At 35.6% G+C, this 144,179-nt stretch overlaps 2 protein-coding genes across 11 annotated transcripts; one reads left to right on the top strand and one right to left on the bottom strand.

Moving 5' to 3' along the window:
- Window positions 1-31,760: 31,760 nt before the first annotated feature.
- Window positions 31,761-81,622, bottom strand: LOC134842816 (uncharacterized). Of its 10 annotated transcripts, XM_063859304.1 has the most exons (19): window positions 63,527-63,984; window positions 62,851-63,124; window positions 61,564-61,742; window positions 54,171-55,014; window positions 51,754-52,060; window positions 50,029-50,619; window positions 49,558-49,736; window positions 48,938-49,154; window positions 47,864-47,994; window positions 47,432-47,547; window positions 46,809-46,886; window positions 44,852-45,057; window positions 41,331-41,411; window positions 38,135-38,505; window positions 37,532-37,699; window positions 36,973-37,153; window positions 36,149-36,650; window positions 35,062-35,656; window positions 34,077-34,655 (listed from the first exon to the last, which is right to left on the bottom strand). In XM_063859304.1, exons 4-19 carry the CDS (start codon window positions 54,624-54,626, stop codon window positions 34,122-34,124), a joined length of 4,713 nt encoding a protein of 1,570 aa, XP_063715374.1. In that variant the 5' UTR covers window positions 54,627-55,014; window positions 61,564-61,742; window positions 62,851-63,124; window positions 63,527-63,984; the 3' UTR covers window positions 34,077-34,121. The 10 variants fall into 10 exon arrangements, with proteins under 10 accessions (XP_063715380.1, XP_063715374.1, XP_063715376.1 ...); XM_063859310.1 differs by lacking the exons at window positions 34,077-34,655; window positions 63,527-63,984 and adding an exon at window positions 31,761-32,564 and having other exon boundaries at window positions 62,851-63,399; XM_063859306.1 differs by lacking the exons at window positions 61,564-61,742; window positions 62,851-63,124; window positions 63,527-63,984 and adding exons at window positions 80,386-80,458; window positions 81,582-81,622.
- Window positions 81,623-92,265: 10,643 nt separating this feature from the next.
- On the top strand, window positions 92,266-103,703 carry LOC134842471 (uncharacterized). The gene is made up of 5 exons (XM_063858824.1): window positions 92,266-92,693; window positions 93,303-93,445; window positions 101,613-101,769; window positions 102,861-102,979; window positions 103,216-103,703. Exons 1-5 carry the CDS (start codon window positions 92,582-92,584, stop codon window positions 103,648-103,650), a joined length of 966 nt encoding a protein of 321 aa, XP_063714894.1. The 5' UTR covers window positions 92,266-92,581; the 3' UTR covers window positions 103,651-103,703.
- The last annotated feature ends 40,476 nt before the right edge of the window (window positions 103,704-144,179 follow it).

Below are 144,179 nucleotides of genomic sequence, written 5' to 3'. Positions count from 1 at the left end.
ATCAAACACGATTTGAAGAAATAAAGAAACTTTTAACTGAACAAATTTCAAACACAATTCCAGATTCAAATCAACCATTTTATGCAATGTGCGATGCTTCGAACTTTGGCATCGGTGCAGCACTATTACAATCACATAATGGTACAAATAAAATGAACCTCATATCAGCAAATTCTCGATTATTCACTCAAGCAGAGCTACGACTCTCAACTCTAATGAGAGAATGTACAGCCATAATATATACACTGACAGAATATGAATTTCTGATACTTGGATCAAAACATCCAACAGTTCTATTCACAGACCATAAACCAATCATCTTTCTCTTTACACAAAAATCTAACCCAAACCACCGAGTTTACAGATTTCAACTAATTCTAATGAAATTTCCAAACTTACATATAGTTTGGACTGCAGGAAAAAATCTTGCATTACCAGACACTTTAAGTCGAAATACACCACCTGAATTACTTACACGAAAAACAACAGTTGAAATACCCAAAAACATAAAATTCTACCTTGCAGAAAACGAAACATCACCCCGATTGGAATGCAAATATGCAGTAAAAACTGATATTGAACAATCACAAATAAATAATTTACAACATTTCCCACTTTATTTAGATTGTCAAAATAATCATTATGAAGTTGATTTACTTGGAACATCAACTTTCAAACCAATCCCATATTCTCAATGGATAAAAAATAACACCCAACAAAAACGAACAAAACAACACCCGCCTAAGAAAGACCATTTTCCACTAATTGAAAAAGAAGATTTAACTGATAAAATAAATTTATCAGGACCACAAACAAATGATTCAAAATACACAATAAATCAAGTTTTTGACCTTCACGACCCACTTGATACAATACCCTTATCTAAATTCGAAATTGAAAACATTTTTCTCCCTCCAACAGAAATAATTACAATTTCAACACTGAAACAATATCAAAATCTTGACCCGATAATTAGACAACTGAAATCATGGCACAAATATAAAACTAAACCTGTCAAGGCAGATTCAACCATTCTAGGAAACAAAACACTCCTCCGATACTTTCGCAAATTTAACAACACAAAGAAAAAATAGAAAAATGACCGAACAAATAATACCCCAAGAAATCGACAAATCAGAAAATAGAAAAACAACAAGACTCCGAAATCAACCACGTAAAAACTATAAAATATTCATCCCCCAATCTAAAATTTTAAAGAAAGTGGAATTTCAAAAGTAATTTTAACATTATACTTCACAATCTTGAAACCTCCGAAACATTTTTCATTTACATTTTTCAAAATAACATGCTGACAAGTAAGCAATAATTCTAGTTCAAAATAGACCAATAGGATTCATCCAATCCGTCACTTTCTCTAACTCAAACTAAGACCAATTAGACGAATCATATAGAACTCCAGGCACATCTATAACTATAACTTTACGACCTCCAGGTCAAAAATAAGCAAACCACTCCAACTTGACAACTAAAATAAATATCACCATAATACCATACCCCTCCCTTATCTAATAACCCAAAGATCAACAATATTTCCCCAACTCAGACCACGAATACCCCCAAAACAAATTTGTTAACTTAGCCTAAAGTAACAAAATGAACATTTTAATTAGCCTAAAGTATAAAAATCTCACCATACCCCGGATCATTTGACAAACAAAAATAAAGAAAAAGACGACCTCCCAGTCACCATGAAAATTGCCCCCAACAATTTTTTACAAAACTCAACCCACTTGTCAAAAAACTAATAAATAATCCGACCACACTAGAAAATCGCCTCAAACAGCAAAAAATATTCGACCAATAGATCATTTCTTAAATGCTCTTCTCTCAATCAGTTACTCAAATACTCATAAATCTTAAACATTTTTTTACAATACTTGAAACCTTTATAATATTTCTTTTTGATATACTTGAATCTTTTCTAATAATCCTAATCATTTTTTGTAACATTTTTTTAATTTTCTACACTATACTCGAACTATTCCTCCAACTTTCCAAAACCCTTGATTATATCCACAGGTACGATTTATACAATTTGTCTAAATGATACGAACAATTTTCAGTAGAACCGATATTTTTTTATTGTTTGTAATTTTCATAGCATTCTTATCATCCCTCATTTTGACAATATGTAAATGTATAAAGAAAGCAATCCTCACATTTGCCCTAGCAACAATCCTTCTAATTCTTTTTTTGGAAGAATACTATAATAAACATAAACCTTCCCACTAAAGTAATAATTCAAAAAACTATCAAAAATTGCTACCCAACAGTCACAAAGTCAGTCTTCACCGACATCATCCCAAGATAACCAAACACCACCTTCAATTACTCAAAATCCTCAAACATTTACACGAATTTCTTTTCAAGACAATCCATACACTTTTGAAGAACGACATGCTCGTTTATCAGAACCACTAGAACCAGTTCAACGACAAGCACCTTTAAGCGAACCAACATATAACCTATACCCAACACTACCACAAGAACTAAGTAGAATAAAAAATTCTAGTCAAAACCAAAATACAGTCGAAATAAATAGATAAATTATACATCCTCGACGAAACAGAAATTTTCAAACTCCCCGAGTTCATTTTGATATACCTCAATCCCCATCACAAAACACTCCAGAAAACCCCATTGGTATATTACCAGAAACCCCTACGCTTCTTTCACAACGTAGCACCTCAAGCCTACCATCAGATTACCTAGGTTCAACACCAACATCTGAGCAAATACGTGAAAATCCTTTCAACCCCACAAACCAAACATCACGATTTCCATATTGGACTACACATTCATTTACACAAGGTGAACCAAATTTAGTCAATGACCCCATAGATATTTCTACGGATACAACAACATCCTCATCACTACCAGAAACATTATCACTACCATCAACACCATCAATAAGCCAGTTTTCACCACCACCCTTTAACTTAAATTTTCCAAATAATCTCGACGCCAGATATCGAGAACAATCATCAATAAATATTCCTTTAAGACTAGATTGGAATACATTTACAGCACCTCCACCATTATTTGGACAACATCACGAAAGTAACCGCCTACATAACTGGGCACTTAATAGATTACAATATCGCCAAGATATTCACAACGATATCCGTGATCACAATATTCAAATACTCCAACAAAACAGTTTACAATTAAAGTTTGAAATCACAGTTAAGTTAAATAATATTACCCAACATCCCTACCCATTAAATCCACCTAACATAACAGCTCAATCACTACCACCACCGTTTATAACTACTGAAGTAATATACAAATACGACAGATATACCAAAAACACAATTGGCTACATTACATTTTATAATCCATACTCAGGATTATCATACACATGTATATTCTAAAATTATTAATTTTTCTCCAACTCTTTTTTCTAGTAATCTCAAATCAAAACATAAACCCTTCCCCTCGTACAGGACCACAAGATTTACTTGTAACACATTACGATTGTGAAGAAAATGAACAAAAAACACTACATAAATATGCAATAAATCAAGTATCACAATGTGAAACAGAACCACAAGCTATAGAAACCACAGATGTAATAGCAACACTCTATTCAAAAGCCCCAGCAACAACAGTTACAGGTTATAAATTCACAGCAACATTTTCCGAAAAGAAAGTACATTGTTCACAAGTCTCGAACGGAAACAAAAACCGACTTGACCATGAATCATTCTATCAAAGTAATATAGAACGTCTTTTACATCTCAATCCCGACGATTGTAAAAATGAATTGCTTAGACTAAACATCACACGAAATAAAAACTCCCAAAGAAAGTTAGTTAATTTTCAAGTTTTTCCAGACTCTGTACATCAATCACAACTTGAAAGACACCAAGGACATATAAAACTAGACGAAAAATACCCGTATAACGGCGCACACGGACGATTAACCTATGACCTACACGATAAACATTGGATACCACACATTGGTATAAATAACCCATCAAACTGCAAAGCAGACACAAAAAATAAAGGATACCAAGAAATAATGTTTTTCGATTGGAAAATACAACTCGAAAAAATACAACTAACACGAGATTTATCAGATAATACAATGATCTATCAAGGAATCCGATTACCTTGTAAAAATGATCAAGGTTATTGCGACCCTACAACGAGAACACAAGCAACAATTGTTTGGTTCCCCGAAGATACATGTACAACATTTCAAGTAGCAAAAATACACGCTCGTATGATAAAATTTCACGAAAAATATTTTATACAATCAATTCCATATGAACAAGTCCATCCATCACGAAAACTAAGTTCTAATTTTAGAAACATAGACAATATAGAAAATAAATTGACACGTTTTCAAATATACCAAGAAACAGAACTTGCATGTAAATACAGGAATCCACTCCATAGAACACAATACTCTGAAATATTAGTCGAATACGAAAAAGGATTCGACATGACCACTGGAAAAGTAAAAATTGACCCATATGCCACAGGTCATCCTCTAAACGAAGGAACATCCTATATACCAGTTAATTTTGAAAAAAGCAACGGACAACCTGGTGGACATCTAAAACCCCATGACACCAGAAGCACACGCTTACAAGAATTATCACTAATGAATACTACATATTTCGGTAATATCCACTATGATATTCATTTAGATATGAAACTAGATTATACAATTAGCCGAATTTTTCAAGAAATGTCACTCTCCGAATTAGAAACACTACACCACCTATGCGAATTAGAACGAACACAAATATTACAATCACTTGCACTAGCAGTATTAAAAATACCCTATGCAGGATACTTATTATCTGGAAATAGATCAAATTTTTTAGACTATGAAGGAAACATCTTATGGTTTTATACTTGTACTAAAAAAGTATCACCACTATACGTTTTTGAAGATAAACGATGTTATAAAAGAATCCCTATCTTTTATAAGAATAAAGTACATTTCGTGGATACACTTTCACGAAGAACCTATTTCTGGGATACCGCAGTCCCATGTGGATCAGAAAACAGCCACAATGTAGTACAACTAAACCCTGATGAAAATAAATATTATCTTCTCACTCCATATCCCACATTAATGCAATCACTCAAAAAATTTTCACCAGAAAGCATTCGCGCTATTGCTCGAAACCCAAATATAGACTTACAATCAATAGGAATCTATTCAAAATCAGATATTCAACATCACATTAGAACACAACAATTCCAAGAATTATTAACACAAATGGACACTATACAAAGACAATCAATAGACCAAAATTTACGCAAACTTGCAGAAACCGCAGGATTTGCCGATATCTACACGCAAGACTATAGCGGATATTTTAAAGACATTAAAGATTATATATATCTAAACGGTGAAAAATACCGTCCCCAAGATATATCACCAATTAACATTTTTAGCTTTGTTACACTCAAAAATGAGATCCTCGATTTTCTAGGATGGCCCTACTACATCTTAGAAAAATTGACTATTTTATACGCAATGTTTAACTTTATTGGATTTCTTTTCTCACTTTTAAAAGGAATCTACAACACATGTGCTATACACACACAAGTAAACAGACAAGCAAGCGTAGCACGCATACTCTTTGCAGGATTTTTTGGAATCTTTTCTACATCTATAAACAAAATTCTTTTAGACGCACAAATAAAAGAATATAACACAAAAATAACAACACGACAAAATACATACGACGAAGAACATAACAATGTAGACATAACGCCAACGGCACCACAATTACCAGCCCTACCAAATAACCATCCACTATCCCTAGTCCCACGAAATTTTCGAAATTTAGCCATCACACATAATCCAAATTTTCGACTCACCACATCACAAAGTCCCATCCAACATATAATGACACACCAGTCACAAGATGATAATACTTATGAACAAATTATTGAACAACCCCATACCACCGCTTTTCAGTCTCAAATTAATCATTTTTTTAGCCCACGATGAGCCGCCAACTTGGATCACTACACCGATCAAATTCCCACCCAACCAATCTTACCTCTCCAATCCCAATAATACCACTTTTTGCTTTTCCGCCACCCGATTTTTCACCTAGTAATGTAACATCAGGCATGAATTCCGACACTAATTCACACATCTCAGTTTTATATTCCATCTCACAACTCAATAACCCGAATATTGAAACCCCCGATGAATTCGCCGACTCAGAACCATCCCCATCCAATAATTTCCATAACTCTTCTAATTTTTCTCAACCCCCTTTTCAACCCATATTATCCAATAACCCTGACCCCATCACTCCCACACCCTCTTATGCTTCCCAAGTTACCCCAACCTACTCCTCATACCATTCTGACCAATCATCTCATTCTCCAGACACCCCCCGAATCTCCCCAGAGCTAGATAATTTTATTACCCTTCAACAACAACCCTACCACCTTAATACCCCAACCATAAACCAAATCTCCTCCACAATAAATTCATCCAACCCCCCTACCCCTACACCCTCTTCAAATTATACTGAATCATTAGCACCATCATCCACATCAACTGAATCTTCACTCAACACTAATAGAGCTTACCGCACTTTTAAAAGAAAGTTCCCCAACCATCCTTTCCCAGCAAAACCAGGAACAGCCCGTGAATACATCAACCACCCCAAGCATACTAACACAAAAGAATTTTTAGCCATCACCTTACCCTCATTCCCACAATACACCTTAAACACCCCCCACGACACTAACGAAACACGCAACTTTGTAGATGAATACGTTTTAATGCCCACTCTCTCTTGGACCTCATATTATCATTTTACTAACCCTCTTTGCTTACCTTTATCTAACACTCACATCGATATAGAGCGAAATACGGACATGCTATATCGACTCACTACACCACTAACCGCTAGACAATTTACTTACGTTGGATATAAAAAATCACTAAAAACACACACTGCACCTAGAGCTAACGAATATACACTCGAATACTATGATCACAACATCATCAGAGCTAACCAAGATCAATTCTTAGACGACGATCGCTTCGCTAATCCACAAATTACCGAGAAATTTTTCATCAAGACACCATATATATTTACACTAAACATCTTCGACCGAAAGTTTGATCACATTATTTCAGAAGCACTAACAGACACACAAGCATACGAAAGTTTTAAAGAACGCTTCCAAATATTTTCACTAACCTTTCATTTCCTTGCACCACACGAAAGAGATTTACACTGCTCACACGATATTATGTTGCGCACTAAACAAACCCACACATATAGTTATTATCGCTTCATCCAAAATCACTTTGACCTACACACACCCTCTAGACAACCACACCATCGTTTTCAATTCCTTAATTCCAAATACACTTCACCATTTTTCCTAAATTTCACATATTGTATTAAAGACACTAACCTCCATGGTATTCTTCGTAATTATGACCCCATAACCCAAATGTACATCTTCTGTCCCATCACCAAGACCTTCAACGCCGAAGAATCCCGACCCTTCCTTATCCCGCACGAGTTTGTACAACCTATAGAAATCCCAATTTTAGAATTCATCCACAACACTAAATTCAATCACAAATTATATAATCTAATCCAAAACACACCTTATGAGTTTGCAGTTGGCACTGAAGAACTAACCACTATCAAGGCACTCCAATTGCTTTGGCCACTGCTTCAGACTAAAAATATCATCCGCATCTTAGCTAAACTACTAACAACTTCAGAACTAATTCACGACATCTTCCCCCACGGTTTTTTCCCCGACGACTAACAGGTAAGTATGAATTAAATGAATATAACTAACTAATTGAAATATTAAAAAACTCACCATACTTTATCCATGTTTTCTTTAGATTTTTAGCCTTCATCCGACGATCACCTACAAAAACCACAAAAGACAAATAAAAATCGCAAATTTCATCAAACAGATTTCAAAAATTCTATTAATCTCTTACACTTATAAATTTATAAATTTAATACCAATGCAGTAAATTCATTTCTAAAATTTCCCCCACAAGCAGTAAATCTAATTATAATGAAAATTTGTAACTTAAAATTCCCCCATAACTAGCAGTAAATTTCCAAATTCTATGCAGTAAATTAATAAAATGCAATTGCAGTACTAACCTTTTGATATTTTCATTCATTCGCACAGAAATTCTATCCACACTCGCACAGCTCGCCCACGAAGAATTGTTTAAAATAATGAATTTCAGTTTCAAGTTTGCACACTCAACAACTCTAACATATAATAACATGTTTCAAACTTTCCTTTAACCCGGTTGGAAAGGAATCATATACTAAACAAAACTAACCAACGCAGCTTACTAAATACCACAAATCATAGAATAACAGCATGACTAAGAAAAGGAAACCAACGGTACCCAAACCGGATTAACCCAGTTTAAAACTGGATAATTTATTCTTTTGAAGACTATTATAAAGTCTAAGAAAGAAATAATAAAACACAAAAAAGTCGAAAGACAAACCCATACCACGAACAATTTGCTTTTTGGAAAAAGGACATAACCAACAAGACATAAGAAAAACCACAACAAACCCAACATAAAACGTTGTCACATAACAGGACCCCTCACAAAAACCGCATGAAATCATACTCCCACTCCTGGCCTAACCCACCAGGAAGGACGTCCTGAGCATGCTCTATAGCCGGCCTAACCCACCGTGCTACATCCACGCTTTGTGACCACACCTCTATTTTTAATAAGAGCTACTCAAGTGTGAGTAACTCTTCAAAATAACCGAACTAAAACAAAAAGCTTTTGTGAAAACAACTAACTAAAATCATAATTAAAAAATATTAAACTAATAAATGTTTTATAAAATGTAAATTACATTTATGCAATACATAGATCAGAATACAACACCAAGGACGAACATCTAAAGACAAAACGACCCCACTACGCTCGAGAGAGAATGACCAACCACAATCGATATGCCACTCACAATCACAACTCAAAGGATTTAGAGTACGACTTGACTTCGCAGAAAAGGACTTCATTGAACTAGACCAATGACCACCTCGATGTTCAAGTATACGTACAGATCCGAGTAACCAGGCATCCCCTCCACGCACAATCTCCACGCCATTCCCAAACTAGATCAGACACAAAAGAAGTTCTCCACGCAGAACAGAAAAACCTGACATAGCCAACCATTCTGAAATCAGATTTGAGTTTGTTGCGAAGACTTAGTCGTTGTCACTAGAAGACACAACGTCTTATGTCTCTAACTCCAGCTTCCTGGAACTTCTTTAACAAAAAGGAAACAGAAGAAGTAAGATGTTCGCCAAACACCAACGTCCATCATCCATCCTTCGAATTACAGAAGAACTATTCTAAAAAACTCTGTAAAACCCGGATGGGTGGAACCTGATCTAAACTACATTTTATGATTGGATAATTTAGATATTTTACCAATGTAAAGTATTTAATATTAACCAATCATGATCCATCTAACTAACAACCCACTTATTTGTAAGTGCTGAAGTTACTTGTAATTTCAGCACCAGAGAGATTTGAATTTAACTTAGAAATTAGTTGGACTCTCCCGAGCACTTCAGCAGCCGCAATAAACCAGTATACCCTAGATCTATTGAGCCTAGCAGAGACTAGTTAAACAACCTGAGACTAGATAGTATAAGAGTAAGATTAGGATCGGTATTAGACTAAGAAGTTGCACGAATCTATCCGGCCGAAAATAAGATAGCGTGACGAGCAGACGGTGTACCCTATCCGAAATTACTCTATGAGTTAACCACATCGGTCCTAACTCAGCATGATCATATCGGCTTGCTTCTATTTTTAACTCTTTTGCAGTTCTTTCGAATGATTTTTTAGCTTCACATTTAGCTTCACATTTTTTGGCACAGATGCCCTAATCACAAAAATATAAAAATATAAACTGCAGCATTTTAATGCAGAAAGCTTACTAAAACTAGCTTGCAGTTTATCATCATTATTTGAATTTCTCTTAAAACACACGAATTCGATAAAAGCATTTGTATAAAACGTTTGAATTCTGTAAAAGCATTTGTATAAAAAGCATTTGTATGTAAAAGTATTCGTATGGCATTTTTTTATGATTGAGTGGCCAAATAGTCACATATGCAATTATACTTTTTTTGAAAAACGGTAGTTATCTTTTTTTTATGGTTCTGAACACGCACATTAAGTGCAAATCTTTTTTTTCCCAATTTCGCTTATTTATAGATCACTATCTAACTAAAATTATGGTCATTTAATCAAAAAAATACAACTGAGCATAAGTTGTTTCTATGATTTCATGTTCCTAATTTTGATCAATCATTGAAAATTCTGAGACACAAATTTGTTAAAACTGCGATAAATTCAAAAATGAGACGTACACGAAACTAACATGATCAACTAGTTTCATTGTGGTGATTTCAAGTTAAGCCGGAAAAAGCTTGAGACCTCCCTCATGTATGTTTTTTGTATACATGCTATGATGACCTGAGCAACCTGGCACTTTTGGGACATTTTTTTGGTTTCAGTTCTACTAGTTTTGCTTCACTGGCTCAGTTGTTGGATAGTATATGAACCTTGTTATCAATAATTTTCGTATTATGGTCAATTGAGTGTTGTGATCACATCCCACAATTATATCGTATGGCAAAAATGTTGGCTCTACGCAGCGCTGCGTCCTCATAAGGTTTGGATTGACTACTGTGTGTAACTGACTGATTTGGATTGACAAGTGCGTGTGTTACCAATTTTTATTGATTGGTTAATTCAAAAGGATGACCCATGGACCCTGCTAGAATTTTTAGAGTTTTTTTACTAAACATAAATTGGAATCTTCTTTGATTTAATTCCAGCGTGAAAACATGGAGCATTTTCATTGTCGGCTTACTTTTCTGCTTCTTTTTGCGCTTTGCCGGCTCTTCGTTACAGTTGCATGGAGCGGAGTGGATCTTAGCTTTCTAAAGTAATTAATTCGTATTTCCTAAAATCAGGAATCATGATTAATAAGTGTCTGCTCTTGATTGTAATTATTGTCAGGAATCTTGCTCTTTTTTCTCTGTAACGATGTTTGACAGGTATTTGATAAATAGTTAAAATATAGGTAAATATAAAACTTTTAGCAGGTTTTTTTTCTACTTAATAATTTTCAACTTAACGCTTTCTGTGAGTTTGTTTTCTTTTTACATAAGCAGAGTCTAACTGTTTTTCGAATTTTTTTTGATAGTTTTTTTTTAGTTTTCAAATGATTTTGACATCATTATTTCGGTAGAATAAATGTCTAAAAAAAGCCTTGAACAACTTTTTTTTGACTTTCTTAACTTCATATTTGTACGATATCCATAATCTTCAGTTCGCATATTTTTTTAGCAATTCAATTGTCTGATTTGATGATGATTGTAATGAGTGGCTATTTGTAGGAAGATCTCGACAAGAGTCGGTGATGAAAATTCTGTTTTCGGAGTCAGCCTAAGATTAATGAAAGTGGATTTTGTGTTTTTACCCTAAAACGCTTTCATATAGTGTTAATCCAAAGCTGCACTATGGTTGGTTAAATGAGTGGATGCAACTTTAGATGCTAGTTCACTCCAGTTTCGTTTTGTCTGGCCAAGCACTTTTTCAAAAACTGTAACTAGAAGATGGTTTTGACTTTCTGCTTTTCCCCTATGAATATGCTGTTTTCTGAGTAATGCTTAGTTGGAGTGTGCTTGCTGTTCTTAGTTTGTGAAGCCATTGGGTGAAATCTTCAAACATGAAATTTTCAATTTTCAAACAGTTTTTTTCACTGCATAGTTTTCAATGGTATGCCAAATGAGAGAATATAATTTTCGCCTCATTTAATCGTTCCAATTGCTGGTTTAGCCATATACCATACTTGAAGTGTTTCTTAACAGATTTTCTTAACGTTTGATGGTAAGGGTAAGCTGGTCGGCCTGTTAAGGTCTACATCTACAGTGTGAAAAGACAAACGTTACCATTGATCTTTTTTCTAATAATCCTTCAATCAAATTGTGACGTACTTGTTTGTTCTTCTGACAGTCAAGACATCCTTCTTTTGAATTTAATGTGATCGTTTTTTTTCATATTTTGGGCCAAAAAAAGTCCTATTTTTGTCAGAAATGTATATATTTTTTATCTAAAGACCCGAAAAAAAAGATATGTGGGAGCTTGTAAAATTGTTGATCAATTTTACAAGCTGTTCTGAAAAGTTTGATAAATCTATACAAAACTGGATTAGAAATAAAGGAGATAAATTCCTCGTAGAACTCAGCTGAATCAAACATTTTTGGACAAAATCAGATTTTTGGAGGCTTTTACTTTGCAGTTCTGAACTTTTTTCACAATGCTGCTTGTTGCGAGCAGCATTGCAGCCACTTTGCAGGAACCAATTGCTTTCAACAATGAATGAGAACTTCCATGATTTAATGCAAAGTCGATTGCACCAGCCCTTTGCGGTTCTGATTTCCCAAGGTAGACTTCCTTAACCCTAGCTTGTGAAAACTGTAGAGGGGTCGGTTTTCTTCCATCAAAAGAACAACATCCCCAGTTCAAAATAATGTGTTTGAAACCCTTTTCTTCCGAGGCTGCAGAGAAAACAAACTCTCTGCTCCATCTTTCAAAAAACTCAAATGAATTTTGGCATGTCCGCCCCTTGTTTAGCTTGATGTGTTTCAAACGGCTCCGGAGTACTTGTTGTCAGTTGAGAGACTTGTATAGGCAAAAACTGCATCTTCTTTCTTGTCTTTTTGATAGCTAGTATTAGGGACCACAGGTCTGCAATATCGGTCGGAATTCGACGGAGTGGTCGTGAGTAAGACTTCAAGGTCGCAGAGTCGAGAAAGAACTTCCTCGTACGTCAATACCTTAATACCCATGATTCTTCTGAGATGCAATTTTCATGTTTTTTTTCTGTTTCTCAAATTCCAACAAAGTGCGGAGACTTTGGGGGAGTCATTGTCCTGCTCTAGTTCGCTTCTAGTTTTCATTAAAATCAATCCTTTGTCTGACTACATCCTTTTTGGAACCCGAAGCCTAGCGCAAATTCGTCTCAAAGCAGCAATATAAGACTGCGCGGACAAACTCGATGTTAACTTCAATTGTATGGCCTATGGTTGAGAAACAAACAAACAAAGCAAAGTATAATTTCGCCAGCTGTTTGCCAAAGTGTGACATGAAGGACCATCAAATTTCAAACCAGTGTGAGTGAAGGTAGTTGAAAGCCGCTAGCGTCGCATTTGCGATAACCTGCAAATACTTTAGATACTTTAGATGAATGTCATGTAAGATAAGTTTTCGCGGATCCTGTGCGGGGTTTTTATTCTGCGTCACTTTCTCACCATCCTTGATAATTCCATCATAAAGAAAAAGGTAGAGTAGCAAAAGAGGGCTCTTCTTCGCAACTGTTTCGCCGACTCTCAATGTCCTTAGTTCTCTTTGGAGATTTTCGTTTTTTTTTGTATCAGCATCAGAATGGCTATGCGTCTTCTAGTCAATGCAGTTGGATGATCGTAACTGCCCTCTTCTTACTACTTTTGCTTTTGAATTGCAATAGAACCAACACAGCAAAGCACACAGATGTACTTCAGGAGAATTGACTAAACGACAGCTGTTGACAAAATCATTCCTTTTTTCGTTACCAGTTTTTGTTAGCTTTGGTTGGTCTGAAAACCGAAGTTCAGAGAGTCAGCTCGGTCCATGTCATCAGGGCAAGGAGGTTTTCTGCGTTTTTGCATCAATTTCCCCGAGTTCAAGCATCCGCTGGTTATCCTCACTTCTTACATGACCACAGTTGACTGGTTTTAAAGACTCTTGTATTTCATGCATTCGGTTGCAAACAACGGTGTTCCAGGCGCTTAGGGTCTCGATGATCTAGCAAAAAAAAATCGTGGCATCTGTCAATCTGAAAATTTCTTTTCTTTCTTCGGACTGCTTCCTTTCTTTCGAAGTGCTATTCTCCTAGGGTACAGCATCTTGAATCCTAGCGCAGATGCGCACAACTCAAGTCATCAGAGGTTTTGAGGCTGAGTTTTTTAAAAGACAAGAAGTTTTGTTGTTTTTGTCATTTTGTTTCTGATGCAGATGCAACTGGCGTATGCTGTTCCGGATGCAAAACAAAACAAATGATGTTCAAAACATTTCTCCTCAACATGTCTCGGTATGTCAAACTTCTCAACATTGTGAATTTTAGTCCTGCAGCTCAGAAACGACTCCATCACTTCATCGTTTGTCGTCCGATTGATTTCCTGCGACCATGACGATTGCATGATGAGTTTCAATTTTCAATGGGCACCATCGGAGCCAGCCAGCCAAAACATCTTAGAGATGTTTGAGAGAGAGAGTTTGCGTGTCATCTTGTAGGTTGGTATTGGTTGGTTGAGCTCATCTCTCCAAAAGATTTGGTGGTAGTCGTTACCTCCTTTGATAAACCCACCCGACGATACCTTTTTGGCTATCTTTCCGATGATTCCAATGTAGTAGCATCGGAACCATAAAAGATGATCAAACATATATCGTCATAAAGTTTAGGTCAACGTTCAGTTCATCATTCGGCAAGTTTCAAATACTCGTTAAGACGTCAAAGACAACTAGAAGTTTCGTTGTTGTTTTCTCCTTTACAACGCAGTTGTGGAATAAATAGTGGCTTCTTTTCTCTGATATTGCGAGCGCATCTGGTGGTACAATTTCTAGGATACCCATCTATCAGAACCATTTGATGAAGTCTTGTTACTGAGTGTCCAATAAATTTGCGTTCCAGACTGAAGAATCGATTGAGTGAAGTGGCGTTGCACTCGTTGAGGGTTCCAACGTTTGTCTTAAAATGAAACTAAGAAAAAAGTGACCTTTAATTGAGTTGAGGTCATTTCGTCGAGGTGAATCTCAGCAAATTCTTCTCGTCCAAAAGCGACTAATTCCAGATTAGACTCATAACTGACCAAGTTTGTTTGCAAATTTTATTCTGCCTTATGCTTGATAAGTGATTGACCTGATCCAAACTCACACCAGCCAAAAATAATCAAACCAGTGTGAAAAACAACATATCCACTGTGAGAGATCCTGCAAGTATCCCTTTCCAGTGGTGAGCTCATTTGCCAGTTCAAGCTTACGCAAAAGATCAATTGAGACGGATTTGTATGTTCTTGTGTGTCCACATCGTTGCCTGGCAGATCAGATGTGACTTGTGGCTCAATGAAGAAGTCCGCTCGTAGTGTTTTTTTCTCCATACAATATAAAATTTTCCCCTGCAAGACCCCTCGTCTCAAATGAGGGTCAACTCCATCTGGCTTAAATGTTTGACTGACTGATTTACGAGACAACGCAAGTTGTCGTACGAAACTTTCACTGTTGAAAATCGACAGCGATCCAATGTTTATTGAGACATTGCAAATGATTTTCCCTCTGTGATAGTTGAACAACGGTATCCTACAAGTTCTGAGTAGGGCCGTTCTGTCAAGTTCGGAAGCACTAATTACAGTACACAATCTCTTGCTACTTGTCACTGAAATGTTCACAGATATACGCTCATTTGTGTTCAATCGTTCCCTGCGCTGATTTTCGCAATGGAGAAGGGAAGTAAATTGTGACATTTTCCACACTGATCTTAATTGTGTGTGCTTGAGCATTTTTTAACGTTTGCCCTGGGCGCAGAAAATTGAAGTACAGTAGTTTGGAATCCACTTCGTCCTTTTGTGCATGTGCTTTCAGTTTTTTGAACTCGTTACATTATAGTGTGAAGTGTGCCACAAAACACACATTACTCATCCAAACTTGTTGCTACAGACAATTATCTTCTATCGATTTTAGCTAGGGCATCAGCTTGTTCTTGAATCCGAATCGTTGGTCTTTGGAAAGTGATTGACGACTTCACTGCTTCTAGAGTGCTCGCTGTGCACCAATGAAGTATTCAAGCTAATACAGCTTCTGGAGATCTACGCCTGAGTTGAGAAGCAGTCGCTGCATTTTGGCTTTTCGTATCCATTTTATGCTCTGCAACAAAAATCAGTACTGGATCACTGTCTTGAGTTAGTTTTATAGACTTGCACTTCTAGTGGAGCCAGGTTTTTTGCGAAAACACTTCAAACCCTCACAGACCTAAATTTTAGTTAAAGGTTTTCTTTGAACAATGTTGCTCTTGTTTTAGATGAAAACTATACTCTAAGGCTTAGTTCGCTGCTGCTGTCGCACCATCTTCGCTAAGGGAAACAAAAGCTTTCGTATTGCTTTTCCTGTCTCTATTAAATTTTCCTAAATGTACAATTCTTGCTGTTATGGTTGCGTCTGAGATCTTTTTGGATCTGAAAGCTAATTTAAAATGCGGAGTTGTACACAAATGGGTGAAAAACAATTTTCAAATAGATTGTTCAGTTCACCTTCATTGTCTGCTGAATTTGATTGGTTGCAGTTGTCTTCTCCATTCATTGTTTTGTCGGGGTTGTAGCTTTACTATATAGCCATGATTCGCTTTCAGTTAAATAGTCACAGTGGTTTTTATTGGTTTTATGTTTCAAAATAATAAGAAAAAAACTTAAAAGTACTGATCCTTAGCTTCCACCTGATTTACGTTTTTTTTGTATTTCTTGAGATTGCAAAAGACCGTTGCTTAACGTTATTTTTTTTTCATTTTCAAGTTAGATCAGGTAACTGACTCAACCGATACGATATATTTCAAAAACGATGAAACGACCAAACGATTTGAACCAAAAAAAAACTTCATTGTTTTACTGACCACAAAGTAACTGGCCAGGAAAAAGAAGCGAAATCAATTAAATTTTTTCTATCGTGAAAAACTTTTTTTAGGCTACGAATCAAAACAATTTACCAGACTTCGGTCGGAAAATAGGTGAGCGTTTTCATCCAATACCTTTTCAGTTAATGAAAACTTCGAGAACTACTCTTTTTGTTCACTTCTAGTCTTAAGTAAACAACAAATTTGAGAGCTTTAAAAAAAACTGTAGTAATTATAATAGTACAACACGCCTCCGTTTCTAGAAATTCGGTCGTCTTTAGAAATTTAAACACTTTAAGTAGGCATGTTACGAACACTAGGTCACAAAATGTAAAAATGAACAAAATTTAAAAAGTAAAATTTGATGAGTTTTGCTTTCTTTAGTTTCCGATGGTCTCTAATTTCCAATTTTGCTGGGTACTATATATTTTCTCTATCTGAGTTTTGTTTTTGGCAGTCAGTGTTTTCTCTAAGACTTTTTTACGAGGCTCTTGTTTTGATGTTTTTCAGTTTCATCTTCTGTTTTTTTCTTCTCTGAGCCACCTACTTTCTCTATATCTCAAACTTTTTTTTCGCAGTCAGTTTTTTCTCGAGGTTTTTTACGAGGCTCTTCTTTTGTTGTTTTTCAGTTCATTTTTCTGTAGTTTCTTCACCCGGTCACCTGTTTTATTTACGGCTAGTGCGATACTTGCACATTGTTGAGTGGCGCCTGGATATGCAGGGGTGTTTTCCAAAAAAACTGTAAGCCCTTCTAATGACTATTCGTGCAATTTTATGCAGATAAATTAAACTTCTCCTGACCAAAATTTTGACAGTGTAACGATTACATTTGCTTTCCATGTTTAAAGCCTGGTTTAATGCACTATTTCAGGTTTGTTACGCACTATGAGTTTTCTTCATTGTCCGGGCTGAGGATCTCCACTCATGATTCGACCGAAACTGCCGAACGATGTCCGTTTTTGACTTTTTTCAATCGAACTAGTTTCGATTTCGACTTTGTTAGACTTTACTGGACATTGTTCGACTTTCCTCGACTTTGTTCGACTATACCGGACACTGTTCGACTTTATTCGACTTTACGGGACATTGTTCGACTTTGTTCGACTTTAACAAAAGTGTTTCGTTTTCACCGGGAATTAGACGAAGCGTCCTGAACTACGACGAAACTCTGGCAGCATTTGACTGTTTCTGTCAAATCATCTGTCGAAAACCTCAGTTTGGGCAGCCGCAAAATATAATAGAAAATGCCACAAATTTGAGCATCGTAAATTTATAAAGCCGGTGTTGAGTTGTTGGACTTACGTTTCAATCAAACAGACCAAAAATGGCTATGTTTTGACCAATTTGATTAAAGAAAAATTGGCTTCGACCATGTTCGACTCATGATTCGACCCTGTTCGACTCATGATTCGACACTGTTTGACCCACGATTTGACTTTGTTCGACTGTACTGCTCGTTCCACCGTCCTAAATTGCCACGAAAATTGGACTCCGTTCGACCATTTTGGTCGAATCATGAGTCGAACACCACAGCCCGAGTGAAACAAATTTCTAGCTGGTTTTCAACATCTGGGCTTTGCATGATTGCGGGGATCTTGTTTTTTCTTTTGGTCTTCTTTTACCCATGCATAAAATGTCTTCAGCTTGTTGTTTTTTCCGCTTTTTGCCTTTTTCGGCCAACCAGGCTGAGGTTTTTGACAGATGAATTGACAGAAACAATCAAGTTAGTTCCGTTGTAGTTCAGGGCACTTCGATTAATTCCCGGTAAAAGCGAAAAATTTCGAATCAAAAAGCCGAAATCTGACATCGTTCGCTGAAAAAGTTGAAAACGGACACCGTTCGACAGTTTCGTTTGAATCTTGATTCGAGCAACTCAACCCGCTGTAGTTCAGGACGCTTCGGCTTATTCCCCGTAAAAGCAAAACTTTCCGATAAAGTCAAACAAAGTCGAAAAAGTGGAGCAAAGTCGAACAATGTTCAGTAAGGTCAAACAAAGTCGAAAATGGTTTTCGTTTGACTCAAAAAGGTATTAAGCCTGAAATAGTGCGTTAAACCAGGCTATAAAAATGGAAAGCACATGTAATTGTTACACTGTCAAAATTGTCTTTTGGCAACACGCCTACATATCCAGACGCCACTCACCAATGTGCAAAAATTGCACCGTTCATGAATAAAACAGGTAACCGGGAGAAGGAACTACAGAAAATTAAACTGAAGAACAACAAAAGAAAAGCCTCGTAAAAAACCTCGAGTAAAAACTGACTGCGAAAAAAAAATTTGAGGTATAGAGAAAAAATCGAATTAAATTAGCAAATAATACAAGTTTGAACTATAGATGCAGTAAAACAGAGAGCCAATGACCGTCTGGCTTAAGGTACCGACCGGAAGTTTTATTCGATGCCTCGGAGCCCGGTTCGTTCCCCCCCCCCCCCCAAAAAAAAAAACTTGTTGTTTATTTAGTAAAATTTAACAATTTAGTTCATAAAACGGCATTGGCTGACCTTGATTGACAGGTTGTTGTCTGTGAAAAACCGTGTTTTGCTAAAGCGCGAACGCACTCATTCACGGTTAAATTTGATGTTGTTCAAAGTCGTCTGGCTTACAAAATTGTTTATGTGTTTTGAGCCGATTAAAGGCCAACAATTCTTCGAAATTTTCGCATAACTTATCTTCGAAATTCGAAATTAGGTTTTGGACGACAACTTTTTATCCAGCATACTTTTGGCGCCGCGACTCCGGATAGACGACTTAATAGGCTTCTGTTGGCTGTGCTGCCACGCCAGTCTCGAAGCAGTATTCGACGCTTTATTCGACGCCAGTCTCGAAGCAGTATTCGAAGCCAATCTCGAAGCAGTATTCGACGCCACTCTCGAGGAAGTATTCGACGCCAGTCCCGAAGCAGTATTCGACGCAATATTCGGGACCTTCTTCAAGTCACACCTCAATCGCCAGTCTCGAAGCAGTATTCGACGCATTATTTGGGACCTTCTTCAAGTCACACCTCAATCGCCAGTCTCGAAGCAGTATTCGACGCAATATTCGGGATCTTCTTCTCGTCAGACCTCAATTGCCAGTCTCGAAGCAGTAGTTGACGCAATATTCGGGACCTTCAAGTCACACGTCAATCGCTAGCCTCGAAGCAGCATTCGACGCAATATTCGGGGCCTTCTTCAAGTCACACCTCAATCGGCGTTTGGTGGGCGGGCTGCTAGTCTCAAAAGCAGTTAGGCGCAATATCCAAAGCGGACTCGAAGCGTACAACCAGTAGGTGCATGCTGTTCCAGAGTGTGCAGATAGTGGATGCAGCCTGTTCCAGAGTGTACAGGCAGTGGGTGCAGGCTTTTCCAGAGTGTGCAGACGGTGAGTGCAGGCTATTCCAGAGTGCGCAGTGAGTGAGTACAGGCTGTTCCAGAGTAGGCAGGCAGTGGGTGCAGGCTGTTCCAGAGTGTGCAGACAGTGGGTGCAGGCTGTTCCACAGTGTGCAGACAGTGAGTGCAGGCTGTTCCAAAGTGTGCAGACAGTGGGTGCAGGCTGTTCCAGTGTGTGCAGACGGTGAGTGCAGGCTATTCCAGAGTGCGCAGTGAGTGAGTACAGGCTGTTCCAGAGTAGGCAGGCAGTGGGTGCAGGCTGTTCCAGAGTGTGCAGACAGTGGGTGCAGGCTGTTCCACAGTGTGCAGACAGTGAGTGCAGGCTGTTCCAGAGTGTGCAGACAGTGGGTGCAGGCTGTTCCAGTGTGTGCAGGCAGTGGGTGCAGGTTGTTCCAGAGTGTGCAGGCTTTTCCAGAGTACAGAAAATGCAAGAGCTGGTGTTGTCGTTGTGAAAAAGTGTAAGATGGACCCAACCCCATAGTTTTTTGATGCTCAATTTTTTTTGTAATTTTCAGATCGCATAAATTATAAATCCATGTGCTAATCTTCAACTGTGCTATTTCTGAACACCCTTTCTAGAGTCTAACAGCGAAATGGCAAAATACGGTAACAGATACTAGAGACTTTTTTCGGTAAAACACTTTGACCCAAGAAAAAAAAATGAAACTCAATTTTTTTTGCAAATTTCTGGGTCAAAAATTTTGACCATAGTTTAAAAGCGAGTGTTATAGTTTGCTTGTAAATTTTTGGGTCAAGATTTTGAACTCAATTAAATTGAATCCGCTAAACAACTCGTTATAAAAAAAAACTGCAAGAAACCGAAAATAAAATCCAAAATGAATTTTTTAACAAAACGTAACGCTCTCGACCGGAACGCTTAAAAACTTCAGTCTAATTTATATCAATTCAAAAAAAAACCCAGTCAGATAAATTAGTTTGAGCTCCGGCAATGTCAGGTTTACTCAGAATCATTCATAGGATTTTGACTTAATTTATACGACGCCCCCTGAATATACCCGAAAACTTTCTTAAGAGTCAAAAATTCGCTGCGACCGTTTTTTTTTCGTATAAAACTATCAATGGTTTTTATTGTCGGTGCAAGCTCGTTGCATCACGCCCTGGAAAAAACTACGCGCGTCGCTCCGTAACCAACTTGTTTATAATTATGTAGCCATACCCGGTCTAAACTTTAACGCGAACGCCGTTAATCCCCGTAAAACTGTACATCACTGTTTTGAATCTTTTTTATACCACCACTCGAATATGGTGATTAAGCACGATGTCTTAAATATTTCAAATAGTAAGCATCGCAGCAATATCTTTATCCAAATATAAATTTTTAGCCATATTAGAACGCTTGCGTGGGAAAATTAATGCCATCGTGTATTGTCAACGCAACGAAACTGAGGAAATATTTGGGAAACTAAAAAGTTGTGATGTTCGTTAAAGTCCCTTCGTATCACTTCCACCAACTGCCAGACTTGGATAGGGATGTCCATTTGTGCAAAAAACTCTCCAGAGACTGTTTCTCACACTTGAATTTGTGCTAGATGAGTAGCAAATTCTACCAAGTACATAAGGATGCTGTTTTACACTGAGAAGATCATATTGAACAATAAGTTGAGTAAAAAAGACACAGTTAAACAAGAACAATGACCGATTTAGAGCTGGAAGAGGAGGTAGTTGACGGTAATTTAGTTGAAATTTAAATGTTTAGAGTTGAGAGAAGAGCTAGTTGACGTTAGTTGAGTTGAAAATCAAAATTATTTTAATTCAAGAGTGAGCGGTATCTTTAACTCAAACGCTCTGTTATTAGCATAACTGTTGTATTCTACTTCTATTCTTCTTTTGAGTATATTCAAAATTGGTGTAAGTCTCCTTATAAATTTTTTTTGGACTATCCAAATCTCCCATTTGCTCTCAAGTTTTTTGCCTACTAATTTAGATGTCGTCGTTGAAAAGAAACAAAAGAATTGCATGTCTTGAGTGCGGAAGATGTTACACAAGGAAAATGCATCAAAACATCGTAAAAATGGTGGAGTTTTGAAAAGTCCAAATTAAAATTTTCATATTAATTGCAGCAAGGAACTGAATATTCGTATCAAGAAGAAGCATTCTTCTTCTCAAAATCGTTATATACAAGATGATGAGAAACACGATCAGCAGCTTTTAACAACACACCGCGAGATGATATATTTGAAAATATATATCTTCAAAAAACAGTAGACTCAGGAGAAATTACTATAACTAGTAAATTTTCTGAGATGTTGTAGCTTGAAAAAGTTTCAAAATCTCATTTCATGGGAAATTATTTCATAACTGGGTTCATTGGCTTTTTTCACTTGTATTGCAGTGATTAACAGAAAATCTTTTTCTGTAGAAAAAAACATCGAAGCTTTTCAGATAAAAACCAACAGATTTGTTCTTTCAACTTTTCGTAAAAGATAACCTATATATTCTCGTTTCTACCATATGCTTATGTAATTCATTTGGAATGTTTCATTAAATTCCATTTTTCTCTCACCAGAACATTTTTGAGAAATTTCTGACAACAATCCACAGTAAACGGTTTTCTACTATAATTTGCGAAAAAAGTGATTTCAAAAGTTTTGTGTTTGCGAAAAGTATTACAGTAGTTACTTATGAAGAGACTTGTTCTCTGCTGAAGGTAAAAAGGTGCAAAATACAGGGTAATAATAAGACGGTTTCCTTTCTAATTTGGCCTTTGCTTGCAAATTGTTCGTTCAATTGACATTAATATCCCCTTAAGTTTCTCAGTTTTGACTAAATTTTCATGCAAAATGAGTTCAAAAGCGAAAACCTATGTAAAGCAGGAAGCAGGAAGAATCTTGAAAATCAAGTCTCTACAGAACCTTCTTGACAAATTATGCTGAAGCGAAAAAGGGATAGTGATCAGTTATGAAGAAGTTTTGCTTTCACTTCATCCACATTCTAATATTTTGTAAAAATTCTTCCCCCTTTTTCTGTTTTTTCAACATGAAAAAATCATTCTACATCAATTACTTAGTTTTACTTCTCTGAAATTGTAGTTTTGTTTAAGTTTGGGTTCAACATTCACAAAAAAAACCAAGGAAGAGTTGAATCATGAGCTTTGCTCAAGAAATTTCAAAAAAAATTACTATGATTGATCATTTGAATTGAGGTTTTAACAAAAATGATTTTAGGTGGACGTTAATACAAATTAATCTCTTTGCAATTTTTTTTGTCTGCTTTCAAATTTCTATCTTTGTCATTTTTTCCTTTCGTTACTTAATTCAAGATTGTTTTTTACAATTTCACTTCTATAACTGGAAATGGCAAGTATAATCACATGTTTATTTTTATATATTTATCTTAGGGTACCGTGAAATGTTTAAACGTTCAGTTTTAAAGTAGACATGAACATTTCGAGTGAAATTTTTTATTATTCCTATGATGAAGCTTGTAATGGCTTGGGTAAAAACTAATCAACCGCCAGGCCAATTCTTTTAGATTTTTATTCGTGGTAAGCCTGTGGATCACTATTGTAGTCAAACTTTTCCACATCCGATGGATTTAGTTTTCAGCCAGTGAAATATTAAAGAGAAATCAATCAGTAGAGGGCTAGAGGTCCAGGGTGTTTGTAAGGGCCTTTTTAGAAGGATGAAGACATAAATTCGCAGCCGGGTTGGATCGGCGTGCATCAAAATAAAACTGAGGACATAAAACTCAGGAGGTATTCAGGAGAAAACAAATATTTTGTAATAAATACTTAAAATATTTGGTTGAACCCAGTAAGTTTGTTTTGGTTCGACTGGAACCTCGACTAAAAATGTCCGAATTGCAATTACACAATGCAATTCGGAGTCTGTGTTGGCATCCCAGTGAGCTAGCAAAATTTGGTACCAGAAGTTAAGCAAGGCATGCGGAAAAACATTACAAAGCCAAACTGTGCACTGGATAGGAGCACAATTATGTGTCTGTATGTTCCTGGGATCCAGAGACAAGTCTTTAAACATCCCGGGTTGACCTCCATACACCGAAAATGCTTATCATACAATTCCATACATCAAGTGTGTGGAAAAATGCTTGTCATACAATTTTCATACAAATTCCAAAAATGGTTGAAAAAAAATATAAACTTAGTTCTGTGGCTGTTTGATTCTAATAAAACAGTCTGGTAAAAAAACCGAGGTATATACCTTGATCAATGTCTGATAATTTGAAAATTCAAAAATTTAAAATAATCAACATTAACAAATTTTGCCAAAAATTAAAAATGTGTTACTTTTGTTATATGAATTGTGAAAGACAGCCGAACTCAGGTCGTTTTCTATGCATTGTAAATGCAAAGACCGTCCAACATTTGGTGCTTTGACACAACCGAAAGTTTTTCAGAAAACAAATTTAGAAAGAGAAAATCAATCTCTTTGGTTTATGGAAAAACACCTATTAAACAAATTTCATTTATGGAAAAATTTTTATCATAGAGATTTCATACAATTTTCTGTACGTATGGAATTGTATGGAATTGTATGACAAGAAGTTTCTCAAATATGGAAATTGTATGATAAGAAGTTTCGGTCATCCCGGGATGTTAAAATTTTGTCGGAACGATCAAAGAGAAGGAAAGAACAAAAGAAGAACAAAGAGAGCGTCCTTGTTGAGGAATCCGCTAACAATGTACAAAACAGAAAAAACAGAAATAAGCCTCAAATTAGGAAAAATTTGGCTACGCGTCTTGGATTCGATGTGCGACCTAGAGATTATGAGTCTCACGCACAAACTGCTCAGACACGGATGCTTAATTATTGATAAAGTTTAGCCATAAATAAAGCGAGAACATACGTTACAAATTTTCCAATGCTAAAAACTGGCTGATTTCCAATTCTTAATCTGCTCATTTCAGTTTTTGTCTAAACTCGAGGTATATTTCGAATATGCTCCAGTAATTTTCGACCGAATTTGATCAAAAATTGGTAACTTCCGACAAACTTGAGAGCGTTTTCGACACTGCTTGAAGTTTTTTTAACCATGCTTGACCGATTATCGATATCTTTCCTCATGCTTTGAACACGTTCCGGCCGCACTGGAGAAAAACCTTGATCGTGTTCGAGAATTTTTTTATCCTGCTTAGCCGAATATCGATCTTTCGACAAGTGTGCTTAAGGTATGTTTCAATTGTGCTCGAGGCACATTTTTACCGTAGTCAACCGAATATCATTATTTCCCGACCGTGCTCGAGGTATGTTTCGACGGTGCTCAAGATATTTTTTGGCGTTCTCTTCCGAATATCGGTGGCTTCCGAAAGTGCTTTGGCTTGCATTTCCGGTGGCTTGCCGAGTTTGGCTTGCATTTCACCAGCTCAACTGTGTTTCGAAGTTGCAATTTCTAGCTAATCAAATATCGCTGTCACATTAGTTTGTAGGCAGTTGAGGCTAATCAATTAATTTTTAAGAGCTCACACTTAATCAATCTCAAATGTTCCCGGCAATTTTATAAGATTTTTGATTAACTTATGTAAAACAAATTTCAAAAAAACGCAACGGAAGAAACTATAGTCAATAAAAACCGATTGCTGAGCAAATATCACAGAACCTTACGACCACAACTATTGAAGTAGATAAAATCATTATATTACCTAACAACAAAACCCGCAAAAATGTTACTCTTTGTCAATGTTGAAAACAAAACGGCTAGTCTGCGCCAAAATTACACAATCGTTTTTTACTATAATGACTTTTATCAAAACACAGCAAAACAAAATTTTCAAATTTGTGATGACTGCTTTGTTTTTTCCAGCACTGAGATAACTTGAAAAAATATCTGTACTTTTATTTACAGATTGCAAGTTGAGTATTTCAAGCCTGGTAATTTCTGTTTCATGTACGGCTTTCGAATGTCACGATACTTCAAAAAAATGACACTATTAAGCTAGCACTGCATCTGGAGGCTGTGAACGTATTTATTTGTCTAATAAAAATCGGTGTCAGGACAAAAGATACCATACCAAAAGCTCCCATGACAAAAGATACCATACCAAAAGATCCCCTGTATAAAAATCGCCCTTACTATAAAGACCCATGTCAATTAAAAAGATCCCATGAATTATGAAAAGAAATTATGATCAAAGTGTAAGCAGAAAAAAATCTAGAGTGATGATATCTCAATTAGGTTCGCGCAATTAAAAAACAATGCAAATTTAAGATAACTAAATTTAAACTGGACTCATTGTTGGGATTATCATACAGCCAACTTGTGTATAATTTAGTGTTAATATGGCATTGAATTAGAACAACTCAATTAAAAATAAATACACTCTGCATTCATTAACTCTCTCTTTAACTCATTGATAAGTCAAAAATGAATTCTTTTACTTGGTGAACTTCACAAAAAGGCAAAACACTGATTATTCTTGATGGCCTTGAATTTCAAAAGAAACGCGATACAAAGACAACGAGACACTGGCGCTGCAGCAAATGGAGATCGTATAAATGCCCGAAAACTTTAATCACTTCTGGGAGCGATATAATCTCACAGAGCAACGAGCATAGTCATGAATTCGCACTCCCGTTGGGCGCTAACACGAACTTTAAGCAGAAGTAAGCAAACGACATCCCTGCCCATTATTGCCAAAGATGACCGTCATTTCGAAATACCCGATCGTTTTAAGCAATTTTGCCTTTTTGATAGCGGAAAACAAGATACGGAACGCATATTGATTTTTAGTGACATTGAGAACCTCAATGCGCTTAAATTGTACAACAAAACCTGGCTTGTAGACGGTACTTTCACAATTTGCCCTAGTGAGTTTTACCAGCTGTACACTGTACACATCCAGATTGGCGGGTTTTATCCACCTTGTGTCTACTCTCTGCTCAGCAATGAGCGCTTATCAACCTATTACAAATTCCTAACCGCACTTAAATCGCTTATCGGTGACATAACCCCGGAAAGAATTTTGATCGACTTTGAAATTGCGACTCTGAGTGGTTTTACTTCTCATTACGAAACTGACATTAAGAGATGCTTTTTTCACCTCTGCCAGAGCTTTATGCGAAAAAAATCCGAATTGGGCCTTAAAAAGACTTACGAATCCGAATCAAACAGCGAGCTAGCCTTAGCGCTGAATATGATTCCTGCGCTTAGTTTTGTACCGGAGTCAAAAGTGGAAATCGGGTTCGACCTAGTCATTGAGGAAATAAGCAGTGTGCCAACCAAACTGGATATTTCACAAAATGATCTCAAAAAAATAGACGAACTCACTGCTCATTTCCGCAAAACCTACTTTAGAGGGGATTTGATTGGCCGAAAAACATTTTTTCCTATTTCTCTATGGAACCATTATCAAAATGCTGTGTGTGGTCTAGCCCGCACCACAAGTGCAGTTGAAGGGTGGCATCTAGGTGTCACCGCTTTGTTTCAAGGCAGCCATCCTTCAATATATTCGTTTCTCGAAAAAAATTCAACTGGATTCTTACAATCAAAAGTTCAACATTTTGAAGGCATCCAGAGGCACTATCAACTTATCTCGGAAGAAGTACCGTGATCTGAATGAAAAAGTTCAACAGATATCAAGTTTATACACAGACTTATTGTCTTGTATCCGTTCACTTGCCCATTTAACCTATTGTATTTGTTTTAGTTTTTGCTTAATTTTTCCTAAATTTAAAATTGTTTGATCAACTTTTTTATAGACGTCTCCTTACACGCTCCCTAAGAACGCCGAAACGCAATACTACGACTCGCATTCGAAAATGCTGTATCTAGCATTTTGATCCCAGAGCAATTGCTCTTATTTACTGGACGCTAGGTTGGGGGTAGGGGCCTGACGGCCCTTTGAGTATTGCGCTTAGCAAAAAAAAGTTGATCAAAATTGAGAATTGATATTTTTTATCAAATAGAGTGACAAGTGATTCGTAATGAAAATGATTTCAAAGCTTTAGAATTTTGCAATAACTCAGTTTCAATTTTGTACCGACTTGAGTTATCTGGAAAATCAGGCCAATTGTGGCAAAGTTGGTTTTGATTAATTTGAAATCCTAGTCAAGTTCAATTGAAGTCCTCGTCAAGCTGTTTTGAAGTTTGAGTTTCATTTTAAAAGCCAAGTGATTAGCCAGGTCACTTATGTTCGAAATTTGTGCAGCAAAAGTTTTGCCGTTTCTTTGATTTTAACCGACGCTTTGTTTTTGCTTTGATCGATTAACCGCTTTATTTTCAGTTCTCAGGTTCTTTGTTATTTTATTATGGTATCTTATGTAGTGGGCGATTTTAGAACGAGGTATTTTTTGGAATGGTATCTTATTGACTGGGATCTTCTCGTTTGGGATCTTAAGGTAAGGGATCTTTTATCATGTAACTTAAAAATCAAAGACTTTTTATTCAAAAGTATTCTTTTTATTCTTTGTTATTTTATTATGGTATCTTATGTAGTGGGTGATTTTAGAACGAGGTATTTTTTGGAATGGTATCTTATTGACTGGTATCTTCTCGTTTGGGATCTTAAGGTAAGGGATCTTTTATCATGTAACTTAAAAATCAAAGACTTTTTATTCAAAAGTAATAAAGATGCATATTTCATTTTCATAATAATTTTGAAACAAACCAGTTGATTGCATTGCAACTTGAATAAATAATAACCCTAAATTTCAAAGTATTTGTCAACTATAGCAAAAATAACAGCAAATTGCATCAACTAAAACTTGATAATGCTTGTGAGCGGGGGGGATTTTCAATAATTGGTTTTTTGACATCAGTTTCGTTTGCCATTGAAATAATCTTTATTTGCTCAGGATTTCATGTTTTGTGGAACTTTATTTTCAAAATTTTTGCAACTGCGCCAAAAACTACATATTGCAGAAGCCATCGTCCGCATCCATCAGATCCGCATTTTTTGTTGAAAACAGATCAAAATTTTTGAACACATTTTGGCAGAGTAAAAAAAAACTAACAGCATTATTTATTCTCCGCCTGAAAAACGCACACCATTGAAAACACCTTAGAAGCACTCAAAATTTTCACTTCAGATTAAAAATCATACAGCAAATACTTAACGTCAAACACCCCCATATAGTCAGCAATGATTGTGTGCCATTACACGCAATAGAGTCTATAGAAGAACATAAAAATAGAAATTTTTGCGGAGAAAACGATTAAATTTGATTTAAGCTTATAATATCAATACCCGGAAACACTTCCAAATAGCAGTGAGCTAACAAGAGAATTGAAAGAGGAATTGAGGTTTTCCAGAGAACAAGTTAGAGAAAAATTCCATTGTCAGGAAGCTTATAATACGCATTCTTGTTGAATTTGTTACTATCTCAAAATGCTCAGACACAAAGCAGCCAGAAACAGCAAAAAAGAGGCAAGTAAAGCTAATGCAAGATGTGCCGAGAGCAATTAAGCTAATCGAAACGATCAAAGAAAGTTCTCGAGCTGGTTAGACTTTAATCAGGAAAAACGTAAGGTAATTAACTCGCACAAACAATTTTTGCCCATGTTGGCACTGAATTGATAAGAAATTCGCAAACAGAAGGAAATAATTCAGTACAAAAGTCGTAATAGGAATTGAACTACAAAAAAAATTAAAAGTAACACATCATCCTCTCGGTTTCAAATTTTCCCTTTCACAAAAAATTGGGGCAATTGTATTGCAACACGCATACTGTTGAAACAAAAAACAGTTATAGAAGGTCAGAAAGTTGCAAAAATAGAGCCAAAAGCCGCAAAACAAAGACTGTGACCAAAAAAAAGCTGATTCGAAAACAGGCTCACTGGTTTGCCAACTTCCCTAACAAAAACAATCTGATTTGACGCCGCAGAGCAAATCGGTACTGCCGCTGCTTTTTCGCAGCAATGTTCAAAAATGCAGGTAAGCATCATAGTTTGATTATAAACCGTTATTTTATAGGCTACTTAGCAAAAAGTAGACTAGTCATGAAGAAGACACGTCATAAAGTAGACAACTATTATATGATTCAATCAAAACTGAAAAAATTAAGCAGATTTTGGAAATAAATGACTCTTAATTATTTATTTCCTACGTTTGCTTTCTGTTCTCCAATTTGATTGGTTAATATAGTAATTGTCTGATTTTTGACCGGTATGAAGTAAAAGTTGTTTCCTTTTTGGCCGCACTCCTATTTTACACTATTCTCTGATGCAACAGAACACTTAGGTTTACAGTACTAGTTCATCACCAATGTTTCAGCGAAAGAAAAAAAAATGCATTAGAAGTTGCGTTTTTCTTATAATACCCTGTGATATAGTTGAAACTTTTTGAAATCGCTGAGATAATTTCAACACATTTGGATAATTTGCAAGTGTAGATCGTCTAAAGGTAAGAAGGTTGACTTAAACGCGTTATGTAGAGGTTCCGAATCTGGGCAAGGGCTGCTTTTTGCAATTTATTAACAAATACCAACTCTTTATTTTCACTCATTTGGCTATGACCAGAATAAAAAATTTCAAAAAAAGCTGAGACAGTACTGACCCGCACTGACAAAAATGGACAAGGATCAATTTTAGTATGAATAAGTATGTTGAAAAAAGTATGTTGAAAAAGATCGGTTTTGGTATGAAAAAAGTACAGATTAAATAAAAAAGATAAAGATTGATTTAGATCGATTTAAAATTGATCGTAAATGCAAGCTACAATATTTGATCCAAATCGATTATAAATCAATTGAAATCATTTTTTTCCACTCTTTTTGTTGTTTTTAAGGTGATTAAAACGGATTTAAAATGAATTCAATCGATTTTTTTCATTCGAGTTTCATCAGTTTCAATTTTTAACTTCATTTATTCATTGCCTATCATAAGAAAGACCAAAAAAAAGACCAAAATATCGATAAAACTCTATGACTTCCTTGTTCATTTTGAGTTCAAAAATTGATCTATATTGACACTTTTTTGATTCGTTTCATATGTTTTTGCTCAAAATCTGGTTCAAATTCACGATTTTCTATGATTTAATTGCATTTTATTGAGATTAAAGTTTAATTTATTCTGATTCTTTCTAGTTTGTTACATGAGATTTTGCCCATAATCTGATTTACAATGATTTTTTACTTTTAAAGACATTAAATCGATGCAAAATTTTCAAGAAAGATCGATTTAAATCAGGAAAAACTACTCGAATCCAAGTTTAGGCGTAAGTAATCGATTATAACGGATTATTCTGTTAACTTTTTGAAAATTTTATTCAATTTATTAATTGAAAATTATAATTACCAAAATTAGGTGTTTAAACGATTTATAATCGATTATAATTTTCCAATCGTTCAGACAAAAAACTCTGTAAATCAATTATAATCGATTATAATCTCTTATTTTGCCAAAACTTTTCGGGGGCACCTTTTTGTCTTTTTTTGTTGACTCTTTCGATTCGATAAATTTGCAAATGCCCGCAAAAAATCCTAGGGTCGCAGATCATTTGCTTTTTTTGAATAGCGTTTGTTTCAGCAAAGCGAATCAAACTTTCAAGATTTAACCGTTTTTGAACAGTATTCCTATTTTGACTGTAGAAATAAAGTATTGTAAAATCCCAAAACAATGAAAGCATCCTGAAATTATCGAAAAAAAAAACTATTTCAATTCAACAAACGTTTGATTAAAAAAGCTAACATGGTAATCGTTCAATTGTATAAACGCGGAGCAAATTAAAAACACAAAACTAAACTCTATAATAACATCGACGTATAGATAAATGAGAAACATTGATAGAATAAAGGGGCAGAAATCTTAAACAATTTTTCTTTTTGATATAACACTGATTGGAATCAATAGTTAGAATAAGAGATAGATTTTATATAAAGCTGCAGGACGCTGTAACAAAAGTTTGGATTCTGGTTAAATCATCATCGGTTCAATTTTTCATTTTAGTTTCTATCATGGTCGTATAACCTCACTGAACTAGCAGGCGGAATTTCGAAGATTTGGCCGTGTTAAACTATCCAAGCGCTCGACAACTTCCGCTGATAAAAGTGTGAAAATAGCATCCAAAACGGAAATTCCTCTGAATTGAAGACATTTTTATGTTTTTTTTTCAATAAAGTTGTGCGAATAGATAATTGAATCATATATTGATGGCTAATTGGTCTGTCGCATCCCCTTTTTCCATACAAGGAGTGGGGGTCCCGTTGGATCTCGTATCGTCTAAGGGGGAGGGGGAGTTTGATAGATTGGGACTCCTGCCTTCTCTGCCCCACTCGCTACTCCCATTGCACGTCCGGTCTCCCCTTGCTCCACCTAAAGATGTTGCAGTTCCTGGTGATGTTACCCCGAAAGTTCCCCCCTTGGGCCGAACTCTATGACTGCTTTTGGGAGTCTCTGCAGCATCCATAGGCGGTAACATCTGTCGTTGTCTTTGCCGATGATTGCAGTCCACTCTTTGATTTGAATGATTGTTTTGCAAGTTGGGTGATGGTGGGTTTGCGATGCGAGCCAGCCGTTGAGCAACCTGAATTAATAATTAATATCATCACATAACAAAATTTCATAATTTATTAAAATTATGCAGTCTTAAATCGAGCTCTTGATATAAAGCAACAAGGATAGACGGTGGCTGTGCAAGTAGTACAAAATGAATGTTCCTACCATAATCTTAAAAAATACATTTTTTTTAATTATTGTTTTTTTATGAGTCGTGTGATAAACGGATCTGAAGAAAACCGAGAGGGCAACAGTTTTAGTCGAAAAAAGACAAAAAAATAAGTTTTTTTTTCTTTTTTTTGCAGACATTTTTTTGAAATTTTGAAACCTTTTATTCCAAAGAAGACGTTAAACGAACTTTGAAAAATAATTTAACTGGAGTTCAATTGAAGTTTCATCGCTTTTTTTTCTAAAACAAACCTGCTCGCTAGCTTTACTCGATCGAAATTCGACTAAAACTCAAAAATTTCAAACCGGTTTTTCTCGTCATTGGGTCATTTTGAAATTTTTTGAATGTCGTACGAATCAGGGTTGAAAGTGCTTTAATATGATATATCACTCCACCCAGGGGCAGGTTAAGAGGGGCAGACGCCCCCCCCCTTCAGGGATTCTACCCACTGCCGACCCAAAGGATCCGCCCCTTAAGTACTTTTTAAAAAATCCATTTTCTGCCGACCGACCCTAAAGTTTTTCCAAAGCCATCATAAACTAATTTCGAGGGGGAGTGCGCGCCAAAACAAAGCAATTTTTTGGCCAACATTTTCCAAAAAGTGCCCAAAAGCGGCGTTCCAAAATGGGTTTTTATATTGTTCTGGGAGCGCTCAGATCGGAAACTCAATTTGACGACCTAAAAAAAAGGGCGACAGAATTGTCAAAAAAATGAATAAAAATCCGTCGCCCTCCTCGAGAAAATCCTAGATCCGCCCCTGACTCCACCCATTACGATGATTATTTGCGGTAAATACTTTTCGCTGAAAAATAAAAAAAGCCTGCTCGCTCATTCTCTCCAAATGAGAACAAAAATCTAAATTTTCAAATTGAATTTTCTCGACACTGGGAATTTTTTTTTGAAATTTTAAAATGTTTTTCAAATTAAGACTGAAAGAATTTTAGTTTGATATATCAATCGACACACTCCATGATTATTTGTGGTACCTGATTTAGCGTGGAAAAAACTAAAACACACCCAAATACAATAGTCGGAACAAAAACAGTCGGCTGAAAATTGTACTGAAACATCAGGATTTGCAGTAATTACATTTTTTTGCTAAATCATAGGTATTTTATGACCAGTTAAATTATGAATAAAATCAATTTTTCAATGCATTGCAGAGTTATTTATCAATCAAAACATTTAAATTAATATGAGGCGAATTGATCATGAAAGGAAAACATCAAGAAAATCTGATCAAACTAAAACTAAGTTGATAAACTAAAACCAAGTTCTAAACTAATAATACGAAAAAAAAATTAATCGAGTAACAGACACAACATGAACCATGCATCATTATATGTAGCCTTAACACTTATTAATTTTAAAATCATAGGTTATCACTGGCCTTGCTACTAATCCGCAAAAGGAACTTCAAAGCGCATGCCATCCCAGCCCTTCCCAAAACACAGTGTGACGATGAGCGATCCGACGTTTATCTTGGCGAGTAAGAAGCAAAGGTGGCGAGGACGTAGGTTCGACTTCGCGTCTAGGTTGATTTCCGTTCTCTTCACTATTTCGGTATCTTCCCACCATTGGAATTCTTTTTTGGCGGTAGATGGCCTCAGTTTGTAGTCCCAGAGCTGGTATCAAGTAACCTTGCTGTTGGTTTTGTGCGTGATTAAAATCTGTATCACGCGGTCTGTTATAAACAGATTGACTTTCTGTCGAAGCTCTTTTGCGATGACCATGAGAGAACAGTTGATTGGCTGAATTGTAAATCTGTCTATTGTGTTGACCAACCGGATTCGCTGATTTAAAAGCGTGCGGCGATTGTGATTGGTCTGATACAAAAGGACTAGCATTAGTCTCTTTGGTTGCATATATGTCCGATCCTTGTCGGAAACGCGGGTTTAAAGGGTAGGCTTCACTGGGGATATTTCTGGAATCATACTCTAACATAGAGTGCTAAAACATTATCATACACAAACAACATGCAAAGGGGGCATGGTAAAATAGCCATTGACATGCAAAGGAGCAAAACAGAAAGTGCAACTTAAAAAAATTGATATATATAAACAAAAAACTAGCTGCAAAAAGGGAGCAATTGATTTCATAAATCTACTATTAGCATGATCTTGAAAGACTCGATTATTTTTTAAGTCTCAAAATAAAAACCAAAGTTCATGCACTTCAATGACACAAATTAGTTGAAGGATCATGCTGATTTCAATCAAGTACTATCATTTCAATCGAAAAACAGTCAAAACTAAATTAACCAACACCATTAGGTTAAGGCTACTCACTTATAATCTACATTCTACTCTTTGAAGTGTTTCGTGCTACCATGAATAGAATTCTTGCTTTTTCTTACCTGGGACTGATGAATCTGATTGGTAGTCCCGTAAAGAGGGTTCTCGCTAGTCCTCATCCCACCCACACGTCCGTTAAGTCTCTCCCCCTCAAGTTCTCTGGGCTCATAATCTGACCTATAAACAGAATTTTGCTCTTTCCCACCCACATTTTGCCTAGTCGGCTGTGGATTTGGGGAAGGTGCTGCCGAAGATTGGGAGCCGTATGGTCCTTGGGAACCATAATGTCCCGCCGCTTCGTCACTGTTGCTGTGATTGTACTTAACAGCTGTCGGTTTTCTTATCAAAGGGATGTTGTTGATAACTTTGTTACTGACTTGAGCCCCGCCCCTTCCAGAGTGATTTTGATTGGCTGTCGCAAAGAGTAGTACCCTGGAACTCAGTGGGTCCTGACCGTACGTGTTATTGTTCCCGCTATCTCCCCCTTCAGCAGTTGGGTGTTGACCATGGCGGGGGTGATTGGATTGAGAGGGTGTGAAAAGTCTGGTATCTGATCTGTACTGCACTGGGTTATTTGCACCCCCATTATTTCTGTCGCCAGTTCTGCTGTTTAGCTGCAGCTGGCTGCTGTCTCTCAATAGATGCCCAGGGTTGTATCTGTACAGCACCAAAGTAACCCGCAATAAAATTGAAAGAAAAATACACTGAAAAACCCAATTCTAGAAAACAGAACAGGAGAAACATGCCCATATTGAAGCATGTGATCAATAACCAAAATGAAAGTATAACCAAAATCAATGTCAATCATTTTTACAATTATTGCATTTACAGACAGAAATTTTATTACAACAATTAATAAACGTGACCCGAAAGTTTTTTCAGTCAGGTTGTTTCTTTCCTTCTCAAATCCCGATTCATCTGTAAAGACAATTTTAAGTCGTTTTTAAAATTTTTCAAATGTGACTAACTTTTATTGAACATTCAATTTTTTATTTAAACAAAAAGATAATTGTCTCAGTTTTCTAGTAAAGCAATATAATAGCCTTGATGGCGTTGTTGCGGTGATTTTGAATTTTTTCGCTTAAATTCATATATTCACTTCAAAAATATTTTCGAAATCTTTATTTTTTCTAACTTTTCAACACTCACAGCTGTGTATGGGAATAGTTCAGCATGCTGTGACTCTGAGGCAACCCAGTTGCCCCTCCCAATCCCCCAACTAATCTCCCCTCCCCAATCGGACTTCTTTGGTCCCCCCTCTGCCCCATCAACTGACTGCTACTAGACTGCGTAGGTTGTCTCGGCAACGCCCTGTTTTGCATCTGATTAAACGATTGCGAATGCGGTGTGTGGTGATTATGTTGGTTTCCGTGGCTCCCATGGTTACCATTGGGTGCCACTGTGTGATGCTGTGGAAACCGTGTATGGTCCTCTTGTCGATGGCCATGACTGGACATGCTATGGCCCCGATTCATCTGTAATCTGGACATGCTTCCAGCCAATCCTTGTTCTGCTGGGTGTAAGTCCAGTCTATTTGGAGGATGTGGCCGGGCTAAGTTGGTATCTTGTCTGGGTGAGATGGATCTGTAGGGAGTACCATTCATAGCTGATGTACTCAGGATGCTGTCTCCATGGGCCGATGAATTGCCTGCTAAAACAATATTGCAATATAAGGTGAAAGGCACTTCTGATTTAATACTATTAGATTACTATTATTATAACACCGTAGAATTGTAGAACTAATTCATCCGGCAATTTTTCAAAAAAATTGCACTGTTTTTGCAATGGAGAGCAAAATCATTGCGTAATTCGGCAAGAAATAAAGCCGAATATTTTCTATTTTCCAGGATAAAATTTTCAACAGTTGAGAACTGTACCAACCACAGGACAGGGCAAGTAGTAGGATTAAATAATTCCACTATTAACTTTTATAACAACATAGATATCAATTTATCGAAATACAATAGTTCTACCTGGGTTCTTGCGCAGGCTGTGATGTGGGGGCAATGGCGGGGCGAGTGGGTTCGGGTGCACTCCGAACTGACTGGGTAAGAGGAGGTTACTGAATGAGGCTGAGTGGGTGGTCGCTGCTGCCGCCGATGGAGATGATGATGAATGGCCTTGATTCTGCACCTGCGTCTGTATCATATGTGCCTGTAAATTATTGAGCGGAATATAAAAATGGATAGTTAAAGTGACTAAAATTTCGATTTACATAGATATGGATAGGCCACGCTGAGCTGAAATCAGACGAATATTTCACAAAAACCTACTTTGAAAATTCTGTAGAAGCCATAAAACTGTGTATTTGCTCATAAATTAAGCAGCGATAAACTTTTGCTGTTTATTGCAACCAATTACACAAAAAATCAAAAAAAGAAGGTTACACGGAAAGAAATCATGTTTTCTAATCGAATAATTTCTCCGGTTAGTTTTTGTTGCAATCTTCGTAACTTCTGTAAGACTTGGACTTCGCCAAAGAAATAGTTCAAAAAATTTAAGTTTTTTCGAATTGGCAGTATGATCACTGACCTGCATTCCTTCAGGGTCAACTGAGTAGGGGTTATGATTCGAGGTGTAGTGTGGTTCATTTGAGATAGACGGGTGGGAGAGGGGGTGGGTGGAGCTGATTGTGGAGTAGTGCTTCTCTTCTGACTGCTGCTGAGCTTGGGGGTCTATTTGAAGGTATTGCGCATATACCTAAACACAAACATGTCCTGAAAATATTTTTTTTTGTTAAAATTAAAAGGATTTATGAGATCAAATTTAATTTGGAGCTCGTATGCAGGAGCGTGCAAGGAAAAAACGCGATTGTGTGGTCAAAAAAGCCATTTTAGCCAGTTTTTTTTTCAAAAACTGTCTGCGGCCAGAAATTTTTGGCTTAATTGGTTCATTATAAAAATTTAGTGAAGCGCGAAAAATCCAATTGGTCGACCTCAAAAAAGGTCGACAAAATTTCATCTTTTTTTTTAAAAGGTCAACCTTACATGTGTTTACTTTGTTGCTTGTAACTTATCTGCGGCTATTTTATGCTCGGTAAACGCTAGATTAAAAAACATAGCACATTTAAAATTAAGAAAAAAAAAACAATTTTGAGTCTTAAAATCATGAAAGGTAATTGGCGAATCTTTCTACCTGCTGGTACATGTAGCTATTTTCCAGTGCTTTGTGACACTGGTCCTGTGAGTTGCCCGATGGAGATTTTCCTACTCCTCGGCCCTGTAGTGTCACCGGCACCGGTGCATAAATTAACTCATTCGGAGACGATTTAGCGACCCTTGAGTGTTTGTTGGCCTTGTAGAATGCAAAACAGTAGAGGAGACCCATGCCCGCCATAACGCCTACCACTACACATGGTATGGCGGTTAGAATTGCGATGGTGAGAAGCCGCTTGTCCTTCGCTCCTCGGGAAGCTTCGCCGTCTAGAACTTCGACCGCGGCTGCGACTACTTTCTCGCTGCTACTGCCATCTTTGTTTGCAGGTGTTATAACCAAACCAGAAGGACCTGAAGTAAAATTATTTTCAAACATACCTTTTTGCAGATCGCTGCACTCAGATACTTAAACATTTTAAACACTATAGATTCAAATGATCACTTTAGGAGCAGGAATGGTACCTTCTTCGATTTGCTCGTAATAAATAAAACGACTCAGAAGTTTAAAGTCAGTAGATCATAGGTTCGATTCTCTGACTCTGCGTTATGCATTATTAGGCTGAACTTACATGAAGAACAGGGTTGAAGGCCACCAGAGCCTGGTCAGTTGACTACATATGCGTTATCAAAGCTTGTTGTTGTTGGTTAGAATCAGATTAGCTAAATAAAGGTTGCTTTGTAACGTCAATCAATTTTTCAAATGAAATTAACAATTTTTAGCAACTTATTGCCTTTTCTGTAATCGTTAACTGACAGGTTTGATGTTTTTTAATCGTCGTTTGAGCTCTGTGGGAATTGAATGTGTTTTCTGTTATCTAGTTGGTGATGACGAAAAGTACTCTTGGAAAAAAGTACTAACGCTTGGTTTGTTTTTCGAACTCTTAAGAAAGAACATAGTTTGGGGTTTGGGATTAAGTCATGCAATAGTTTTGCCTTTATAAACTTTACCACTGTTTTCAACTTTTTCAAGCATTTTAAACAAGGTAACCTATGAAAGTATCAGACACGTGCGGCCAACGAACCTCACTGCGAGTACATCTAAGGGAGGAGAGAGTGAGAGAGATAAAATTTCCCCATAAGTCGAGAACCCACAGAGCTACACAGCGTTCACAGCATTATTAAAATTGCTGATATACAATTATTGCAAGACGGTTGGCAAAATCGATGACCTTCAGCAACATAATCGGTCCAAACACGAAAGCTTTCAGGATAATTAATTTTTTTGAAAAGGTTTTTACGTGCTCAAATGAGCGAAAAATTGATTTCAAACGTCAATAAGCAGTTTTAGGTTAATTTAATTTGTTCAGATTTGTTGACCGAAAAGAACGTTGCCAGAAATTTGGCATTAACTACAGTGCTGACAGAACAAAAATAATAAAAACTTGAAAATTAAATTAGGTTGGTTTTAGACGGAAAAAAAAGAAAAAAAATGTTTAGAGTTTTAACAAAATTAACATGGTGCAATTTATTTCACACAATTCACCACAAAACTTTTCCCCCATAACGATCACTTTTAGTTTTTTAATCAATCAAAAGTTGTGCCAAAACTATTGGTTGAATTACACAACTAAATCAAAGTGAGCCTCTTGCGTGGCGCGACAAAGTTTAACAAGAATATGATCGCCAAAAATTGGCGCGAAACATTTTTTTTTCAATCATTTTTTTATCTGGTAACAAGAAGACTAGTATAACAAGGCAAAGCCCAAAAATTATGGACTTCACGTTAGTGGAAACTAAACTTTTTTCTTTTTGATAAAATACTGATTAATTGGATTGATAAAACGAAAAAAAAAAGATGAAAAAGTATTTTTTTTATATATTTTTTCATTTTATCCACAGAACAATGTCTTTTGTCTCCGCCGCAAAATACGAAGGGATGTTTTAAGCGGTTCAAATTGTAATTATAAGACCTAATGATTGGCCTCAATGCAGTTTTGAACAACTTAATCCGCCGCTCATTCATTTTATAAGAACGCAAGATAATGCGCGTTAGTTAGCTCAAATCCGCAACTTTCAAACCCCTATAACTTTGCGAGAAATGAAAACAGGTGGATTTTTTTTGTTTTGACTTGTGAAGAGAATTACGGAATATATGTGCTCGGGGTAGTTTTTTCTCAAGGCCAATTTCGACTTTTTCACTGAAGATTTTTGGCTGAAGTTTTCTAAGCTATCTGAGGGTATTGAGTTCGTAAGTTCAAATTTAAAAAGATATTTCACTTTTTCAGTTAAACTATGGGGCTTAAAAAACCAACTTGACACAATTGGTGGATTTTTTTTGTTCTGACTTGTGAAGAGAGTTACGGAATATATGTGCTCGGGGTAGTTTTTTCTCAAGACCAATTTCGACTTTTTGACTGAAGATTTTTGGCTGAAGTTTTCTAAGCTATCTGAGGGTATTGAGTTCGTAAGTTCAAATTTAAACAGATATTTCACTTTTTCAGTTAAACTATGGGGCTTAAAAAACCAATTTGACACAATTAACAAGCGATAAAATTCTTGCCAATGACGCAAAAGTGGCGAATGAATCCGCTTATCAATTGTTCCAAATTGAATTGAGGCAAGATATTCGATTTTATTAATATGTAACTAGATGCTAAGAACATCACTTTATACTTGACATAGAGTGTAAGGAGAAGTTTTCAAAAAAACCCGAAAAAACTCAAATTGATGATTTCAAAATTGATATCGAAAGGCGTTAAGGCCAGTCGATGCGAGCAGTTTTGTTTTACACTTAAGCAGGGGACAACTTTTTTTCTCAGATCGTACAAAAAAAATTAAGTCAAAAACGGTTAATTAAGAATTCGAAAATTGACTGAGTAGAAACAACCACCACAAGCATAAATATTCCGGACTTTCAGCGAAGTCAGAAAAGAGAAAAGAATTGACATTTTTTGGCTATCAAATGAAAAAAAGTTTATTTATAAAAAAACTGAAAAGATAATATTCTCCTCAAATTTTTGAACTTTGTTGGGATACATAAGAAGTCAAATTTGATATAGTTTTATCAGCAGAAAACGCGTTTCATTTTTCAAGTTTTACGTTTTTTCCGGATAATTTGAAGCAGCACTCTAAAAAAAGTTTACATGCAATTTGAGCGTTTCATTGAGCTGAAAAATACCAGAACTTTTCGGTTAGTGCACATGAGTTAGTTCCACAATACAGTTTGTACTTTGTACCTGTGTTTAGTGACTCTTTCTGGTTGTTGTCTTTATCGGTCCTCTCTTTTCCATTGTCAACATTTACCAAGTCAGACTCGCCTAAAGCAAAAAACAACAATGGATAACTAGATGTGAGCGTAGAAACAAAAATGCTCGGACGAGACTACATTCAGCATTGCAAAAAAATTCTTTCATTAAATTATATACATATTTGTTTTCATTTGAAGTTTTCAGCGAACTTTCTCTGCACGTAGCGAGAAAACGACTACTAAGCTTTAAAAACGATCAGTCAAATTGACTGAAATTGTCAAAAAAAAATTGAAAATAGCTACATAATTGCACATTGATGTAATGAAACAGAAATTGACGACTTTATCTAATCCACCTAGGTGTGGGGTCCAACAAAACTGCGTCAGAAAAAATTTAATATCATTTACATTCATCCAAATTAAAGACAAAAAAATTAAAATGCGAAACTGTCGCTCATCAATATGGGCAATTTTATTTTGCTGATTGAAATTAGCTTGAATTTTGTCGTTATGATGGTTGTTAGTGTCATTTTTTGTCTTTTGTTTTCGTTTCCTTGGAGATAATTGGCGTCATAAATTGATTTTCACCTCCGTATATTTTAATTTTTTAGGCAATTTTGACCAAATTGGTACTAGCTTCCCATTTTGTCCGCTTACCACAGAAAAGTGGCGCAGGACGTTGTTTGAATCGGGGGTAAAAAGGAAGTGGGAAATTGGGAAATGGTCATAAATGGTAAAAACACATCTGTGTTTGTTTATTTCCAATTCTATTTTATTGATTGTCTGCACATACGAAGCAGAAGAGGGGAAATTGAAGAGAGTGGCAGTAAGTACAAACAGTTTATGTTTTCAAAGAGGAAGGAGATGGGCAGGGGGAGGGGAGGCGAGGGGAGGGGAGAAAGAAGCCGTCCGGTTGGCAATTACAGTCGAGAAATTTGAAAAAAAGGTACAAAATGCTATAACGCTAAAATCTTTTTTAAATCTTTTTACGACTCGGCTATTATCCAAAAAAAACAAAAGAACAGTGAGCTCAGGACAGTGCGGCAAGATTTTGTTCAATTAAAACTTCATTTGAGGTAATAAATCATTTGTCAATGTTTCCTGATGCATGTAGTTGTTATTGTCTGTGCTGCTTATTCGCGTCTACCGAATTTTGTCATTAGATATATCTTTCGGGTAGTTTCCGATTTTATGAGCGAGAAGTTTGAACTAATTCCGGCAGTTTCTAAAATGCGCGTGCTCCCGGGTTGACCTCTATAGACCAAAAATGTTAATCATACAATTCCATAAACTAAGTCTATGAAAAAATACTACTCATAGCAGTTTCATATATTTTGCTAAAATGGTGTCATCAAATTTACAAAGAATTTTTTTCTTATTTTAGCATAAAATTCGGTGTATCGGCATAAATTAAAAAAAATTGTCAAAAAAATGCTAATCATACAAACTACATATATGGATATTGTATGACAAACAGTTGTTTGATGGCGACAACAAAATTTTATACCAGTCCTTTCAAAGTTGCACCAAAATTGTGTTTTTAAAACCGCAAAACGAATTTTATAAGCAAACAAGCATTTTCCAAAAAAAATTTTGCATGCAAAATTTAACTTTTTGTGTGCATAATGTAGTTCTGGGTACACAAAAGATTTTGTTTTCGCTGAATATTTTTTTTCCAAAAACACTCAAAACACTTATTTCCGTGAAACTGCCCAGTTAATTGATGAGAAAGCTATGTCAAAAGAAGCTTTTTACACAGCCCAAAAACTTCTAGAGAAAAATTTGCGTGAAATACTTGAAATTTGTTGTTAGGCAAAAAAATACAGATTTCTGGGAAAATTATCTTTCTAGGACTTTGTTGTGCCGTGAAAGAGGCTTCTTTTTAAATATTTCTCATCAATAAACTTGGTAGCTTCAGCGTAATTCTTGATTAATTTAAAAAGCTTAAATGACCCATTTTTGGGGTAAAAACTTGGTTAAGAATTTTGGGGAAAAAATTGAACCATTTTATTTCTGTTGAAATTCTAATAACTTTTGTTCTGTTCAATTTTTGATTTATTCTAACCCAATTTGAGAAAAACTTGCGTTTGAAATTTCAAATTTTGTTTGCTTTGTCAGGATAACTTAAATCAGAACTGTATAACTAGCTGACATGGAACAAACCGTTCGCAATCTAGCAAAAATTTTTACAGCTAATCAAAATCATTTCCAATATTGAAAATTGCCAACAAAAAGCACAGTTTTCAAAATCTATAAAGTTTCTGAAATTTTAAGCTTTAAGACCCCTCAAATACGCAAAAATGAAATAAACTGAATTTTCTTCAATAATTTGAATAGCAAAATATTGAAAATTGCAGAAAAATTGGCACTTAGAAATCGATTGCAATCTCATCCACAACATAAGGGGGGTCTTTCCGGTTATACGCCCCTAAATGAGCTAAAATGAGAAAATGTAAGTTTTTATCGATTTTGCTTTAAAATGCAAGACTGATACTCGAACATTGAATCAATATTGAAACAACTTAAATTAATGAATTAAATAAGTGAAACGCGAATTAAATTCAATTAAAACAAAAAATGCATTGGTCCAAAATTTATTTATAAAATTAACGATGAGAAAACGGCCAAAGAGAGAAAAGAACCAGTTTTTTTCCTTTCCTAGTAATATCGATTCATTTTTCTTTTACAAAAATTTCCAGTTTCGTATTTCATCATTTAGGGGTATATAACTGAAAAAAAACCCTATAAGTAAACACGGCATAATAATTGAATTTTAGTGATGCAACTTTAATTTTTGCTTCCTCGTCATTTTTGGCTACTCTCAGGTACTTAATTATCGGGACCCACAATACATGATTGTGCCTAGAAAATACGGGTGTGTAAATTGAAAGTTTCTAAAATCATTTTTATCTATGGGGATCAAACCGGAGACCGGTCATTTACGAACAGGACTCAAAGCTGTTTATCTTGCAAGTTATTTGTTCTGAAACTCTTATGAGTAGAAAAATAAAGCAACATCTTGTGCACATAAACAACCACCCGTCCTCCCTCCGATACCCAGTCTCACTTTGATAAAATTTTGTCAGCAGTTGAACCGATAGCTTTAGCATAATTTTTGATTGACTAAAAAAGGCCGAAAATAGTCGATTTTGGGGTAAAAACTTGGGCCCAAATTTTGCATAATAAATTGCACCCCATTATTTTTCTTAAAGCTCTATCCAACCTTTGTCACCCTCATTTTTGCCTTAAATCAACCCATTTTGAAAAAAAAAATGCGTTTTAATTTTCAAGTTATGTTCATTTTATCGGTTAACGCTTTGTTAAATCAGCACTGTATTAATCGAGAACTTACAAGAGCATTTATGCTAGTGACAAGTATACGCGAAGATTACCGGATCGATACCCAAAAGAAGTCAAGTTTTGTAAAATTACTCTGAATAGGAAAAACCCCAAGCATATCTCTTTCTATTCCTCACTTTATTCGAGTCGGAACAATAAATTGATGTTTACCATTAGCTGGCTGACCTTTTCCACTCTCTGCTCCAGTACCCTCAGAAGGGATTCCAGGGACAACCGCAACTTCTTCCGGCTTCTCTTGTTCCTCCCCAGCAGTAGGCTCATCCACTGTTACTTTCAGGTCCAGCACAGCACACAGTCTGTCCACTTGAGGGAAGAACAAGTAGGCATTGATTGCATTGGAGTCGTTCGAGAAGCGACTGAAATACATGATTGAGTTAAGACAATTTATTCACGAGGAAAAATACTAACATACAAGCAGTTCAGCTCTTCGCTGAGAACCGCTGCCTTTCCCCTAATTTTAAGCGGCTCAACTAGTTGAAAACTAAATTTTATATCACTTAAGAAAACCAGACATTCGAGTCAAAGCTCGTTATATGATAATGGTATAAGAAAAGATTTTTGTTTACTATAGACAGCTCTTAGTTTAAAGCAAAAAAAGGTTTTTAAAAAATCGCCCAAGAACTGATTTGCGTTGTGTAGGCATTTAATTTCAATGGGGAAACCTTTGATTTTTGCTAGAGATCACATGCATTCATGCATTGGCATACGTAATAACGTAATATAAAAGTAAAATTACATTAGAAAAAATCAAACAAAAAGTGTCATCTTGTAATCTTATGGTGTTTTGTTTTGGCGTCATTTGGCGTGCGGACTCTCCAAACAAGCAACAGCTGACATGAAGTATTACAAAAACAGTTTCAAGCATTCATCAAAACAGTTTATTTCACAGCTATTTTTTAAAGTTTTATGCTATTTTTTTCGGTCTGTATTTTTTTGACTGTTTGATGTCGCGATGTGGGAAATAGTACAGTGAGCGAATAATAGTTAGCGGAAACTAAAATGGAGATAAAACTCCAATGAGCAGTTGAAAAGATGTTTTGTGGGCGCGCAATTTTGATACGGGTCCGCCTATTCTAGATGGAAGTGGGAAATACTTTCTGGATTTGGAAGTCTTTTTTTAGAACAGGCTCCAAGGCGATCCAGCGTAGTAGCAAAATTAAAAATTAAAAAAATAGCTTTTTTTAGAAATCACAGAGGTTGAAACTATAATCATTTGTCTGTAGTTTGATGCTACTTGTACGGCAACTAAATAATTTTGTTATATTGGAGCCTGGGGGTTATAAGCATTTGTAAGTAGTTTTGGGGTTGTAGAGTTGTAGTTTTTCGTAAAATCAAAAATTGGTCTGCGCTAGAAAATGTATAGTGACCAATCGAGAGTCTGCTTCACATATTACCAATCAAGTAAACAAACATCAAATCAGAATTGATACACCTTATACTTTCATTATCAGATACGGACATAACAAACAGGAAAGGAAGTTGACCTTTCATTCGTTCACATCATAAGTTACATAATCACTTCATCCTGTTGCATAACAGTTTCACGCTTCATCACGGTAAATTATCCGTCATTATTCCTCTTATCGTCACATCCCATATTTTGACATTTTATTGGAACTAAAAACTGCCCTTATTTTCTATATTTAATCTATAAAAATGGATATAAATGAACGCGCAACATTGAGGCCATCAACTACTAATGGCAAATAGGATGACATAAGATGCCATTTTCGACAGAAAATGATCAGCTAATGACTGAGTTCCCCCAGTTTTTACATCAGACAAGGGAAGTTAATGAGTGCGAGCAGTGTGGAAAAGAGAGTGAAAAAAAAAGAAGAAAAATTGAGATCCCCTCTCGTTAGTTAGTCTTACTTCAAAACAGGAAGGTAAATCACCTCCAACTAATGAAGCAGAAAATTAGACTTTATCTCGGAAAATAGTTGCGCTTTAAAAACTAACAAAGCATAACACTGAAAAGCTGAACATAAACAACCAAAGCTTTCCCCACGGAACTTTGTTCCTAGGCGAAGCTGTCTTTGTGCATTTATCTTCTGAGCCGTATGACAACAAAAACGAAAATGTAATCTTGATAATTGCATGCTCTTACTTTGGGAGTGGTTGGTAGATACATGAAGCTGATTTGACATTCCAGAAGCAATGAGGGTCCCTCGTCATTAGACAAGCCCTGAAATGGAAAAAATTTTTAAAATAAAGATATAAGACAATTCAGACTGCGCGAAATATCATCCGAAACACGAATTGCTTTCTTAAATGCAAAATATGCGGTTTTATCACATGCTATTTTATGTAACTGAAAATTTAGAAATTTGTGACAGTCTTCGTCGACCTATAAATCTTGTTGAAATGGGATCTTGAAAGAATTCTTGAAGCTAACTGAAATAAAAAATGACAAGCCCAAAATTAAAGTAATTCTATCTTATAAATTGGGGTAAAAGACCCAGATTGAAGTTATTTTAGACTGATTTCTAAAATTTGCACAATGATAACCAACTGGAAACTGAAAATTCGGTGATTAAAACCAAAATTTATTATCGAAATGGCTTTAAAATCACTCGAAGTTGAATGTGAGTAACCTAGAAAACTGAATGAGTGGTAAGCATGGCCCATAATGAGTCATGAAAATTAAGTAATAGTCGCAAAATTTCAACGGATCAACCTTGCAAGAAACATGGAAAAGCACGATTTCATTGTACTGATTTGATATCATACCTGCACGTTGGTAGTCCTATTGGCAGCTGTTCCGTCAAACAAGTGCTCTTCGGCATCAGTAGAGCTTGGGAGGATGACGTCACTAGTAACTGACCAGAAGAGGGGTCCAATTTTACCTAAAAAGAGGTAGTTATCTTTATCCAAGATGACATGGCTCAATGAATGGCGAGTATAAGGAGAATTGGAACCGCATAGGATTTAATTAATTAAATAAATAATCAATTAATTAATTAAAATATTTCATGGATACGGTCGCAATAATTGTGTAGAAGTACTTAATTGCCACATATGAGGTCGGATAGGAGCCTGTATAAAAATAAATCAAGATCTACACAAATAACAATCCTTGGAACAGACTAATATGTTTTAATGTAAGGAGAAAATTTAAATATACATGTCAACACCGATGCTTAAAAATAAGGCCCGACTCACCTGGCTCACGGGGTTGGACTGGGCAAAAACCTGCCACTCCCCAACCCAAACTCGTTCAACTCTTTTTTGACTTTCTTCTGAACTTTGAGTGACGTTAAGGGCTAATTTGATCACACGTCCGTCACTCGTACCTGTCAAACGCAATTAAATTAATGTAAGCATAAAAATTAACGATTAAACATTTTGATTTAGTAGAAAATAGTAGTAGGTCAGCCAGGGGCGGACTTAGGATTTTCTCGAGAGGGGGCGGATTTTCGAAAAAAAATGGAACGTTTTGTATACCTTTTTGTTTAGGTTTACCAAATTTATTTTCCGAGCACTCCCAGAGCACTATAAAGACCCCATTTTGACCACAATTTTGCGCAAATTTTTGAAAAAAAAACAGGCAAAAAAACGTTTTTAAGCACTTTTGGAAAATTTTGACCAAAAAATTGCGTTATATTAGTATATATTGGCGCCAAAGGCGCATTTAGAAAATTTTTTGTGTCGGTCGGCCTAAAAGGGATGTCATAATTTAAAATTAAAGGGAGGACCTTTTGGTTGGCAAGAGGGTCGAATTACTTTACTGTATCAATTTTTGGTTGAGCTCAACAATTTTTCTGAAAGCGTTTTTGACGTCAATACGTGGGATGGCGAGCTGAAAACACTATTTTTGCTCAAAATCTTACAAAATCCATAAAAAATTATTTTTTGCACTTATTCAAATTCTTCCGTCGCAGAACATCTTTACAAAACTGTGTCTCTCTACTGTTCCTGGAGAGCTCAAAAAAGTGTGACCGACCTAAAAAAAAGGTTGAACAGGTACGGACATCATCTGAGATTTCGATTTTTGTGTGGAAAATCCCACAGAAAAATCCTAGATCTGCCCCTGCATAGCGCAATGTTTATTGAAAAACATTAAAACATTTATTGAAAAACATTAAAAAGGAGTCAAATATTTAAAATTAAAAAATTAAACATTAAAAACCACCCAAAGAGTGCTACAAAAAAGCTACTTTTTAAAGCAAACAAAGCTTTTCAATTGTGTTTTTTACAGATTTTCAATCTCTGATGTTTCTATTTAAAAAGATTTACCTGCATATATCAAAAAGTGTTTAGACTTTGCCGAATCCTTTTGCCCTTCAGTTCCGCTTTCTCTACGGATCCTTCTTTTGTCGTTAGTTTCTTCTTTCCCGGTCGACTTTTGATTAGGTCCAGTTTGTGATGATATCTGCACCTGTTCTCCAGTAATACTGGTGAGTCGATGGGGTGGGTGAGTTCTGAACAGAGGCTGGGGCGTCAGAGGCCGCACCTAAAAGTAGATAACATTAATTTCTATTGCAGCGATTGAATCAAAATTGTCATATAATCTTAAAAGCGATAAAACAAAATATGAGTTGTCCTCAAAGTACATCATAAACTGTAACTTTTTTAATATATACTGCAATCAATATTACTATACTTTTGCACCTAAATACCGATTCAAACACTTTCCCACTAACTAAAAAGTCAACAAAATGAAATTTCAAAAAAAAATTAAATTTTTTCCATGTTTTTGTACTTTCTTTCTTTAACTTCTTTAGTTAGAAAACTGCGACGTGACCAGATTAATATGTGCTATTTGCACAGCAACTAGCGATCCCCGTTAAGTTAAAAAAGATCTGAGATCATTTACGTCAGATGTCATAGCATTTCACATACACACAGACTCTCACCGGAGATTGCATGAGGGGATGTTGTTGCAAGAATGCCACCAGTCCCCCATCTATGTCTTCACTTCTGTTCGTGCATCTGTCCAGAGAGTAGTCTTTGATGACGTCAGAATTGCGTTGGCTTGGCGCACTGTAGGGTTCCTGGACGCCATATTGCTCTCCGCCGAAAGCGGACATGATGCCTGTAATATATTGATAAAATTTTATCCGAATCATTTATTGAGTAACTTCAATAAGAAAAAAACTTCAGTTTGACGTAGTTTTCAAAAGTTCAGTTTGAGTTTTGAAACTTCGTCCCTTGTCTTAAATTAAATATTCGAAGAAAAAATAGACAATTTAACAGCGTTGGCATTTTTTGTATCAATTTTTGTTCATTTAAAAAAATTTAATAAAAATATCATAAAATTTCTATGAAGCTAGTAGTCTGATCTTTCAACTAAGTTAGCAATCTGATACTGCAGAAAGTACACTCACTTCCAAAATCGTAAATGCATATTGCAGATGTTCTCATTTCGGTGTAGGGTGTGTCAAATATCCCAACCATGAGCCCCTCCCCTCGCCAGTCTTCTGAAGATTCATTGCCAGACATTTGGAAAACATGAGTGCCCTGAATCTCGTTAAAGAGGAACTCAGGAGCTGTCCCTGCAGTTCCTGGACTGTTGCCTGATCCTTGAGGTTGTGATGAACAAATGAGTCTTGCTTTAGCGTAACTAGTCCAATAACGATGTGAAAAATATCGCACCCCTCTCCCTTTATCTGCATCGCAAACTTTAGCCACACGACTAAACAAAGTGTCCTTAAACTCTTCGATTTCACTTAACTCGACTGCCGGTTCGCGGAATGTCACAAATGTCATCCCATTCCAGTGAAAATGCGATACAGGATACGCTTTCCCTACTCCTCTCGAGTTGTCGGCATCGTTTTGAGTAGTAATGTGTCGCACTACCGGTTCACGGCTTCCAGTTAGATCAGCTTTGGCATTTTCTGGCCCAGTTAAAGCCACATTTAGCTCTGAGGGAGGCAGAAGATCTTTCCTCATCAACTCAAATCCCTTTCTTGTCGTACCTAGAGAACCATTAATTACACAGATGAAAATTGGAGCTTTGCAAACTTGCAGTACAACACAAAAAATAGCATTGTACGGTAGAGGGTACAAAATGGGACCAAAGTATGATATAACATGAGCCGAAATCATTTAGGCGATAAAGAAAAAACTTATCATTACGACGCCACTCTATGGTGTTTTTGAACCTGGTTTAAACCCGGGTTCAAGCCATAGCATTCCTATAACAAAGTGCTAAAACATGGTGTTCGGGGTTCCTGATTTTTAAAAACCTAGGACTCCACGTTCGTATGCCTACATGGTTGAAAAAGGCAGTACTTAATTTTCGCGAGGAATCCCGGACACTAAAATCTTCACCTCAGCAAGCAAGCTGAATATTGTGGATTACTGGCACTGTGTCGGGGATACCTAGCACTACATTTAGTTTTACGTACTTTTGATTGGATTGTGTGAACTCCCAACCCGTTGCTTTCCTAGAATTTTTTTGGATAGAGCTTAAATTTAGGCTTTATGGGGCTTAAATTTGACGGCAAACCAATAGTTAGATATGTCAAGCAAAGACGAACTTCAGCTTCCTGCTTAGAGAGAGTACAGAAATAACAGCCTTATTATACTATCGCAAACATAAATTTTTCTATCTAAAATAATGTACAAAAATCTCAGAAGAATAATTTGAAAGAAAAATCTGATAAGAAAAATCTGACCAGGACTGGAACTCAATGATTTCAAAGTGAGTTTTATATCACTACACCAAGTGGTAAAGGACGCAGATGTTACTGGGGTTTCATAGTCAAACAAACTCAAATTCTCATAGGTTTTTAAGAAAAGTTCTTTACGGAAAAAATCTAGTACTTGGTTACAAGTACAGATCAGCCATTAATGCAGCACTGCATTTCACAAACACGAGCAACAAAAACAAGAGCGAGAGAGGTCTAAGATTCTACAAAAAAACACATAAAGCTTTGAAGAATATGTTTAAGAGCCAGCAGCAAATCTGAAATCAAAATGACTACCTGCTGCTTTATTTACAAACATCATTGAAACAAAATAGTTGAGTAATTTTTTGTATTTTGAAACTGGATTGAATTCTTTGATCACTTTGAATCTTCATTTGAAACATTTTTAGTTTATCTTACCTTGTGCAAAAAAATAGGAGTTCGGATTAAGTGCTTTTGGTCCTCGAGGAGCAGCGAAGGTCAAACCGGCCACTTTTGGGTCAACTGGACAGAACATACTTAAAGCCGAGACAAGAGGATCACTACTGTTCAGCAAGGCGAACGGCGATTGAGTCGAAGATAAAGATGATGATGACGATGAAGACGGGTTGAGTCCAAGGGTAAAGAAATGAGGCTGTAAGTTGTACGAATAACATCCCACTACAGAGTTAGGTTCAAGGGATTTCTGACTGTAAGGAAGAAGGAATTTGACTCTCCTTTCGCAGATCTAGAGATAAAAAAAAGTCAGTCAACCAAGTGCGATTCTACTTTCAACCGATAACTTCTCGTGCTGTATAAAAGAAGGAGGTTATAGCCAAAGTCCTTAATAAGGTAAGGGTAGGCGATTGCTGTGCACGTATCACAGAAAGTTCTGACCGTATTTATTAAAAAAAAATCACAATCACAATTTCTTTTTTTTCAAATTGTGTTTTTTGTTCGTGGTGTGATGAATCTTTCTGAACAAACAGCCAAACAGCCTATAACTTGATGATATTTAACACTTATTGTTCCGCCTTTCGATACGAAAATAACGGAATATTTGTGCTCGGGATGGGTTTTTTTTTCTTCAGACATATTTCGACTTTTTAACTAGCCATTTTTGACGGAATTTTTTAAATATCATTCGAAAAGTATTGTTGTCCTGAGCTCAAATTTGATATGATATTTCACCAGTGATCATTTTTTGTAAGGTTACGGGGGTTTGAAGATTGCCATTTTGGCCAATTTGGGACAATTAACTCGCGATATAATTCGCGCTATTAACGCGTAAGCGGAGTGTTAATCCGTCTTAGAAATCGTTCCAAATTGGTTAAAAGAAGCTTATTTGCCATAATTGGTTTTTTACAAGGAGCGAAATCTATCCTTTTGTACTTTATATGGCGTGTGGGGGGATGACTTTCATTTAAAAATTTCATATTTTAGAAAAAAAAATTTCTTTTGTTTTATTTCATTGAATTTTTTATGTTATTACTGCTCCATAAACCTTAAAAGGCAGTCGGAACATTCAGGGCTTCTTCCTGATACGAGCAGTCTTGTTTTATATTAGGTATATTTGAAAACAGATTTCCTCAAAAAAATCCAAAAAAAAACAAATTATTTGTCACAACATTTTTCGAATATTGTTTAATTGAATATTTTAAAAATGTTTTGTTCCCAAGAACACGCTGAAAGAAACTTCAAAAAACATTTTTAGCAGAAAATAACTCAGTTTTCACGGACTATATGAAAGCTTATCGCCCTATTATAAGCCTGCTTGTTCGGTTTATTCGCTCGAAGTTACACTAGAAATTAAAAATTTCAATTCATTTTTCTCGACACTGAGAAAACTATTAAAAATTGTTCAGAATAGTTTGAACCACGGTCAAAGGGCTTTTTTATGATGACTCACTCGACCCATTTCGATGATTATTTGTTGTACCTGCGTGGGAAAAAAATTGAAAAAACTAAAATACACCCAAACACAAAATTCTTACCCGTCGGAGCAACAAAAGTCTGTAACTATTCAAGTAGCACAGAATGATCCAATAATATTTATCAGTGCAAAACAAGAAACAAAAAGAACCATTTTTTATAGAAGTTGGTGTTTCTTCCATGTTTTTTTCTACATGCCACATAAAATAGCAAAAATTGGATTTGCAAAATTCTCGCCAGTTCTGTCATTTTTTCAGGTACTACACAACGGATTTCAGAAAAAAATCAAATCACAGATAAAAAAGATTTTCTTTTGGAATCCAAAGAAAGTTCTGCTTTTCTCAGTTTCGAATTCCACATAAAGTATGCTCTAAACGATCAACTAACTTTTGACTTAGTAATTTCTATTTTTTTCAGGCAAGTCAAAATTTTTCAGAAAACGTGTTCTTTGTTAAAGCTTAGTCGCATGCTATAAAATGGTTTGAAATAACTTTAAAAAATTCTTAAAAAAATGTCCGCTCTCGTTTTTCAAAAAAAAGTTGCCTCAGTGTCGGAAAAAACTATTCTGAACTTTTCCGTATTTCAGATTAAATTCCATTTCTTCACCCACGTTTGTAGCGTTATACAAAGGCGGATCTAGGATTTTCTCAAAGGGGCCGGATGTTCTGGAAAATTTATAGGCCGACCAAATTGATTTTCCGAGCGCTCCCAGAACATAATGAGACCCATTTTGACCCCCTAAATCCGCTTCCCGTAACAGGCGTTATACTAAGTCGATTGCCTTTCATCTTGAGAGAAACAACGACTGAATAATATATTTTTTTGATAAAATTATGGGAATATCTATCGCGGATCCCCCTAAATCCGCTACTGATCCTGATTGTCAATTAAAGTTTAAAATAGCGGGGAAAAAACCAGTAACTGACCTGTGGGTGTGACATCATCAGCTCACATGGTTTATCTCTCTCCGGCATCGCGAGAGAAATCGCATAACGGAGATGATATGAAGAACCATCTGGATCCGAAGGATCCCGTGACACCTTGAAGATATTATCCCTGGCTGCCAGGAACAAAAAATCCCCCCAGAAAATCACATGATCCAAGTTGGCCCCTCCTCCGGTTCCAGAGAGGGAGGGACTCTGACTCGGGGTGGGGGAGGGGGAAGGTGAAGGATAGTGATCCGCAGTGTCCAGGTGAAACAACCTTTGACTTCTGCTGCTCGCATAAGAATAGTGAGCCAATGGTACGTTATCGCCAAGGACTTCGTCATTACTGTGAACTCCGTGCGTCAATAAGAAGACACACAATAATGATAAGATAAATAAGGTGGTACCAGATAATGGGAAGCTTTTCAGAGTCAATATAAACCCTTGATTGACCATCCTTTTCTTCTTTGAAATCAGGCTTTTGTCGGTTTTAAAAAATTATGCGTTTTGGAACAAAATAACTGACCGAATGTGTTTATTGCAATGAATTGATAGCTGACAACTCGTAAATCTGTCAAGAAGATGAAATGGAAAATGAGCTGAATTCTATAGCTACTGGCCAAATTAGATAAATTAGGCAAAGTTCAATGTCTAAGTGAGTGGAAAATGTCCTGGCTGTCTTGACACCTGACTCTATTTAGTGTGTAAAACTATAGAGCAATAGTCCCTTCACTTCATAATGAAGAAGTGTCTAAAATGTCGGTTTTGAAGAAATGTCGACTATCATAAAACCGAATGGGCTCGGCTGATGACAAGACATAACGAAATTTGTTACGCGAGGAATCTAAAACAAGAAATGACGAACTATGTTAACATTGTTTCTCGCAACAAAAGCAAAATAGTTGCGTCAGATGGCACACAAAACTGCGTTCAAGGGCAAGTCTACTTTTTCAGTTGTTATTTTACTTAAATCTGGCGACGCTTTAGTGTTACTGTTCAGCAAGAAGAATAATTTTCGGATCTCTTTAACTACCCCCCTCTTTAGTATCTAGTAAAGAATTTTTTCTCATATAAATAACTAATTCAACGGTTAGCCATACGTGAATTTTGTATCTTGTAACGAGTTTACCCCCTTTTGCAATAGGCGGGGGAAAGGTAAAAAGTTCCTAATTTTAGGCTAATACGCTCGATTTCGACGCTAAATTTATCGCTTTCCGCATAAAGTTGCGAAAATGTACAATTTTATGTTAAAATTAAGTTCTCTTAGGAGTCTAGGCGGATCCGGTCTCAAAAAAATGATTAAAAAATGCATCGTTTTTGTGCAAAAAAAAACTTTCAAACGGGCAGTTATGGCTATATGTGCGGGAATATTTCGGCTGAGCCAGAAATTGACACTCAGAGAGTATTCAAGGGGGGGGGGAATAATTAATGAAAAATTTCAGGCGGTGGTAAACGATCTTCTAGGATAGACCAATTTTCATAACAAATGCGGCCATTTTTTAAAATAGTCTATAAAAAATCAAAGTTTTCCTCCAACTAAATTTTTAACAATGTTTACAGCGGTTAAATTTTTTTTTTCGAGTAGATGAGCCCAAATTGTGAGTGGACCTACCTATACTTCATTTTTTTGTGTTTTTTTTGTGTAATATAGTGATTTTAATGGCGATAAACTGTGACGATGGATAAAAGGAAATAACAACACAAAAAATAATAGGCAAGCGACGGAAAACAGTCTGCTAGCAAAGAAATTGAATTTAACTTTATGGTATTATTATCAGTGCTATAAAATTATCAACCATAATATCAAAACATTGAAACATGTATTGTTCCGCACATAAAATAGTCACGCCGTCTGCAAATTGAGACCATATTTCATCAATAAACATCAAATGGTATAATGCTTTATTATTGCTCTGTAACAATATCACAATCACTATCGCCTAATTTCATATTCATGCATTTGGACGTTGTTCATGGGATTTTTCAATTTCACTCTTTCATTGCCAAAACTATAAGCAAGTGTCGACTATAATTTCTTCAAAAACAAATAACAAAACAAAAAAATTTCAAAAATTTTTTCCATGTACGAATCACGACTGAGAAAACTTTAATGGAATATAGCATTCAAATCATTCTGATAAAGTTTTATGCGACGTGATTTTGCCTGAAAACCAAAAAATGCCTGAAAACAAAAAAAAGACAAAGTTTCTTCTGACTTACAATCATCGAAACAAAAAATATATTACGTTTGTGTTTTTTTTTCGTAAGACAAACAACGCTGGTTTTAAGTTTTGAAGTTTTAACGACCTTCTTTGTTATAAACTACTAATGCGAGAAGAGAAACAGAAAACAATGGCAAATTTTTAAACAATGGCAAATGGAGTAGAATTTTTTTTTAAAAAATGATAAAGGCTAAATTTTATTCACGTTTTTTTTTCAAAAACGAATCTTCGTTCTAGACCAGACGATCCGGTAAAAGATTGAAAGTTGGGGATTGTTTCTTTTTATTTCTTTACAATCTTGATTTAATAAGCTGAAAAAACGTTGCAGAGTTAAATGCTAAACTTCGTCCAATCTACGTTTACGACTGACAAGAGAATCCAGTGACATTGTCATTGGAAGCCACAAAAATACGAAACTTCTTTGAGGCCAAAAGTATAAGAAAAATGATGAAATTTTCGACAATTGAGCCAAACGGTGTGCCAAATGTGCCTAATAAGCTAAAAATTATTAATTATTCAACAATGCTCAATTGGTTTTCAAAATGAAGATTGAAAGCAGAAAGTCAAAATTTTTGAAAGTTGCATACAAGCGGTTTTCAAACAACGTCAACCAAAGTGAAAACCCAAAGGGATCACAAAATTCTCAGAGTGTGATGAAAGCGGACCTCAGTTGGTTATATAACTAACTCTGTCTTCAAATAGATATTTTATGATGCAGTTTTAAAAATTATTGAAATGAAAATGGCGCTATTTGCTCATAAAAACTTTGATCTAGCCTTGAAAATAGGGGAATTGCAAAAAGTCAAGCAAACAAAAAAATATGTTCGAAGGCAAGTTTTTCTTAGCTTTCAATTACTTAGAAACATTGGAAAAAAAGCTGAAATTAACTTGGTAAAGTGATCATAAAACGGAGAGCAAAATCATAAACATACCATATTGTTTGGGCACGATTAAGCGCATATCAAATTAGGAGTCTTCAAGAAAGTTCAATATATAAACTGGCTTGGTGTGCAATAAAAATGTATAAGTGAAGGTTGTTTGCTAGTTTCTGTTACTTTTAGTGGCTGAGAAAATACTAACTTTAACTCGGGAATACCCACGGGAAATCCAAAGGAAATTAGGCTGTTAATCGAATTGGGAAAAATTTGAGGGGAAACTGCAAGATTCACACAGAGACGAAAACTATCTTTGAAGACGAAATGTTGAAAAATCATTAGGAAACCCCGTATTTAGCGATGTAATTGAGCAGTAAATTCCATGAAACTTTCATAACAAAATTCTCTTTGAAAGTGAAATTTGAACTTTATAAAAAGTCTAAGTTTACTCAACGTTATTTATTTTTGTATAGACTGGATTTCAGATATCTCTAACATTTGTTCTAGTTTAAATTAGTGCCGGTTTTTACAAAAAAAAACGAATCATTTAAAACTGCCCAAAACTGTTTTCATGTAAAACCAGAGCTCAGTTCTCTCTAACCGCTTTCGTCTAAATTGAATTCTTGTTCGGGTAACTGGTGGAAGTATAACTTTCCTGTTCCAATTCCCATTCGCAACCTTATTTATTCCTTTCCTTCCCCTGATCTCTTCGTAACCCAAACCCGACGAGACCTATTTGTTTGTTTCTCTATTGAGTTTATGTTGCCTGTCTCCAGGAACCGTTGTGAATAAAGAGAATGAAAAAAAGAAGAACAACACGAAATTTAATATGGTGTCCAAAAACTGTATCAAAGAAGGCTACCTAATCACCTATTTTTCCAATCAAAAGATCTTAGCTGGTATAATTTTTCCGTTCCTTTCTTCGCACCCAGGGTCAAACATAAAGGGAATTAAGGTAAGTTTGTGTTGAGGATTAAAACTTCAAGAAGTGCTTTATTGCTTAGAAGGATATAAAAATTTATTACTAAAACAAGAGTAGGTGTCAAAATAGAACATAATTCGAAAAAGTGGGACCCAGGACAATCTCTAAACAACATTCGATACAACGCCGGCAATCTACCCTGTGTTTTAATCTACCCTATACTATTCTATCCGAAGTCAAAATACCCCATGGCTATTAGTGCCATCAATCAATCTTGTCGACAAATAGATTTTGTCTTAATCCTTCAACACGCAATGCCTTCCAGCTGCAATGACCATGCCCAAGCAGTTGAAAGAATCGAAGTGAGATTTTTTCAGAAATTTACTGTACCGGCAGAATAAAGCCAAAACACAAAGATGTTCCGGCCAGAGTAATTTATTAAAATGAAATCAGAAGTGAGAAGAGAAATTTTTTAAATCGCAAAAAAAAATCATTTTTTTTTTCAATTCTTCCAACTGTTATTTTTTGGCAACAAGTGACCGAATGAGGTGAGAAACTGCACTAATGATAAATAAAGTTAACTAAAACTACGATCAACTTGTATAAAAATTAAATTGATGAGGTCAGCTTTTCGTCTATTTTAGTCTGATCAAATTTGGTCAATATTCCCCATTATCAGCCTGAAAATTGAAAATGTTCAGACCAATTTTTCTCAACACCGAAAGATTTTTTTCCAAAATTTTTTGGTTAGAATCTAAATTATGACTAAGGCGGCTCGAGTATGATACCACACTTGACTCCATGCAAACTTCCTTGAGGCAATCAAAATAGGTGTAAAAAAAACTGGCCCGAATCAAAAACTCTTCTCAATTCTTCGAGTGGCCGGGACAATTATTCCGCAGCAAAGTATTCCGCAGCAGGGTCTGAAGCATGATGCAGAGTGGCATAAGTTATTGTTCCGACTTTCGATACGAAAGTAACGGAATATTTGTGCTCGGGGTAGGTTTTTTTTTCTTCAGACAAATCTCGACTTTTTAACTAGCCATTTTTGACGGAATTTTTTTTATCATTCGAAAGGTATTGTTGTCCTGAGCTTAAATTTGAAAAGATATTTTACCTGTGATCATTTTTTATAAAGTTATGGGGATTTAAAGATTGCCATTTTGGCCAATTTGGGACAATTAACGCGCGATATATTTCGCGCTATTAACGCGTAAGCGGAGAGTTAATCCGTCTTAGAAATCGTTCCAAATTGGTTAAAAGAAGCTTATTCGCCATAATTGGTTTGTTACAAGGAGCAAAATTTATCCTTTTGTACTTTGTATGGCGTGTGGGAAGATGATTTTCATAAAAAGTTTCAAATTTTAGAAAAAAAAAATTCATTTTTTTTTCTTACATTTATTTTTTTAATGTTATTACTGCTCCATAAACCTTAAAAGGCAGTCGGAACATTCAGGGCTTCGCCCTGATACGAGCAGTTTTGTAGTAATTTAGGATAGAACCGAACATAAACTATAGAACTACTAAAATCGAAAACTTTTTGATCACATACTTGAAAAACAAGTTAAGCTATGAGATATCAACGGCGTTTGCGCAAATTTTGAACAAAGTAATTTTTTGCAAAAAAATGATCATGGATTTCTAGAATAAACAACGATAGCCAGTTGCTGTCTTGAGGGAAGTGAACTGATTAATGAGCCATCAGAAAAAATGGTGATTAAAGAAAAAAATTACATTGTAAATTTAGTCTGAAAATGATAAATAATAATACTCTAAATTATTGATCAACTTGTAGTAACATCCAATCAAGTTTGATCATAATTTTTACTAGAACTAGTCGGAAAACCGAAAATATTCAGACAAATTTTTCTCAACACTCAGAGAATTTTTTCATTTTTTTTTTAAGAATTCCACTAAAAAACTAAAGGCGCTCATAAACTTTTACCAACAGTTAGACTTTTTTCGAAAACAAAAAGAAATAAAAAATTTGAATGAGGTCGAATCCAAAATACTCAGAAATTTCTTCTCAACACAGAGAATTTTTTTAAAAATGCTTTAGAATCCGAATCATGAATCAAAACAGTGAGAGAACTTTTTCAAGTTTTTTTAGAATCCGAATTAGTCCGAACCCAAAACATTCCGATTAGTTTTTTTGAACACTGAGAAAAACTCCCGCGTAAAATATCGCAAATCCGAATCACAAATCAAAACATTGAGAAAACTTTTTCAAAGTTTCTTTTTAGAATCCGAATTAGTCCGAACCCAAAACATTCCGATCAGTTTTTTCCAATACTGAGAAAAACTTCCGCGTTAACTGTCCCAAGTTAGCCAAATTGGCAAATGTCAAACCATCATAACTTATCCAAAAAATCACAGCTGAAATTTTGTTTTAATTTAGAGCTCTGGACATCAGTTTTTTGAAGAATGCTTTAGATTTTTGTTCAGAAAAGGCTATTTAAAATGTCGACAGTTGTCTGAAAAAAAAATCTTGAAATAATTAGAAAAATTGCACAAAAAATCGGTAATTATGTTCACAAGCATAAGCAACCACAAGCATAAGCAATCACAAAAAATTTAAAACATGAGTATCCTTACTCTGTACTTGTAAATGCAAACTTTCAAGAATTTTTAGATTTTGTGGTCTTTTAAACTGCAACTCTGATCACAAAAGCTTGCAAAATTGGAACGAAAAATCTGGCAATATTATTGCAATAATTGCATGAATTGCTTCATTTCCTGTATCATGCAGGAATTTTCCTGATTATGTATAATGTATGCGTTTCAAACAAATATCTAAATTTTTTTTTAAGTTTTAACATTTTTCCTGCTATTCAATTGAAACTAAAATAATTAGCTTTAAAAAAGTTCAGATAATTTCCACAAACAAAATATATCGGAAATTATCTTCGTTATCGGAAGAACTTAAGCCCTGATTATCCTGTTTTAAAAGGTTTTTGAAAAATCAGCAATTAGCTGCCGTTTTGCAACTTCTGATGTGCGACTTCCCTATGATTACCTAGAAGGAAACTTCAGCAGTCTCAGAAAGGTCTCGGAAGTATCTTAGTAGAGGCTAGCTGAATCTATAAAAATCATTAAACTTATCAAAACAGCAAATTAAATTGAGAAATGATTGTTCAGTATAACGCCAGAATCAGTATCCCGGTCGAGCCAAAAAAAAAACGTCTGAAAAGAAAAATATTCATTATGTTTTTTCTCGACACCGAAAAATTTTTTTAAACAATTTTGACTCTCACCAAACTTTTTGAACGGTTTTTCTTAGTTGATGTATTATTTGATAATACAAAGCACCGGAATCCAAAGCTCTATCCGAACAAACTGGTTACGCCGAAACAAAGAAATGATTGCCACATTACCTTATAAATGTAAGTTTGTTGGCTGTCAACTAAATGATTATAAAGTCGGTAAGGAACCTTAAGGAGGAGGATAAACTTCAACAGCTGTGTCGTTACAGGCAAGAATGGTATGAGGTACTGTAAGACTAATCAAGGATTTGTTTGAATTAAATCAAACAAGCGGGGAACTTTGTGAACGACTGAAAGAGACTTGATTGGCTTCAATAGGTTGTGTGTGAACTTCATACACTTGAATTATGGACCTTTGGTCGATCTTTCTTCTAGAAGAAAGGGTGGAATCATTCAGACTATTTTAACATCAGTGCTGAATTTAGGTTTTATTCTAGTTTGGCGAAACGAGCCTGATAACTGACTAACACGATGCAGAAAATTTTATAGAATTTTGAAGCAATGTTGCCCTAACAAAAATGTATTTTAATTCATAGAAATGATTTTAGATTTCTTTCGAATTGCAGAGCAGTCGTTTAATTGATTGGAGTCCCTTAGAGTCCCTTAGTTTCCACACCACTTATCTTCTTGCAAGTGTCCCAACAAAGTGTGAACAAAGTGCCAAATTACCGTCTGGTCTTTTGAATGTTTTATGAGTGGTAAAGTATGCATTGCTGTCCGTTACTGTTTCAATTTATAATGTTTGGTTCAAAATAGCCATTTCCGTCCTATGAATATAAACATCGGGTTTGGTTATGGTACGTCAGTGTATCTTATTTCTAAGCGCAGCTGTTAGTTTTTATCTATGCAACAATCTTAGAAAACGAGGAAACGAGTACGCCTGATAAAGCCTCCATTTAACCACCTACTCAAACCCCCCTTCTGACGTCGATAGATAGGATTAGTATATCATTAGATATCACGTCGAGGTTTGATTCTTTCCTGGGGTGCAAAATGAAACCGAAACGACACAAGTAGGTCAAATAGGGGTTAATTGAACGGCCACTTACCCTGCAGCGGGACCGGGTTAATAGAAAGAATCAAGAAGAGACGCTTTTATAGTACTGGACGTAATGGGAACTTTCACCAAAAACAGGCCATTTATAATGAAAATGCAAAAAAGTCGAAAAACTAAACATACGTTTTTACGTCAAATAAAATACTATGCTAAATTATGACATTTTGTTTCGAAAAAAGGAGTTAGCAAAAAACTCAGCTAAACCCGCGGACGGTAGAAATAAAATTACTAAAACTTGCCATTTTTTTTTAAATTAACAACTGAAAGGTGAAAAGCTTAAAAGTAAATCACACGCTGCAAGAAAAATAAAAAATGCTTGCGTTGGGTTGTGTGTGGCTTACCAAATCGATTTTTGCTGTTAGATCGCGATTTTATGAAACCCCCGGTAACAGTAAATGAAAGTAATAACGAAGATTAAAACGTGAACAAGGTCATTAGGTCACGTCAACCAGGTTATAATTTTGTCAAGTTAACACTACCAATCAGTATCAAAATCTGTTCTTCGTCGCTTTTTTCAGCCGTTTTGTTTTTGTCAATCATTCAGTCAGTAATTAACTCTCTTTCTTTCGACAGACTAATTTATTCCGACAGATACTAACTGCCTGTCTTCAGGCACTGATTCAAATGCAAATCAATGTAAATTAAAGCGTATAACAGATAGAGGGCATTGAAAGTATTTGGATAAGAAAAACGGGATGGGAAAAGGCAACGAACTGCAAATAATAAATACTTTGCAGCGCATTTTTTCCGTGTTAAATTTTTGCAATTAGAAAAATTATAGAGAATGTTTTATTTGTTATTGGGAGTAAAATGCTAAGGAAACGTTAAAAATTTTCATTTGAAACCGCAGATAAAATGATGAGAAACTATTCTTTTTCTGATAAAAAAATGTTTTATGCTCTCACACTACATTTTCATTGGATTTCGGAAAAAGTCGGACAGTATTCGGGAATATAGTTGAGTTAAAATTATGAGTTTTGCAAGATGTTTAAAAGTGTTTTGCAACATTTCTTTTACTGAAATAAAAATTGAGATGAGAAAAAAGCCCAATATGTGTTTTTTTTTGTTTATTTTGTTTTCCGTCTCTTCAGTGTTGAAAAAAGGTGAAAAAGAATCAGGTGAGCAGTGATTACTTAGAATAGCTCTCACTTTTTTGTGTATTCTGTTCTGGGCAAGACACTGAACAGAAAGGAGTTCACGGTCTACTTCTTTTGTTCAGCCTTATTTGCCTCTTTTCATCTACTGCTCTATTTATTTCACTCAAATTTTCGTCTTTTATCATATTTCTTCATTTTTCATTGGATTTTCCCCAAATTGGGTAAAAAGGAGCATGATAGGAAAAGGAAGAGGAAGATATATGTTCTCGTGTCTTTTGTTTTGACAATTGAACCCACGTTTCCCGGACAAAAGCGACCAAGAGCTCGTTAACTGCGATAAGTTATTAATTGCTGAGGGCAATTTAAAAAAAATATCCCTCTGAAATTTTTCAAGTGCAGTTTTTTGCAACTCGACAAAAATATTCCAATCATTTTCAAACTCAAGACTGTTCCAAATAGGAGCAAATCCATACTTGCTTTATTCGGTATGGTATTATAAAAAATGGTATAATACACAAAAATTTGTCGTTATTCATTACGGATGGTTAAATATCTATTTTAAAGAAATGGTTGCTTCGACAATAAAAAAATGTTTGGTTAAAATTGAGTAGTTCCAGTATTATTTTCTTCATTTTGGGCATAGGTTGGGGAACTTCAGAGGAATATAAAAGATGAATGTAATATTAAAAAGATTTTCGGCTTGAAGTTGGACTGAAAATACGATCAAATGTCGCAAATTGGAAGAAACTTTCAATTTTCTAATTTAAATGCGCCAAATAGTGGTAGCTCAATTTGAAGTGACCGTCTGCCTTCCCGCAAAATCTAAATTGAACCATTTCCTAACCAGTCTGTGATGATTACTGAGGTATATGAAATGGGGTGGTCTGGTTTGATCACTACTTACTGGAAGTGATTATGAAGTGGTTTGACACGAGGACCATTGACTGAATGCATAACCACAAAAGAATGGGAAAAGGAAAGAGCAAAAATAGAGTCGCATTCAGATATAATAGATTTATACATTAAAAAGCGGGTAAAATAGAAAAAAGAGATACGAATAAAACATAGATGGTACAAAAAATGAGCAGTGATTACTTAGAGCGACCAAGAACTGGGTTGTTTGTGGGTTGTTATATAATGATTTCCTTCTCGAAAGCAGATTTTTCAACGTAGAAAAAAGAAATACAAAAATAAAATAGTATATCAAAAAACTAAAAAATACTAAGAAGAACGTTGCAAAAGAATTAATGCAAAATTTCAACCGAAGAGGAACTGAGTTTTGATTTTTCAGACAAGTCACGGACAGACGAGGGGAAGCAGAGAGAGGTATCAGGGGTGGTTGAAAGAGGGAGTGGTTTAGTTAGAATGTGCGAAAAAAATGTGCGAGTCTGGGTTCTGCATGCGATAGTGAAATTGATTAAAAAAACAGCAGTGGTGCGGTATCTAAACGATTTTCTCATAAAACACGCCGATTTCAACCATTAAGTAGTAAATATTTTCATTAAAAAACTGTTTCAATTTAACAAACAGAGGTTTGAAAAAAAAACAATTACCTAAAAAGATTTTTAAGTAGGCAAAAAACTCTTTGTGTATAGAGTATGTAAAAATACATATTTTTTTTTGCGCTACCAATGGGGGCTTAGCTTCAAAGTTCCTCAAAATTGTTCCCGAAGGGGTCATCAGATTGAAAGGCAATAAAAAAAAGTTTTCAGTTGGCTGTGGAACAAAAAGCTTGTTTATGTATCAGCAAAAAGTGTGCGATCGATGAATGGTGTAGATAGAATTTGTAAAAGGGTACCATGGCGTGTGATTACCTTTCTGCTTGGAGTGGAAAGAAAGTGATAACAAGCAGAGAGATTAAAACAGGGTAAATGAAAAAAAAATAAAGTAAAAGACAAAAAAATGTAAAAAGGCGAGAAATGGAGAGAAAGATTGAGAAGAGAAATTGAAGATAAAACATAGAAAGAAAAGGAGTAAAAAAGCAGTAGCTCAGATATCAGGTTTGATTGAAGATTAGAAACAGGATTTCATTTGATTACACTATCTGATAAGACACTTTTCAGGTGGGTACTTTTAGAGAATCCAGTCAACACCAAGATGGTAACAGGTAACATCAGCGTGAACAAGTTTAAATAACATCAGTATGAACAGTTTAAATAGGAGGAAAGCAAGCAAAGCAACTAGTGAATTGAGAGTGCATTATTTAAGTGGCGCCACTTCCACAATTAATCTTGGTCAATTCAACTAACAACCTCCGCCCAAGAATAACTTTTCCGCTCCCCTCGACCATTATAAGCCTTTGAATCGAGCCGATTTGGACAACTTAGCAAGTCTAGTTGAGCTGAGTTTAATTTGCCCTACAAATATTAACCGTTCGGTGGTAGGTCACTTAAAAGAAAACGGGCGGACCAGATCAGTTGGCCGAAAATGCTTACCTGCCTGTTGCATCATTCAATTACACAATCACATGAATTAAAACTAGATTAAAACCAGCATGTCAAGTATTTTTTTCCGCAAAAGAAAAAATGGCACTGAAATTCAAATAAAATTACTCTGTCATGAGCCTTGCAGTTTTCAAATTGTTCAACTTGAAGCTCAGTATTTTGAGCCTAGCAGTTTTGAATTAGTTTTTATTGAAGCTCAGTGAAACTAATTATATAAATATTTGAATACACAGCTCATCGTGTATTCAAAAATTTATTTTAATATAGACAATTATTGCGTAATTTGATTTAATGATGTAACAAATTACTAAAAACTTGGCTTTCTGAAGTAACCTCTAAAACTTCATCTAATCATTTACGCCATCCTCAGAAAAATGTGTAGGAAATCAAACCGCACTGCCCACTAAATGGAGTGCTTATATTGTTAATATACTTAAATGGAGTGTTTATATAGTGCTAAATTGGCCGTCAAATCACTTTACCTTTTCTGCCCTTCTGTGTCAACACCACTTACCCATTACAACCCCGATAGCCACTGCAATTTATACTATTAAAGTAGGAAATTTCCAAGCAACATTTACATACATAAGTCGATACTTGACCACATTGAATTGGTGTTAAACTGATGACTGAATTGGCAAAAAAAATAAACCGATCAGAGAGAGAAAACACAAAAATCAGCTTAGAAAAATTGGTTGTATCAGAAAGAAGCCCTGAAAATTTCGAACGCTCTTAAACAATTTTTTAATTTTCGACTTTGAGAATTCATGATTACTTTCAAGCAGTTTGTGATCCATTCCATTATACGGCCCAATTTTAGCAGAAGGTTTAATTTGAGCTGCGGTTTAAAATTAAAATTCAGGTTTTCTTTAGTGGTAACTAATTGTCGGCAGCCAAATTAAAGCTTTATTAAACAGTTTTCAAGATACAAAAAAATCATGTTGGGCCGGATAACAGAAAAGACATTATTCGCTTTATGTGAAGATATTGTTTGACGAAAATTAGGCCGGCGCGTCTTCCAAAGTGCTGAGTGTTCCGGGAAACCAACTATTTAAATATTTTCGAACAAAGCGATTCATTTCCTTACAGCCTTAAAAGGGATGCTGGAGCGATATGTTTATAAAGTGAATGAGTAAAAAATATGCTTATACAGGTCATGCCAGCAAGTTTATTGTTAGCTGTTTCGCCTTCTGATTGTTCGGACTTTCAAAGAAATGCGAAAAATTTATGCTTGAAGTGGTTTTGTATTCAGTCAATTTTCGAATTTTTCACTACGCATGTTTGACGGTATACCATCTGAAAAATTTTGTTGTTTTGAGCTCTAATGAAAAAAAATATATTTTACCTGTGATCGATTTCAAACAAAAATAGTTAGAATTTGGGACTACTTTGTTGTCCATAATTAAAATTGAGACAACTACTGCGCGATATATTTCGTTTTACAAAAGAGCAAGCAGCCTATTAAAATTCTTCAAATTGAGCCGAGGCAAACAATTAATGCTCCTATTATTACGTTGACTTGCGCAAAATAAATCCCTTGGTACTTTACATATCTTCAAGGTGAATAAACTGACAAATAAAAAAATATAAAATAAAAACATTCAAAACTTTCTTTTTTACGAACATTTTATTTTAAAAAACTTCAAATTGCTGCCTCAAATTTATCATGTCATTTTCTATTTCTACGACCCGTTGACTCCAAAAGAGCAACGAATGTTTTCAAGGTCGACTTTTTACAGATATAAATAGCTCGATTGTTTTTTTTTGCTATTTAAGTACACAAAACCTCCAATTCTTTCCGTAATTTCTAAGGATTGAAAAAATTTTTTTGACGTGTTGTCCTTGCGAAAAATTAACAATATCAGTAAATTGGCTTCAAGCAATTCTTTGTGACGGTATTAAGTTTTGAAAGGTGCCAAAAATGAAAAAAAAATTGGGGGATGTTGACTTGATTCAAAATGGATATCTTCAGCTAATCAGAACAGAGTATTGTACTTGCAGCGCGCAGCAAATTTAATCCAAATTAAATGCTAGGAGTGGAAGGTCACAACTTGATCTTGGGGTTGGGGTGGAGAATTTTAACGCGCTCTATTGTTTGTTTTCGTTGAAATTGGAGAAAACAAGTTTCGAAATATGTTCATTATTCTGTTTTAGCCATGGAAGCTCCTTGATGTTTTTCAAAACTAGTCGAGCATCAGGTTTGCCCGTGGAAATATCGTGATTATGTTGACCCCTCGTTTCAATAAAATTTTCTCCATCCGTAATTGCTGTTGCGCGGCATTTATGGGTTTGGTACTTTGAGCAGTTCCAATTTGTTGTTGTCTAGTTTTTTCGTTTAAGGTAATACTCGTGGCCTGATACTACTAACATTTGTTTGTCTTTCGAAGATAAAGTAAAATGGAATGACGCTTCAAACATTATATCTGATCTGATAGAGTGGTATAACAATGGTTAAAGAATTAGGCAGTATGATTTTTTATAAAACTCACAAACGTCTTTTGTTGCCTTCAATTAGCACCATGTAGGTTATCTCTGTTTTAAACGCGTGAGTGAGGGATTATTCCTCTAACTAATCGAAATGCAATTACTTTTGAGATGCTAGAGGCATCAAGCGAATTAAGACTAGCTTTTCAGGCCTCAATTAGTAAGCTTAATTGGACTACTCCTGTACTTATAAAAAGGACTTAATTTGAAACAAATTATCGTCATTAAAAGGGGGTTAAATTGTTGTGGGGTTATCACGTTACGGGGTTATGATATAGGGGGTGTAAGCAGAGGGGGTTAAATATCGTAGGGTTAAAGAGTGGGACACCCAATTTTTGAAACCACCTCAGAAAAAACTTTTAAAGTGACATTTAAGTGACACTATTTGCTGAAGTGAAGTACAACGATTTTAGTTTTAGGTGATCAAAAGTAGTTCGCCTTGTAAAATTAAGCAGTATTCTGTGGATGCGCTGGCTTCTAATGGTTGAAAAAGTTTTATGCTTTCAAATTGTTATTAATTCAAATTGTTTTAATTCCAAGTTGTTGTAATTTCAAGTTGGTTTGATAATTTAATTTAGAAAATTAACACATTTTACCTTCATTTTTGATGTTTTTCAACAAAATTTAACAACAGCCGAGGTTTTGCAATGCGTCAATAGGTAACGGGTCGACAAAGCGATTATAATCAGCGAAACGGTCTGCATCGGACCATCATCAATAAGAATAAAAAATAGTATATTGAAAACAATTAGAAAGCTAGAGAACAAGAAAATTGGCGGTAGTTTATCCTCGTAAAAATGGCTGAAAAGAAATAATCGAAGCGGCAACAAAAACTACCAAATTGGAGAAGGAGGAAAATTGGCGAAGGGTAAGTGATATTTGGGTGGAAACAGTAGAAAAAGAAAAAGAAAGAAACATTTGATTCCCCCAGGGTTACAACGCCTAATTAGCCCCCACTAGAGCAGCACTATTTCCCGCTCATCAAGTCCCCTCCCCCTTCTCAGATCCCTGTCCTTCTATACCGACCTATATCTGAAAAAAGCCCCTACATCATCGAAATTGAAAGGTCTCTAATGGGTTTTTTGATGATGAAAACAAACAATATGCTCAGTTTATAAGCACTGAGTGAAAAAAAAACATCAAACAACCTCCTCAATAAATGATCAAACACACTCCTCAATAAATGATAATTTTAGAGTGTTTCCTGAAAAATCAAACAAAAACGTAGAAACATACACATCTCAATCTTGTTGTATTTATTAAAAACAGCGGCGCTCGGCAAAAAATAATTGTTCAATATTTGATGTTTTATGTTGAAGAAGCATGATCTACAGCAAAAAAAAAGTTTTTCAAAAAATTAAAAAGAAAACCATTTTTGCCTTGATTATCAAGGAACAATTTTTTTGCAAATTTTAATTCATTGGATTTTCACTGGTTTTCTCAGTTTTTGAACTAAACTGAAAATACTTGCGCCCATAGCGCCCATCAACTCAATTTAAAAAATCGAAAACTGACGATCAAGTTTTGCTGAAGTTGTGTCATGCAAAATGGAAAACGTCAAAAGCGTGAACTAACATTTAAAAAGATTGTTTACAGGAATTTATTTTGTCACAGAAAAATGCCAAACTTGAGTTCTTACTCTTTAATAATTCAAAAAACGAGAATTATTTCTGCCGCTTCAAGTTTAGAGTAGTTTCAACGACAACTATTTAAGTGAAAAATTTCAAACATACGGAGTGAAATTACAAAAAATTGAAAAAAAAAAAATCAAAAATGTTTTGCTCAAAAACTCGATTTATCTCTGTTTTGCGATGTTCCTCCTTTTAATTAGGATAATTAAAGTAGCTGCAATTCTACATGAGAGAAAACTATAGCTCAAATAACGCAGAATTTAAGTAGACGCAAATTGGGTGTCAACAAAATTGAATTCATCGTGAAATTTGGTTTGAATAAAATAAAAATGGAACTAAAATTTTTCTCAAAACTGAGACGACATTTAAATTTTGCAGGAATCCAAGTCTCAGCTGAAGCAATTTCAATGGACATTGTACTTGATACCCTATGATTTTTTTTGCGTTAGTCAAAATTTGTGCAAGTTGGTAGTCGAAAAATGAACCTACAGCGTAGTTCTTTCTGCCACTACCTTTAAGAGGGTTGGTCGAAACTATATAGACAACCTCAGTTCAGAATTCAAACTAGAGGTTTCAAAAGCAATCAAGTTTTCATCAAAAACTTAATAACTCTATGTGTTGAAAATTAGCCACAACAGAGGCGTGCTGAGCATGTTTTTCTTTTTCAAAAACATTTTTTCCAGGCGAATTTTAATAACATAAAAACAAATTTAAGAAACTTTTTATTTTTATATCAGAAAGTTTTATCTTTTTTATCTAAGAAAAAAATTTATCTGAGAAAGTTTTGCAATAGGTTTAATGTGGATCTTTATGTAATGTTGATCTGTTTTAAAAGCTATTCAGACTGAGATCTTCTTTTAAACTTCTTGAAACGCCAATCGTTTTTCAATAACGATTCGTAGCTGCAGACAAACTGTAACACAACAATTCGTAACACAACAATTCGTAATACAACAATTCGTAGCTATATATTGAAAAGCAAACAAATTTTATTCCACGCTCACTATTTCTCTCCAGTCACATCTAAGCGAACGAATGACTTTAAAAAAAATTAGGTCGGTTATACAGTGTTAAGATGTTAAAAAAAAACTTTTGAGCAATTTTTTAAAACTTGGAGACGCTATCAGAAAAAAATTTCGCAAATTAAAAGTTTGCATTTTTTATCGCAATCTTATTCATTGGTTGATTTGAGGACTAGGGGCGGATAATATATCCTTAGGCATTTGGCCCTTTTGTATCCTATGGCATTTTTTCAGTACTTCTTCTGGCTCAAAATTCCATGGGCCTATCGTGGGTTTTTGGCGGTGAAAAAGAACTTGAAAACCTTTAGCTAGCATTACTTTTGTTTTGGTGAATGAGCTGCGTGTTTTTTAAAATTTTGGAGAAAAAGAAAGGATGAAGCACGGAATGTAGGCGTGAAACGCAGCCGAGCAACGAATTTTGATTTTGAGTTCGGTTATAGGGTTCGGTTATAGGGATTTTTGGTCGAACTCTGACATGATTTTCGGTCAAACTCTAGCGCCTCGATCAAAACATAATTTACAAATCTCGACCCGGGTAAAATTCCCACGATGGTTTGAAAACGCTGTGTAACGAATTTTCGCTTGTTACATGCAATTGCCGACTGATAAAATTGTCGCCTGACATTTGCTTGCAAAATCACCTCTAATCCGAAAAACAAAGATGTCACAAAATAAAGGTTTTTAACAAAAAAACCGTGTACGGACCATTTTGCCCGGGAAATTTATGTCCCGGAGAAAACTGACCGCAATTCAAAAATTGTCCAAGATATTTGGTTCCCAGACAAAATTTTCCCAAAACGTCCGAAAATTGTCCAGCTAATTGCCACCCAAGATAACAACCAGATTGCTTTGATAAAACTTTATTAGAAGAAGGATTAATTTGATAAAGCCGCGCAACTGTGCAATTAGACCAAAATTTTAAAAACTCAAATGAAAAAGGACTCAAATCATTCACACATTCCTAAACATTTAACGCTTGATTGATTCTTGGACCAAACGTAGGCATGACTATTTCTTGTATCATTAATATTGCTCTGGAGTTCATATTCAACAATGGATTTGCTTATGACAAGTAAAACAACAAACCCTCGTGCTTGATGCATGCGCTTATTTGAAACATCGAATTTTAACCTCAATTTCGTGGTGATGTGTTTCATCATAATGTAATGGCCGTTTTCCCAGAACCAGCTGACATTGAAAAGCGGAAATTCGGAATAACTCTTAAAACCAGAGCAGTTGTTGCAGAAGGCCCAGAATGCAGGAACCAAATCAATAGTTGTTTTTGAGCTACCAGAGTTGCTAAAACTAACTCGCAGAACCGAACATTTCCTTCATCCTGACTCTGAACGAGGAGATTAAAATCAAATGATGGTTTTCACCACATTTCTAGGACTGGATCTTCTATTTGGCGATGAGGATTAGTTCTGCGATGGCACTTTTTCAACCGCCCGAATTTCTTTTTTTTTCAGATATACACAACACGAATCAATTGATGGAGTTCTGGTCCCTACTGTGAATCCATTGCTTCAGAAAAAAAAGACGAGACGTACTTTCGATTTTTGAACTGTTTCGAAAAAGGGTCAAAAAGTTTCCCAAAAGAGCAATCATTGATTTCAAAATAGCAGGCAAAAATTCATTTACATCCCAATCCGAAAATGTACAAATCTAATACTGCTTATTCCATATGTAACAAAGAGTCTAGCATCACGTTCAATCCTCTGATAATACAAATAACTATGGGCTTGATCTAGAGTTGCGTGAGCATGTCTGAATGCTTCGAAGTACCGCATTCTTGCCAGTGAGTGACGTTCCCACTGAAATTGAAACACTTCGAAAGATATGCCTTACGACAGTTCGCCCGATTTTCAAGTAATTCGAAAATAGTTATATAGGTAGACTTTCTTAACTACTTTTAAGAAAAAAAATTCTTTATTCCACGTCGACATTTATCAACTCAACGTTACTAATCGTTAGATTCAAAGCCTGTGGTCAAATTGCTTTCGGAGAGGTCAAATTGCTTTTCAAGCGTTTGATCTTTTCATATATTTTGGCACTCTGGTTTTAAGGCACTCGTTTTTGTGCTTAAGGAGAGGTGGAGAATATTTCGAATGGCCTTAAAATTGGTTTTTACTGCATTTTCAAAAAATATGCCCGCATTTTTGTTTCATTGTGACGTTTTTTCTTGATAGAAACTCATTAGTTGAAAGTTCATAAAATTGTTATTTCACTTCGGTGTTTTTTGTTGGGCCAAAAAAATATCTTCTTGCAAGAAAACTAATGATCATGAACTTGTTTGGCCGAAGCCTCAAGTCAAAATTTGTTTACATGCTTTTAAGCAGATTAAGTTCTTTTGCGTAGCAAAATGACTGAAACATTTTTATGGAGATCTTAAGCAGATGCACAGCAGCGGTTCTCTGTGATAAGCTGAACAGCTCGTGTGTTGGTCTTTTCCTCTTGGAATAAATCGTCTTCATTAAAAATCAAGTTTAACCATCAGTCAATTGACCATAACTACAACCACTTTTTCTCTATCTAGTTTTGAATTAGCCAATAAGTTCAATCGGCTCAGAAAAAATGGAAAGTGACAAAATTTCAACGATCCATTTAGCCTAGTTTGTGCATCTGCTTTCAAAGTTGTTGAAAGTTGTTAGAATTGAGTTTTCAAATTTGATTGGACAACTCCTCCCCTTCAATTCTAGTTTTACAAAAGGGGCGCCCCTCGGTACTAATCTAGGACTGCAGTTTTAGGCAAAAAAACGACTAAAACTTTCTAGAGGTGCCTTGATTGCCAATAAACAGACTTTTTGATGGGAAGGCGCGCATAGTTGTTTTGATGAAAAAATGAACTTTTGCTTGAAATTTGCTACGATCTTTATTTGGCTTATGCAGATAACAAAAACTTTAATGAGATAGAGTAGAATTATTTGCGTACAAAGCATTTTTATTTAAGGAACAGAAAGGAATTGGCTACGATCTTTATATGTTTATACAGAGCACAAAAACGTTAATGGGATAATAGGATTACTTGCGTACTAAGCATTTTTATTTAAGGAACAGAAAAAACGGGAAAAGTTACTTTTTTGCGGATGCTAAAACTGCATTCTTCAGTTTAATTTTTTTGGTAATGCAATATTATCTTAAAATCAATTGACCTATATCTTAAAGTTAGGCACGACCGGCACAGAATTCACCAACCAAGTTTTTTTTATGTGGAATCCACAAAAATTATGTGCAATCCACTAACAGTATACAGAGTACAACTAGACTGCTCGTATATCAGGGCAAAGTCCTCATTGTCCCGACTGCCCTTAATCGGTATTGAATAGTTGTTTTGAAATTGTTTTTATATCCATAATTTTTGGACAATATCAAACATCAAGTGTGAAAAACTGACAGTACTTGTTGTTTACGAAATGACTTGCAAAATTAGTACGACTTATTAGCGTGCCTCAATTCAACTTGGAACAATTGGAATGACATTCTTTCAAAGTATCTGATGGAACGCAGGATCTGAAATTGACGTGGAAGCCAAGAGCAAAACACTAGAACTCTAAGGAAATAAAATTTAAATTCTCAGAAAAACCGCTTCGCCAGAACAATCAGAAACACACAATTAAAGTTGATTAAAAACAACAACCAATTTTTCAAACAGGAAAAAAATATGAAAAAATATATACTGACCTTCTACGTGTGATCTTTCGAACATCAGAATATGAAATGCGCGAGACAGCGAACATCTGTTGTGAAATTTTTAATGCATGACAAATGTGAAAATGGTTTCAATAACGAAATGAAATGTTTACCGTTTTCCAAAGAGGAATCAGCTCAACGGTCACGCGAGATTAGATCAGGGAGTGAGTATACGGCAGCAAAAAGCGCAACAAAAAATCTACTATTTAATCAGAAAAAAAAGAATTTCATTGAGCGCATTTTTTAAATGCTGACTGCGCCATATCTAGTGAAATAGCTTTTCCTCAGCAAACAGCCACGTTTTTTTTTGCTTTTTGTTTATTTTCTACATATAGTGCGGAGCGTTAGTTAGTAAGAGCATTCTGTTATTTTTATTTATTTCGCGGTGCCTGATCTCTGCCTATAGGAATAACGCAATCAAAGAAGGTGGGATAGACTTAAATAAATACAAACAAGCAAAATAAACAAGCCATGCCATAAATAATAAAAACCGAAGAGGATAGTACCAACAACTACACACGTATATTCTAGATTCGCTTCCCTATTTTGCAGCATTTTTCTTCTTTATAGGCCTCAAAAATTGCCCCTATAAAGCAAAAAAGGTAGATAAAACAACAAACTGAACAGAAAAAAGTAGCGATTTTTCAGAAAAATTTTAATTTACCATGCCAAATTTTATTGCAGCTTGATCAATTTAAAAGAAGATTTTTTTTAAATACGATTTTGAAAACTGTGTTTTTCAGCTTTTTTATGATAGTGAAACAGTAGGTCATTTGGTTACTGAATTAGATTGAAATTCAAGTTACTTTTTCTGAAATATCTGCGTTGTGCACAAACTCAAAATATTTTTCTCCGCGTACTTTGAGATTAAATTGTGCATCTTCTTTTTTCTCCGTTTTTCTTTGTGATAAAAATCAATGGCTGTCAGGATATTTTAAAAATTAATCATGTCCGCATATTTAAAAGAAAAAGAATCGGTTTTGGAGGAAAACAAACAAAACACGCTTGCTTTCAGTTTCTTTTTATTTTATAGCTGGTTGCACAAAAATGGAACGTTCCATAAACGCAATTAGACCGTGCTAATGATTTGTATGAATAACAGTCAGGTGTATAAAAATTACTCTTCCGTCATGGGTGGTTTTTCGTGGAGTTACAGGACGGGGGCGGGAAGGGGTAGTTGAACCAAGGTAGCAAATTAAGTAGACTGTGCAAACTGTTGACCAAATTAACTCGAACCTGTTTGCTAAGGGTGAGATCTTTTCAGTTTAACGTTGTGACCGCTCAATCCCCCCCCCCCCCACCCCCAAAGAGTACTTTTCACGACATCCATTCTAGGCCAAATCACGTAAAATTTTTCTTAATGCCCCTTGAAGCCGATATTAACTAAATTTAAGGGGTAGCGCACCAAAAATAAACGTAATTTTCCGTTAAAACCTGCCACAAAGTCTCCAAAAGAGGCTTTTTGGCGAATTTTCCCCCAAAAACTTGCTTACGTTGCCAAATAATTTGGCGAAATTAGGTATTTTTATTATTTACAGAAGCTCGGAAAGCCAATTTGGTCAACGTAAAAAAATGATCCACAAATTTTTTTGAAACTTTTTGGAAAATCCGCTTACCCTTCAAGAAAATCTGCACTTGATACTACACCCTTATGCGAAAGTTGGATAAAAGAATTTCTATTCCAGTTTGCTGCTGTTTGTGTCAATGCAGCCCGGGTCTAAACGTTTGAAAAAGCCTTGTTGTCGATTCCAAGTCAGAGCCTTGTCCACTTATGTTGCTGAATCTGCTAACAATCAAAGCACGCAGTTTGGCTGCTTTTTAACAGTTTGTTCGCTGCTTCTTACCAGGTTGGCTTCGTGCCAGACTTGCAATGTTTGGCGTACGGTCTATTAGCAGACAATTTTAACCCCATACAGTTCACGGAGTGGGCATTTGAGTCTCATTGTTGCGATCATTTGAAAAAAGCCGAGGAACTTTGTATTCAGGTGTGTTTCAAACGTTTTCTTTTTTTTTTAATTTTCCCTGCAAAATCAGGCACCACAAAAAACCATAGGAAAGGGTCGAATTATCTATCATATTAAAATCCTTTTAGTCATGATTTGAAAGACATAAAAAACTACGAAAATTTTTGCTCAGTGTCAAGAAAAACCGGTTTGAAATTTTTAGTTTTTGGACTAGTTTTCAGCTAATTAATCCAACATGCAGGCTTACAATAGCTTATTTAAGCTTAATTTAAGCCGGGAAATTTTAGCTGTATTTTTTTTTATTTTTATGATTTTTTTTTGTTTTTAGTCTTCTTCTAAAAAAAATTGCTTTCCGATTGGCCTAATCGACTATGACTGTCAAATATGTCTGATTTCGATTTAACAGATATTTTTATTACACCACACAGAAAAACGACACTTATTTTTTAAAAAAATTGTATTTTTGTAAAGACTAATGTCTGAATATCTGTGCTGTTTGTACAGTAACCGGCTACCCTTGTTGGAGGATTTAAACAGTTGAAAATTTTCACCGCGTTTTCTTTTGCTAAGACTTTCTGCTTAGTGAAAAAGAAACTCAAGAGACCTCATTTAACAAAGACGTCGTTAACTTAGGCCAAGCTGTCCAAAATATTCTGATTCTGCGGCACAAACAAAACTTTGGAAAAATTTCCTCTTTCAAGTCTTGCAAGATATGTAGATTGATAAAGACTACTAGCAAATTCAAGAAACAATATCAGACATTTAATTAATATTTTAAGAAGATAATTTTGTAACAGATAAAATAAAAATTTTGACTTGACTGATAAAAATTGCGGTGAATTCCCATAGGTTCCAATATTCATAGGCTCCAAAATAAAAAATCAGTCGCATAAGTTCCAAAATTTATCTTCTTGAATTCTGATTCGTTGAAATTTGAGCCAACGAATTTATGGATGGATTGTTTACTGTTCAAGCAGCATAAACTCAAGCTGCAGAATAGTGACCGCCGCAGCCGCGCCAACGTGTTGCGAGATTGAACCCAAAGGGTAAGGACTCTATACAAAAGTTAGACCCGGTTATCGCCGCCAAGCGGCGACCTTAAACCGAGACTTGGCTTATTTAGTCTTTTGACCAATTGAAAAGATTTGGAACTTATGCGACTGCTATTTTATTTTGGAACCTATGGGACTGATTTTTCATTTTGGAACCTATGAATACGCACCAAAATTTCGAGTGCATAAGAACATCGTTATTAAAATTGAAAAAAAAAATAACTCAACTGTTCAAAGTTTGGACATCAAAAATGTCAGCAAGTAATTTGGTTCATATTTCTTGCTGTTTGTATATAATTCAATGGAAACTTCCCTCTTGATGCAGCGATCGAATGTTAGAAAACTATTTTCAAATAGCTCAGCCAATCAGAATGAGTATTCAAAAATCTCAAAGAAAATCTTAAAATAAGCAAACATATTCAGACTATAAAAATTAGTACTGACCAATTATAAAAGAAGCAGATTACAGATGAATGACTTTTCAATCATTGCCCGACCAAAGACACATAGAAAAATTTTTTTAATTTTTCACAAATACCGGCTTAAGACAATTTGAAAATTGAAACACCAAATTTTTTGTGTCTGGACAGACTCTGCACGCTTTATTTCATTTTCTGCTAGTTTTGATCTCGGTTCACTGCAAAAACCAATCGGCAAATAAAAACTTCAACTGATTCTTTTTGGTTAAAAGTTTTCAACCATTCGGTCCCTCCATCATGAGAAGAGCCCCCTAATTCAATTACTGTTTCTCTAAGCCAAGTATGACACACTCATTTCAATTTCTACTCTGAAAATTTAGTTTAGTGCAGGTGCAGCAAAAAACATAATTGTCTACGAGCAGAAAGAGTCCCAGAAAAGAAAAACAGAAAATCTTTTATAAGCTAATCGTCAAAACAAGTATTAGAACCTCCCATAATACACCACCTCCCTTCATTTATGGTTGCCCAAACGTTTCCAAATGGCGTCTTCTTTGGTATAAATTACGACATTCAGTTTTGGCTGGCCAACCTCAAAATTTTCTAAGGGCACCTTTGGCGCTAATATAACCAAATTTGAGGGTGGAGCGCGCGCCAAAACAACGGGACTTTTTGGGCATAATTTTTTCAAAAAAAAAAAAAATGCCTAAACACGCCAAAAGATGCCTAAAAAGTTTGCCTGCGGCGCAAAAAAATTGACTAAAATAGAGCCTTTTTAGTGCTTTGGGAGAGCTCGGAAAATCAGTTTATTCAGCCTAAAAAAAGTAGACCAAATATTTCTCCGCACGCGATTGACCCAATTCATATTCAAATTCAAATTCTTAAAAAAATTTAAATCAAAATTCAAATTCTGATAATATTCTTGCCAGATAAATGCATTTACTTACAAGATTCTTTTAAGATTCTTAAAAAAATTTGTATTTTAATAACACCCGGGTCCAAAACAGCGTTCATTGTTCCGACTTTCGAAGAAAACGGAAGATTTATGCTCGGTGTGGTTTTTTTTATTCAATCAATTTTTGCCGATCGAGATAATAGTTTTCAATAAAAAATTTTTATACCCCATTGAAGATATCGACTTCCTGAGTACAAGCTTAAAAAGAGATTTTGCTTCCGATTATTTTTTGTTCAATTCTGGGGGTTTGAAAATTGCCAAATTGGCCATGATCTGGGCTAAATTATGCGCTCTTTGAAGAGTTTGTTCATAATGCTGAGAGCATAACGCAAAATATATATGCGTGGCGAAGTTTCCCGCACAACAAAATCAATCCAATTTGAATTGAGGCTAGCTAATTGGTCGTATTAATTTCGTGCGACTAAAAAGTTTGACTTTGATATTGTCCAAAATTTATAGGTTTTCAATGGTGCGTATTCATAGGTCCCAAAATAAAAAAGCAGTCGCAGAACTCCCAAGTATTTTCAATTGGTCGAAAGACTAAATTAGCCGGGTCTCGGTTTAAGGTCGCCGGTGGGCGCGCTATGCGCACGTCGCCGCTTGGCTGCGATAACCGGGTCTAACTTTCGTATAGAGTCCTACCCTTTAGTGGCAATCTCGCAACACGTTGGCGCGGCTGCGGCGGTCACTATTCTGCAGCTTGAGTTTATGCTGCTTGAACAGTAAACAATCCATCCATAAATTCGTTGGCTCAAATTTCAACCAATCAGAATTCAATAGGATAAATTTTGTGACTGATTTTTTATTTTGGGAGCTATGAATATTGGAACCTATGGGAATTCACCGTTTTCAATATTTTTTTTCCAAAACCTATTCGATATGAATTAAGGGACAGTCGGAACATTCAGGGCTTTGCCTGATATTTTGATTTAAATCGACTTAGCGCTGCATGTAAAATGCTTTATTCTGAAAGGCTGAAAATTCGAACTCAGCTAACATCCTCTCCCCTAAACCGATGGTCCTAAAATATTTCCGTGAATTTTAGAAAAGATACCGAATAAGTTTTTTTTGCTGTCATTCTCGCCACACAAACCGCTGCCACTCCGATTGTTCTAACTAACCTCGATTCGAGATGGTTATCCATTTGTCTTCACCGTGACGACTTTTTAATGATTTTATCAGCAAAATAAAGTCCTTGAATATGAAGTGGGTATCAATAAGTTCAACAATAAGAAAAGAAAATCTAATGAGTTTTAAATCGGGATTTTTGTTGCTTTCAAGGGCGGTTGCTTTCCTCAAACCCGATATGTATTTTGGATGTAAATTTTTTTCTGTAAACTTTTTTCATCTAAAACAACACGACTAAGGAATGGTGTTAAACAGGGGCGGATCTAGGATTTTCTCGAGGGGGGGGGGCGGATTTTCAAAAAACAATTCGAAAATTTTGTCGACTTTTTTTTGGTAGACCAAATTTATCATCCGAGCTCTCCCAAAGCACTACAGAGACCCTGTTTTGGCAAAAAAAATATCTGCGCCTCAGGCAAAATTTTGAAAAAAAAAACAGGCCGAAAAAGACGTTTTTAGGTAGTTTTTGGATTTTTTTTCCGAAAAAATTGCGTTTTTTCGGCGCGCGCAATCTCCCCCCCCCCCCCCCCCCCCCCCCCTCAAATTTAGTATATATTGGCGCCGATGTCGTCTTTACAAAATTTTTAGGGCCCGTCACCAAAAATGGATATCTCAAAATAGTACTAGGGGGGACCCTTTGGGTCGGCAGGGGGTCGAAATAGGGTGGTGCGGATTTACTTACCTGTAAGTAAGTTGCTAGTAAATGTACTAGTAACTTACTAGTAAGTAAAATAAGGCTTATTACTAATAAGTTGAACCAAAATGAAGTTTTTGAAAGAAATGAAGCTCAATTATCAGTCGAAAGAGCAGATAAACTTGTTTTTATATATACTTGATAAGACTGATCATAATGATTAATTCGCGGATTTTGAGTTTGTGTAAAATGAAGTCTTTAAACTTGGTAGTTTTCAAGCAAACCCTGAGTTTTTGAAACTTACTAGTAAGTAAAAGTAACTTACTAGCAAAAAAGTGGTAACTTACTAGTAACTTACTAGTAAACGAATTTTACTTACTAGTAACTATGACAACCCTAGGTCGAATCCCTAAGAAGACGCGTCCGCCCCACTCCCCCCCCCCCCCCTCCCCCTAAATCGGCCCCTGGTGTTAACCGCAGTTAATCTTGCCTTGCAATTCGTTCTGGTATTTAGTCGGGACGGGCTAATTAAAATGGGTGCAACTGTAATTTGTAAACCATGACATTATTTGCAACGTTTGAATTAAGATGTGCATCGGTCAATTAGGATTTGGGACCCATTTAATAAACTATCAAAACAGGTCATGCATCATAATCAGCATAGAGAACCATAAATTATAATATAACTGTCCTGTGTAGCGATAACTCGTGGTAATAAATAATAGCATGAGTACCAAACAGTCAAATCATCCATAAGATAAGAAAAAACATTATGATAGACTGTTTCGGCTAATTGGTACGTTCGACATGAGAGAAACAATGAAACTCTTCGCAGTGCTGAGTGTTAACTGCGGGATTCTGGAAGCCGACTGAGATATAAATCGAAAAAAATACAAACGCTAATTTGGTCTGCGCTTATTAGCTTAAAGTAGCTTTAAACACAGTTGGCAATTTATTTGGAAGATGGATGTCAATGAAGATTCGAATAGTAAAATTGAGGGGTGCCGGACATCAAGCCGACGGGACTTCAAGCCGAATCGTAAAATTAGGGACTTCAAGCCGAAAATTTTCTCATTAAGTCATGAAATAAGATTAATTTGAACACTTTTCTGAAGATTTTCTCATTTTCATGATCTTTAGTCGGTATTTATCAGCGTTTTCATAAAATTTAAACCTCCAAATGATGTTTAGGAAAGTTGAAAAATAAAACACGGCTAAAGGCAAATTTCTTGTTTATAATTTATGCATTTCAAAAACCGGCTGATATTATTAATGGATGTCAATCCTAAGTGATTCATTGTCATAAATAACGCTTATTATGGACTAAACTAGCGTAAGATTTTGAAAAGCAACGTTGTACAGATGAAAAAATATTGATTTGAGGTGCTTGTAAAGTTTAATTTTCGGCCTGAAGTCCCTTCGGCTTGAAGTCCCGTCGGCTTGTTGTCCTAGACCCAAAATTGAGAGCTGCTCAGTCAGAAATTTACAATTAAGACATCTGGATTTTATTCTATGATATACTGCTCTCTAAATTGTACAGACACGTAGATTTATCATACTAAGTATAAGTAGTAACATTAAAATTAGAAAACAAAGCTAATGCATTTTTGATTTAGTTTGATTGAAATTTCTACTCACAAGTCTTATGTGCGTACAGGTGCAACCACCATGCACAAGTGTAGATTTTAAGCAATAAATCAAAGGTGTGAAATAGCAGTCTATGCTAATTCAACAACGTGCCAAGTGGGTCACTTATGGGTGCTTCTGGTGATTGGATTGGTCGAATTCTCAACTAGCCTCTCATCAGGTGAAAACTACGAGAAAAGTACAAAGCAGCTTTTTGTTGTGGAACAAAGAGAATATATCATGATAAAATCAGACTCGATAATACTTTCGTCGAGTGTCTCTTCTCTTTCGCTTGATTTATGAACAACAGCACAACGGTGTTATGATGCATATGCATGTTTATAATATATCATGCCTATAAAGTAAACAAGACTGCTCGTCTCGTACCAGGGCGAGGCCCTGAATGTTCGGACTGCCTTTTAAGGTCTATGGAGCAGTAAAAAAATTTAAAAAATAAATGTAAAAAAAATACAATGAAAAATTTTTTATTTTAAAATAGATTTTTTTTGAAAATCATACCCCCACACGCCATATAAAGTAAAAATGATAGATTTAGCTCCTAGTAACAAAACAATTATGGCAAATAAGATTCCTTAAACCAACTTGGAACGATTTCCAAGACGGATTAAATCTCCTCTTACGCGTTTATAGCGCGACTGATATAAAAAAAGTCGGATCATGTTAACTATTTCCCCCCTATTGCAGAGGAAATACTTAACAAGGTACAGAATTCGTACATGCTTAACCGTTCCATTCTTTCTTCATAGGGGCGGGAGATGCGTTACAAAGTACCACAGGAGGGGAATACTTTACAAGATCCAAAAAGTCCGTCAAAAACGTCTAGTTAAAAAGTCGAAATTTGTCTGAAAAAAAAACACCCCTAGCACAAATATTCCGTTACTTTCGTTTCTAACAACAAGACTGCTCGGGAATCAGGGCAAGGCCATGACTGTTCCGACTGTCCCTTTACCCATATCAAATTGTTTTTGGGAAACGAAAATATTAAAAAACAATCAATTTTGGACCATATCAAAGATCAAGTGTAAAATTTTTGGTCTTCGAAATTAATATGACCAATTAGCTAGCCTCATTTCAATTTGGAACGGTTTTTTTGTGCAGGATGAATCGCCAGACATAAATGATTTGCGTTACGCTTTCAAAATTATGGATAAAATCTTCAAAGTGCGCATAAATTAGTCCAGAGCATGGCCAAATTGACAAATTTCAAACTCCCAAATGTTTGCAAAAAATGATTGAAGGCAAAATATCTTTTTAAACTTCAATTTAGGTAGTCGAAGGCTTCAATGGTGTAAAAAAAAATGTTTGTTAAAAACTATTGTTACGCTAGTCGAAAATTGACTGAACAAAAAAAACTTCCCAAGCATAAAAATTCCCTTTTCTTCCAAAGTCGGCAATAAATAACCATGGTTCGTTTTCGGAGAATGTAATACTGTCATAACAAAAACGGATATATTCAACTATTTCACCCTTTTTTGCAATTACTTGGTGCTAAACTTTTGATGTATAGTTCTTTACAGGGAGGGGGCAGATTCGTTCTAATTACCCTAGGGGGGGCACTTGAAGAGATCCATAAAAACAAAACCCAACAAAAAACAAGATAGCTGCTGAACCATGTGAAAAATCCCCACACACCTCCTCCCTCTCCCCCAACTAAATTGAATTAATGGTGATACAGTTCACTTTGTTAGTTCGCTTTTTGGTAAGCTTTCGAATGATGCGAATTTTATCTTATCTTAATGCAGTAACTTTGAGAGAAATAGAAACAAGACAGCTCGTATCAGAGATATGCTTAGAAAATTTCGTCTTCCCTTTGGAATAGTGTTCGCTTTAGAAAACATCGATGAATCTTTCAAAAAAAATTTTGAAATTTTTTAATGTTTTCAGATTTTTTTTTACGAAAATGATCCCCCTACACGCTATGTAAAAGGCTCAGTAAAAGATCGAGTTAAATTTTTACATAGATAGAGTAGCATGTCTCAATTCATTTCGGAACGATTTCTAGACGGAAAGTAATCTTCGCTTACTCGTTAATAGCGAGAAATGATTGCGTGTTAATTGCCCAAATTGGTTAAATTGGCAATTTTTCAACCCTCATACTTTAATGAAAATTGATCATAGCTGAAATAACTTCCTAAAATTATCAGCCCAGGGCAACACTATTTTTGGGTCTTTTCTGTCATACGACCCAAAATATCAAACTAATAATTAAGCTTCTGTTTTCATTGAACATGCTTAGATTTTTTTCGCTGGCATTAATTCAAACCAATCAGATTCGAGCTTTATGATCAAATTTTGAAAATGGTATCAAAAATACTTTTTGGGCCGTATAACAGCAAAGAACTTGTTCCGATTGATCTAAAAAAAATTGCGATTGATCTGAAAAAATAAGTTTATAAAAAAAGGTTATAAAGTTTGTCCTTTCTTTGGTTGGGGGTGGAGAAAGTTCACTTGGTCATGGTGAGAGGGTAGGAATTTGGATGTTTACATGCGCTAGAAGTAGTATTTCAACAAAAATTAAATTATTATAATTAAACTTTGCTAGCTTTGATTTAAAAATCGAAAAAAGAAGAGAACAACTTTTCCCGACATGCATTTTGAACTTTTTTTAAAGTCTTAATCAAATCCAAGAGGATTTCTTATTGATGCCATAATTTTCCCAATAAACTTTCTCTAAGAAAATTAAAATGCCCTCTACTTAGCAATCTTCAGAAAAGGTGGAGAGATTATTATGTAGATCAAATTAGTCGAATTTTCGACCAATCAGAACGCAAAAAATTCTAAATGCAAAGCTTTAGTGGTAATTTACTCTATTTATGGGTGAAGTTCCTCGTGACGGAGAAACCAGATGTTGAGTGTTTATTTTCAGTTTTTTTTCAGCCAATCAGAACTGAGATTTCAAAAACCTAACAAAAATCGCAAAAATCTCAAAGAAAGCGAATAAATCTTGATATGTCAAACTATTATTGAACGATTAGAAAGTAAACATGTAATTGAAATTTCAAATATTGCGAAATCGAAATTGGGTATTCGAAAAAACTTAGTACCGATTTTAAAAAAGAAAAAATATTGTTTATCTGCACGAGTTGCTGACTTCGATTTTGAGCAAAAGTTATTTAGAACGAATCTTATTGGCTTCTAAAGAATCTAAGTGGCTAAAAGTGTTTCATCATTTGGTCCCTCCATCATGAGAATACCCTCCTTATTTTTTTATAACGATGGAGATTCTTTAGTAGATACCATAGGTGGGTCGGGGGGGGGGGCATTCTGCAAGGTAATTCAAAATGAGGTACAAAAAACACCCCACGCACAGTTTTGTGTGCATATGAAAATTTGTTAAAAAGTCAAGCCAAAGGTTATGAGAGGTTTTTGAAAAGTCTTGACCAAACATTGCATTTTTGACGCGTGCTTGTCCCTCAAATCCTCCGCTAAATTAACTTTTCGTTGCGCGCTTCTCCTCCCTATAAACCTAGACACTTGGGTAAGGATCAACGGTCATAAATTTTTATGAACGTGATAAAACAATAGTAGCCTGCCTTAATCACCTGAAAAAGTGATAGTAAAGTCGGATCAGTTCTTTTTATTGAATTTTATATCAAACTTCATTCAATGAACTTGAAGATGACGTATGAACTTGAAGGTGACGTGATTGAGGAAAAATCACAGGTTACCTCGAGCTCATTCAGTTTTTTCTGCAAAACTTGTGCTCTATAGATTTTTTTAATAGATTTTAGCAAAAAGTACAGCGTTTCCAAACAAAGGCAATCTTTGTTAGTGAGATTTTTTCAGGACTCGTTTCGGCGATCAAGCTAAAAGGTATCAATGGAGTTTTTCAATACCCCAGGTAAAATAATGACGCCCAGAATTTGAAAACTAAAAAATCTCCACTTTTGTAAAGTTATTTCAAAAAATTAATCCATTTTTTGTTTATAATGAAGTTTTTAAGCGTACAATAACGGTGTTGACCTAATGGGACTTACATTTGTTTTTTCATGAAAGTTTTGTAATGATGTTTAATTCAAGATGATAAAACAACGCTGTGGTCTAATCTTTTTTCAAAATTATGCCAAAATGATTAATGCACGCTAATTAATACCATTTATTCCCTACAAGATCACCAAAATCATTACTTTTAGTACTTGATAAGGCTTTCTGGGCTTAACAGCAAATCAAAAACTCAAAGTTTTTTTTGCTTTTGCTTCATCAAGCTTTTGTTTTGATGAAATTGACTGAGACACTTTAAAAATTAGTCTAAATAATGATAGCAATGTCATGATTCAAAAATTTTAGAAAGCATAAAAATTGAGCTTAATGTAAAATTTCGAGGTTGAACATAATCGCAGAATATGAATAATAAGAGTTCAAAAGATATTCTCAAAAAACAAAGAGACTTTTTGAAAATCACTCACCTGGGTCCGGATCACTACTGAAAGCTTTCAAACAAAATTTGAGATACAGTGCTGATTAGAATTATCGGGACAATACGAACAAAAATTGAAATTTTAAAAGTGTTTTTCTCAAAAGCGAAGAGAGAAAAATTCTTTTTTTTAAAATTATCACCCACAAAACAAGTAAGTTAGAAATTTTTTTAATTAATCTGAAATTACACTGAAAATACCTATAATAACAAAATTATACCAAAAGAAACCTCTCACACCGTCCAACAAAACCTTACAGAGGTAAAATATCCAAAACTTTAAGCAAAATGTGGAAAGTCTGTTTTTAAAAAAAATTTTGAGTTTTTTATAGTAAAGGTGACTTTTATTTTGCTATTTAGCAGAAATATTTTCTCTTATGCATGTTTTCGGTAGTTTCAGCGCACTAATTGATTAATTAAAAAGCCAAAATAAACTTTTTCTTGGGTACAGTTTTGATAGAAAAATTCGGAAAAAAATGCCCTTTATTAATTCTGGTCAGGTTCTAACCAACTTTTGTTCTCTTTTTTTTGTCTATTTTGACCCTAATTGAGAAAATTGCGCTTAAAAATGCATTGTTCGGTTTGTCCAGTTAAATTATATCAACACTGTACCTATATTTGCTAGAAGGTCTGAAAAATTGAATTTTAACCATGTAACAAAGATGATAGAATTAGTCATTTTGGCCTGTTCAAGGAACGCATGAATTGGGTTTCTTTTTTCATCCGTGAAATTTTTCTAATTTTGAAAAAAAAGTCGGTGCTGGAAAAATTGATCCGAAACAAATTGTTTCAATTCAAATAGTTTGCGCAGACTACTGGTTTTGTTGCCCATTACGAGGCCAAAGGCTATCTTTTGTGATTCGCAACCAGGCTATTCAACAAAAAAAACCTGATTACACTTTCGGAATCCATAGACAAATTAACTGAGAATGTTTTTTGATCATTAGGAAGTTGCAAAGACATCTTGATTGGCTCCTTCTGAAATACTTGAACAGCAGCCGATTATCGCGTTTTTTTCCGAACTTTCTAACGAAAGTAACGGATTATTTGTGCTCGGGTGATTTTTTTCTTCAGACAAATTTCGACTTTTTAATTAACCATATTTGTCGGATTTTTTGTTACATCATTCAAAAGGTATTGTTGTCTTGATTTAAAATTTGAAAAGATATTTCACCTGTGATCACTTTTCGTAAAATTATGGGTTTAAAGATTGCCCTTTTAGCCATTTTGGGACAATTAACGCGCGATGTATTTCGCGCTATGAACGCGTAAGCGGAGATTTATTTCCGTCTTAGATATCGTTCAAAATTGGTTGAAGAAGGCTTGTTTACCGTAATTGATTCAATAGCAGAGCGAAATTTATCACTTTGTGCTTTAGATGGCGTGTGGGGGCTGATTTTTTAAATAAAAAATCTCAAATTTAAAAAAATTTCATTCATTGTTTTGTACATTTTTTAAGCAGAATAAAATTCTAATTAAAATTGCTTCCAAATGAAAAGAATCAAGCTATGTCATGCAAATTATGCGTTGGTAGACGTAACATTTATCATTGCCATCATAACATTGCCTGCGGGATTTCTTACCTTCAAACTATAAGATTAAACGTCATAACGAAATGAAATAACCACATTATACGGCGATCCAAATCTACAAGGCTTCACAATCAGACGAGCAAATTTTTTATCCCACTGCTTCATCAAGCTGAAAAAAAAAGATCAAAAAGTTAAAAATCAGATGTCGATACAAGAAGTAGCACTCTGGCTAGAACAATGATCTTTCTGATTTTAGCGCCATTGATATAAAGTTGCGAGATTCGTTTTGATCACACCGCCATCCCAGTTTCTCATTTGAATATCAAATGCAAATTTTACTGGGTTTGAGAAGTAAATCAAACCCGAAAAAGTGTTCTCTTTGAAAGATGGTTTTTGATTTGAGCGAAAACAATTTTTTTTAGAAACATCTCTCCGATTATTAGTCCGATTAATCAAAGTTTTGCAAATTTTATACGTGAAAAGTTTTCTTGTTTGGTTTTTTTTTCAAAAAAGGCTATGAAATGGAATGATTTTCAAAAGGTGAAAAAGGTCCAGCTATTCATATCAAAAATTTTTTCGGTAGGAGCAGTCTTTCTTTGTGCATACTAGTTCATCAACCTAATACAAACGAACTAAAAACACTCCCCGTTTTAAGAACAACGAACCTGGAAAAAATTAGTTGTCGATACAAGAGGTAGCTTCCTTGCTGCTACAATAATCGTTTTGATTTTAACATGAAAATGACAACTGCTGACATTTTACATGAAACAAAGTTTTTCCATTTTGATTTTTGCGGAAAAAGATGATAATTTGGATAATTTTTTGCATTTTATATTTATTTTATCAGACTTTTAGATCCTACTTTTTAAAAAAAAGAACGAATTTATTCTTTTCGTTTGATTATTTTAAAAAAAAATTGTCCTCTAATCGCTGAAGTGTTTATTAACAATTTGAATGCCATTAATTTTTTTGTCTATAAAATTAATTTAGCTGTTTCCATTTTTTCCTACAATCATGAGGACAGGAATATTTTCAAATAGAACAAATTGGTATTAATTATTTTTAAAAATTCCATTTCAATTTAGCTGCATAGTGTGGTAAGCTTAATCATCCGGTTCAGATAGTGCTGCAAACTAAATTGAGTCAAACTTTGTGATGTGACTGTTGCGTTGGGAGGTCATTTTGTTTTCGACATTTCATGCCTGGAACGATTTTTTAAAAAAGTTTTAATATCAAACTTTTTTTCGTCAAGTGTATTACGTTGAACAGTTTGTCATTTAATTGTCAATAATTATATCAGAAGCAATAAATGCAATTAAAACACTTGGTTTTTTTTTGGTTTGACAAGCAATATATTTGGTTTGACAAGCAGTTATTAGCCAGTTGTGTTAATGACTGAAATCTATTTTTTGGCCTCGTAAGGGGAAGAAACTTAAAATTTGTTTGCTTTGTAACCGTAATAAAAATTAGATGTAACGAACAGATGCTGTTTGAGGATAAATTTTAATTTCTTTGAAAGGTCGTTTCAACTATAATTATGTTCGCAAAAAACGTTTTATTGTCGCAAAAGTATAGTGAAATGAGTCATTATTTTCCGAAACAATGAACATTAAACTGCTTATGTTTCTTCCGACTTTTGAAGAAATTGACAACATGTTTGTGTTCTGTGCGATTTTTTGCTTCCTCCTAAACTATACTTTAAACTAGTTTCTTTTGACAAGGTTTTTTGTACCATCCTAAAATTTTGACGTACACAGCTGAAACGTTGTCTCAATCTTTCACCTGTGATCTTTTTTCTCACAGCTGTAAAAATTCACAAATCGATAGTTTTGTCCATTTAGAGAAAACCAGAGCGCTGTCAAATCATCGTGCAAGGTCATTTAATCCAGGTCAAAACTAGTGTCAACTTGAGTTGAAGTAAACTGTATGGCCCAATTAATAGCTTCCAAGACGCTAAAAACACGATAAAATTACAACTTAATTCAAGTTCTTAAAAAATTATTGAGGTTTTTAAAATCAAAAAACAATTTATAGACGTTAAAAACAAGTCGGATTTTTCACGGAGATAACATGATGCGAGTATTTTTTCCGACCAATTTAACATGTTATTATTAACCAGCCGATCATGATAGCAATCCTCCTATAAGCAGTAAAACTTAAAATAAATTTAACCTTAGTTTCTAGCTTCTATGCTTCTTACTTTGAGAACAACAAAGTATTTGTGTTTATAAAAAATTCACGAAGGGAATACTTTCTGTTTCAAGTTTCACTGTTGCATGCGCTGAAAGTTTTCTTGCAGTGCAAAATTTTTTGGCGTAAAGCCTTTTATGAAAGTAATAAAAACACGGCTGCTCGTATCAGGGCGAAACCTTGAATGTTCTAAATGCCTAAATATTAAATGTAAAAAAAAAGGATTTTAAAAAAATGATTTTTTTTAACGTTGAGCTTTTTGTGAAAACCATGCCCCCACACGCCATATAAAGAGTAAAGTGATAAATTTTACTCCTAGTAACAAATCAATTAGTTACGTAAGCTTCCATCAACCAATTTCTAAGACGGATTAAATCTCCGCTTACGCATTAATAGCGCGAAATACATCGAGCGTTAATTGTCTCAAATTGGCTAAAATGCCAATCTTTAAACCCCATAACTTTACGAAAAATGATCACAAGTAAAATATCTAGTCAAATTTAAGCTCAGGACAACATTACTTTTTGAATGTTATAAGAAAAAATTTTGTCAAAAATGGCTAGTTAAAAAGTCGAACTTTGTCTGAAAAAAACCCACCCCGAGCGCACGCATTCCGTTACTTTCGTGTCGAAAGTCCGAACAAGAAGACTGATCGTATATCAGGGCGAAGCTCTCAATGTTTCAAATGCTTGCTCTATCCTAAAATTTTTGTTTGAACATTTACAAAATAATTGAGAAAAAAAGATTTTTTATTTTTATTTTTCTCCTCAAGTCCCCCCACACGCTACTGTAAAAACTACAAAAGGGCGTATTTGACCTCTTTAATCATTTTAATACTACCAAGTAACTTGCGTCAATTCAATTTGGAATGCATTAATCCGTGCTTACAAGTATAATAAGAACGCAATAAATCGCGCGTTAAGTATTCCAAATTGGCCAAATTAGCTATTTTCAAATCACCTTGACTTTTCAAAAAAGTTCACAGGTGACATATATTATAAATCTGATCTCAGAAAATCCATATCTTTCACATGGTATAAAAAATCTTGTTAAAAATGCTTTGCTAAAAAGTTGAAAATTGACTGAATAAAAAAACCTCCCCAGCATAACTATTCCGCGTTTTCTTCGAAAGTCAAACAACAAATTTTTTTTCCGATGATACAAAATCGAGTATTTTACTATAATTAATTTAAATCAATGGTATTTGCCCGATGATACAAGTATTGTTTGTTCGGCAGTATGGTCATGTTTTTTAAACAGCCATCTCTTAGGGAATTCATTGAACAAATGAAAAACAAGTGTTTTGACTATTGATGAAACAAAATCAATGAAAAAACATTTTGTGTCGTTTTTGATGTGATTGATTCGGTTCAAAAATTTTAACAACTGTAACACATGTTACATGGAAAAACAGAGCTAACCTCGATCTTAACTACCGTGACACTTTAAATAAACCGGAATTCAACCGCATTTAAACTATTTGAACGATAAAAGATAAATATATTTTTTATCGTTTGTTTTATACCAACTAGTGCAATATGGTGTCATAACATACATATAGTTCAATATCTAATAGGACTAATACGGCAGCATTTCTATAAAAAAATTCACAAATAAATGTTGTTTTCACCATTTCGGACAATGTAATTATTACAAGTCTACTCTTCAGCTTAAACTATCCTCTAAATCTTAGATAAGTTACATTTAATGTCATAATTAATTATTCTCTTGAAAAATTGGAAGGAACAGTATTGTTGACTGGCTATCCGTGTGCAATGGGTGATTTCACCGGTTCACCTCCCATTGATGCCAAATTAACAGGTGCTGCCCACCCACCTGTACTCCTTGCGGGTGCCATAGGAGGCAATGACAATAATGACGACGATGGTTTGTACAATAATATCTTTTTTTGGGAAAACGTGTAATTCTTTATGACTACAGAAAAAAAAAACATTTTTTGAGACAAAAGTTTTGAATCAAGGATTTGAGCAAAAAATTGTGTTTTTTTGATAGGGGCTCTCTACTCTGCAAATCTGCGTGGAGATAAGACTGGATATAATGAAGTATCATATTTGGGAAAATTTTTAGCAACAAGAAAAACTGGGGGATTGGTTGAATAACAAAACATGTATATCAGTATGGACAACACACTTTACGTGCAAACTATTTATATCAATTAGGTACAGTTTTTCAAACCAGACTGAACAATTTGATGATTAAATTAAACACGTGGCGCCAAAAATCAAACAAATAATAAATTCTGAGCGCTCATCGTTTGTAATTACACCATTTTTATCGGGTTTTTGCCATCATAGCCCCCCTCTCCGTCATCCAGCAAAATATAGCCTTTCCCTAGCGCAATCGTAAAATCGTTTGAGGGGGGTTTTTATTTTTTTTTGTTGCTAGGCAGGGGGTATAAAACGGAGAAGACCGTTTCAATCTTATAATCAATTTTAATGGGACCCACCTATCATACTTTTACTTTCATTTTTGTAGGCCCAGTGTGGGTTGTTGTTCGGGTGGGAGACTGCATAGTGGCTGCGTCTGCTCTCCTCTTTCTCATACCCGCTCTAGTAGCTTACAAGAGAAAACTTCTTCTGGAGTGTTGGGCACTTATCTGTTTTGTCGTAGTCCATTTGGTGAGTTCAGTTTTTTACAGTTTGAATCTCAGCTGCAAAAGCAAATCTACAACTGAATAATTCTCTTTTTGTCAACTTTCTTACACTAACACTTTGGTTATACTAGATTATAAGGGTTATCAACTGACTCAATCATTTGAATGTGAGTAGAAACAATTAGGCAGGCTACTAAACATTTTGGAAGAAAACTCGACAGTATAACTGCTGATTTTCCACTGAATGAATCATTACTGAAAATTCACTGAAATATCCCAAATTGAGCTAGTGAACTTGATGATTTGCAGTTTTATGGTTTTAGTAAGAAATCTAGGCAACTTTTAACAAGACTGCTCGTATCAGGGCCAAGCCCTGAATGTTCCGACTGCCTTTTAAGGGCTATGGAGCAGTACTAACATGAAAAAATTAAATGTAAAAAAAAAATAAAGCGAAAATTTTTTTTTGATTTGAGATTTTTTGTGATAATCATCTCCCCACGCGCCATCTTAGATTTTGCTCCCAATAAAAAATCAATTACGGCAAGTAAGCTTGCTTCAACCAATTTGGATAAATTTCTAAGACCAAAAATTTTTGTCCCAAATTGGCTAAAATGGCAGTCTTTAAACCCCCATAACTTTACGAAAAATGATCACAGGTAAAATATCTTTTGTAGTTTAAACATAACACAACAATACCTTTTGAATGGTCTAATTTTCATCAAAAATGGCCAGTTAAAAAGTCGAATTTTGTCTGAAGAAAAAAAACAAACCCGAGAACAAATAATCCGTTACTTTCGTTAGGAAACTCGGAACGACAAGACACGAATCGGGGTAAAGCCTTGAAAATTCTGTGTGACCTTTAAAGCTATAATGAGCAATGCTCGCTTTAGAAAAAGTTGATGGCTTTCAAAAAAATTGCAAGACCTATTTTTTATGTTTTTTTTTGCGAAAGTCATTCCCCACACGCTATTTTAAGTATAAAGTTAAACATTTAGCTTGTAGCATTTAATAACAAATAGATCAAATCAAATAACATGACTCATTATAATTTCAAACGATTTCTTCTGAGACGGATTAAATCTCCGCTTATACGTTAATATCATAAAATATTTCGCGCGTCAATTCTCCTGAATCGGCCAAATTGGCAAAATTAAACACTCATCACTTCGGAAAAAAGTGAATTTTTTTTGAAACTTGAGCAACAATTTTTGGTTGATCTGAAAAAATGTCAAAATTGGCAAGCTAAAAATCCAAATTTATCTGAAGAAAAAAAGCCACTACGATCAGAAACATTCCGTCACTTTCTACGAAAGTCGGAACAATTTGCGATTATTAACGGAGTAGGCTGCAAGTCATTCGAGTAACATCTTTCGAGAACCGGTTCAAATTCCAACAAGACTGCTCGCATCAGAGTCTCAGACGTTTGTGGCCTTGAACACCATCGCAGATCCAATAATCAGCAACACTAAGAAGATCCATTCCTGGAAGAGGGGTGAAAACCATAAGTCGCTGCTAAGTTTCAGCTGATCTTGAGCCAAAATGAAGGAAACGTTCGCCAGTGTGAGTCATTTTCAGCAGCTATGGTAGTTCAAAATCAATTAATGATTTTCGTTCCTCCATTCTAGGCCGTTTTTCCTGCTTGGCTCTAATGACGGTTCTCTGATTGGCTGAACGAATTGGAATGACTGGTGCAGTTTCTCTTTTTATGTCGCTTTGAACGCGAAGAATTGTTTGTCGAGGTGATGCATGTGCTACAACTGCTCTAGTTTTAAGAGCTCTGCTGGATTTTCGTTTTTCAATGTCGACTGGATCTAGGTAATGACTAATGGCTATGATCACTTATAATAGTGACTTTATCTTCAAAATGCGTACGGCCATTACATTTTGATATAACACATCGCCAGGAAATTGGTATCAAAATTCGATGTTTGGAATAAGCGTATGCATCATGAAATTGCAATTAATTGTTTCTATTTGTCATGAGGACTTCCATTGTTGAACACGAAATCAAAAGCTGAAATAATGATCCTACAATCAATCTTAGCTACGTTTGGCGTAAGCATCAACCAACTGATATTTGTTTATGTATGTGTAAATGATTTGAATTTTCAAGAAAATTCTGACCTAACAGCACAGTTGCAGTGCTTTACCAAATTAGTCCTTCTTATTCTTTTTTCAAAAATTGGATTGTTATTTAGGTTGGCAATTAGTTGGACAAATTTTGGTCAGTTTTGAACAGTTTTGTCTGGGAATCAAATATCTTGGTTTTTCTTTGAATTTCGGACAGTTTTGTCCGGGACATAAATATTTGAGACAGAATTGTCCAGGCACGCCCCCCACACGTCAAAACTAGAAAGTGATAGTTTTTGCTCATGGTAACAAATCAGCAATGGCGAACAAGCTTCCTTCAACCATTTGGATTTATTTATAAGACGGATTAAATCTCCGCTTACGCGTTAATAGCGCGAAAATAATCGCGCGTTAATGGTCCCGATAGGCCAAAATGACGATCTTTAAACCCCCATAACTTTATGAAAAACAATCCCAGGTGAACAATTTTTCAAATTTAAGCTGAGGACAAAACTTTTTGAATGATTATAAAAAAAAATCCGGCAAAAATGTTCCGTTAATTTTGTCACGAAAGTCGGAACACTAGCTTGCTTTTTATGCTGGATACAAATCAACTGGTTTAATGAGCGGCTGGCTTAAAAATTTGTAAAAAATTTTTTAAAAAAAAATCAAAACTGCTCGTACATATCAAGAACAATTCCTGAATGTTCCGACTACTCTTTGATCACAATTGAATGAAAATGAGCAAAGAAAAAAGAAAAAGAAAGTAATTTGAAAAAAAAAAACAAATAATAAATGTGAAAGTTTGAGTTGTATGCAACCGTTTAGCTTGCATCACTTCGATTTGGAATGCTTTTTCAGTGAGAGGAATCACTACGAATATATAACTCGCATTACACTTTCAGCACACAAAAAAGTTTAAAGGGTGCTTAGTTTAAAGGGTTCATGTTGGCGAAACGGGTGATTTTCAACCCCCGAAGCTAAAAATACTTTTGTTGAGTATCGATATTTTTGACTGGGTTTAAAATCATTATGTTCAAGTTTGTTATTTTGATTGCCAAAAATTTGACTGAATAAAAAACCAAAAAACAAACTTGAGAAAACTTTTCTAATTTTTTTTTATTGTAAATTGATACATGAACTCTTTGGAGTGAAACAACTTTATTTTTAATGATCTTACTTTTTGATGATTTGCTTATGCTGTTTTTGAAAAAAGTTTCTGTTTCATTAAAAAATGTTGGTTTGTAAAAAATTTATGTTTGTACTAGGTTTTGATTTCTCCCCCCGGAGCTGTTTTGCAAAAAAAAATTCGAAAAAAATATAAAAACTTTTTCTATTGCTGAGAGCGGGGTCTGGAAATCTCCGTGCTAGTTGTCCCACAACTGCCCTGTTTAATTTGCACTGTGGAATTGAACGATGTAATATACAAATATGTCCATTCGTAGAAAAAGATCGATAGAGTTTTGAAATAATCAAAAGCGCTTATTAAATGAGAAAAAAACAATAATTGAAGCGAGGCTGCTCACTAAGCTGAACATTTTTTTTCGATTAAAATTGCCGTTAAATTTGCTTGAGTTAGGTTTTGAATCTTCTCCCAACGGAATGGTTTTCATAAGATCCAAAAACCTAATAAAAACGTTTTTTTTTTGTTTTCGTAAGAGCAGCGTTTGACACTATCCGTGCTACTTGTCCCCCAACTGTCCATTCTTGTTCTGTTTTTGCAAAGTATAATTGAACCTGATACTATACATACAAGTCCTGTTGAAAGAATCATTGAAAAAATCACTAGCTAATCATAGAAAAAATCACGTCTAAAACGATTGTCAGTTGTCAAATTTGCATATAACACTCGGCCTCCTTGTTCAGTTGCAATTTACCTTACGAAAAAGGTGAGGTTTGATTCCTACCTCTATATTTTAGGACGTTGGCGCTGTGTCGTATAAGTGTCAGCTGAAGTTATCGGCAAGGCTGTTGTAAGCTGAGACTCTCATTGTCGTAAATCGTTGTCCGTTGAGTCTTTGCAATAGTCCAGAACAATAGGTGCTAGTCTAATGGCTGGTATTGACAAAAGTCTGTCCCATGTTTCGACGGTTTAAAATTTCTAGTCTTCGTTGTACATCGTTTTCCCAGAAGTAGTGTTGGTACAGTTAAATGATCAGGCGTTTCTGAATAAAGGAAGCGGGCTGTTGGGCAAATTGCAATTTTCGATCGGCTGTCGATGGCTGTTGGAGTTGCAGAGGTGGCATGCTGCCATTTACTCTCCCGAGCGATTTGAGGTGAAGAGTTTAACTTCATCGGGCCAAGATCAAACTGTAGTGATGGGTTTTGCATTCATGAAGTGTTCAGCTTTGCAAAGAACGGTGTTGAATGTGTCGTCTATTAGAGTCTGGCTTCTAATGATGGCATAGAACAAGTTTTTAACCAATCATATGAGTTCCCAAACACATACCAAACTAAGCAGCATAGGCGAGATTGAAGGTATAGTCAATCCGATGGCTGGCGTGGAACAATCTTGCAACGTCGGCGTCGAAGTGTCTCTTGAGTTTCTCTTCGGCTGCGGTCAAACTTGTATCATAGTCAGAATCAATTTTTTGCTGCTGTTCCTCTACGCGTGAAGACTCATCTTAAGGCCTTATTGAAGGTGTCGGTTGATTTCTCCTGGAACATCTCGAGATCAACGGCTCGTATTGTTCGGCATTTCATGGAAACGCCGTAGCGGTTTTTTTTTTCTGCGGTTTTTGAGGCAAATGGTCAACAGAGATGTATTACTAATTGTTGAAGCTGGACGGGCTGAGCCTCTGAGCATACGAAGAATCCAATAACCGTTTTGTAAACGATTTGTTGTGTGCTGGCTAGGTGAACGCTGATTGTCTTTGTGGCTTTTGTCGTATAAAGAGGCGAAATAATGAGTAGTTTCCGCCGGATTATTGGGTGTTTTGTACAATACTCCAATTAAATATTTTTGAGGCGTCCACGTGCTCGCAAAAATCCTTTTTTGACAAGGAATGGTGACACATGTCAAAGTCTGCAATTGGTCTCGATTAGAAGTTTTTATTTCAGAGCGTTGACCATTTCATTAAAGTTGTTTTGTTGTCTCTGCTTGAAGATGAAGCTCTTTGCGGGGTTTATATGAAAATTTCGCTTGTCAGTTGGTTGGTTGGGTTTTTGTTGAGGGAATACATTTTTTTTTTGCTGAAAATACTGGCGCACGTATCACGTATGCTGAAGTTAGAACAATTCTTGTCCAGTTGGAGAATCTGCTGTAATTGATGAAGTTGTATTCTTTCTTGGAAAGCTAGCACTGGCGTTATTTCTGTTTCACCCATTTGTAAAATTCGATCGTTGAGTAGCGAAGTATCTGTAGCTTCGGCCATTTGCATTGTTATTTACTACAAATTGTATTCCGATGAATCATCTTGATTTGCCACTGATTTGTTTTTGATGTATATCGCGGATTCCTTCGTCTGCTGGGATTAGGGGTTCTAGGCAATGTTTCCAAATTTTCCAAGTCGAGCACCAGAAACTGCGGCTTTTATCTCCAACTTAGTTATTGAGTGCTGTTTTAAAGAAGCAACTCAAGTTTTTTCTGGAACAATTTTTTCCTAGTTTCTCGAGCTTCTAGTTTTTCATGAGCTTTATGATACTATTTTGCTGAGACGCTTTGTTGCTATACACAAAACAAGCGACTGATGCTAAGGCGCTGTCGGGTCATCCGAAAAAAAAAACATGAAGACCGATGTTGTCTTAGCTGTATCCAAAAAAGTGTCGAAATATTTCTACTGTCTCTAGGTCGTTTCTCTCATCTAGAAGCTCAAAACATTCCGGTATCAAGCCTGGTGTGTCTTGGTCGTCTCATTTTTTCCCTTTTTCTATACAGCTTGCTTTATTATTCGAAATCGAATAGTAATAGGTGCTGCTTCTCGTTTTTAGTCAAAAATTAACAGGGCTGCGCGAAGTAGGTTCTGTTTTGGCGGTTTTCTGGACGAGGTCCTGCAGTTGACCAGTGTTAAAGCTGATTGAATCGTTCCTTACTCTCCATCGCATTCCGCGGATTCGCTTCAGGTGGTTGAGTCCATGATTTCGTCTACGCTGATAGATCTGTGTTCTTTTGGTTGCGTCTGCAGAACCACAACCGAACTCTCCCAACCCTAGTCATCCACTTCGTCAAGATAGAGCTTCTTTGATGTAGTACATGTCGAAGGTCTTACATTATTTTCACAAGTTGCTTCTAAGAAGTCGCCCAAAATTTTCTCGTGTACAATTTTATGAATTTGTGGATAGTTTTCAGCGTTCTCGTCAGCGCAAGTTCTTAATGTTCAAATTGAACAAGACGGAGAAGGTTTAGCTCCAAAAACGAATCTAGTGTACTCGAAATATTCTGGTGCTTCGGCTCTCAAGAAGAAACAAAATATTTTTCTGTCTTCTGGGCTCCTTATAAAAAACTGCATGTACATTCCTTCAATGTCGGCAGTGATAGGGCGCTTTCGTTCACGAAAATGGGTAGTTAATCCTAGTAGGTTTCAAAGCAAAACAGGGTCATTAAGAAACGTGTCATTTTGCAAACTCCTTTAAACTTGGATTTGGATTTGGCATTAGAAAAACGACAAGTTTTCCTCTTTTTTTTGAATTAATTACGCCATGTTCTGGTATGTTCCATTCTGTTGAGGGTATTTTGTCTCCCTTTAAGGTTCTTATGTAGTTCTTACTGAGATTCTTGTCAATTGTATCCTGGTAGAGGGCAAATTTTTTCAAATTCTTTTTGAGTCGTATTTTCACCCGGCGGTATCGGGCAATTGTTGCTTTGTAGATGTTTGGTAGATGCGCACTTGGTTTTTGCAGAAGTCCGAGTTAGTAGCGGTTGTCGTAAATTGTAATGATTTTCCGAAGTGTTAGCGTGACTTTCGTCAAATGACATCGTTATCTCAGGTGATCTGGCGTAAGTTTCTGTTCGCCAGAACGCAGCGAGAAGATCCGAGATTGGTTTGTCGTCAGTTGATATCTGTATCAGAGTCGCTGTTCGTTGATGGCTCGAGAAGTTTGCAATTTCGTTGTTTGGTATTGCATCCTGGGACTGTAAGGGCTGCTCGAGGAACGTTTTGATTTCTTTTTAATATGATGATCTTGGGACTAATTATGTCGATATTCTCCATTCCAATCACAAGGGCGACGTCGTTGTTGATGAAGTCAGAAAACTTATATCATTAGGGTTTTCGTATTGGCTGCAGATATCGTTCAATCTTTCCGGCTCCTCTGCACTGAGGTTGATGTCTTCTTGGATTAGAGCATCACTGGTTCGAATGCTTAAGTATTGTTTCCAAATGAAATGACAGTAATATTCTATGTTAAATCTATTTAATTAGTTGGTTGCACGGAAAAGTTAATTCAACCTAACCGTTTTCAATTTTCAGTTTGTTGTGATCTATTTTCGAATTTCGTTCCCGGATTTTTCCGGATTCCATATGAAAAGTTGAACTTGTCGATGATGATTGTCATTTTCAATTGGCATATGTTTAAAAAAACTAAGCATGTGTTGATAATACTAATGATATTATAATAAACCTAAACTCGTCAATACTTTAAAGCTAGCCTTACGATTTTAGTTTGTTAAGCTGAAGTTCTTAAGGCCGAGTTTTAACAATCAAAAATAAACAGCGATAATTCACCTGAGCTATTTTGAAAAATTCCACTATCCTGTTTATTTGTTTGAATAGCTTGCTCTAAAATCTTTTACTTTACTTCGACCAATTTTTAAACTCTCAGTTTAAATCTTAGTCATTTTTTTTCTCATATTTTGTTCAAACATGTAGAACACTGATCTGATCAATTTTCTTGACATAGAACTAATGTCTATTTGAACAACCTTCAGACAAATTCATACTGAAAACTAACTATTGGGGTGGTGTATGAGTTGAACAAATCCATTTTTTGAGACGGAAGATAGAAAAACAGAAATAAGAAAATGTATTTTTTCCAAATCATTTCAAAAGAACAAATTGCATCAAAATATACATCAAATATTTTAAAAGTACCTTACTTTATGAAACTATACTCGAAGGGGTGAGAAAACTTGACTAATGTTCACTTTACAGTCTGCCTTATAAGGTATGTTTTCTCTGAGACAGATGAGTGATGCGTGTGAGCTAAGTCTGGACTGGTGTCTGGTGGAGACTGACTCCTGTGCCGCCTGGGCCAGGGCACTGGGTTATCTACTGGTACTGGATGCCACCTATCTCTACTGTGGCATATCCATCTACCATAGGGCACCACTAGTACTCGCAGGTCAGCCTGGTTGCATATCCTTATGCTCGAACCTAGTTGGCGGAAATCGATGTTATAGAAAATGATGTGCGATAACCTAAACGCTAGAACTTGATGGTTGGAAATCAAACTTTTTGTATCTGATTGGTGGAAACCAAAATGCTACCACATAATTTGTGGATTTTGCAGTTCTAGAACATTATTGGTGGAAGTTGATTTATGCGTTATTTTTTTTGACTGAATCAATACAATTTTACATCCACTATAACCAGGGGCGGATTTAGGGGGGGGGGGGGGAGAGCTGACGCCCCCTCCTCAGGGATTCTACTCCCTGCCGACCTAAAGGGTCCCCCCTTTGGTACTTTTTAAGAAATCAATTTTTGGCCGGCCGGCCCTAAAAATTTTCTAAAGGCGCCTTAGGCGCCAATATATACTAACTTTGAGGGGGAGCGCGCGCCAAAAAAAGCGCAATTTTTTTGTCAAAATTTTTCAAAAAGTACCTAAAAACGGCTTTTTTGACCTGTTTTTTAAAAATTTGCCTGCGGCGCAGAAAATTTAGCCAAAACAGCGTTTTTTTTACTGCTTTAGGAGAGCTCGGAAAATGAATTTGGTCGACCTAAAAAAAAGATCGTCAAAATTTTCGAAAATTTTTTGAAAATCCGCCCCCCCCCTCGAGAAAATCTTAGATCCGCCCCTGACTATAACCTTATTCTAGAGTTTTACCAAGATGTTCGGATTGCAGTCATATCAAGAGATTCAGAGATCGCTTTGCTCACATGAACCAAATGATGGCATGTTCGGCGTTCCGTTTTGGCCGAGAAAATTTCCTTTTGAATTTTGAATGGCTCTTTTGTTTTTCAATTATGAAGATTTTACTCTTATGCATTGCACTGCTGTTTGCTCACAATGGAATTGAGCATTAGATAGATGAAACACTCAAAAATACTTAATATATGAAAATAAAATAGCAATGGTTTTCATGAGAAGATCTTACAAATTTTGTCACTCAAAACTAAAAAATGAAATTTTCTTCAACCAACATGAAGTGCTGACCAAATTTTTCTACTTTTGTCGAATTTTTCCAGGTTCTCTATAATTTCTTAAGGTTTTAGAGGTTACTCTTCTGATTCTGGCCTATCAAGCTCTGGTGTTGCAGAGAAGCATCGGGTCAGAGGTAATTTTGGACGCCCTAGTGTTCGTCATCGCCAAAGCAACCGCCTTCGAGAAATGGGTCAGTTTCATTCAAACTCGTTGGCGATTTAGCAAAATACGTTGGTGATTTTATTTTGTCCCAAACGCTTTTTACACTACTCCGAAGAGCTTAAAACATAAAATGGGCAATTGATTGAAAAATTAGTTTCGCACTTCTGCTCAGCAATGTCCTTTTGCCAAAATGATAACTTACATGAATGAGAGCAGCGAAAAGTTATTTTGCTCAAAAAACCCTAATTTAAATTACTGTTTTAGTTGAGCAAGAAACTGTTCCGTAAATTTGAAGGCGACATAGCTGAGACCGATGAAGACGAAGACAGCAAACCATCCCGGCCCCCAAATAGGGGAAAGGGACACAAAAACACGGGAAACGAGGAGGAGAAAAGCGATGCCTCAGCGAAGGAAGACGGGTCTGGATCGAAAGATAACGACGATGGCTGGGGTATGGGTTGGTTCACGGCCGACACTAGCACTTTAGCGCTCCTTTTCACTATGAGTGGGGCACTCTACCTATTAATGCTTCTTTTCCCCCCTCAAGACAAAGACCCGGGGGGCACTGAGAAGCAAAGTGACGGGGCATTGTTAGTTCACGCTATGCTGCATACTGCGTGGCATTTTTTGGTCAGCGGCACTGCTTCTTTGATGTTGACCACCCTTCACGAGATACCATACTCTCCTGCTCTGGACTGAATCGACCACAATTAGAACAGAATATTTTGGGTCTTTTTACGTATTTCGCACCCACTGCTATGTTTTGAATGCGTTGTTCAAAGTTCAATTTCAACCAATCAGATTCGACTTTTTTCTGTTATGTTTTCGTATGTTGATTTTGCGAATTTCAGCGGAATAAGTAAAATGACCCAAGAATTTTTAGCGGCTAGTCATAAACTAGCTTTGGTTCACATTCAGTATGTGATATCTAAAACGCGTGCTTTATAAAAATTGAAATGAATTTATTTTTAATGAAACTGCATAAGACAGGAGGTGGGAATATTGCTAACTACCTGCGGTTTCTCTGTATTTTTAGTGTCAGTTTGCGGCAGCAGCAATTAGTTTATCACCCGCCTCTTAATCAGAAAATCATAAGGCTGAAAATAACATTGAAAAATCCATTAGAGAAAATGCTTCACCGAAACAAAATGATTAGAAATTGTAAGTTTCGGGGGTTCTCTTTTCTTAGCTTTTCACCCACTCTATGCCGCGAATCATCCCTTTGGTTTTGAGATGGGCGGGGCGTCCAAGACACATCACAACTCACAATCCTGAAAGGATTAGTTTGGTGGTGAGTTACTAAATCTTCAATTCTGTTCTGTGCCTTTTTCGTGTTCGTCGACTGTCCCTCTTCCATGCAATCGCAACGTCTCTGATGACTAGTTCGACTCAAACAGTTGACTAACTACAGAAGCGCCTGTAACTTGACCGGAATACAATGCATTAATTCACTAGGCAATCGATCCCTGACATGCATATTTAATTGCTTCCGTAATACAAAATTGAACATTACTGGCTTCTCTAATAAAATTATTTTCCTCGATAGCTGAAGCAATTCTCCCTCGCTCTGGATAATTCTCTACCTTTCGCTCTGCCGTTATTTGGGCAGAAATTTTTTTCTCACAAGCATCATCCACTATTCTAACTCTTTGAGCATCAACTGTTTATTGGCGTCGCAAAAATTGTTCCCCCACTGAAGAGAACCAACTATGCTGTTGTGATTGCATCATATTTTGCATACTAGCGAATGGGAATGGATAGCGGGCGGTTTTCCTTGTAGGGATGTAGCCAGAGAGCGCTTTATTTCAGACTTAAACACAACTCATTTCCCAAATGGAATCGACCCTAATTCCGGCGTAACCAATACTGAAATAAAATCTGATATTTTAGAAGACGATACGGACCTAAATAGAGTTCAATTCGAGGATCAGACTCACGAGTGCCCAATAAGCATTATTCCCGCTAATCGAACTCTTAGCGCACTAGAACAGAAAACTACAACCCAGGGAGAGGAAGAATCCACCATCAAACCACGGGACCTACAGGATGAACATAATCCAACGGATTTGGGCTCAATTACAGATTTCCCGGTGTACGAGATAATTGATTCAGCGGACGAGTGCACTCCACCTCTCAACCCTACTAACGTACCTGGTATAGTTCTCCCCACAATCCGCCGTTCTAGTAGAAATGTTGGCCCACCAAAATTTTACGGTCAAATATATTTTATAGATGCCGTAGGCAAATCACAAAAGGCCTCTGGTTCAGCAGCTGATCCCATCGTGATAGAAATCGACGATATCATTACTCACGAGACAGACAACAACACGGCTCCGGCGGAGTTAATTTTATTGGACTCAAATTCGCAATCTCCAGACCAGACATCCACCCCATCAACCAATGAATCACTAAGGATGGAAGTGGAAAATTTCGAAGATCATTCCGAACTTGATAGTGAACTCTTTAACGCCGAACTAGAAAACTTTTTAAACGAGTACAGAAATTTGTAATCAACAAGCATAATACCAACCTTTTTCTCGAGTACATCCCATTTTCACACACCGGCGCTAAGCTATATTTCTTACAATTGAATTGGAAGATTTTGTGTACACTAATTTTCGTAACTAATCAATTCCTTCGTGGTAATTATCCATAATTTGACCCACCACACCCTGCTGTCATAAAATCCTTATCGGACATTACATTTATCTTACGCGATGTAATACCTTGCTGTCGTTAAATCGCGGTGATATTTTTGTCGTATTTTAATTTCTTTAATTTTCTTACATCTTTTCCGTCGGATACCGGATAACCATATCTTCATTCCATCGGTGCAGTACTTAGCACTATAGTGGCGCTTTAGTTAATTTCAGTTTCTTATTTAGCGGTGCTTTAAATTCTTTTCCTCGTCCTTGAAGGGGGAGAAAGGACTCAGACTCAGTTATTTCGTATATCGTACTTATTAAGTTTAAATTAAAATTTTTTCCTGCCTAGAGGAATGTTGTGATTGCATCATATTTTGCCTTTATTGCAAAACGTATTTAGTTTTAATTAACAGGTCACTCCTCTATGACCTTCATTGGCCATTCTCTCCGGCGGAGAGAATGATCTCTCATTGTTTTAATGTTTTAACTTACCGACTAATTCATCTTAATTCTTATTCTTTTTAATAGTTTTAAATTAGAATTAGCTACAACAAAGTAACATTTTATCATATGCTCTAGCATATTAATGATTGATCTGCCCAAGGGCAAGCTGTTTGTTATCTTTTAAATTGTTTGTCTGTTTGAATTTTAATTTTTAACAAAACTGCTCGTGTCAGGGCGAAGCCCTCAATGTTCCGACTGCCTTTTAAGTTTTATGGAGCAGTAATAACATTAAAAAATTTAATGAAATAAAATAAAATGAAAAACTTTTTTCTAAATTTGAAATTTTTTATGAAAAACATTCCCCTCCCCCACACGCCATATAAATTACAAAAGTATAGATTTCGTTCCTTGTAACAAATCAATTATGGCAAATAAGTTTCGTTCAACCAATTTGGAACGATTTCTAAGACGGATTAAATCTTCGCTTACGCGTTAATAGAGCGAAATATATCGCGCGTTAATTGTCCCAAATTGGTCAAAATGGCCAAAATGGCAATCTTTAAACCCTCATAGCTTTACGAAAAATGATCACAGATGAAATATCTTTTCAAATTTAAGCTCAGGACAACAATACCTTTTAAATGATATAAAAAAAATTCCGTCAAAAATGGCTAGTTAAAAAGTCGAAATTTGTCTGAAGAAAAAAAAACCCACCCCGAGCACAAATATTCCGTTACTTTCGTATCGAAAGTCGGAACAAAAAAGCTAATTCGGCGCTACTAGTCCTAAAGTGTAATTTGTTACCTTCGACACATGGTCGTAAGCTATCTCATTCCCGTAGCGTGAATAGTTCAAAATGCCAAGAGCAACAGCTGCTTCAGCGGCTGGCTCTGGTTCAAATTATAACACACATTGTACCTTACTACCGCCATATCATATCTCATTGTTTTGGCTCCCTGTGTTAATAGGGTGCTAAAAATGGCCACATGGAAAACTGGGGGACTGTTCACTTATGGTATGAAATCGGAATTAGGGGTCCAAGGGTCTTGAAATTTAGCCTAACTGAGCAAAGTTTTCAACTTAATAAACTTTGGTGTTGATTCCACCGCTAGTTACTGAATTCTAATAAGGAGATTTGCACTTCCGGAAACCGTTAACCGTTCGCACCTGACTCAGGGAGTTTCAAGGGGTCCGGGTTTTTGCATGCTCTTGTCAACTTATCTCGAGTATACATCTCTTTCCAATGGGTTTCTTATGTTTTTGGACTTTTTGATACCAATGGATTCTTGGTTCCCATATACGGGGAGGAGAATAATATTCTGAATGATCACATGCATGGTTAAACCCATTTCATGCTTTTTCAGGAAAAACAACTTGGACCACAGGACGTTACCACCGACTTAAGAACAAGGTCCGCCTGAAATAAGCAGAGTCTCTACGCGAAGGACGCAAAAGGATGTATAACAGTTACGATGATTGCAAAAAACAACGCGAACATAAAAAAAACAGTTTTTCTGAGCGCCGGCCCCATGAACCTTACGAGCACTGACATCCGCTGAATGTTTTGGGGGTTGATAAAACAGTTCCCATTCCTACTGAGAATAACTACACTATCAGCTATCCAACTCACTGCGCCGGTCCATTTTACTGCCTGCTAACCATTTTAGGGCCCAAAACTGACTGCACTGGCCCATTTTAAGCAGTTTTTCGGGCTGCGTAAGCTGCATGAAAAATACTGGGAGTAAAAACGCAAGTAGCTATCCCGCTCATAGTTTATTCCCCCCGTTCTCGTTTTTGAATTGCGGAACATTCAAGTCCGAGTTGCACATTTTGGCGGAATTCGTCAGTGTACATATTTAGCAAAATCGGGACGACCAGGAATTGGATACATGCAATTTATTTGTATTACCGAGCCCATGTCAAGGGCCTTTGAAAAGAGGAGAGACTTTCTTCTGTTAACACAGGGATGCATCCACGCGCTACTTAGCTAATTTTAAAATTTCTAATTAATGAAAAACTTCTGAAGAGAATAAGCTTTTGCCTCACGCTCTTTGTGCATAATAAACTTTGTTATCATTTTAGATGTGTTTGTCAAAGTAGAAGTTCCAAGTATTATTTTAAATACTGCAAAGCTCAATGCAGTGGTGGATTTAGGGGGAGGAGTATGCGCATGGCCATTTGCCCGTCCCCTTGAAGTAATTGACCACATACCACCCAAAAGTCTCTAATAAAATTATTTTCCTCGATAGCTGAAGCGACTTTTTTCTGTTATGTTTTCGTATGTTGATTTTGCGAATTTCAGCGGATTAAGTAAAATGACCCAAAAGTTTTTAGCGGCTAGTCATAAACTAGCTTTGGTTCACATTCAGTATGTGATATCTAAAACGCGTGCTTTATAAAAATTGAAATGAATTTATTTTTAATGAAACTGCGTAAGAAAGGAGGTGGGAATATTGTTAGCTACATGCGGTTTCTCTGTTATTTTAGAGTCAGTTAGAGGCAACAGCAATTAGTTTATCACCCGCTTCTTAATCAGAAAATCATAAGGCTGAAAATAACATCGAAAAATCCATTACAGAAAATGCTTCACCGAAACAAAATGATTAGAAACTGTAAGTTTCGGGGGTTCTCTTTTCTTAGCTTTTCACTCACTCTATGCCGCGAATCATCCCTTTGGTTTTGAGATGGGCGGGGCGTCCAAGACACATCACAACTCACAATCCTGAAAGGATTAGTTTGGTGGTGAGTTACTAAATCTTCAATTCTGTTCTGTGCCTTTTTCGTGTTCGTCGACTGTCCCTCTTCCATGCAATCGCAACGTCTCTGATGACTAGTTCGACTCAAACAGTTGACTAACTACAGAAGCGCCTGTAACTTGACCGGAATACAATGCATTAATTCACTAGGCAATCGATCCCTGACATGCATATTTAATTGCTTCCGTAATACAAAATTGAACATTACTGGCTTCTCTAATAAAATTATTTTCCTCGATAGCTGAAGCAATTCTCCCTCGCTCTGGATAATTCTCTACCTTTCGCTCTGCCGTTATTTGGGCAGAAATTTTTTTCTCACAAGCATCATCCACTATTCTAACTCTTTGAGCATCAACTGTTTATTGGCGTCGCAAAAATTGTTCCCCCACTGAAGAGAACCAACTATGCTGTTGTGATTGCATCATATTTTGCATACTAGCGAATGGGAATGGATAGCGGGCGGTTTTCCTTGTAGGGATGTAGCCAGAGAGCGCTTTATTTCAGACTTAAACACAACTCATTTCCCAAATGGAATCGACCCTAATTCCGGCGTAACCAATACTGAAATAAAATCTGATATTTTAGAAGACGATACGGACCTAAATAGAGTTCAATTCGAGGATCAGACTCACGAGTGCCCAATAAGCATTATTCCCGCTAATCGAACTCTTAGCGCACTAGAACAGAAAACTACAACCCAGGGAGAGGAAGAATCCACCATCAAACCACGGGACCTACAGGATGAACATAATCCAACGGATTTGGGCTCAATTACAGATTTCCCGGTGTACGAGATAATTGATTCAGCGGACGAGTGCACTCCACCTCTCAACCCTACTAACGTACCTGGTATAGTTCTCCCCACAATCCGCCGTTCTAGTAGAAATGTTGGCCCACCAAAATTTTACGGTCAAATATATTTTATAGATGCCGTAGGCAAATCACAAAAGGCCTCTGGTTCAGCAGCTGATCCCATCGTGATAGAAATCGACGATATCATTACTCACGAGACAGACAACAACACGGCTCCGGCGGAGTTAATTTTATTGGACTCAAATTCGCAATCTCCAGACCAGACATCCACCCCATCAACCAATGAATCACTAAGGATGGAAGTGGAAAATTTCGAAGATCATTCCGAACTTGATAGTGAACTCTTTAACGCCGAACTAGAAAACTTTTTAAACGAGTACAGAACTTTGTAATCAACAAGCATAATACCAACCTTTTTCTCGAGTACATCCCATTTTCACACACCGGCGCTAAGCTATATTTCTTACAATTGAATTGGAAGATTTTGTGTACACTAATTTTCGTAACTAATCAATTCCTTCGTGGTAATTATCCATAATTTGACCCACCACACCCTGCTGTCATAAAATCCTTATCGGACATTACATTTATCTTACGCGATGTAATACCTTGCTGTCGTTAAATCGCGGTGATATTTTTGTCGTATTTTAATTTCTTTAATTTTCTTACATCTTTTCCGTCGGATACCGGATAACCATATCTTCATTCCATCGGTGCAGTACTTAGCACTATAGTGGCGCTTTAGTTAATTTCAGTTTCTTATTTAGCGGTGCTTTAAATTCTTTTCCTCGTCCTTGAAGGGGGAGAAAGGACTCAGACTCAGTTATTTCGTATATCGTACTTATTAAATTTAAATTAAAATTTTTTCCTGCCTAGAGGAATGTTGTGATTGCATCATATTTTGCCTTTATTGCAAAACGTATTTAGTTTTAATTAACAGGTCACTCCTCTATGACCTTCATTGGCCATTCTCTCCGGCGGAGAGAATGATCTCTCATTGTTTTAATGTTTTAACTTACCGACTAATTCATCTTAATTCTTATTCTTTTTAATAGTTTTAAATTAGAATTAGCTACAACAAAGTAACATTTTATCATATGCTCTAGCATATTAATGATTGATCTGCCCAAGGGCAAGCTGTTTATTATCTTTTAAATTGTTTGTCTGTTTGAATTTTAATTTTTAACAAGACTGCTCGTGTCAGGGCGAAGCCCTCAATGTTCCGACTGCCTTTTAAGTTTTATGGAGCAGTAATAACATTAAAAAATTAAATGAAATAAAATAAAATGAAAAACTTTTTTCTAAATTTGAAATTTTTTATGAAAAACATCCCCCTCCCCCACACGCCATATAAATTACAAAAGTATAGATTTCGTTCCTTGTAACAAATCAATTATGGCAAATAAGTTTCGTTCAACCAATTTGGAACGATTTCTAAGACGGATTAAATCTTCGCTTACGCGTTAATAGAGCGAAATATATCTCGCGTTAATTGTCCCAAATTGGTCAAAATGGTCAAAATGGCAATCTTTAAACCCTCATAGCTTTACGAAAAATGATCACAGGTGAAATATCTTTTCAAATTTAAGCTCAGGACAACAATACCTTTTAAATGATATAAAAAAATTCCGTCAAAAATGGCTAGTTAAAAAGTCGAAATTTGTCTGAAGAAAAAAAAACCCACCCCGGGCACAAATATTCCGTTACTTTCGTATCGAAAGTCGGAACAAAAAAGCTAATTCGGCGCTACTAGTCCTAAAGTGTAATTTGTTACCTTCGACACATGGTCGTAAGCTATCTCATTCCCGAGGCGTGAATAGTTCAAAATGCCAAGAGCAACAGCTGCTTCAACGGCTGGCTCTGGTTCAAATTATAACACACATTGTACCTTACTACCGCCATATCATATCTCATTGTTTTGGCTCCCTGTGTTAATAGGGTGCTAAAAATGGCCACATGGAAAACTGGGGGACTGTTCACTTATGGTATGAAATCGGAATTAGGGGTCCAAGGGTCTTGAAATTTAGCCTAACTGAGCAAAGTTTTCAACTTAATAAACTTTGGTGTTGATTCCACCGCTAGTTACTGAATTCTAATAAGGAGATTTGCACTTCCGGAAACCGTTAACCGTTCGCACCTGACTCAGGGAGTTTCAAGGGGTCCGGGTTTTTGCATGCTCTTGTCAACTTATCTCGAGTATACATCTCTTTCCAATGGGTTTCTTATGTTTTTGGACTTTTTGATACCAATGGATTCTTGGTTCCCATATACGGGGAGGAGAATAATATTCTGAATGATCACATGCATGGTTAAACCCATTTCATGCTTTTTCAGGAAAAACAACTTGGACCACAGGACGTTACCACCGACTTAAGAACAAGGTCCGCCTGAAATAAGCAGAGTCTCTACGCGAAGGACGCAAAAGGATGTATAACAGTTACGATGATTGCAAAAAACAACGCGAACATAAAAAAAAACAGTTTTTCTGAGCGCCGGCCCCATGAACCTTACAAGCACTGACATCCGCTGAATGTTTTGGGGGTTGATAAAACAGTTCCCATTCCTACTGAGAATAACTACACTATCAGCTATCCAACTCACTGCGCCGGTCCATTTTACTGCCTGCTAACCATTTTAGGGCCCAAAACTGACTGCACTGGCCCATTTAAAGCAGTTTTTCGGGCTGCGTAAGCTGCATGAAAAATACTGGGAGTAAAAACGCAAGTAGCTGTCCCGCTCATAGTTTATTCCCCCCGTTCTATTCTAAGTTCTCGTTTTTGAATTGCGGAACATTCAAGTCCGTGTTGCACATTTTGGCGGAATTCGTCAGTGTAAATATTTAGCAAAATCGGGACGACCAGGAATTGGATACAAAATTGGTCAAGCAAATTATTTGTATTATCTAGCCCATGTCAAGGGCCCTTAAAAAGAGGAGAGACTTTCTTCTTTTAACACAGGGATGCATCCCCGCGCTACTTAGCTAATTTTAAAGTTTTTAATTAATGAAAAAGTTCTGAAGAGAATAAGCTTTTGCCTCACGCTCTTTGTGCATAATAAACTTTGTTATCATTTTAGAGGTGTTTGTCAAAGTCGAAGTGCCAAGTATTATTTTAAATACTGCAAAACTCAATGCAGTGGTGGATTTAGGGGGAGGGGGATGCGCATGGCCATTTGCCCGTCCCCTTGAAGTAATTGACCACATACCACCCAAAGGTCTCTGATTGTTTCTGTTTTAGTCAACCAATTTTTCGCTGACGAACCTTAAAAACAGTTTATAGATTTCTCGAAGCAAAAGTATACAAAAAATCTCAACTTTTAAAAACATTCCGATTCTATTGTTTAAATTTTAGTTTTTAGTCTTAGATTTTTTGGCACTAATCTGACTCGGTGTTCATCAGCAATTTTTGTTTCTTAGAACTTTTAGCAACGTGTTAAGACTGCAGAGATTTATCTCGCTAAAGCCACAAAAAAGTGCTGGTGACAATTACTCTTGTGAGTTTCATATGACAGTCATAGACATAGTGTGAAAAATGAAATTTCTTATACTGAATCTCTCGCAAAACCTTACATCTTGTAGAAAAAAAAGGGACAGTACAACAGTGCCGAAGTAAAACAGTGCCAAAAATGAAAACTTTGTTCAACAGTGCCGAAAATGAAAACTTTGTTCAACAAGGCCGAAAATTTGAACAAATTTCAACATATTAAGAGCGGCAATCAAAAATTAAACAGCGATTGCTTACAAGCTTAAGTGGCAATTAATGATTTTGAGAGAAAAAATTTGCAATTTAGACGTTTTCGCACCAAAATCATTGTTTAATTTGCTGTTGCAGACATTTTGGCGCCGAAATTGGAGTGATTTTCTTTGATAATTAGCGTCAGTAATTTCCCGCTCTTTAGAAGTTCTTCTGAAATTTTCCAGCCTTTTTCGGCACTGTTGTACTTCGGCACTAATGAACGCCCCCCAAAAAAACGCTTTTCAAAAGCCTATTAGAATTTTTAGTAGATCACATTTAACGCAAGTTTTTTCAAACTCATATTCAGATTCGTAGCAATTCTGAATGATATTTATATGGAACTAAAGTGAACTCCCATAAGATTGCTCGCATTTCAGACGGCTCTTTTAAAAATATAAATTATTATTTTTAAATTATGAAATTATAAACCTATTGAACCTATAAACTTCATACTGCCAAAAATCGAGTATGATATCTTGAACTGTGAGTTGTTATATGAATTATTAATAACCAATAATTTGGTTTTTTTTAATTGGAACAATTTTAGGTTGATGGTAGTTTGTTTTGCGTATATGATTCGCGTAAATCTTTCAGAATCATCAAAAAACTTTCAAAGTACGCATAAATTAGTGCAAATAGTCTCAATTGGTTTTATGTAAAATCATGGGGTTAAAAGTTTTAATGGGATATAAAAAAATTTAGTTCAGAAGCCATTCGTTTCATCGCAGGAATTGGTCGGCAAAAAAACTTCCTCAATTTGTTTGCTAAATGGAAAAAACGAGAATTTTTATGGCTGATAAATTTGCCGCTTACGTGTTATACAGAGACGCAAAATAAATTCATTCCAATTTTTATCAAACTAGCAGTTGTCAGAATCATTAATCCCAAGTGAAGTAATTTGATTTTCAGCTCAAAACATCTATATATTTTAAGTTGCATTAAATAATTCCACAAACATATATTCATAAATTCCATAACATAAAAAACTTTTGAATTTCACAGAAAAAATAGATGCCCTTTAAACTTTTCAAATTTTTAGAACAATTTACGACGGGCGTTTCTTTGGGCTCTTTTTCTTTTCTCCCCTTTTCACATAAGCATCATTTTTGTGGTGTAACGAGGAGTTTTACAAGATTAAATATGACCAATATGTTTGTCATGGCCTCATCAGTTTGCAAGCCTATTTTCGAAACAATCGAATGATGTGAACAAGTGAAACTTTGCTGGTGGGGGTAAGGAAAAAAAGCCCTGTTTTAGAACATGAACCCAATATGAGAAAAATGAATCAATAAGTAAGTTTTAGTTCCGCTGGAAATCCTTTGAAAAAAAAAACACTTTAGAAACTAGAAATTTTTCACGTTTTTTCGCGCCACTTCCACGATTGTATTTGGAGAGTGATATTTACGTAATCTTCAGTAGATGAATTTCAATTGAACTCAAAAAGTGCGTTAAAACTAAGTGCGTCAAATTTTTAAGACTTTTTCTTTGAAACCAAAAAATTGAGCTAGACAATATAAGAGTTTTCGTTACGTTCATTACATTACTCTTAACAATTGTTAGGTTCAAATAAGAAATTAATCTAAGAAAGTGATCACTCCACGCACAAAGGGTACGGTATTTTCGAATGTGGGAACGAACAAGCCTTAATTTATCAAAAAACTCAATAAATGAGAATCCAGTACGCTCTTTGATGTGCGTAAATTCCCAGAATTTAGTTAAAAGTGCGTAAATTGATAACGCACTGCAAAATTTTTATGTGCTCTTTTAGAAACACTTCCAAGAAAAAACTGGAATCGTAAGTCAAACTTGCAAGAAATTACACATGTGGACAAAACTAAACGCAAATTCAGGTTTTCAGTATCCAAAAAAAAACTAAATTTTAAGACCTATTTGAACAATGATTTTTTTGAAGATTAACGAATATTTTATATCAATTGACAGCATGTGATACGAACGACTCCCTCTGAGCAACTCAATTTTTAATTTTTAATAGGAAGATATTACTAATGATTAATAGGAAGCATTATATACTAGTTTTTGCATCGTAAAGAACATGCATCGTAGTGAATTATTTTTTGAACATGCTGAGTAAAAAATATGTTCATGCGACGTGAAACAATCATTATCAGCGAGAAAAATGGAAAAATCAATGTGACAATTTAATTTAACTCAGTTGTTTCTTACATTTTTACTCGTTATGAAAAATTTGATGAGGATGATGAAGGTTTCTATTTTCAGACCTGGAAAAACCCGGAAAAATTAATTTGGAGATTTTCAGGGATGGTAGTTCCGATCACTTTCAGTCGATTGGTAAACTTTCATGCGTTTTTTAAATTTAGGCATTTCGAGATTAAAAAATGAAACTTGCGCTTAATTTTGTCAATAGTTAATGTTGAAAACCGCAAAAATATCAAGAACTAAGATCGAAAAAAAAACTAGCAAACGGAAGATTTGGAAAGATTTTATAAACAATATCAAATACGCTATTTCGCCAAAAAGACTCTTACAGGCATTTTTTCTTAAAGTGTCTGCTGGGAAACCGTTTTATAGATAGTTTGACACCATATTATTAATCTTGTTTAAGAATTGAACAAAAAGTGAGGCCCGTAAATTTTGACGCGAAATATTTTCACGTTTTTGCGGGATTTTTTTCAGTTACTTCAGAAACATTGCTAAATGCATTACATTGAGTTTAGAAACGAAGTTCAAAAATGTTGGCTTACAACAACAAGGTTAGACTTTCGGAAAAGTAGCCAATACGCTGAAAGTAAACCGACAAATTGCGTACAGTGTTTACAAAGTTTATATCTAAGATCCTACCATCTCTGGGCTTTCTAGATGTGAGAGAAAATCAAAAATTAGAGGAAAAGAAGAAAAACTTTTGACAGAAAGTAAAAAAAAAGAGAAAGAAAACAATCTAATAAGTAACTAAATTCGGATTATAACTGTTTCAGTACAAAAATCATCTCAGCAACTAAGAAAACATGGTTTTGCGAGCAGATCCGCCTAAAGTTGGTCAAGAAGAACAGTGCTTTTTGGAAGAAGAAACGCCGTTTTTGTGTTAAAAATCCAAATTTAATGCAGTCTGTAATTTTCTCAGACAAAATCCGATTTGCCCTGAACACAGATGGTCGTATTCGAGTTTGGCGTCGACGTGGTGAGCGTTATAAGCCACAGTGTACTGTTTTGAAGACTTCTTTCCGTTTTCCTGTTATGTTTTGGGGGATCATTAAACCTGACGGTAATTTTGTATTAGTAAAAAGTCCCCTGCCATATAAGTTAAAACTTATAGGGACGTTCTTGACCAAAATTTGATCACGGATTATGCAACTTTTCGTTGGAAGCGCTGAGAAGACAATTGCCCAGTTCATAGAGCAGAAATCGTAAGACAGTTTTTAGCCGAAAGTCATATTCAGACCGCCGAATGGCCCCATACAGCCCTGAGAATGTGTGGACGTTGATGAAGAAACGAATGACTGGAGTGAATCTAACTAAAGAAAACTTAGAAGAAAGCATCAAAAACGCTAGAAAATCCATCTCTTATGATTTTGTGAAAAAGTTGTAGAATTCTATCCCTGACAGAGTACTTTTAGTAACAATGCCGAAAGGGGCTGCTGTTGGTTATTAGTTCACTCCTCGGTAAAATTAAGTTGATCTTTTTCATCAAGTTCCAATTTTTTGACACAAAACAAAAAATTTACGTCTCTATGAGTCTTTTTGGCGATAACTTAATTTTTGTGATAAGTTTCAAATGTGAATTATAGTCCTCATTTTTTTAATATAAATTGTATGGACATTAAATGTATTGCTGAACAGAGTTTTTGGCACGAATAGCTGTGCTGAAGAGAGTTTTTGGCACTAATCGAAAGCCAGTTGTTACAGTGAAAAAAATGGGATCTTATTTATGTTTAGATAACTAACAAAACCCTAAATCTAGTTTGCAAACCCTATAAACACTTTTCTACGCGTTGCTAACCCTACGAACGCTTATCAAAAGCCGATAAGAAATTCGTACGTGCTCACGCTTAGCACAATTGTTTCTAGCTCAAATTTAGTTCCGTAGCAAATCTGAATGATACTTAGATGTATTTAAACTAAAATACCACGAGATTGCTTGCATATCAGGGAAAACCCTGATTGATTCGACGGCTCTTTTAATATTCTGATGTGCTGTTGATATATGAAAAATGATATATAGCTAGAAACTTTGGACAGAGGCTAAAATTGATTATTAAGTGTTAAACTGTGAGTCATTTTATGGGGCGGGTTTAGAGAGGCGGATATGCATTGTTTTGTCTATGAAATTGAAAAAAGAACAGAAAATCAAATTAATCAGATTTCGCTTTTGCTGGTATTTTTTAAAAAGCAATCATGTGTTTTCTACTTAAATTAAATTATCATGACAACCAACTCATTTTATTTTTTTATTTTCATGTAGTCAAATAAGGCTCGAAAAAACAAACGCTTGCCTTACATTTTTAAAATACTTCTAACTCATTTTAATGCAGGGGCTTCGAATCTCAGACTTGAAAAAAAATTGACGAATTAATTGTTTTTTTTTTCTAATCAAAAATTAACTCGTGAGCAGGGGCAGATTTAGGGGCGAGGTGGACGCCCCACCTTAGGGATTCGACCACCTGCCGACACAAAGGGTTCACTCTTTGTACTATTTTGAAATACCCACGTTTGGTGACAGACCCTAAAATCTTGCGCTTAAGAAAATTTGAGGGGGAGTGTGCGCTTATTTTGATGGGGGAGCGTGCGCTTAAAAAAGCGTGATTTTTTGATCAAAATTTACCACAAATGCCTAAAAATGCCTTTTTTGGCCTGTTTTTTTTTCAAAATTTTGCCTGCGGCGCAGAAAATGTGATCAAAACAGGGCCTTTTTAACGCTCTGGGAGAGTTCGGAAAACCAATTTGACCGACCTAAAAAAAGGTCGACAAAATTGTCGAAAACTTTTTGAAACCCCCAATCCCCCACCCCCCCCCCCCAACCTCAAGTGAAAAACCGCAAGTGAAAAACAATTTTAGATTTGAGCTCAAGGAATCATATATGTTTTGTTTTACAATGAATAATTCAGTAACGAAAGTTAGATAAAAATAAGAAAATTGTCTACAAATTGTCGATCAGTCCAATTACAAACAGTCCGGTTTTTTCTTCAAAAGTTGGAATGAAAAAAAAACAAGCATTAGTTCGTTTTGGTCCGAACTACTTGACGAAACTTTGGTTCGTTTTAATTCCGAGAAATGAGCTGAAAGGGCGTAAGTTAAAAACGAACAGCAAATTTATTTATGTGTTCTTTGTAGTAGTTAGAACATAGTTGAAAGACGCCCGAGGACAAATGAGCTCGGCCTGAGGGCCCGAGTGCGGTTCTTTTGCCCGAGGTCATCTTCAAATTTGTTCTAAATGTTGAAGAATATGTTTTTGATCTTTCTGGGTGACAGATGCCAGAAAATTGTGAAAGAGCCCGGAAAATTGTGAAAGAGCCCGAAAAACTGTGAAAGAGGCCGGAAAAGTGCGCAAAACTATGCAAATTTTTTCTTTTTTCATTCATGCGTTGTAATATTTCATTTTTCATTCATGCCTTGTCGTGAAAGAACATTTGTAAAAGAGCAAAAACATACTCTTCTAAAAAACTTCTGCACAGAAAATGTGGAATCAAAAGTCAAGGTTTACAAAAAATTATGTTGAATCATCGCAAAAACATTACCGAAGTGAGATCAAAAATATTAAAAGACAAAATATTTTGAATGAATCTCTACACAATTCCAGATTAATTGAAATATTTTAGTTTATTTTCATAAAAGCCAGAGATGCAGTCAAGACTTCAAATTAGAGATATCTATGGTGGTTAGTAAAAAACGTGTGAACCATTTGGTGCATGGTTTATCGCCTTTTCCCTATTTTTTTTTGAAATGCCATTTTTTTTTGTCGCCAGTTTATACTATTTTGATATGGGAGCGCGCGCCGAAAAAACGCGATTTTTTGGTCAAATTTTTCCAAAAAGTGCCCAAAAACGCCTTTTTGGCCTGTTTTTTCAAAATTTTGCCTTCGGCTCAAAACGTTTGAACAAAAAAGATCTTTTTGGTGCTTTGGGAGAGCTCGGAAAATCAAATTGATCGACCTAAAAAAAAGTTCAACAAGATTTTCAAAATTTTTTTGAAAATCCGCCCCCCCCCCCCCACCTTGAGAAAATCCTAGATCCGCCCCTAGATTTAGGCAATATGATAAAAGTATGGGACCATTCGTTAACGAAATTAAGCAAAAAAGGAAAAAAAGTTTACCAAAATTAACTAAAAAACCGTATCATTGCAAAAAAGTATCCAGTACTGTTCAAATCCCAATCATTCAATATATTCTTTATTTAAACAATAAGGAATAAACGTGAAAACGTTGTTCTGCCATGAGGATAAATTGGCTGCTGTTATGTCTGCTATTATGCTGCTTTCTTCGATATACTGATGCATTGTGATTCATTTTGCAAACGACCGTTTTTGACTTGGCATATAAAAACAATTTGATGCGCAGAAATCACTTTTTCCACTCGGCTTTTCCAGGCTTTCCTTATATTGTTGTTCAGATCATTGAAAATGGGGTGGAATTCTGTATTTGGGAGTGTGTTAGTTTTTTTTGTTTTGTTTTCCACTCTCAGGTACCAAAAATAGTTAACTGAACGGGTCGAGTGATATATCTTGTTAATTTTTTCAGTCGATTTCGAACTACTTTAATTTTTTTTTTTAAATGTCCCAATATCGAGAAAAACGGGTTTCAAAATTTTGATTTTTAGTCTTAATTAAAGCAAGCAAAGCGAGCGAACAATCTTGAAAGAGTTATTCATGCTTAATTTGAATTGTGAAAAATTTAACCGGAAAAATTTAATTTTTGGAGTATTTTGCGCTATTTTGGGAATCAAAAACATCAAAACTCAAAAAGAATTCTGCAAAAAAGTTTCAATTTAAAAAAAAATTATTTGTATGATGTTTTTGGTTTTCTTGTTATTTGCCTTCAAAAACTTTTTATCTTTTCAAATATTACTGTCGAATATGGCTAAGTTCTAGTTTTTTGTTCAGATCCTTTCATCTCACCACTCAGAAAAAAAACGACAATAGTTGAAATAAAAAATGAGACAATAGTTGAAAATTTTTGCGAAATTCTGTTCGGAACGTTCTGTGCTACTTGCACAACAAGACTTGCACAAAGGTATAGTGACGATTTTTCTTAAAATTTTTTCTTCTTTTTGTTAGCTTCAATTTCTCACAAATATTCTCCGATGCTTCAAACTTTTGTTCAGCTTCTTGTCTAATTTTCAATGTTTTTCAGTCGTCAAAATCTTGGGTTTCGCTAGTCTCATTGCGGTCACAATACAATCAGCTATTAATTGCAGTAATTTAAACTGGAGTGATTGCGCAACTTTGGGCCAACTATTTCGATCAAAGAACTGTTCTGATTCTGACCGAGAACTGATTTCCTTCATCTGTACATTGAAAGAAACAGATCTAGAAAAGTGCGTCGGTCAAGTTTGCAGAAAGAAAAATGGGCTTATGGGACAAGAATCAGCGTCCAATAAATCAGGTCACTCTGTTCAAATCCATTCTATCTAATTACTCACCCCCCCCCCCCCCATCCCCCGGGTTGATCTCCGTTGACCAAAAATGCTAGTCATATAGTTTCATTGACTAAGTCTATGAAAAAATACTAATCATACAAACTTCATACATTTTGCAAAACGTAACACCCGGGTCGAGGTCGATTGTGGTATTTCAAGACTGTCGCGACCAAATGGTTTTCTTTTCAGACAACCACGACCAAAATTTGGTATTTCCAGGTATTTCCAGATTGTTACATATAGATACATTTTTTGGATACAAGCAGCTTGGTTTATATGCAAATTGTCGATAGGCCAGCTAATTGCTTTCAAAAAAAATTATCTTTCGGAACGTTCGGCCAAAGTTTTGAAAACAATTCAAAACAAGTGTTGATTATATACCTTGATATTTTGTAAAATGTTTTATCAAACCAATCATAATCCATCCTTACTGAAACTTACGATAAACTGTAAAGCTGAAATTTTTCCTAGTTTCAGCCAGAGAAAACCACTATATTCTAGATCTATTGAGTTTAAGAAATATAAAAGTAAACTAGGAGTGGTATAATAATTTGCACGAAACAATCTGGCCAAAAATAAGATAGCGTCACAAATAGACGGAGTAGTTATCCGGTATTACTCTGTTAGAAGGCCACCCCGGACCTAAACTGACCAATGCGACCAGCGAGTCTCAAGCAGATCTAATTTTAACTTGGATTTTTAAAAAAACATAGAATTGGTCAATAACATAATAATAGAATTAGCTTTTTCCACGTCTCGATAAGACAATGAAAATGAAGCCGAGCCAATACCAAGGAAAAAATCATCTCAAAGAAAGACAATTAACCAACAACCTGCATTGCAAAGCAAAAAGGCCGATAAAAAGACAGAATTTGAAACCTAATTGTGCAGTAAATCTTCTAAACTATTATGTGAACTGCAATAAATGAGAGAGCCGTAAATGATATTTAACAAGCGATAAACTTTGGATAATATACAAAAACTAAAACTATAATTAAACAAAAAAACAACAGCAGAAAACTTTACCTTCCTCAAAATCTGCAATATTTTTTTTAAAAAAAAAGCTTCGTTTCAGAAATATAAACTCATTAAGACACAAAAAACACAACAAGTTTTTTCTTGATAGTTTGGTGACGATTCCTTGCTCTCGAGGATCAACATCGTCTCTGTCTCTTTACCTAAAACAAATCAAACCCGAATTGTTATTATGAAGAAAATCAAGATCATCAAACATCATTTCGAACACCTTAAATTTATCTAGACTTTCAACTCATCAAGGCTTCTCCTTAAATTTCAAACCAAAATCATCATATTATTTCAAATAAATTAGATCATCAAGGCCTCTTCTTGGGTCTTTTTTAGCTGGAAAGCTATTTGCGGAGTTTTTTGGAATGTTCTCAATTTCATAGAAAAAAATTACTTGATGCACATTTGAACGAATGCATTGAAAACCCCTCAAAACCAAACACGTATGTTGACCTACAAAGCAACAGATACATAACACCTACAGAACCGCCGCACTTTCACAATTTACCACACCAAATATGTTTACAATTACTTCACGCCCAAATTAAAGAAAAACGTTTTCTCGTTTACATCAAAACAAGGAACCTCATATTGCTTATTAACATAACAGTTCTAACGAAACATTTGATCAAATATTCGAGCAACCACTCGCCATAATTTTTCATTCTCATAACGAAAAGTAATTTAGCCCATAACGAGCCATCATATTGAATACCTCTACCGATCTTTTTCATACCCTTTCAATCTCTAACGTCTCACATCTGTCACTTCCATCAATGAACTCTCTTCTCCCCTCTACCGGTGTTGATAATAGTTTTATAATACCCATTTCATCATCTGACTCATCTCACAAGCACTCTGATTCCTCAATCTAGACAATTTTTAACACACAAGACTTTTTAGAAAACCCCGCAAGAAGCACTCCGACGAATCTTTTTGACTCACAACCAAACCCTACTACTAATTTTTCACGACCATTTTTTAACCCTATTACTCCCACAATCTCGGTAATCGCCCTTTCATCCAACTCAAATTCTTCCTTTATCGAGCTTCCCGATCCTTTCATTACTATCTAAAACAATTAACGACATACCAGGCCCTGTCACTGACTACCAAATTGAACACGACTTTCATACAACACCATCAACAAATCCAAAAAACTAATCATTCGCTTGCAATACACCAAGTAACCCATTCGGCTTTACCTTCAGAAATATCCACAACATCTTTTCGCAACACCCCACCCGTACAAAACGTATACACATGAAAAGATACCCAGAAAATCACCAGCTCACTAAAGCCGTACAACTGAAAGATTTTACTAATATTGGCTTCTCACAAGTTCTCAGCCATTTCATCGCTTGCAAGTCCAACATTTCATCGCTTGCATTTCCCATTGCTCAATATGACCACACTGTCGTTTTATATATTGAAAGATTTACCATACGACACCGACTCTGTAGTAAACTCACAACTCAAAGAAATTTTTTCATAAAAACCGATTCTATTTTCGATTTGCAAAGTACTGATTAAAGATTCGATCAAATCGTTTTCGGTCACTTCGACATTTTTTAACTATCATTTAGTTTTCTCACACCTAGAGAACGTGATATTAACTCCTCCCACTAACTGTTGTTGAAAACGAAACTAACACACACGCGCACTTACTATCGTTTCATCCATAGGACATTTTCTACAAAGCTCACTTTAACGCAAACCACACCATCGTTATAGGTTTATCAATTTTCAGTAGATGTCACCATATTGTTTAAAAGTTACGTATGGCTTCAAAATTATTGAACTGCACGGCATCCTCCGCAAATTGGATTTTTTAAAAATATCTCCAAATAGCCTTTTGGAGTCACCGACTTCCGCAAAACCTCTTTAATTTTCGAACAGTCTGTGTATGACAATTGTAATAAAAAAATATTTTTTTTTCAAGCTCACTGATATTAATTTTAAACAGCTTCAGTAGGTTTGAAACATTCCTTTAGCGAAAAAATTTTTTTAGGTACAAAAAAGTCCCTATATACACAAACAGAAAAAAAAATGGATAAAACAGTCTTTTGAAACTTAAGTCAACTTGATATTAGGACCTCATGAAAACCTAAAAAACTCCGGGTTAACGCTAATCAGAGAGGATTTTTTTAAAGAAAAAAGACATAACCACAGGAAAAAAAGACAAAACAACTGACACAAAAGGAAGAAAGGTTATGAAAAAGAAAAGAGTCTGCTCAAAGAGACACTCACAAATACACTCCAGCTAGCCTAACCCGCCAGTAGCTTGAAGGACATCATAAACAAGAACTTAGACCTGACGCACTTAATTTGCCTTCAGAAAGGCTTTAGGGTAAGCTAATCTTTAGTCTTGACAGGCTTTTGTCAAAAATAACTAATGAGATTATAATTGAAGCTGAATCTTTAAGGTACAGATGTGTAAAACGTAAAGACTTCCCAGAGGAAAAGAAACAAGCAGCAAGAGGTAGTTGAAAACTAGACGACATTCTAACTATGGACTGGCAAATCTATTGGTGTTGCTTGCCGAAGTCACAACCCTCACACAAAGTATGAAGCCGGCATTGATTAAAAGTATTCCATGAAAACGAACAAGGGCCCACTGAATGTATTAACTCAAACGTATTCTTGTCTATTGGCGCTTCATTCTGAGGAGTCAACCCTTGTCTCGCTCTACATAACGAAATCAACACTTCATAACACAAATTCGCAACTTTAGTAACGAATTTTACTAAACACTCCCTCAATCTGATCACATCTATTTTCCAGGCTCATTCAACCAACAACCTCACTAAAATGATTTACTAAACATGCGAAAACTGATAAACTGAGGCTTACATTTTTTTTAATTAATCATTGCCCAGCAATATCCACATGGTGGCTCACAAACTTCTTGTTGCTTTGCTACCAAATAAAATTTCGTTGACACAGTCAATCGACATTTTTCTAAAAGAGTTTAGAAGACATTCAATTCATTCTTCATAAAAAATGTTTGATTTAAAAAACTTCGTGAGCCTCGTGTAGGTGGAACCAGTTCAAAAGAAGTATTTATTATATAACTTTATGTTTATCACTGATCACTGTAAAGTAGTGATAACTAAACAGTCGTGATCCATTACTGAAACTCACAATAAATTATAAAGCTGAAACTGCTCATACTTCCAGTCAGAGAAAAAAATACAGTTTTAAATCAGTTGCTTTCTTCTCTCCTCTGAACTTGCATTAGAACCAGTATATTCTAGATCTATTGACAATATAATATATTAGAGTTAGATTAAGATTGGTATCAGACTAGGAAGTTGAACGGAACTATCTAGCAGAAATTAGGATTGCATGACTATGAGACGATGCACCTTTTCTAGAATTACTCTATGAGAAGGCCACCCTGGACTTAAACTCCGTTTCTTTAGCAGTTGCTTGCGGTTTTGATGCAAAGCAAAGACATTCTATGACAATAAACAAGACTGCTCGTATCATGGTAAATCACTCAACGTTTTGACTGTCTTTTAAGGTATATAGAATAATGTATGCTTTCAGAAAAATGGGGGGAAATATTGCAAAAACTCAAATTCTTCATGATTTTCAAATATATGAGATGTGTCAAAATTTGCTCATAGCAAAGTTTTAAATTGATCAAAAATTTCGCCTCATTTCAATTTGGAACAATTTTTGAAATGTTATTAAACCTCCTCTGAAATATATCGCGGGTTAATTGTCCCAAAATGGCAATCTTTGCCAAATTGGCAATCTTTAAATATCCATAACTTCTCAAATAAAATCACAGCTAATTTCTTTTCTGTTTGTGCTCAGGACAAATATACAAATGATTTATTGTTATAAAAAAGTGATTTTCGAATGATATTAAAAATTTTGTCTAAAACTGCTATTTAAAAAGTTTAAATTTGTCTGGAGAAATTAAATCACTCCAAACTCAAGTACTGCCTCAATTTCTTCAAAAAACCAAAACACTAATGTACTTCAAATCCGTTAAAAGTGAAAAGTCGATCACGGACTGTTTTTTTTTCTAATCACATATCGCAATTTTTTCGAGACAGGTCAGTTGCTTTTGAAATTGCTTATTGGAAAAAAAATTGATCGTGATTTGATGACAACTGATTGCTTACACGACAAAGCAGCTGCATCACAATTAACCGAGAAGTCAATCTTTTTGGCGTTTGAGCCTGGGTAGAGGTTTCTCAATTTTTATTTCGACTTTCAAAGTCAAGCAGTGCTCGACTGCAAATGAATATTTGAGGCAGGATTTTGGGTCGACCCTAAAATCTGAATAAACCTAGAGCATCGTGGTCAACACAGTTTCAGACTAGGTCAGGCGCTGTCAAAACATTACTCGGTAAGCGTATGAGAATTTGGTCGAGCCAGGTCGAAATTACGTCGAGCACAGTGGAAACATAGATCTATTCAAACCAAATTTAGTCGAAAAGTCGACCATGATCAAAACATACCTCAAGCGTGGTCAAAACATACCACAATTTGGTCGAACACGGTCAAAACACATCGATGCTTTCGATCCATTCATCGAGCTTGAACAAAACATACCTCATGCACGATCACCCCCCTGCGGTAAAACATAGTCAAATCATAAGAATTTATTACCATTATCGACTCTTTTTTCCTGAACATGAAAGCAGTTGTTCCTAAAATATATTTTTTTGTTCAAAAAAGTTTCTCTCTGAAAACACTTAGAAGATAAAGAAATTTTCTTACTGATAAGAAGTGTGAAAATACACGAAAGACATAAAAATAAAATTTTTGTTTTTCGATAAATCAATTTCAACAAGGGTAAAAAAACTCGATTTAAGTCGAGACTTCGAAAGTTATTAAGATTGCTCCGAGCAAAGTTGCGCAATTTTTTTGAACCAGGTGGTCGAACCATATTTTATTTGAGTCAAGCAAAACCGAAAACTATCATTTCGTTCGAGAATGTCAAAGTTTATCTGAATTTGGTCCAGACTGTTGAAAAAAAAACGCAAAATTGCTCAAAACGGACTAAACATACCAATAGACAGACTCACGACTATTTCGAGATCGAAAATTTGTGTTAAGAAACATATCAACCAAAAGTTTTTTATTTACCAGCATCAGAGGAGTTTTACCGATTGAACAATTCATGTGCGACTGGAAAAAATTTCCCTGGTTGGTGTCGTTAAAATAACTATTGCTGTTTTAAGCCCTATTAAGTGGCCACTTACCCACGATCAACAGAAAACCATCAACATAGTTTAGTTCGAAAGTAGCGCTGAAATACTTCTGAATCATAGCTAGTTTCTGGAATAGCTATTGTAACTCCGGGTTATCCTTGATTTAGTGCTGCACTTCAGTTAAAATATGCGTTACCCATGGCCAGTACATTTGCAGCACTGATTCATTGTATAATGCTGGATCAGATATGGTTATCACTGAGTGGCCAACCCGCTTTTCGTAAAAACCGGCTTTTTCAAAAACAGTGACAAAACAAGAATTTTTAAACTGGAGCGGGCAAAATATCTTTTTTTGCTTATTCGTTAATAGCGCGAACTATATCGCGCGTTAATTGTCCCAAATTGGCCAAAATGGCAATATTTAAACCCCCGTAACTTTACGAAAAATGATCACAGGTGGAATATCTTTTCAATTTTGAGCTCAGGACAACAATACCCTTCGAATGATTTTAGAAAAATCCGTCAAAAAAGGCTAGTAAAAAAGTCGATATTTGTCTGAAGACAAAATAAACCACCCCGAGCACAAATATTTCGTTACTTTCGTATCGAAAGTCGGAACAAAAACAGTATAAAATAGTATCATACTATTTAATAATCGTATAAAACAAAGCAAATTTTAGAGTAAAAATGTCCCAGATTTTACGGATATCTGGCTCAGAAGTAGATGGGAAGGAATATAATGGTTTTATTGTCTTACAGTCTTCTGAAATGACGGCGCTATTGGTATTTTCATTTTCCCTCGGAATGAGAATTCGCTCTATGTTTCGAATAATTATACACACCTGGTCAAATGTAAATAGACACATCACTACTTAGTTAACTTCGTATCGTTTAACTACGTATCGCTTATAGTTATTGGTTGATTGGTGGATCGTTTGATAGATAATCTACTATTCCTACGTTTGATCCAGCGATGTGGAATACCATGAATATAGAAGCCGATCGATCAGCCTATCTTGTAAGAGGAGATTGATATGTCTTGTTGCCACTATTCTCCGATAACGCTGAATTGATTGCTCTTAAGTCAAATCATAAGAATTTATTACCATTATCTACTCTTTTTTCCATTATCAATGTATTAACTCAAACGTATTCTTGTCTATTGGCGCTTCATTCTGAGGAGTCAACCCTTGTCTCGCTCTACATAACGAAATCAACACGTCATAACACAAATTCGCAACTTTAGTAACGAAATTTCCAGATTGGCAACACTCCCCCAATCTGATCACATCTATTTTCCAGGCTCATTCAACCAACAACCTCACTAAAATGATTTACTAAATATGCGAAAACTGATAAACTGAGGCTTACATTTTTTTTAATTAATCATTGCCCAGCAATATCCACATGGTGGCTCACAAACTTCTTGTTGCTTTGCTACCAAATAAAATTTCGTTGACACAGTCAATCGACATTTTTCTAAAAGAGTTTAGAAGACATTCAATTCATTCTTCATAAAAAATGTTTGATTTAAAAAACTTCGTGAGCCTCGTGTAGGTGGAACCAGTTCAAAAGAAGTATTTATTATATAACTTTATGTTTATCACTGATCACTGTAAAGTAGTGATAACTAAACAGTCGTGATCCATTACTGAAACTCACAATAAATTATAAAGCTGAAACTGCTCATACTTCCAGTCAGAGAAAAAAATACAGTTTTAAATCAGTTGCTTTCTTCTCTCCTCTGAACTTGCATTAGAACCAGTATATTCTAGATCTATTGACAATATAATATATTAGAGTTAGATTAAGATTGGTATCAGACTAGGAAGTTGAACGGAACTATCTAGCAGAAATTAGGATTGCATGACTATGAGACGATGCACCTTTTCTAGAATTACTCTATGAGAAGGCCACCCTGGACTTAAACTCCGTTTCTTTAGCAGTTGCTTGCGGTTTTGATGCAAAGCAAAGACATTCTATGACAATAAACAAGACTGCTCGTATCATGGTAAATCACTCAACGTTTTGACTGTCTTTTAAGGTATATAGAATAATGTATGCTTTCAGAAAAATGGGGGGAAATATTGCAAAAACTCAAATTCTTCATGATTTTCAAATATATGAGATGTGTCAAAATTTGCTCATAGCAAAGTTTTAAATTGATCAAAAATTTCGCCTCATTTCAATTTGGAACAATTTTTGAAATGTTATTAAACCTCCTCTGAAATATATCGCGGGTTAATTGTCCCAAAATGGCAATCTTTGCCAAATTGGCAATCTTTAAATATCCATAACTTCTCAAATAAAATCACAGCTAATTTCTTTTCTGTTTGTGCTCAGGACAAATATACAAATGATTTATTGTTATAAAAAAGTGATTTTCGAATGATATTAAAAATTTTGTCTAAAACTGCTATTTAAAAAGTTTAAATTTGTCTGGAGAAATTAAATCACTCCAAACTCAAGTAATGCGTCAATTTCTTCAAAAAACCAAAACACTAATGTACTTCAAATCCGTTAAAAGTGAAAAGTCGATCACGGACTGTTTTTTTTTTCTAATCACATATCGCAATTTTTTCGAGACAGGTCAGTTGCTTTTGAAATTGCTTATTGGAAAAAAAATTGATCGTGATTTGATGACAACTGATTGCTTACACGACAAAGCAGCTGCATCACAATTAACCGAGAAGTCAATCTTTTTGGCGTTTGAGCCTGGGTAGAGGTTTCTCAATTTTTATTTCGACTTTCAAAGTCAAGCAGTGCTCGACTGCAAATGAATATTTGAGGCAGGATTTTGGGTCGACCCTAAAATCTGAATAAACCTAGAGCATCGTGGTCAACACAGTTTCAGACTAGGTCAGGCGCTGTCAAAACATTACTCGGTAAGCGTATGAGAATTTGGTCGAGCCAGGTCGAAATTACGTCGAGCACAGTGGAAACATAGATCTATTCAAACCAAATTTAGTCGAAAAGTCGACCATGATCAAAACATACCTCAAGCGTGGTCAAAACATACCACAATTTGGTCGAACACGGTCAAAACACATCGATGCTTTCGATCCATTCATCGAGCTTGAACAAAACATACCTCATGCACGATCACCCCCCTGCGGTAAAACATAGTCAAATCATAAGAATTTATTACCATTATCGACTCTTTTTTCCTGAACATGAAAGCAGTTGTTCCTAAAATATATTTTTTTGTTCAAAAAAGTTTCTCTCTGAAAACACTTAGAAGATAAAGAAATTTTCTTACTGATAAGAAGTGTGAAAATACACGAAAGACATAAAAATAAAATTTTTGTTTTTCGATAAATCAATTTCAACAAGGGTAAAAAAACTCGATTTAAGTCGAGACTTCGAAAGTTATTAAGATTGCTCCGAGCAAAGTTGCGCAATTTTTTTGAACCAGGTGGTCGAACCATATTTTATTTGAGTCAAGCAAAACCGAAAACTATCATTTCGTTCGAGAATGTCAAAGTTTATCTGAATTTGGTCCAGACTGTTGAAAAAAAACGCAAAATTGCTCAAAACGGACTAAACATACCAATAGACAGACTCACGACTTTTTCGAGATCGAAAATTTGTGTTAAGAAACATATCAACCAAAAGTTTTTTATTTACCAGCATCAGAGGAGTTTTACCGATTGAACAATTCATGTGCGACTGGAAAAAATTTCCCTGGTTGGTGTCGTTAAAATAACTATTGCTGTTTTAAGCCCTATTAAGTGGCCACTTACCCACGATCAACAGAAAACCATCAACATAGTTTAGTTCGAAAGTAGCGCTGAAATACTTCTGAATCATAGCTAGTTTCTGGAATAGCTATTGTAACTCCGGGTTATCCTTGATTTAGTGCTGCACTTCAGTTAAAATATGCGTTACCCATGGCCAGTACATTTGCAGCACTGATTCATTGTATAATGCTGGATCAGATATGGTTATCACTGAGTGGCCAACCCGCTTTTCGTAAAAACCGACTTTTTCAAAAACAGTGACAAAACAAGAATTTTTAAACTGGAGCGGGCAAAATATCTTTTTTTGCTTATTCGTTAATAGCGCGAACTATATCGCGCGTTAATTGTCCCAAATTGGCCAAAATGGCAATATTTAAACCCCCGTAACTTTACGAAAAATGATCACAGGTGGAATATCTTTTCAATTTTGAGCTCAGGACAACAATACCCTTCGAACGATTTTAGAAAAATCCGTCAAAAAAGGCTAGTAAAAAAGTCGAAATTTGTCTGAAGACAAAATAAACCACCCCGAGCACAAATATTTCGTTACTTTCGTATCGAAAGTCGGAACAAAAACAGTATAAAATAGTATCATACTATTTAATAATCGTATAAAACAAAGCAACTTTTAGAGTAAAAATGTCCCAGATTTTACGGATATCTGGCTCAGAAGTAGATGGGAAGGAATATAATGGTTTTATTGTCTTACAGTCTTCTGAAATGACGGCGCTATTGGTATTTTCATTTTCCCTCGGAATGAGAATTCGCTCTATGTTTCGAATAATTATACACACCTGGTCAAATGTAAATAGACACATCACTACTTAGTTAACTTCCTATCGTTTAACTACGTATCGCTTATAGTTATTGGTTGATTGGTGGATCGTTTGATAGATAATCTACTATTCCTACGTTTGATCCAGCGATGTGGAATACCATGAATATAGAAGCCGATCGATCAGCCTATCTTGTAAGAGGAGATTGATATGTCTTGTTGCCACTATTCTCCGATAACGCTGAATTGATTGCTCTTAAGTCAAATCATAAGAATTTATTACCATTATCGACTCTTTTTTCCATTATCAATGTATTAACTCAAACGTATTCTTGTCTATTGGCGCTTCATTCTGAGGAGTCAACCCTTGTCTCGCTCTACATAACGAAATCAACACGTCATAACACAAATTCGCAACTTTAGTAACGAAATTTCCAGATTGGCAACACTCCCCCAATCTGATCACATCTATTTTCCAGGCTCATTCAACCAACAACCTCACTAAAATGATTTACTAAATATGCGAAAACTGATAAACTGAGGCTTACATTTTTTTTAATTAATCATTGCCCAGCAATATCCACATGGTGGCTCACAAACTTCTTATTGCTTTGCTACCAAATAAAATTTCGTTGACACGGTCAATCGACATTTTTCTAAAAGAGTTTAGAAGACATTCAATTCATTCTTCATAAAAAATGTTTGATTTAAAAAACTTCGTGAGCCTCGTGTAGGTGGAACCAGTTCAAAAGAAGTATTTATTATATAACTTTATGTTTATCACTGATCACTGTAAAGTAGTGATAACTAAACAGTCGTGATCCATTACTGAAACTCACAATAAATTATAAAGCTGAAACTGCTCATACTTCCAGTCAGAGAAAAAAATACAGTTTTAAATCAGTTGCTTTCTTCTCTCCTCTGAACTTGCATTAGAACCAGTATATTCTAGATCTATTGACAATATAATATATTAGAGTTAGATTAAGATTGGTATCAGACTAGGAAGTTGAACGGAACTATCTAGCAGAAATTAGGATTGCATGACTATGAGACGATGCACCTTTTCTAGAATTACTCTATGAGAAGGCCACCCTGGACTTAAACTACGTTTCTTTAGCAGTTGCTTGCGGTTTTGATGCAAAGCAAAGACATTCTATGACAATAAACAAGACTGCTCGTATCATGGTAAATCACTCAACGTTTTGACTGTCTTTTAAGGTATATAGAATAATGTATGCTTTCAGAAAAATGGGGGGAAATATTGCAAAACTCAAATTCTTCATGATTTTCAAATATATGAGATGTGTCAAAATTTGCTCATAGCAAAGTTTTAAATTGATCAAAAATTTCGCCTCATTTCAATTTGGAACAATTTTTGAAATGTTATTAAACCTCCTCTGAAATATATCGCGGGTTAATTGTCCCAAAATGGCAATCTTTGCCAAATTGGCAATCTTTAAATATCCATAACTTCTCAAATAAAATCACAGCTAATTTCTTTTCTGTTTGTGCTCAGGACAAATATACAAATGATTTATTGTTATAAAAAAGTGATTTTCGAATGATATTAAAAATTTTGTCTAAAACTGCTATTTAAAAAGTTTAAATTTGTCTGGAGAAATTAAATCACTCCAAACTCAAGTACTGCGTCAATTTCTTCAAAAAACCAAAACACTAATGTACTTCAAATCCGTTAAAAGTGAAAAGTCGATCACGGACTGTTTTTTTTTCTAATCACATATCGCAATTTTTTCGAGACAGGTCAGTTGCTTTTGAAATTGCTTATTGGAAAAAAAATTGATCGTGATTTGATGACAACTGATTGCTTAAACGACAAAGCAGCTGCATCACAATTAACCGAGAAGTCAATCTTTTTGGCGTTTGAGCCTGGGTAGAGGTACTCAATTTTTATTTCGACTTTCAAAGTCAAGCAGTGCTCGACTGCAAATGAATATTTGAGGCAGGATTTTGGGTCGACCCTAAAACCTGAATAAACCTAGAGCATCGTGGTCAACACAGTTTCAGACTAGGTCAGGCGCTGTCAAAACATTACTCGGTAAACGTATGAGAATTTGGTCGAGCCAGGTCGAAATTACGTCGAGCACAGTGGAAACATAGATCTATTCAAACCAAATTTAGTCGAAAAGTCGACCATGATCAAAACATACCTCAAGCGTGGTCAAAACATACCACAATTTGGTCGAACACGGTCAAAACACATCGATGCTTTCGATCCATTCATCGAGCTTGAACAAAACATACCTCATGCACGATCACCCCCCTGCGGTAAAACAAAGTCAAATCATAAGAATTTATTACCATTATCGACTCTTTTTTCCTGAACATGAAAGCAGTTGTTCCTAAAATATATTTTTTTGTTCAAAAAAGTTTCTCTCTGAAAACACTTAGAAGATAAAGAAATTTTCTTACTGATAAGAAGTGTGAAATTACACGAAAGACAAAAAAATAAAATTTTTGATTTTCGATAAATCAATTTCAACAAGGTTAAAAAAACTCGATTTAAGTCGAGACTTCGAAAGTTATTAAGATTGCTCCGAGCAAAGTTGCGCAATTTTTTTGAACCAGGTGGTCGAACCATATTTTATTTGAGTCAAGCAAAACCGAAAACTATCATTTCGTTCGAGAATGTCAAAGTTTATCTGAATTTGGTCCAGACTGTTGAAAAAAAACGCAAAATTGCTCAAAACGGACTAAACATACCAATAGACAGACTCACGACTATTTCGAGATCGAAAATTTGTGTTAAGAAATATATCAACCAAAAGTTTTTTATTTACCAGCATCAGAGGAGTTTTACCGATTGAACAATTCATGTGCGACTGGAAAAAATTTCCCTGGTTGGTGTCGTTAAAATAACTATTGCTGTTTTAAGCCCTATTAAGTGGCCACTTACCCACGATCAACAGAAAAACATCAACATAGTTTAGTTCGAAAGTAGCGCTGAAATACTTCTGAATCATAGCTAGTTTCTGGAATAGCTATTGTAACTCCGGGTTATCCTTGATTTAGTGCTGCACTTCAGTTAAAATATGCGTTACCCATGGCCAGTACATTTGCAGCACTGATTCATTGTATAATGCTGGATCAGATATGGTTATCACTGAGTGGCCAACCCGCTTTTCGTAAAAACCGGCTTTTTCAAAAACAGTGACAAAACAAGAATTTTTAAACTGGAGCGAGCAAAATATCTTTTTTTGCTTATTCGTTAATAGCGCGAAATATATCGCGCGTTAATTGTCCCAAATTGGCCAAAATGGCAATATTTAAACCCCCGTAACTTTACGAAAAATGATCACAGGTGGAATATTTTTTCAATTTTGAGCTCAGGACAACAATACCCTTCGAATGATTTTAGAAAAATCCGTCAAAAAAGGCTAGTAAAAAAGTCGAAATTTGTCTGAAGACAAAATAAACCACCCCGAGCACAAATATTTCGTTACTTTCGTATCGAAAGTCGGAACAAAAACAGTATAAAATAGTATCATACTATTTAATAATCGTATAAAACAAAGCACATTTTAGAGTAAAAATGTCCCAGATTTTACGGATATCTGGCTCAGAAGTAGATGGGAAGGAATATAATGGTTTTATTGTCTTACAGTCTTCTGAAATGACGGCGTTTTTGGTATTTTCATTTTCCCTCGGAATGAGAATTCGCTCTATGTTTCGAATAATTATACACACCTGGTCAAATGTAAATAGACACATCACTACTTAGTTAACTTCGTATCGTTTAACTACGTATCGCTTATAGTTATTGGTTGATTGGTGGATCGTTTGATAGATAATCTGCTATTCCTACGTTTGATCCAGCGATGTGGAATACCATGAATGTAGAAGCCGATCGATCAGCCTATCTTGTAAGAGGAGATTGATATGTCTTGTTGCCACTATTCTCCGATAACGCTGAAATGATTGCTCTTTGGTCAGTCAAAAGATCAAATTGATTTCCAACTAAATACCTCGCGAAGTATTCACGCGCCCAAACAAAAGCTAACGTTTCCAATTATTTTTACGATAATTTTGCTCTCGCTGGTTGAGAAAACATCTTCTTCCACCTCTTGTTCAAACGCCTCTCCAAAGACTTATGACTTGCGTCACATTTTACCTTGGAGCGCTTGGAAGCATCATAGTGACTTATTTTTGTTATTGTAACTATTTCCACGAGTATTTTTCTTGAAAACCACGGTTTGCTTTTCCGACTAAGTGGGTTTCTACTTGTTTTTGCTCTTTAGTGAACGTCCGAATGTTCGGTATAAGTTTGCAGATTTGGGTTTAAATCGAGACTGAAATTGCAGATTTAAGGCTCCCTCTAATGATGCAGCTCCTCTAGTGTCTTTGGCGGAATTATGTTTAAGATTGACTCAGTCTTCGATTGTTTTGACGCATAGCCTGACTCATCAACGTCAGAGCCCAACCACGACAGTTTATCGACTGAGAACTCTTTTTTAGAGAACTTTAACGCAAACTTTTTGGTGTATAATCTTTTGAAGACCACTCCCACAATATAATTATGGTTTTCGATCAAAACTTTAGAGGCAATATGTCTTCCATTAGAAAAAATTACCCTGATAAGCCATGGCAGTTTCAAATTTTTTGATTTCGTATGTTTACCGCGGACAATTTCGAGATTGCAATGACTGCTGATCAGATTGTCCGATGGTAGCTGACTGAGTTCCAATGATGGCAACCATACTGACCCAGGTTTCTCTGAGATGATGATTAGGGCGGCAGATTCAAGCAACTCGCAAATGTTCGGCATCTGGTACTTATTCCTGTGGAATTGCAATTTTATTGGTTTTGCTTCCGTTCCTGATTTCCCTAAACCATCTTTCTTTGCCGTGATCAACACCGGAGCCACTAAAAGATCACTGGTGCACTGGTCGAGCTTGACGATGTGGTTATCTTTTATCAGCTTTTGAATCTCATTTTAGATTTGATTTTAATGGTAAGTATTCCATATATTCTGATTTGTCTGCAGTTATAATTGATGTAAGTCCTTTTTACAGGCTATTGGTCAATACTTTTATTGACTACGAAATGGCGGTTAGCTATGAGTCATAATAAAGACTAATTATAAAGCTATAAAAAAAAATTAAAAATTATCATGGCAGGGCTGCCAAGGAAGATATTTGGGTTTTAAGAAATTCGGTTAATGCTACAATCCTTTGTATCCCGGGTCGAGATCCCGCTCAAAAACCGCTCAAGATATGAGCGGTTTGAGCGGCTTTTCAGACAGATTTGAGCGGTTTGAGCGGTTTGGGCGGTTTTTTTTGGAAAAACCGCTCAAACCGCTCAAATCTTGCTTAAAAAACCGCTCAAAAACCGCTCATTTCTGCTTCAAAAACCGTTCAAATCTTGCGCGGTTTTTGAGCGGTTTTTTAAGATAAACCGTTCAAAAACCGCTCAAACCACTCATTTTGAAGCAAGATTTTGAGCGTAATTGTCTAAAAAAACCGCTCAAACCGCTCAAATCTTGCTACAAATTAGGTGAAAAATCTCGACTCGGGTAGTTCTTCAATCTGGCAACGCTGCTAATTTTATATTTGGTCTTTGAAGACTCAAATCTGAGGTTTTTGAAGAGATTTTTGAAGACTCAAATCTGATTGGCTGAAAACAACCAAAAATAATTTTCAACACTTGGTCCCTCCATCATGAGGGACGCCACCGAATCTTCTTTCATAACAATACAATTATGATAAATTTTTGAAATTCCCATCTCGAATTAGGTTGTGTAGTTATGAGAAATTATGTATACGTGAAAACGGATAGTTCCTGAAGTTCAATTCTGTAAGAAAACCATGTAGTTCAACAACATCAATTCATCTGCACCTTCTGTTTCAGCGCTGGAGATATACTCCTTTAGATACCATAATTACTATACCTGTATACAGAAGTCATGTCAACAGTTAATGCGAAGTTTGCATACGGTTATTAAAATATAGTTTAATTTCAATGAAAATGTTTCAAAAGGTTTTTGGCTATAGTGTCGGTCCTCTTCCTAGGCTCCTTTGAAATTTCAATTCTGCGTCCTTTTTTACTTTTTTGGTGATTTTCCCATTCAATATGCCCCCTATTTTAGTCAGTCTCCAGTGTTTCCATTGGAGTTCCTCACTGTTTCCATTGTCTTAATTGCTGGATTTTTGACCCTCCGCTTTTTTATCGCCTTTTTATGGCTTTTTCCACTTTTTCTGTTTGGTCTCGCTTTCTCGTTTTTTTTTGTCGTGGATTCTCTGATCGAATTGACAGGGTGGCGCCCCGCTTTTTTTAAACATTTCCCGTTCCTCCGATGAACCCACGTCCTTTTTCCTTTTTTTCGTGTTCGTTCCTGGGATACAAGCATCTGAGACCCCCGGTTACTCTGCGTTCCTGTTCGCTTCTCATCTTTTTCAGGTTCAGACCCAAACGAAACACCCTAGGTAAGCATCGTTTTTGAACCGTATGCACTTAAACAGTATGCAACTAAACCGTATGTGACCGTATGCAACTAAACCGTTACTTTTTCAAAGTTTGTAGTTAACTTTTTTTATATCTTCGGGTCGATTGTCCTGGTTTTTTGATACACTCGGTAGTACTCGGTTTGTTTTTTTTTCAACCTGGATTGTGCGTTTGGTTACGTTAGCTAAAATCCCTCGTATCGCAGTTCGTGTTGGTCAAGCACTTCTGGCGATTTCCTGTTTTGCCGGGTCACGACGAAGTCGCTTCTGTTTTGCCAATCCTCCTTGGTTATATCAATCTCAGGGCGTCCGATCGCTTCATCTAAACATAGTTTTTTTTTCTGGTTAATTAAATTCTTTCAATCTAATTTTTGTAGTGACAGTTTTTTTGTTAGTTAGCAGGTTAATGTATTAACTTCCCTTTTTGTGCTGGGCCTTAATTGGCGTGTTTTTTTTTCGTGTAGGATACAATAGGTAAAGCGCTTAGTGCTCGTGAAATAATTTATCTCAATTTTTGATTTCGACCTTATTTTAAATATTTTGAAAGATATTATGTCAATGATCCGATGGTTTTTTTTTTACCATTCACGATGCTCTATCGTTCCTTACTGGCGATTAATTAATGTCGATGCCCTCATAGTGACAAGCACTTGGTATTCCGTTAGAAAAACTTTGAAATCTGATCCATGTGTAGTTTCCGTGGGTGTGCATGCGTTGCAATGTACACATTTTGAAGACCAAATACGCTTTTGCAATTGTTACCGGGGCGTCGGAAATCTCAGGGCCTCCCTCCGATCGCTTCATCTAAATATAGTTTTTTTCTGGTTAATTCAATTCTTTCAATCTAATTTTTGTAGCGACACTTTTTTTGTTAGTTAGCAGATTTATTCATTATTTTCCTTTTTTGTAATGGGCCTTAATTGGCGTGATTTTTGTTTTCGTGTAGGGGAAAATACGTAAAACGTTTAGTGCTCGTGAAATAATTTTTCGCAATTTTTGATTTCGACCCCATTTGAAATATGTTAAAAGATATTATATCAATGATCCGATGGTTCTTTCTATCATTCACGATGCTCTATGGTTCCTCACTGGCGATTAATTGATGTCGAAGCCCTCATAGTGACAAGCACTCGGTATTCCGTTAAAAAAAACTTCGAAATCTGATCCATGTGTAGTTTCCGTGGGTGTGCATGCGTTGCAATGTACACGTTTTTAAGCCCAAATACGCTTTTGAAATTGTTACCCGAGCATAGGTATGCCAACAGCCATTGAAAGACAACGTCAATGCGACTAGGGCATACTTCTTCCGGAACTTTAAATAGTTGACTGGATCGCAGAAGTGTTGTTGGACAATTTTCTTTGGTTGCATAGGTTTATAGGTTTCTCCAATTTTTTTTTAGGTATTTCCAGTTCAAATTGTCTCATGTTTTCAGGCCATGCTTGAAATATTCAGCTAAAGCCGACAAATTCCTGTGCAAATTTTGGCTTTAGCAAGCATCGTTTCTGAACTGTATGCATTTGAACCGTGAGCAGTTCAACCGTATGTGATTTAAAATTTTAGAAATTAGTGGTTAGCTTTTTATTTTATCTTGGTCCTTCGGGTCAATTGTCCCGGTTTTTTTGATACACTACAGTAGTATTTTGTGTTTTCTCAAAGGTTTGTGTTTTTCAACCTGGATTGTGCTTTGGTTGCATAAGCTAAAATCCCTCGTATCGCATTTTGGGTTGGTCGAGCACTTCCGGTTTTGCCGGGTCACGACGAAGTCGTTTCTCTTTTGCCAATCCTCCTTGGTTATATCAATCTGCCGGCGGCTGATCGTTTCATCTAATCATCCTTTTTTTCTGGTTAATTACTTCTTCCAGTCTAACTTTTGTAGCGTTATTTTTGGTTTTTGTTTTCGTGTAGGGTACAAAACGTAAAACGCTCAGTTCTGGGGAAATAATTTTTCTCAACTTTTAATTTCGATCCTACTTTAAATACGTTAAAAGATAATATTTTAAAGATCCGATGGTTGTTTCCATCGTTCGCGTTGCTCTACGGTTCCTCACTGGCGATGAATTGATATCGATACCCTCATAGTGAAAATCTATTGATATTCCGTTAAAACAAACGCTGAAATCTGATCCATGTGTAGTTTCCGTCGGTGTGCATGGTAGTACACCACAGTAGTACTCAGTTTGTGTTTTTTCAACCTGGATTGTGCGTTTGGCTGCGTGAGCTAAAATCCTTCGTATCGCAGTTCGGGTTGGTCAAGCACTTCTGTCGATTTCCTGTTTTGCCGGGTCGCGACGAAGTCACTTCTATTTTGAAAATCCTCCTTGGTTATATTAATCTGCGGGCATCCGATCGCTTCATCTAAACATCGTTTTTTTTCTGGTTAATTAAATTCTTTCAGTCTAATTTTTGTAGCGACGGTTTCTTTGTTAGTTAGCAGATTAATGTATTAACCTCCCTTTCTGTGATGGGCCTTAATTGGCGTAATTTTTGTTTTAGCGTAGGGTACAAAACGTAAAGTTCTTAGTGCTCGTGAAATATATTTCTGGACTTTTTGATTGCGATCCTACTTTAAATACGTTAAAACTTATTTTACTATCAATCCGATAGTTCTTTCTGTCATTCACGTTGCTCTATGGTCCCTCACTGGCTATTAATCAATGTCAATGTCCTCATAGTAACAAGCCCTTGGTATTTCGTTAAAAACGAACCCTGAAATCTGATCCATGCGTAGTTTCCTCGGGTGTGCATGCGTTGCAGTGTATACTTTTTGGCGCCATCATGTAGACGTGAAAATGGATACTTTATAAAGTTCAATTCTGTAAGGCAACTATGTAGTTTAGCAACATTAATTCTTTTGCAAATTTTGTTTTAGCACACATCAGACAGGTTAGAGACCGACAAAGTCAAATGCCAGGTCTTCAGAGAGAGCTCAAAAAACTTACATTAGAACATATAAATTCCCCTATGTCAGTATTTTGAAGCATAAGAGCAACTTCAGCGAAACGTTCGCTTAAGACATTTCTGTTCCTCAAACGCTGGAGACATTTGTTAATTTTTCTCAAACAATCAATATCAAATTTTTTCTTTGTTTTTCTACGTGTCAGTGAAAGTTCAATAAGTGTTTCTCAAGTCTATTTCTGCTCGGAAAACATTCTAAAAATTAGTGTCTTTACCCTGATTTAAAAAGTTGTGTTTAATTTCAGTTCGCAACGTCGTTCGTCGAAGTGCTGTAGATTTCGAAGAATTTTGCAATGACTGCAAACAACACGATACCTCACAATGGCCAGAAAGAGATAAGAATAGGTGCGAACACTGCCCGTCAGCAAGAGTTAAAATATACTTATCAACTTTACTGATGCTAATTGTCTGCTTGAGTATTTATTTTCAGATTAATTAACAAAACATAATTATACTCGTCTGAAAGTGGGTTGGGTTAATGATAGAGAACAAAAATGAAACTGCACAGTAAAGTTCTTCATCCAAATCCAAACGTGCACCGAGACACATTTGCAATTACAAGACATTTTAGAAGTCTTAATCTAATGCAATATATTGGGATCTACCTAACAATTACCCCTTTCAAGAAAGGGGGAATAATTGTTTAGTTGATTAAGTTTGTCAAAACTTCGACCAATCAGAAATCAGCAAATTTCGAAATAAAAAATATAAAGTTCTAGTGCTAATTTACCGCTTTTATCAATTTTTTAGTAGATACCAGGGGGGGGGACGATTGTAAAGTAGATCCATATTTTAGAAAAAAGCAATTGTAAAAAAAACGATTGATTCTTTTCTGCAACCGCGTTGTTAGCTCATCGAGACCATAAGTTAAGGAAAATATAAATCTGAGGGGGTGCAGTTCGCAGAAAGGTTCAATGGCAGAACGGATCCCAGAGAAGAACTAACTAACTTTTTTCAATCTTTATTGAGTGTTTGCCGGGAATACCTTTTCTGTGAAAATAACATATCAAATCATAAGCGAGCTGAAGTCATGGTTGTTTAATTGATAAGGCATAGCTTAGTTTTCTGTGGTTTAACCTCCTAATTGTAAAAAGATTGCGAGCGTTAGCCTGATAGGTATGTGTGTGATTTGTTGGCCAAAAGTTTGCCGAATAATGATTAAACTTTTTAATTATTTGAATCGTTTTTTGTTCTTTAAAGTTTTTGCGGTTTATCGATTTTTCTTAGCATTCTGTACTGAAAAAGCTTCTTCGATGCCAAGTTAAACTCTCCAAACTTGTTTCTCTGTTTGATTATATTAGGACAAAATTGACGAGAACAAAAAACAATTGAGAAAATGAGCTTAGTGAGTTATGACCGAGGTGGTTAACTCATAGAGTAATTTCGGATAGGGTACACCGTCTGCTCGTCACGCTATCTTATTTTCGGCCGGATAGATTCGTGCAACTTCTTAGTCTAATACCGATCCTAATCTTACTCTTATACTATCTAGTCTCAGGTTGTTTAACTAGTCTCTGCTAGGCTCAATAGATCTAGGGTATACTGGTTTATTGCGGCTGCTGAAGTTCTCTTGGAGAGTCAACTAATTTCTAAGTTAAATTCAAATTTCTCTGGTGCTGAAATTACAAGTAATTTCAGCACTTACAAATAAGTGGGTTGTTAGTTAGATGGATCATGATTGGTTAATATTAAATACTTTACAGTGGTAAAATATCTAATTTATCCAATCATAAAATGTAGTTTAGATCAGGTTCCACCCATCCGGGTTTTACAGAGTTTTTTAGAATAGTCTTTCTGCAATTCAAAGGATGGATGAAGGACGTTGGTATTTGGCGAACATCATAATTCTTCTGGGTTCTCTTGTTAGAGAAGTTCCAGGTTCAATCGCTGTGTCTTCTCATGACAACGACTGGGTTTTCGCAACAAACTCAAATCTGATTTCAGAATGGTTGGCTATGACAGGTTTTTCTGTTCCATGTAGAGAACTTCTTTTGGGTTGACCTTGTCTGGGAATGGCGTGGAGATTGTGCGTGGAGGGGATGCCTGGTTACTCGGATCTGTACGTATACTTGAACATCGAGGTGGTCATTGTTCTAGTTCAATGAAGTCCTTTTCTGCGAAGTCAAGTCGTACTCTAAATCCTTTGAGTTGTGATTGTGGGCGGCATATTGATTGTGGTTGGCCATTCTTTTTCGAGTGTAGTGGGGTCATTTTGTCTTTGGATGTTCGTCTTTGGTGTTGTATGCTGATCTATATACTGCAAGATATAATTTACATTTTATAAAGGTTTTATTAGTTTGGTGTTTTAATTATGATTTTGGTTTGTTGTTTTCACAAAAGCTTTTTGTTTTAGTTCGGTTATTTTGAAGAGTTACTCACCCTTGAGTACCTCTTATTAAAAATGGAAGTGTGGTCACAAATCGTGGATGTAGCGCGGTGGGTTAGGCCGGCTATAGAGCATGCTCAGGACGTCCTCTCTGGTGGGTTAGGCCAGGAGTGGGAGCATGATTTCGTGCGGTTTCTGTGAGAGGTCCTGTTATGTGATAACGTTTTATGTTGGATTTATTGTGGTTTTTCTTATGTTTCGTTGGTTGTGTCCTTTTTTCAAAAATCAAATTGTTTTTGGTATGGGTTTGTCTTTCGACTTTTTTGTGTTTTATTATTTCTTTCTTAGACTTTATAATAGTCTTCAAAAGAATAAATTATCCAGTTTTAAACTGGGTTATTCCGGTTTGGGTACCGTTGGTTTCCTTTTCTTAGTCATGCTGTTATTCTATTATTTGTGGTGTTTAGTAAGCTGCATTGGTTAGTTTTGTTTAGTATATAATTTCTTTCCAACCGGGTTAAAGGAAAGTTTGAAACTTGTTATCGTGTGTTAGAGTTGTTGAGTGTGAAAGCTTGAAACTGAAATTCATTATTTAAACAATTCTTCGTGGGCGAGCTGTGCGAGTATGGATAGAATTATTGTGCGAGTGAATGAAAATATCAAAAGGTTAGTACTGCATTTTCGTTTATCAATTTACTACATAGAATTTCAAATTTACTGCTAGTTTTGGGGAAAAATTAAGTTACAAATTTTCATCATTATTAGAATTAC

The sequence above is a fragment of the Symsagittifera roscoffensis genome, chromosome 3 (assembly GCF_963678635.1).
Source record: "Symsagittifera roscoffensis chromosome 3, txSymRosc1.1, whole genome shotgun sequence".
Lineage (NCBI taxonomy): Eukaryota > Metazoa > Xenacoelomorpha > Acoela > Convolutidae > Symsagittifera > Symsagittifera roscoffensis.
The sequence above is the reverse complement of the archived record's forward strand: the minus strand, read 5'-3'. Positions and strand labels throughout refer to the sequence as shown.

Coding starts and splice junctions, on each gene's coding strand:
- LOC134842816 (XM_063859306.1), bottom strand. CDS start 54,626: ATGGTCAATCAAGGGTTTATATTGACTCTGAAAAGCTTCCCATTATCT. Junction 45,058..46,808: donor ATCTACCAACCACTCCCAAA/GTAAGAGCATGC, acceptor CATGTATTTCAG/TCGCTTCTCGAACGACTCCA. Junction 35,657..36,148: donor AACTATTCCCATACACAGCT/GTGAGTGTTGAA, acceptor GGTGCTGTACAG/ATACAACCCTGGGCATCTAT.
- LOC134842471 (XM_063858824.1), top strand. CDS start 92,582: ATGGGTGATTTCACCGGTTCACCTCCCATTGATGCCAAATTAACAGGT. Junction 92,694..93,302: donor TGACAATAATGACGACGATG/GTTTGTACAATA, acceptor TCATTTTTGTAG/GCCCAGTGTGGGTTGTTGTT. Junction 102,980..103,215: donor CAACCGCCTTCGAGAAATGG/GTCAGTTTCATT, acceptor TTACTGTTTTAG/TTGAGCAAGAAACTGTTCCG.